Raw genomic sequence first — 120,308 nt, forward strand, 5'->3', positions numbered from 1 at the left:
ATCCTCCATGACCTGAGCTTCCTCCACCTCCAGAGATGGAGCCTCTCCTGCCAGAACTGCTCCAACCTCCAGAGCTCATCCCCCCACTGCGGGGGCTGCAGCTGCCAGAGCCTGATCCATATCCACCAGAGCTGTGACCACCTCCAGAGATGGAGCCTCTCCTACCAGAGCCACCTCCATACCCTGAGCCCCCTTCTCCTCCACCAGTGCAGCCGCCACTGCCATAACTGGATCCACCATGGCCTGAGCTTCCTCCTCCTCCTTCCCCAACTCCAGAGATGGAGCCTCTCCTGACAGAGCTTCCTCCTCCATACCCTGAGCCTCCTTCTCCCCCACAGATGGACCCACCACTGCCATAGCTGGATTCTCCATGACCTGAACTTCCTCCACCTCCAGAGATGGAGCCTCTCCTGCCAGAACTGCTCCCACCTCCAGAGCTCATCCCCCCACTGTGGGGGCTGCAGCTGCCAGAGCCTGATCCATATCCACCAGAGCTGTGACCACCTCCAGAGATGGAGCCTCTCCTACCAGAGCCACCTCCATATCCTGAGCTCCCTCCATACCCCGAACCTCCTTCTCCTCCACCAATGCACCCAGAGCTTGATCCTCCACTGCCTGAGCTTCCTCCATACCCAGAGCTGATTCCTCCTCCAGAACTGCTCCCACCACTGCCAGAGCCTGATCCCAGCCCTCCAGAGCTGTAACCACCTCCAGAGATGGAGCCTCTCCTACCAGAGCCACCTCCATATCCTGAGCTGCTTCCATACCCTGAACCTCCTTCTCCTCCACCAATACAGCCACCGCTGCCATAGCTGGATCCTCCATGACCTGAGCTTCCTCCACCTCCAGACATGGAGCCTCTCCGGCCAGAACTGCTCCAACCTCCAGAGCTCATCCCCCCACTGTGGGGGCTGCAGCTGCCAGAGCCTGATCCATATCCACCAGAGCTGTGACCACCTCCAGAGATGGAGCCTCTCCTCCGAGAGCCACCTCCATATCCTGAGCTCCCTCCATACCCCGAACCCCCTTCTCCTCCACCAATGCACCCAGAGCTTGATCCTCCGCTGCCTGAGCTTCCTCCATACCCAGAGCTGATTCCTCCTCCAGAACTGCTCCCACCACTGCCAGAGCCTGATCCCAGCCCTCCAGAGCTGTGACCACCTCCAGAGATGGAGCCTCTCCTACCAGAGCCACCTCCATATCCTGAGCTCCCTCCGTACCCCGAACCTCCTTCTCCTCCACCAATACAGCCACCGCTGCCATAGCTGGATCCTCCATGACCTGAGCTTCCTCCACCTCCAGACATGGAGCCTCTCCTGCCAGAACTGCTCCACCCTCCAGAGCTCATCCCCCCACTGCGGGGGCTGCAGCTGCCAGAGCCTGATCCATATCCACCAGAGCTGTGACCACCTCCAGACATGGAGCCTCCACTGCCAGAGCTTCCTTGTCCTCCGCTTCCAGACATTGATCCTCTCCTGCCAGAACTGCTCCCTCCTCCAGAGCTCATCCCCCCACTGTGGGGGCTGCAGCTGCCAGAGCCTGAGCCAGATCCATGACCACCGGAGCTCTGGCCACCTCCAGACATGGAGCCTCCACTGCCAGAGCTTCCTTGTCCTCCGCTTCCAGACATTGATCCTCTCCTGCCACAGCTGCTCCCTCCTCCAGAGCTCATCCCCCCACTGTGGGGCTGCAGCTGCCAGAGCCTGAGCCAGATCCATGACCACCGGAGCTCTGGCCACCTCCAGACATGGAGCCTCCACTGCCAGAGCTTCCTTGTCCTCTGCTTCCAGACATTGATCCTCTCCTGCCACAGCTGCTCCCTCCTCCAGAGCTCATCCCCCCACTGTGGGGGCTGCAGCTGCCAGAGCCTGAGCCCCATCCATGACCACCGGAGCTCTGGCCACCTCCAGACATGGAGCCTTCACTGCCAGAGCTTCCTGTCCTCCGCCTCCAGACATTGATCCTCTCCTGCCACAGCTGCTCCCTCCTCCAGAGCTCATCCCCCCACTTTGGGGGCTGCAGCTGCCAGAGCCTGAGCCAGATCCATGACCACCGGAGCTCTGGCCACCTCCAGACATGGAGCCTCCACTGCCAGAGCTTCCTTGTCCTCTGCTTCCAGACATTGATCCTCTCCTGCCACAGCTGCTCCCTCCTCCAGAGCTCATCCCCCCACTGTGGGGGCTGCAGCTGCCAGAGCTGGACCCCCATCCTCCAGCAGTCTGGCCACCTCCAGACATGGAACCTTCATGACATGAACTTCCCTGTCCTCCACCTCCAGACACGGAGCCTCCCCTACCAGATCTACTCCCTCCTCCAGAGCTCATCCCCCCACTTTGGGGGCTGCATCTGCCACTGCCAGAGCCAGATCCATGACCACCAGAGCTCTGGCCACATCCAGACATGGAGCCTCCAGTGCCAGAACTGCTCCCACATCCAGAGCTCATGCCTCCACTTTGGGGGCACAATCTGCTGCTTCTGGAGCCAGATCCATGACCACCGGAGCTCTGGCCGCCTCCGCGACATGGAGCCTCCACTGCCAGAACTTCCTCCTCCAGATCCTGAGCCTTTTCCTCCTCCGGACATGGAACCCCCACCACCAGAGCTGGACCCCCACCCTCCAGAGCTGCTGCCACCCTTGGACATGGAGCCTCCACTGCCAGAACTTCCTCCTCCAGATCCTGAGCCTTTTCCTCCTCCGGACATGGAACCCCCACCACCAGAGCTGGACCCCCACCCTCCAGAGCTGCTGCCACCCTTGGACATGGAGCCTCCACTGCCAGAACTTCCTCCTCCAGATCCTGAGCCTTTTCCTCCTCCAGACATGGAACCCCCACCACCAGAGCTGGACCCCCACCCTCCAGAGCTGCTGCCACCTTTGGATATGGAACCTCCACCGCCAGAGCTTCCTCCTCCTCCACAGATGGAGCCTCCACTGCCAGAGCTTCCTCCTCCAGATCCTGAGCCTTTTCCTCCTCCGGACATGGAACCCCCACCACCAGAGCTGGACCCCCACCCTCCAGAGCTGCTGCCACCCTTGGACATGGAGCCTCCACTGCCAGAACTTCCTCCTCCAGATCCTGAGCCTTTTCCTCCTCCAGACATGGAACCACCACCACCAGAGCTGGACCCCCATCCTCCAGAGCTGCTGCCACCCTTGGACATGGAGCCTCCACCACCTGAACTTCCTCCTCCTCCACAGATGGAGCCTCCACCACCTGAACTTCCTCCTCCAGATCCTGAGCCTTTTCCTCCTCCAGACATGGAACCACCACCACCAGAGCAGGACCCCCACCCTCCAGAGCTGCTGCCACCTTTGGACATGGAACTTCCACTGCCAGAGCTTCCTCCTCCTCCACAGATGGAGCCTCCACTGCCAGAGCTTCCTCCTCCTCCTGATCCTGAGCCTTTTCCTCCTCCGGACATGGAACCACCACCACCAGAGCTGGACCCCCACCCTCCAGAGCTGCTGGCACCCTTGGACATGGAGCCTCCACTGCCAGAGCTTCTTCCTCCTCCACAGATGGAGCCTCCACTGCCAGAGCTTCTTCCTCCTCCATATCCTGAGCATTTTCCGCCTCCAGAGATGGAACCACCCCCACCTAAGCTGGATCCACCCCCTCCAGAGCTTCCACCTTTTCCCCCTCCAGTGACTGGCCCTGTCATTCTGCTCCCACTGCTACCACCAGAACTCATTATCCCCTTCCCACTTTTTATGCCTCCAAAGACTCCAGAAGCTCTGGCATTGTGGTCAATGACGCCTGCAAGAAATGGAAATTACATTCAATTTATTCTTTTTACCCAAAAATTCTGAGCGGGGCTGATTTAAGCATTATCCTTCCTACCCTGGTGGCCATGGACTTATCTTTGAAGGGGCCAACAAGAATCTCCCTTAGTAGACATCAACCTATGGAATATTTTGTCATTTTTCTGTGATTTTTAGCTTTTTTTAAAACATCATTTATGTCTTATTTCATCCATGAACACTCAGTGCAGCCTATTCTTTACAAAGGCCAAGACTGCATTTCTCTGTCCTTCAGCTTCCTCAGTTTTTCCACAAATTTTAGGACTAGTTTTTATTTCCTTCCCTTCTGCCCTGCCTCAAACAGACCTATGGGTTAAATGCGGTGTTTCCCATTTCCTCCAAATTTATTAGGAATTAGCCAATAATTCTAAAGCCACTTGTTACATTAATGTGTGTTCACCAACTCCCCTTTGCATCCTTTCCTGAATTAAGATGGGAACTGGGATAGTTTGTTCCAATGGTGTCAAGACCACAAAGTAGGAACAGTTTCCTGTGAAAAACCCTGAGAAAATCCTTAAGATACTCACAGATTGTGGCTGGTGATCCTTCCTGGATCCTGTGGAGGAAAAGTGACATTGAGGTAAGGCAGCCAATAAAATCAGAATTAAAATTCAGGTTAGGCTTTATCAGTGATCTGCAGAAAGGCAACTCCTCCCAGGCCCAGTGCATCCCAGAGATCCCAGTGACAGATCCATGGACATGCTGCTTTGTCTGGATGTTTCACCCAGGGTGGATTTTGCCCCCACCTGTTCTCCTCCTCCTCGAGGAGTGAGCGATACATGGCAATCTCAATGTCCAGGCCCAGCTTCACATTCAGGAGCTCCTGGTAATCACAGACAAGCTGAGAAAGGTCATCCTTGGCCTGTTGGAGGGCATTTTCCAGCTCCTCTAGCTTTTCCTGGCCATCCCTGATGGCCGAGCTCCCACGGTGCTCAGCATCTTTAATGGAGTCCTGGAGGCTGGAATTCTGCAGAAGGAACAAAGGGAACGTGACCATGTTCCATCTGTGGGGAGGATTTTATAATAGAATCATGGAATATCCATTGTCAGGAGGGAACCACAAGAATCATCAAGTCCAACTCCTATCCCAGCACAGGAAAACCCCCAAATCCCATAATTTTCACACGCTCCAGCCATTCCTTGGAAATCAAAAGGCTTTTCTCAGTGACAGAACAGCAAAAATACATTGGACTGGGTAAATAAACACAATTAAACCCCAATATAGGTCCCAACAATCTAAATCTGCTTCAATTGGAAGAGAAAACTCTAAGTTTGCCTCCAAACAACTGGCTGCTATATACTGCACTGAGATCCCATGGAAAAGGGGTTCAAGCCATTTAGCCCTGCTGGAAAGTATCAGCTTTACCCTTTTCCTTGCGATTTCAGTTTCTGGTTGGAGTCTTTGGATGTGCCTGGCAAGTTCCTGGATTTCCTGGTGACTGTTCCTCAGCTGCTCTTGTTGACTCACCCACATGTTCTGCAGGTCCTGGTACTGATGGGAAGAGGACACAACACATTTTTGGCTTCTTTTCCAATGAAGAGATTTGTGTTCCTGTTTCCTTGGTGTGCACTCACCCTGCCCCGGTACATAGCATCCACTTCAGCCGTGCTCCTGTGGGCTATCCCCTCGTATTCCCGCCTGACCTCCTCGATGATCCCATCCATGTTCAAGTCCCTGTGGTTGTCCATGGACAGAACAACATCAACGTTCCCAACAACCGTTTGCAGCTGGGACAGCTCCTGCAGGGAAAACCAGATTAGGGATTTTAACAGTCCTTGTGGTCAGTCCAGGACTTTATGAGGAAAAAATGGGACCTTGTGGCCAATTTCCCACTGGAATTTCTGCACCTGCAGCCCCCAGGTACCACTGTACCCCCACTACTTGTAATTTGCAAGGTCTTCTTGCCTTTGGGACACACCAGACCCCTTTTCACTCACAAAAGTCTAAGGATAATTAATTCTCCAAGCCAAAAAATCCCATCCAAGCAAAATTTCTGGGAATCTCCAGAAGGTGAGTCCTTCAAGACCTGAGGGTAAAATTTGAATCACTCACAGCTTCATATAAACACCGGAGGAACTCCAGCTCCTGCCTCAGGATATCCACTCGGACATCAAATTCCATTTTTCCCATGTAGGCACTATCCAGTTCCTGTAAAAAAACCCAAAAAATATTGTAATATTTGCATGTTGTTGACCCAAATGCTCCACTGAAGGGCAATTCTTGGGATATTTCCATAAAGCCTTCATTCCTGGGATCAAATAGTGGCCTAGAGATCTCAGATTTCATTTGAATAGCAAGGGGAACAAAGGGAAAGCATTTAAGATTAAAAAAATTGCTGGGAAATGAGTACCACAGCTGCAGCAATAAATCCATTCCTGGGGAACATGAGAAATGGGAAAATACAATTTTTATTCATACTTCTAGTAAAAAGCTGCCTAAATTTTCTCTTCACAGATAGTTTTATTTTTCTAAGCCATCTACAGATATTATTTAACTTAACATCAATATTCCACCTGGATTGGGATTGAGTGAATAGGGAAAAAACCAGCACTTTTTAGATATTTGTCCTACGAAGGACCGATTCATTCTCTAGAGGAAATAATCCATCCTCAGTCTTGTTCTGGTTTTCATTTACTTTGGTTAAAATTAGACAAAGCTCAGCAAAAGCTTCAGCTTTTGAGAACCTTGGCAACCACCCAGATATGCTTTTATTTCCAAGGCTTTGATTTGCTCAGTATCTCAGGTTAATTCACCTTTTTAAGCTCCACAAACTCCTCCTCCTTGGATGTGCGTTTGTTGATCTCATCCTCGAATCTGGGGGACAGAAGGCGGTAGATTATTATCTATTATCTATCTATTATCTTTTATTAATTAATCTATTTAATTAATCTCTCCATTACCTTTAATTATTGATATTAATTGTTAAGTCAGGTGGACCAGTAAACAACAGAATCAGCCAAAGACTGAATGTGTTGAGTTTTCATTTTACTTTAATTGCAATTTCTGGCAAGTGCCAGAAATTTTCTCCTCTGCAAAAAGAGGCACTAAAACCGCCCAAAAAATGGGGTCAATACAGATCACTTCTAAATTTAGTAATTCGGAACTAAACTTTCCATTTTTCAGAGCTGTGGGTGGACATAAGTTATCTAAGCCAGAAAATGTGACAACTCTTCCCAACTTGACTCTAAGCTCAGCTCTGTCCCTTCCCACCAGGGCCCCGCGAGTGGAATCTTGGGTCACTCACTGCTAGGGGGGAGAAAGAAAAGGAAGAGTCTGGGAAGGAAAAAGGATGGGAGAGATCATCACAAACTTTAGTTTTCCTCTCATTTTTGGGAGTTCAACCCTTACCAAACTCTTCCAGCATCAAAGTCAAGCCCCATAGTGCACCTGAAGCAGAGCAGGGCTAAGAAACTCCAAACTCCTGCAGATGCAAAGCTGATCTTTGCCACCCAAGGGCACAATGAGCATCACCTAGGAAAATCCTAGCACCTGTTTTCCCAGATTTGTGACTATTCACCTGTTTTTATAATCCTCAACAAGCTGGAGCATGTTGTAGGCCTCAGGATCCAGCTGCTCCTTCTGGCTCTGGAGCGTCTCGAGCTGCCGCTGCAGGTTGGTGATGTAGGCCTGGAAGAAGCTGTTGATGTTCCTGCTCTCCTCAGGGCCAGAGCTTTGCTGCTGCAGAAGTTCCCACTTGGCCAAGAGTGCCTGATTCTGCCGCTCCAGACATTGAACCTGGAAGGTGAAGCAGATCCAGAGGGGCTGCATGTCTCCAGTGGGCACTCTGCCATGGAGCCAGGCTGGGAGAGCTGGGGGTGCTCACCTGGAGAGGAGAAGGGAAAGGAGACTTTGGAGCCCCTTCCAGGGCCTCAAGGGGCTCCAGGAGAGCTGCAGAGGGACTGGGAACAAGGCCTGGAGTACAAGAACAAGGGCGAATGGCTTCCCACTGCCAGAGGGCAGGGTTAGGTGGGATATTGGGAAGAAATTCTTCCGTGTGAGGGTGGTGAGGCCCTGGAATGGATTTCCCAGAGGATGCTCCATTCCTGGAAGTATCCAAGGCCAGGTTGGATGGGGCATGGAGCAGAGTGGTCTAGTAGAATGTGTTCCTGCCCATGGCAGAACTGGATGAGCTTTAAGGTCCCTCTCAACCCAAATCACTCCACGATTTCTATAATATTGACCAGGTGATAACCTGGACACCCAAAAGTTTAGGAGGGGAAGAAGAGTCACAGACATGCTAATTTTTCAGGACTATGGAATCTTAAACCTCCTCAGTGTAACCAACACCTCCTGTCCAGTGAAATAGGAAACCCTGAAGTCCCCACATGTAAAAGAGAGAAGAAGAGACAGAGACACCTCCCAGATACCAGCGGGATGGAAGAGCTTTTGTGGCTGGTTTGAGTAGATGCAGAAGAGAAGATAAAACTGGAGAGATGGAAAGTAATGAAAAAGCTGAAGATGGACCACCTAGTAGAGGGCAGGGCTTCCAAACCAAGAAGTGATTTGTTTAATAATTCAGAGAAATTTAATTCACTTGCAATTTCTGGTAAGTATAAACCCCTGCAAGAAAGGCACTAAAACAGCCTGTTCTTGCAAGGCTTGGCTTTGCTTGAGAAAAAAAATACTAACTCATCAAGATGTCCAAGTCCCTCACCCATTTTATCTGCTGGCATCAACAACCTCCAGGCACCAGAATATAGGAATATATATTACCAGAAACCCCTTTCCTTAAAAGAGGAGTGAGTCTATGTGCCGGTGACATCTCGGCAGTTTACTGTCCTGCCAAAAAGACAACTCCGAGATCTTTACCCCAAGGTAAAAAGTGATTCACAGAGCAGCGTTTACAGGGACCCATTGTGAGCTCCACAGCAGCCTGTGGGAATTCAGCCAGTGCTGGGATGTTGGAGGGAGAAGATGGAACATGAAGGTGGCCCCATGACTCACTCCTTCCTTACACCTCCCCCTTTCCAGATAACAGCACAGAGACCAGGACTCACCTTCTCGATGAATGATGCAAATTTGTTGTTGAGAGCTTTGATCTGCTCCCTCTCATCCGAGCGCACTCGCTGGAACTCGGGGTCCACCTGGAGCCGTATTGGCCTCAGCAGGTTGGTGTCCACATGGACCTCCTCAATGCCTCGGAGAACTCCAGCCTGTCCCAGTCCCTGCCCAGCCCCTTGTACCCCTACTCCAAGGCCTCCTCCGAGTACCTCCCTGCCTGAACCTCCTCTGTAGGTGCCACCAAGCCCTGTTCTACCACTTTGAAAACCTCCCACGAAATATCCTCTTCCGCCAAAGCCCCTCTCAGGTCTCCAGCCACCAAAGCCAAGGCATCTCCCATATCTTACTCCTTCTCCTCCGTAGCCTCCACCAGTATAGACATTCCTAAACCCTCCAAGGTTGTGGAGGCTCCTGCTGCCATACCCATGCCCAAACCCTCCGAATCTCCCATCTCCACCACCCAAGGTCCCGCAGTGAGCAGAAGAAGAACTGAAACTCCCATCCCCATATCCGGAGAAATATCGTCTCATGGCAGCACTTCCAGGTGGGAGAGCTGATGTAGAAGGTGGTAAAACAGGAGGAGAAATGAGAATGAAGGATCCTCAGCTACTCCAGAGGAGTATGGAAGTTCTCCTTTATACGTTCTGGAGGAGCTCATCTCCATTCCGTAGTAATTAGCAGGTCTCTAATGTTGTTATTGGGTTTGGTTCATCAGGCAGCAATTAATGGCTGCCCAGAGAGGTCAGATAAACACCAACACCAGTGGGGCAGTTGTGAAATTCCCCAAATCCTGCCTGACTCATGAGCTTTGCTGACAGATGTCCTTATCTCATTAACCTCCATCCGTAATTACAGTTACCCCTGCTCATCCCCACAGCTCATTCCCTCCCATATTTCCCCACCTCTTTTGGTATTTCAAGGGGCACAAGACCTTGATGGTCCTTGGACGTGTCTGACCCTTCACTGCATCACCAGGAGCACCTGCTGCACCATTTGTTTCCCATTCCTGTTCTTCTCTCTTTCTCAGAATATCCCAGGAGCAACTTTTGTTTCTCACAGGGAGGATCCATCCCTCTCCCCATCTCTGTGCCAGACTCCACCTTTCCAGCATTCAGTGGCTATGGACATATGGAAAAGCACTTGGGAGCCAAACCCCACTGCTGGCAGCACCACTTGGAGGCTCCAGCCTGGGTTAATTTCTTGAAAAGTCACCAAGATGTGGTTCCTCCAAAACCACCTCTGAAACCACATCCCCATGGGAAGAACCTCCCCTCTGACCCTTACATGACTTTAGGAGGAGCTGGACTTCACCTGGCAGGTTTCTCTTCCTCCCAAAGGAGCTGGATGAAACCAGGCTGAGAATCCACTACACATAGAGGTTCTGTGGTCAGGGCTGTGCAATCCTGGCTCCATTTGGAAAGTGCCTCATAAACTCTCTAAATTAGGGGGTTGTAGCTGGAGGTTATTAAAACAGCTGCAATATCTCAAGGTGGACAAGACTTTGGATGCTCAGAGACTTTTCTCACCTGGAAACACAGTGTTTTCCAGGAAAACAGCTGAGAAATCCACTTTTCCCTACCAAAACCCCCTACCTCACCTTACACCAGGAAAAGCCAAACCAGTATCTCAGATCTTCCTTCTGTGCTAACTTTGTAATTAAATTTTACTCATTATCAACATTTCCTGAAGAAATTCAACCACATTTCCAGCTGATTTTCCCCCTTTTTATAAACCTGTATAAAAATCTGACTTGGATTGAGAATTCTATCTCCTGCAGGAATTAATTATGATGAACATTAAAAAATGGAGCAATTACCAGTATTTTAAAAGCAGGGGAGAGAGGAGGGAATTTGTGAAGGAGACTGGAAAGGTTGGAGCCAGGTGGGGTCTGACTCTTCTCCCAGGTTTTGAGTGAGAATGAGAGGAAATGGCCTCAAATGGTGCCAGGTTTAAGTTGGAAATTGGGGGAAATTCCTTCCTGGAAAAAGTTGTCCAGCCCCAGCACAGCTACCCAGGACAGGGGTGGAGTCCTCATCCCTGGAAGTGTCCAAGAAATGTGCGGATGTGGCACCTGGGGACACAGTCCGTGGTGGCCTTGGCAGTGCCAAGGAAATCATTGGACCTGATGACCCCAACCTAAATGATTCTGTGATTCAGAAGGGCTGGTGCTGGCCCCAGTGTGATTCCCCTCTCCACCCCTCCTCTTCCCACTTTGCAAGTGCCTCATTCCAGAGCTGCACTGGGCAACACTCCAGGTAATCCCCATGGATCATGGAAGGAAGTGTTGTGACCCCAGAGAGTGGAACACCTGTGAGAGGCTGCCCATCCCAAAATCCTGCCCTGTGCAGCAGCTGAAGTGAACCAGATGTGAATTCTGAGCTTTCTGTAGCAGCTGGAGCCCAGAGCCCAAGCAAAGAGAGCAGCCATCCCACCCCACGTGCCGTAAACCAGAGTGTGGGCAGCTGTTGTGATCACAGCTGACACCAGATCAGCCTTGGCAGCACATCCCAACCACACCTGGACCTGTCAAGCTGGCTCCAGAAACAGGGATGCATCCCAAGAGATGTCCACACATCCTGTGGATGAAAGGGGAGTTTCCTGTCATTCCCTCCTCTTTCTGACACAGCTGGGACAGAAGGATCACAGGTTCATCCATCATCCTTCCCAGGGAGATGGATTTTCATCGGACCAGGGTGTTAAAACCACAAGGTCAACCTGGTTCTTTGTCTTGGGATTTTAAGGATAAGTTTAAATTGCATCCCAAAACTTGATCCATTGAAATTGCCTGCCTGGGCACCTTGTGCAGCTGTTGGAGCAGGGACTGAGGGTGTTGTCCTGCCCATCCAAGGCAGTACCTGGGTGTCATGGGTTTACAGGAAGCAAGTTTTCTGGGAATGGAGTGGCCAGAGGCCAATAGGTGTTCAGATTTTAAATTGACACCAGGCTTGGCCACTGAGGGTGGATGCGCCTCTGAGAACACAGGGGTTAGAAGCAGAGCACTCCCTTGGGCTCCCTCTTTGATTTCCGGCCAGCAAAGAGGCAAGGCCTCCCCTGCCCGGCTTCGAGCTGGGCGGGGGAGGAGAAAGCCTGCGGCCCGGCAGAGGTAGGCCTGACCCCTCAGGATGGAAGGGTGGTGGGGGCACCAGGAGGCGTTGGGCAGCCCCCCCCAGGAGAGACAGAGGGAGAGAGGCCCCGAGAAGACTTGGGCAGCCCCTCCCCCCAGCCAGAAGACGAGAGAGAAAGCTGGTACGGGCCTGTGGCCTTGAAGTGATATCAGCCTGTGAAGAAGGAGGGGGAAGGGGGGAGTGCAGCAGGGAAGGAGCCTGGCCGAGTGCAGGAGTTTGTTAACCCCTTTCTGGACAATGAAGACTTCACAGAGCATTTGGACGTTTCCCGGAGGGGAGATGGAGTGGATGATAAAGAGGAAATGGGCAAGAGAATGACAGTCGGAGCAGTGAGTGAGGCTGGGAGAGTAAAGAAGAGGCCGGAAAGAGATGATGGAGTAGCTGGTTGCTGGACTCTTTTTGGTACAGCCATGGATAGAACCATGCTTCCTCGCGACACAGAGGCTGCATGCAGGGGGGAGGCGATGGCTCAGAACTGAGAGGGTTCAGTTTTGGAGACCCCCCGGCCCCAGGGGGTAGACAAGTATGGGGGGGACAAGAGGTCCCGAGAGTGATGAGGAGACTGTGCTTTTTTTGGAACTGGTCAAAGCACCCTTAAAAGGATAACCCTTGAAGCAGCTCTGTTCCTTGTCCAGTGGTGAGAGCGCTGGGCATGCAAGGAAGAGGTCACCATGGCCCCAAGAAGGACTCCTCTCCTCTTGATGGACTGGAATTGAGTATTTACAGGGTGATGGATGGAGATTTGAAATTTGGAAGATGTATTGGAAATGTGGTGGGGGGAGGAGGAAATGCTTTTTGTGGAGTTTTCATTTTCCAGGTGTGTGTGTGTGCGTGTGTGTGTGGTTTTTTTTTCCTTTTGTAGTTTAGTTAATAAACTTTTTTTTCCCTAAGGCAGAGGCCTGCTTTGCTTATTTCCTGGTCACATCTCACAGCAAACACCAGGGAAGTATATTTTCATGGGGCACTGGCATTGTGCCAGTGTCAAACCATGACACTGGGGCAGGTGGGGAAGGTAGGGAAGTTCCACCTGGAAAAGACTCTGAGACAGTGACATGGGTGTGACTTTTTGTGGACCATGAGGGAACCAGAAGAACACCAGGATGGACATGTTGGAAACATCCAGAAATTTAGACAGACCCAAACTGGAAATTTTTGAGCACAATCTGCCAAACTCCATCACCCTGATCCACTTCTGTCCACCTTCAACTCAAACCCTAAAATGGACTAATAAATCCCAGTTCTCAGGCTGATGCTCAAGGAAATGCCTCAACATTCCCACAGGATCATCTAAATCAGCTCAAAATAAGGTCATGGAAAGGTCTGGGTTGAGAGGGACCTTAAAGCTCATCCAGTTCTTCCATGGGCAGGGACACCTTCCATTATCCCGGGGAGCTCCAAGCCCTGTCCAACTTGGCCTTGGACACTTCCAGGAATGGAGCATCCTCTGGGAAATCCATTCCAGGGCCTCACCACCCTCACAGGGAGGAATTTCTTCCCAATATTGCATCTATCCCTGCCCTCTGGCAGTGGGAAGCCATTTCCTCTTGTCTTTTCTCTCCAGGCTTTTGTCCCCAGTCCCTCTCCAGCTCTCCTGGAGCCTCTTTAGGCACTGGAAGGGACTCCAGGGCCTCCCTTCCACCAGACCAGATTGCTCTAAGCCCCATCCAACCTGTTCTTGAGCACCTCCAGATGATGCAGCTATAAACTCTTCAGAAAATAGAAAGAACTAAAAGAAAAAGGGGGAAAAAAGAACTACGGATAACACAAAACCTGAAATTACTAAAATCCTGAGGGTGTCTTGGAAAACCAGAGCCTAAATACAAATGAAGGATCTTTGCAAGCCCCACTGGCAGAACAGAGTGAATAAATAAGGATATCAATGCACTTCTGACTATTCAAGAAGTATGCCAGAGCCATACAGTAGCACATGAAGAAATACAGTATTTAAATTTAATAACTGCCCCAATGAAGGAGATAAATGAGCACGAGAGAGATCTTGATCTCCAGCTGCCAAAGTTGCTGCATAATTAGGGCCCTCAGTCACTTGGAACTGGGGCTGGGATGACACAGACACACCCATAAAAATGCTGATAGCCTGAAGACTTTCCTTTTCTCCCCCTCTCCCTCCCTGGAATAACCACAAACTCTCCCTGTGGTCAGCGAAGACAGCAAGGACTTGGAGAAGGAAAAAAAAAAGGAGAGAAATGTCAAAAAACCTTGTGTGTTTTGCAGAACAAGAGGTGAAACGTTGATCCTCTCCCAAAGTTTATCCTATTTTAAGCCTGAGGTTTCCCAGCTGCAAGAATATATATATTGTCCTAATGATACAGATAGTCCAAAGTGGATCCCACACAGACCTAGAGCTGGGTGAGACTGGAAGTTGCTATTAAACCACAGGAAAAAAAACCTCTATCAGGGAATTTTTAGAATTCTATGAATTCTCAACACTTTGTGATAAATAGTGAAGTTTTCTGGTGAGAAAACTAACTGGAGGGTGTCTGGGAAGGCTGTAAATGGGAGGGATTTGTCCTGTGCAGACAGGCAGAGCTCAGGTGGTTGGGAATGACTTTGGTGGGGGATTCTTCCTTTCCCTTTGTTGAACAGCAGTGTTTTATGGAAACGCTGTTGGAATTGGTGGGATTCAGGGCAGGGAGTGCAGGGAGGGAAAGGAGCAGTGCTGGCTGCTCCAAACAGGGCAGGTAAGGAAGAATAGGACCCATCACTGGGCTACTCCATCAGGAGCTTCTCCCAAATACGAATGGAAGGAAGCAGCTGGGGGAACACAGAATTCCAGGGCAGGAAGAATGATTCTGCTACCACAGAGGAATTTTATTTGGAGGGGAAGGAGGATATGAGGAGATGAAGTGGAGATCAGGATCTCTGGGGCAGCATGGAATAACCAGGTAGAGGTTGGAATCGAGTCCAAGATCCAATGAGAGCGAGGGAAGCAAAGGAGATCAGTGTGGGAAGGGCTGGAAAGCCCTCAAAGAGCAGGAAGATCTTCCCCAGAGCCAGAAACATCTGTGCAGGGACTGGCCACAACCTCTCCCCATGCTCAGCAAAGGCAGGAAGGGAAATGCCAAAAACATGGTAATTTTTGCAGGAAAAAAATAAAGGTGAAATGCCCTGGTGAGAACTTTGAACTGGAATTTTAACTTTGAGAAGGCTAGAGGGAGCTTCCAGAGTGGATTCCACCAAGAGAGGGAAGGGAGGTCATCATCTCCAGGGTTGGACAGTCCTGGTGTTGTCCCTGAGGGAGGGGGTCTCTGGTGAGGCTCATTTAGGGACCAACGACCCAAAACCTGACTTTAATTTGCGATCCTCTTAACAAGGGCCTGATGGCTCTTTTAATCTCTTTTAATAAACGGTTTGTGACTTGGGGTTGACAGGAAGGTAAGACAATAATGTCCTCAATAACACCCTTGATATTAAATCATCAATTCAGAAAATAACAACTTAATTATGATATCCTTTTTATTATATGAGTTAATATCCTCTTTCTCTGACAATAATGTGAAAGTTTATTAATTAAATTTAATATGATTTGTGAATACACTGAAGTCATTTTTCTATTGCTGTTATTATTAACAATGGTGGCGAGTGGACGAATGACAAGCTCATTCATTTTTTTGCTTAATTGGTGAATGCCAAGTATCAGCCTCTGATCCCTGAGATCTCCAGCAGGCTGAGCGTGTCCGGGTGCCTCCACACACAGCTGATGCCCTCGGGCTCGGGCGGGAGGTGCTGGAACAAGGAAGAGATAAAATCTCCAAAGGGTTTCAGAAGGAGGAGGTGGAGGAGGAAAGTACAACCTGCAGAGAAAAAAAAATTAAAATAAGGAAAAAAAAAAGAGGAGGAGGAGGAAACTGGGTTGAACTCCAGGTTAAAAACACAGGGAGACATGAGATTTTTTTTCTATGTGCACGTTTCTCAGCAGAAAAATGGTCAATGGACATGGCAGTCATGATATAAATTTGTTTTCATTTCTATTAGGGCAGGATTTTGATGAGGATCTCCAGGTGACCCAACAATCAGAGGTCTCAGGAATGGCCTCTCCAGGTGTTTGAAACCTCGGGAACCTCTTCACTTGGTCCCCAAGGTAAAGAAGAGTCTGAGAGTGTTCAGCAGCTTCAGAAGCTGCTGTGTGAGTTGAGGATGGTTTTAATCACATCCTGTCCCACAGGAAGTTGAAGCAGCTGGAGTTAATTCTGGCAGATGTTCCAAATCCGGTAAACAAGGTGATTACCAACAGTGGGTCCAGTGCTGCTCGCCCAGGGTAGCATCAGCAGCAGGAGGGTGACTACACCCAGCTCCACCTGGGCTGGACTCCAAGCTCATAATTAGCCCAATCAAGGTCAGACTTTGGGATCAATTGAGTAAATCCCTCTATTGATGGATCCAAATGGCTGTGATTGCCTCTGCAGCAGCAGAAGGAACGGCCACAGGACAATGAGGCAGGTGCAGAAAACGTAAAGCTGCACAAAAAGCACCAAAACCATGATGGTCCCAGAGAAAATCTCCTGCCTGGGAGGGAAAAGCCTGAGGGTGGGGTGGGGAAGGCCAGTTTAAGAGCTTCAGCAGGTACAGAATCCTGGAATATTTAGAGTTCTGGAAGGGACAGACAGACTTGGTGATCCCATCAAGTCCAACTCCTGCCCTTGATTAGGAGAATCCTAACGATTCCACCATAAGCCTGAGACTGTTGCTCAACATAGGGAGGATGAGGAAATGCTGGAGTGAGTCCAGAGGAGATGCTCCAAAGGCTGGAGCCTCTCTGGAGCCAGGCTGGGAGAGCTGGGGGTGCTCACCTGGAGAGAAGAAGAGAAAGGAGACCTTGGAGACCTTGGAGCCCCTTCCAGTGCCTCAAGGGGCTCCAGGAGAGCTGGAGAGGGACTGGGAACAAGGCCTGGAGTACCAGAACAAGGGCGAATGGCTTCCCACTGCCAGAGGGCAGGGTTAGGTGGGATATTGGGAAGAAATTCCTCCCTGTGAGGGTGGTGAGGCCCTGGAATGGATTTCCCAGAGGATGCCCCATGGAAAGCAATGCAGGTAAAGGGCTCAACTCCTTGGTTGCCAGCCCAACCTTTACTCCAGGGGGTCACAAACACCTGCAGAGCGTGCCCAAAAATGGAAGAATTTATTCAGTGAGAAGTTTTGTGGGGGTGGAGGGAGGGAGGTGGCTCCAAGGCCCCCCAGGGCCAGAAGGAGGTCCTTGTCCAAGGCTGACACACAGAGCACTTCCCATTTCAGCTGATTCTGGCCCCAAATCAAATCCTGAATGGATCAGGACTCAGCAGAGACCCCCCAGCCCAGAGACACCCATCACAAAAATGGGCACAACCCACCTCTTCTCCTGTCACCTTCCTCCTGATTGTCAGCTGGAGTCATGACCTGGAACATTGGTGGGTTTGTGCCCAACCCGAAATTCCTGTCTCAGACTGACCCATAACTTATGGGAAAGTCAATTTGTCATCGACCTGGAGGACAGGGACGGGTTCTGGTGTCCGAGCAGCACCTGGAGGTCACTGTCAGGTTCAGTTGTCAGAGCAGGATGGAGGACAGTAACAGATTCAGGTAAGTCAGAAGGTCTGGAGGACAATGACAGGTTCAGATGTTTCACAGGAGGACCTGGAGGTCACTGACAGGTTCAGGTGTCACAGCAGCACCTGGAGGCCACCATCAGATTCAGCTGTGTCAGAGAACTTTCCTTTGCACAGGCTCCAAACCTTCCAGTGACATCTTGTGACGTTTTGTGGCTGTGTCCAGACCACCAGACCAGCTGAGTCCACAGGCCATGGGAGAGGTAGAATTGATTCAACCCATGCTCTAAGAGAATTGGTCATATCATGTGGGTTTTGGGGTCCCGCCTGTAAACCTTGTGGAATATCACTCCACTCCAAGGACAGAACTAGGGAGTGTGGAAGGAAGATGAAGCTCAGGAAGCACCACCATCCCAGTGGGTGGGAGGAGGAAGAGGAGGAATGGTCTCTGTCAGCACCAGGTGTGGATGATGCAGTTGCCCTAAGTTGTGCAAATCTGGCTCTACCTGTCCCAGCAGGAGCTGAGGCAGCCCTGGATGGAACAGGGAGGGAGCGGGAGGCACCACATTCCCAGGCAGCTCATCCAGGTCATGGGGCTGGGTGGCAGCAGCTGTTTTATTCAGAGGAGCAGGGTCAGCATCCAATGGGGGCCAAGCCCTGCAGGAAAAGTGCTCAGATGTCAGCTCAACCTGTCCAAGCAAAGCTGGGGTGAATGTTAATTGGATGAAAGGCCCAAATTTTTCTGCACAGACGTAGATGATGTTCTGGGACACAGATTCCTCTGGATCCCAGCACAAGTCACCCCTGGAGCCTGGCAGTGGATTCACTCACAAGGAATCCAAGGCAGGGTCCAAAGAGCAGGAAAGGAAGTGATGGACTATTTAGGATTAAACATCAGGAGCCTAGTGTGGAAAGCAAGGGGAAGAGCTTCCCTAAGCTAAATTTCTTTGGAAGTTGCACAGCTTTAGGTACCTTTGTCAATGTATTAGCCCACAGGAGTTTTAAACCTCCTCCCAGATTCTCTGTAGCTGTCACTGTTTCCATAAGCTGCTGATTTTGGTCTCTCTTGAGGAGGTCAGATGGTTTTCCAGTGTGCATCTGAGCTGGTTTTTAGGCCAGTCGAGTTGGAGGGACAGAACTGGGGGTGTTGCTGTTTGAAGTGCAGAGAGGGGACCAAAGGATGCTGATCCCCAATTTTAACCTCCTTTAACCTCTCTGCTCCTTAATTCCTTCCCCTGAATGTCCCATTGTCAAGATCCGAAAGGACTCCAGCTGCTCAGGAGAAGTGTGCCAGGTAAACCCCAGTCTAGAGGATGCAGAGAGTGGTCTCCTCCCAGGTGACAAACCAGTGCTTTTCACAAAAGCAAATATTTCCTTCTCCCCAGCAAGCCCGAACTGGGGGAGTCTCCTCCATGTTTGCACAATGATCCACCCAGGGGAAAAAACATGGTGGCTCATGAGGCCCTCCCACCATAAACGTGATTAGTAACAATTAAAAACTCATTCCAGCCCTAATTACAGCCAATAAAATCCCACTTGGGTTAACTTCCTAAGGAGCTCATAAAACACGGCACCAATTCAGTTTCTTCCCATGTTCAAATGCAAAAGATCCTGCACAGCCCTGACCCCAGAGGAGCAAAAGCTTTTCCCTGCCCTCCAACCCCAACCTGGCTCCCTCTTTTCAGGAAGTTTTGGAGAGTGAGAAGGTCTCCCCAAAGCCTCATTTTCTCCAGGCTGAGCCTCCCCAGCTCCCTCAGCTGCTCCTCAGGAGCTCTCTAGACCCTTCTCCTTGTGCCCCAGCCCTGTTCCTGTCTCTGGGCATGCTCCAGCCCCTCAGTGTCTTTCGTGGCATCCCTGGATGGGATCCAGCAGCTCTCACAGTGCCCCACCAAGCAGGCACATGGGATCCCAACCCTTTCATCCCAGCACAATGCACTACAGCAATTTCCCTCAACTCCCTTTTTCATGAGTGCAGCAGATGGAAATGATAAACCCTAGCACCTCTTGGCTCCTCTCCAGGAAAAACTCAGGGTACTCAGAAAAATCCGTGGTTTTTAGCAGGATGGCGTCAGCACCTTTGGCTTCCAGGGCTTCAACAGGCTGGAGATCTCTGTCCTCTCTGCCACCTTCCTAAGGATGTCCCCAGGACACTCCTGGGCTTCGAACCACCTGGGTCCATCTGTCCCTGGACTCTTACCTGGGATGAGGAAGAAGGAGATGATTTCAGACTCCTACCTGGGATAAAGAAGAGGGCTATGACTTTTTGGTCTTTCCCATCCCAACCTATGAATTTTAGAATCAGAAATATTATTTTTGACTCAAAGAGCAGGATAAGACACATTGCAGCCTGGTGTAAACATCATTCAGAAGTCAGGAGCATGAACTGGAAGGAAATTTGGGGGTAAATAAGAAAAACAGCACGAAAGTAACACTGGTTCAAATGAAAACAATCATTTCTTCCTTATTTTGCTCATTTAGATGATAAGGACTTGATAATATTAATCTCCATTTCCATATTTTTTCTGCACCAGATCAATCATAGAATCACGGAATGGCTGAGGTAGGAAAGGAGCTTAAATCCCATCTGGTCCCACCCCCATAACACACACACTGCTGAGAAGTCAGGGCTGATTCATCTCTTGCTCCTCCCAGAGCTACAGAAGAATCCAGTCAAGCATTAATCAAATTAATTTGGTTGCAGTGGGATGTAATTTGGAGAGGACTAATGACTAAGCTGGCTGGGCAACCTGGAGCTCTGATGGCAGGTCCTGGGCTCTGGCTTATTTCATGCTGTTGGTTTTGGTTTGTTTGGTTTTTTTGTTGCTGTTGGGTTTTTTTTGTTTGTTTGTTTGTTTTTTGTTTTGTGAGTAATTTGTGTCCACTCAGAGTTGTTAGACCTTCCCACCGCTCACAGGAGCTGGTGTAACGGTGTAAGAGCCCAGCCAGACAGGCAGAGGGTGCTGCTCATCCTTGTGCCAGCCCTGGGGAGGATTTATCCTCCTCACCCAACTCCCCACTGGAGACTCCTCCATGGCAGGAGTTGGAATGAGTTGATCACACAATGTGGAAAGCCCATGCAGTTCCACCCCTGTCATGGGCTGGTGCAGTGTGGCAGGGTGGTAGAAATGCTGCAACCTTCTTTGAGGCCTCTCCGTCAGAAGCTGCTCAGAGAAAGGCCCCAAGAACAGCCATTTCCAGTCCATGCACACACACACCCACCCCACAGATAGCTCAGGAGAGGAAAGACAGGAAGGGCCTTTGCATGATGTATTCCACAGAAGGCTTATTACATCCACCACGCCAAAGGGATCAGAGACAAAGGCAAAACCACGTGGTCTGCACGACTTCAGTGTGGGGTCAGTGACCAATGACCTGAGGGCACAGGGGTGGGCAAAGGGCAGGGCCAAGGGCAGCAACCTGTAGGGGCAATGAGGAATGGATAATTGGGATGGGCAGTGTCAACTGGCCAATGGGGGAGGCAGTCTGATGTAGATTGGCAGTAGTGCTGCAGAGCTCCAGGGGCTGAGTCTTCTCTTACAGCCTAAGTGGGGGAAACTCTATGATATATTCTTCCAAGGCAAGGCCCTGGGGATTTCCATGAGTGGGAGGATTGAGAGAATTCCACAATGGGCAGGGACACCTTCCATTAGACCAGGTTGCTCCCAGCTCCCACCCACCTCCAGCCAGCCCAAGCCCTAAATGGGAATAATGAATCCTAGTTCTCAGGGTGATGCCCAGGAAAACAACTTGACGTTCCCACAAGATCATCGAAATCAGCTCAAAATAGGATCATGGAAGGGTTTGGGTTGGACAGGATTTTAAAGCTTATGCCGTTCCACCCTCTACTATGGGCAGGAACATCTTCCACTATCCCAGATTGCTCCAAGCCCCATCCAGCCTGGCTTTGGACACTTCCAGGGATGGGGCAATCTCCTGGAAGTCCATTCCAGTGCCTCACCGCTCTCACAGGGAGGAATTCCTTCCCAACATCTCATCTAACTCTCCTCTTTTCCATTTTGAAGCCATCACCTCTTGTCCCATCACTCCCTTTTCAAGTCCCTCTCCAGCTCTCCTGGAGCCCCTTGGAAGGGGCTCAAAGGTCTCCTTTCTCTTCTTTGCAGGTGACCACCCCCAGATCTTCCAGCCTGACCCCAGAGGAGCTCCAGCCCTCGGAGCAGCTCTGTGGCCTCCTCTGGACTCTCTCCAGTAGCTCCACATCCTTTCCCAGGGCTGGAGCAGCTCTGCAGGTGGGGTCTTACCTGAGCAGAGCAGAACAGCCCCTCCCCTGCTGCTCATGTTGGGGGCTCAGCCGAGGCTTGGGAGTCTCTGGACTGGGGCAGGTCGAGCTCTCACCCACCAGCACCCCCAAGTCCTTCTCTCAGGCCTGCTCTCAATTCTTTCTCGGTTCAGTTTGTGTTTGCCCTGCAATCACCCTGGCCCAGGGCAAACCCGTGTTTCTCCTCTGCTGGGGAGCATCAAGTGATGAGACAACACAAAAATATCTTCATATCTCTGCAGTTTATTGGTACTGAATGATCCTGGGGCCAGGGCACTGGCAGGAAGCAGCTGATTCACACGACAGAGGGGGGCAACAGGGCTACACACTCCAGGCAGGAAGGAGAGGAGGGAAAAGGATCCGTAAAACATTAAAGCTGCCAAATTACTCCACCTAGGGAAGGTGGACAACTCCAGACACCTCTTTCTCACTCCTAAATCTGACTATGGGGCATCATCTCCTTCCTTCTGTTCATGTGGGCTCCTGACACAGCTGGAGCAGGATGAGGGGGACCCATGAGGGGTGCGAGGGAAACACAGGCCTTAAAAAGTGACAGGAAAGAGCAGTTTTCCACAGGCTACTCCTCAGCTGGTGCAGCAGCGCCGGGGAGCTCTGCAGGGCTGGGGACCCACAAGGGAGATGTTTCAACCCAGTGGGGCTCAGTGAGAGCCAGGCTGGGCCAGAGGGATGTGTCTTGATTTCAATCTCACATTGCGGAGATTTCCCCCAGAAACAGTTTCTTTCCTCCTGAATACCGATGGGGATGGAAGGGGCTGTGCTGCTGGTGGGAGGAAGAGGAAGGTGCTGCTTTCCCTGGGAGGATGGACATGAGGGCTCAGTATTTGACCCCGGAGGATTTGACCGTCGTGGTGGTGACGCATCTCCGCACAGAGGAGGAGCCTCCCCCGGCCATGAAGCTGCCACCTGCAGTGCTGCACATCCTCCCGCTCCCGGAGGAGAAGCCTCCACTGAGGATCCCTCCTCCCACCCCACAGCTGCCGCCAATGATGTTCGCACCACCAACTGTGCACACTCCTCCTGCACTCAGGCCATTGCTGGCTCCAAAGCTGCCAGATCTGCCTCCGCACACGGTAGTTCTGCCCACCACAGCTGGAAGAGAGGGAGAGGCTCACTGAACACCAGGCAACATCCTGGGAATCTTTACAAAACCAAGGATAAAGGTAATTCAGCAGAGAAAACAGTTTGTGAATACTTACAGACATTCACGTTGGAGGGGTTCTCTAAGCAGAGCCTGTGTAGGGAGAGGAACATCAGTTGTAAATCTGTATACAGTCAGAAGCAAAACTATTCACCAGATATTCCATTTATATCATGTTTCATATAAGATCAATCAAGCCCCCTGAGAAGTATTCCCTATGGGAACCATGTATCTGTTTTGGCTTCAAATTTTGGAGGAAAAAAGGAAAGTAATCAAATTTTAATGTTAAATGTGTTGTGAGGGATGGTTAAAGATGAATCTGACCCAAGTGGAGACAGAACCCTGGCCCAGCCAATGGTAGGAGGTCTCACCTGTTCTCCTCTCCCTCCAGCAGCTTCCTGTACATGGCAATCTCAACGTCCAGTGCGATCTTGATGTTCAGCAGCTCCTGGTACTCCTTCAGCAGGCGAGCCAGCTCCTCCTTGTCCTTGCTCAGAGCACATTCCAGTTCTTCCAGCTTCCTCCTGGCATCCTTGGTGGCCATCTCCCCCCTCTCCTCAGCCTCAGCAATGGCTGACTGCAGATGATGGTTCTGGGGAGAAGAAAGTAAATTTTCTAATTCCCTCTGCCCACTCTCCACTGGAGCATCCTCATGGCACAGACAAGAGGGAAAACAGAAAGAGCTCGTGAGACACTGGCCAACCCCCACCTGCTTCTTCACGTTCTCAATCTCTGTCCGCAGCCTCTGGACATTCCTGGTCAGCTCCTGGATCTCAATCTTGGTGTTGCGGAGGCTGTCCCCATGCCGGCCAGCAGTGTTCTGGAGCTCTTCGTACTGGAGAAGTGGGGACAAAGACACTCATCAGGAACAAAGCTGACAAAAAGCTCAGGTGGTTCAAACAGTGGGGAGTGTCCCAGGAGCCTTGAGCCCTTCCCAACTCACCCGGCTCTGGTACCAGGCCTCGGCCTCAGCCCGGCTGTTCTGAGCAATCTGCTCGTACTGGCGTCGGACCTCCTCGATGATGCTGTCCAGGTCCAGGTGCCGGTTGTTGTCCATGGACACCACCACAGACAGGTCCCGGCTGATTGTCTGCATCTGAGCCAGCTCCTGCAACCAAGATATGAGTCAGAGGCACCATCCACCATCCAGAGGCCTAAATCCACCCAGACACCCCATCCAACCTCAATGTTTGGCCTCCTCATTGCAACACCAGTCCCAGAGGAGAAGAGAGAGCTCCTACCTCCTCGTAGATGCACCTCAGGAAGTTGATTTCGTCTGTCAGAGCTCCCACCTTGGCTTCCAGCTCGACTTTGGTCATGTAGGCACAGTCCACATCCTAAAGGAAAGATCTCAGAATTAGACCATGGCTTCCTCTCATCACACAGGAACTGTTGGCTCTTCCTGTTGAGATCTGCCCATCTTGGAGCTGAGTCCTTCCCATGTCTTTACCTCCTGTCCCCCTCACCCTATCCCTGCTGCTGTCTTCCACACTCACCTTCTTCAGCACCACAAACTCGTTCTCAGCAGCCGTGCGACGGTTGATCTCCTCCTCATACCTGTGGTGGGGCAGGACAAGGTGAGACTCTGACACCCCCTCTGAGACCCCTGGGGGTGCTCACCTGCAGTGGTCCCTCCACCCGTGGGGTCTCCACATCAGCTCCGCCCTCCCCCTCGTGCCTCCCTGTCTGTCCTCGCACTCACTTGGTTTTGAACTCCTCCACGTACTGCCTCATGTTCTGCAGCTCCGATTCCAGCTGGCCCCGCTGCCCCAGCAGAGAGTCCAGCCTCCTCCGCAGGTTCTGGATGTAGTTCTCAAAGATCACATCCAGGTTCTTCCTGGGCCCCGATGGCCCTTGCTGCTGGAGCAGCTCCCACTTGGTGGAGAGCACCTTGTTCTGCTGCTCCAGGAATCGGACCTACAGCCAACAAAGGGTGTGTGAGACATTCACCAGAGAGACATCCCACTGCTTAAAGCTCTGGGGAGCTTTGGAAGGCCATGGGAATCAATCCCCAAGACCCTTCCCACTGCTTCTGAGGGGAATATTCCTCCCTTTTTTCTCCTTTTTCCCCCATTATTGTTAAATTCCTCTTTCCTCCTCCTTCATCTCTGCTCTCTTTTTTTTTTTCCTGCTGGTAGCTATTGAAATGCTTCCATTCCAATCTTACAAATTATTTCCAATACCAGTCAGGATTTTTTGACATTAATTTTCAAGACCATCAGTTCCTTTTGACCTACCAGTGAATGAAATCCCATTGGTCTCCATATTCAAGAACATTCCTCTTATCAGACACAGAAATTATTCCATATACACATCATATATTTGAAAGACATAGAGCACACTTATAGCCAAAATTCTCCCAGTTCAGATTATTTAAAGGGAGCTCATCTGCACTTAAACTGAAAGAAGAAATGGTTGGGGATTTTTTAAAATTTCATTTCTAGACTTTAAGTTCCTTGAGAAAAAAAATATCCCAGAGAAAGGACAGACTTAAATAAACACTTTGGTGACTGAGTATATCCCCATCCCTTTGACCTGTCTACACTGGAGTGAAAACCAGTATGCATCCATCAAACCTGGAGAACGTTGTTCAGTTTCTCTGTGGATGCTAAATTTTGATACTCCCTCAGGAGGAAACCAGTGGAACGGAATGAAAACAATTACAGCCCAACACTGAGCTGAGAAGGACGATATTTCCTTCTCCAGAGCACAAGGAATTTCTGCAGTTTTCCCCTTCCCAAGCAAATCCAGCTCCAACTTCTCACCTTGTCGATGAAGGAGGCAAACTGGTTGTTCAGAGTCTTGATCTGCTCCTTCTCCTGGCACTTCACTTGCTGGATCTGAGGGTCAATGTCAACGTGGACTGGCCGCAGCAGGGTTGGGTCCACCTGCACCGGCTGGATGCCTCCAGGGAACCCGGGGCCACCTCTGATGGGGCCACAAAAGCCACCCATTCCTCCACCAGTGACACCTCCTACAATGCCACCGAATCCTCCTGGAAATCCTCCAACAAAGCCACCAATTCTACATCCGTAGCCACTGCCGTAAGAGCTGCCCATGGAAATCCTTGTGCTGCCACCCAGGTTGTGGAGGCTCCGGCTGCTGAATCCTGCACAGCGTCCGCTGCCACCTCCAATCCCCCTGGATGTGGAGAACGAGCTGTAGCTGATCCTGCTCCGGCCACCGCCTCCAAAGCCACCACCAACAGCAGAGCAGGAGCTGAATCCCCTTTTGCTCCCAACTCCGAAGCTTCTGCAGACAGATTGACGAGACATGACTGCTTCTCCTCAGAAGAGCCAAAACTGGGGAAGGCGAGGAGATCCACAGAGCTGAGCTGGTGCTGAGGGCAGAGAGAAGTGCTCAGAGTCTTCTCTGGCTCCACAGCTCCAGGCATTCCCTTTTATCTGCTCCTGGAGGTGGGCTGGGACAACTTGGGCGTGAAGAGGAAACAAATTTACTGTCTTCATCAGCTTGGTGCGGTTAACAGATTTTTTGCCAAATTGGTGACTCCACCCAGAAATCCGCTTCGCCATGCAGAGGGAAAAGCAGGAGCACCAAGGCAGGTCTCTGTGAGTAAGTGGACTCCCATATCTTTATGTCATCTGGAAAAAATATATTTTACAGTGATGTTGTCATGTTCTTCCCTCCTCCCACTTCCCTGCCTGCTCCTAATGACTCCACAGGTTGTCTGACTCCAGATTTTTTGCCTGACACTCCACACCAGGCAAGGATTTTGGTGAAACCCAGATAGAATGAGGCTTTCACAATTCCCCCAAGCACACACCACATCTCCTTGTTAAGCAGAAAATTCCCAATGGCTTTCCAAGTGGAAAAATGCTGCATCATTTAACATTTAACAGGTCAGCATTTCTGTTTTAACCAGAAAGGAGCTGCTTAGTTCCTTCCTAAGAGCATCAGGTGGAATTTCTCCCTCCAAAATGTGTCCCACAAAGTCTGACACAATCGGGTCCTGGGATTCTGAGCACCAGAGCAAGAGAACAAGGATGTCCAACTCTTTGCTTGTGCTTTTCCAATGGTCACAGGGATTGTCAAGCCACAGAGGACGGAAAGGACGCTCCAGGCAGTAGATGTTGTAATGATGACTGACAATAATGTTTCATTTCATGCACCAGCTCCCCGGCAATGGGTTCAGACACTCACATGAAGGACATCTTGTAATGTACTTTCTGAGCCTCACTAATCAAATAAATATTTTTGTTATATTTATTGATTTTATTGGCAAAAAACACTAACATTTCCTTCATTCTTATTTCTTTAAAATCATGAATAAAATTCAAGGGAAATACATATCTTGAAGCACTTCAGCACTCAAAAAACATCCTGTTTTTAAGCTTCCCAGTTGCATGTGTTGAGTTTTCATCATCACACCGGAGAGATTTGGGCAGGTAAATGTGGTTTGAAAGCATCCCTAGGAATCAGCTGGTGGCCACGGACACAGCAAACACTTTGGAAAACCAGCCCAGGAAAACACATCCAAAAGCTACTGGAAGAATCAGAAACATGAATTTTATTGATTGTCACTGGGATGATGGATGCTTCTGGAGCCACAGACTGTGTGGAACGGGAGGAAGGAGAGGACATTACCCTTGACATGGATTCAAATGTTGGCCAAGATTATCCCACCCTTAGGGACTCAACAGTTACCAGCAGTTATTCAGCAATTGAAGGACACAACAGGTTGCCAAGGATTATCCCTCCATTAATGGACTAAACAGTTGGCAAAGGGCTATCCCACCCTTGAGGGACACAAGTCATGGTTGGCCAAAGGTTGCCCAGGTGTGTGCTCCTGCAGCTGGAGAATGGACAGCACCCCCAAAGCACGGAGGGGACACCCTCCTTTTCAAAAGCAGCTGCAATCCAGATGGGCTGGTTTCTCCATGGTCATCTCCCAGATGGACATCTAAGCTCTCCAGACCATCCTGCAGCCCAGCTCACTTGCTCACGATGAGCAGCCAGAGCAGCTGCAGAGTGGCTTGGGTTTAGGTGGAGAAAACAGGTTGTCCCTTCTCCTGGCCTCTCTCCCAGCTGCCAAACCCATGGCATGAAGGCACCAGCACTTCACTGGAATATCCCACGAGGAGGTTCCACAGCAAGGAGGAAGATCTGCAAAGTCAGCCAGATGCCTGGATGCTGACCACACTCAGCTCCTGCAGATAAGACGCCCAGATTGAGTCACTCTGACATCTTCAGACAAGATGTGCAGATTATTCCAAACCTGGAGTCACCCAAGTCTCCTCCAGGTAAAACTCAACAGGCAGCTGGGCTCCAGCCATGCCTTCAGATCTCTTGCGCAAGGAGCTGTGCACAGCAGAATCATCAACACCAGGGAAAATGTGAACTCGGCAGAAAACATGGATGAAGGCTGAGCCATGCTCCGGCTTCGCGTCTAACCCAGCCAGGAGCACGGAGGAGGTGTCGCAATGACTCTTCACAGCAGCACTACAACGCCGTGTAAAGTTTGTTGTAAAGTTTAGAAGAAACAGGCCCTTAAAATTATACACCGAAACAGGTGATTAAACACCAAAACAGGTGACTCTTGCCCCAAGCCAAACCTCAAAGTGCTCCTGGCACAACACCAGCTTTGCACAGGCATTGCCTACTCAGCATCTTTATTTGGGCCAAACCCAGCCACAATTCCAGCTCCAGCACCCTTCAACGTGGGGAGAACCCCCTTTTCCAAGAGCTCACTGCCTTTCCCAGACCTCTTCCTCAGTCTGCAGCTTCCTGTCCCACTCTAGGAACATCATCAACTCCCAGAGGCTGTTTTGGGACTCCTGAACCACCACTAACAGCATTTTCTGTCTCTTTGATCTCTCCAGGTGGTGGAGAAACCACAGAACAAACACTCCGGACTCCCCTCCCAAACCCCTGTGTAGGAAAGACATTTTTGTGCTGTTCTTATGAGCCAGCGAAGGCTTCCTGAAGATAAGGAAAGCCTTGTATCTCTCTCAAGGAAGGTACCAAGGCTATCACCATGACAATGTGAAGAAAGAGAGAAAATCAAAAGATAAGGACTTTAGTTGGCTCACATGGCTCCTTTTCACCTATTGAGAGTTTTGTTTCTTTTTCGTGACCAATGGGCAGTGTATGTGTTTGTTAAGCAAATGTAAATATTCTGTAAAACTATAAAGGCAACCTGTTGCTTTAATAAATAGCCTTATACAGCCTTCTGATCTGAGTCTTGGTGCTTGCACAGTGTCACGCTGTATAGCAACACCCCCGCCTTGAGCTCCTCCAAATCTGTCCTGCTCTTGGAGCAAGGATGAGCCGCTGGGGAATTAATCAGCTTCTCAGGGATAGGATGGTACCTGAGCTCATGGATGGGGATGAATCACACCTTCCCAGCCCATCGTGTTCCCATGGCTGGTCAGGGCTGGTACATGGCTCTCTGGTGCTCCCCCTGCTCTCTGGGTGCCAAGCTGTGCATCCCACCTGGCCATCCCACAGCCCAGGTGTGCACCAGAGGCAGGTGCTTGACCAACGTCCTGATCCATTGTTATCCATGTTCACCAGCTCCCCCACCCTGTCACTCCCTCATCACAACTTGAAGACCATTCAGAGGCAGAAAACTCAGATGACTCTTATCCAGTGTTGGCTCCCACCTGCTGCTGCTGATTCTCATCATCCATCAGCCCCTGTGGGTCTCTATTGGTCTGGCAACAGGGCACTGGGAATGTTCCTGACCAAATCCCAGGACACAGATTTCAGCAGACCCTTTACAGAGCTTCCAAAATCCAAGAGGATTTGAGAAAGTTCCTTTCCTAGAGCTTCAGGAATTGGAGTGTTGCTGGAGAGAGATGTGACATGGGCACTGAGGCACTGAGTGCCTCTGTGTGCCTAAAGCTGAGCCCAAAGAACTGGGGCAGGGCAGCTTGTATTAGCTCAATGACTGGGAAGATACTGGAACTCTTTGTGCTGGAGCTTTCCAGACCCAACAATTGCAGAGATCTGCTGTGGGAGTAACTCTACAGGATTCCAGGGATGAACTGGATGATTCACTATGTTAGGAGATGCCTAAAAATTGTGCAGGCTCCTGTATTCCTGTTTGGTCTTCTGCTGCCTCAGTTACTGTGTTGTATGAACTGAGCATCCAGCACCCAGCACCCGGACCTGTCCCCTCAGGTGAGAGTCAGTCATCATTTGAGCTGTGATGGCTGCCCTGGTCCATCCCACCTGTTCACCTCCATCAAAGCACAGGTACAACACATTGAGCAAAAAATGACCTCCCCAGCTTCACAACGAGCTGCTTCCCAAAGCATGAACCACCCAGCCCAGAGTGGCTCCCAAAGCATTGACACAACAACATCGTGAATGTTCTCTGCAATTTATTGGGAATGGCAACATCCCGGGGAAGGTGGGCAGGACACACACACAGAGGAAGGGAGCTGGGGATGCAGAACAGGAGGAAAGAGGAGTTTTATACACATTTGCCAAAAGAAATGTACAATACAGCAAGGAAGGCAGAGCAGCCCCTCCTGTCGGGCAGCTCCCGGTGCCGGGACACCCGCGGCATCGCCACCGAACCGCCGCGGGGGACCAGGACCTGGGACAAGCTGGGTGGGAGGGACACAGTTCATCCCATTGCAGGACACCAGAGCTGGGCTTCGGGAGGCTGGGCTGCTGCCAGGGGGAGAGAGGAGGTGCTTCTTTCCTTGTCAACCTTCGGGGCTCAGAATCTCACTCCCGAAGATTTGACCGAGGTGGTGGTGACGCATCTCCGCACGGAGGAGGATCCCCCGCCAGAGCCGCACATCCTTCCGCTTCCAGAGGAGAAGCCGCCGGAGTACATTCCTCCCCCCATCCCACAGCTGCCGCCCATGCTGCCTCCTCCAAAGCCGCTGCCTCCTCCGCAGATGCCGCCTCCTCCCATTCCTCCTCCCATGCCGCTGCCGCCTCCGAATCCTCCTCCCATTCCACAGCTGCCGCCTCCGAATCCTCCTCCCATGCCGCTGCCTCCAAATCCTCCTCCCATGCCTCCTCTGCCTCCAGAGACGGTCGTCCTGCCTACCACAGCTGGAAGAGAAGCACAGGTTACTCACCTGTTGCCCAAAAGAACAAGTTCTACCACTTCTGAAGGACCCCAGGGCAGATACTTACAGACATTGACGTTGGACATGCTGTCGTTGCACAGCCTGTGAGGGAAAATGTGACCAGTTATTCCTCTGGGAAGTGCACGGCCCTTCAGCCGAGAATTTCCTTTTCTTGTACAAGTTTATATTTCTCAATTATTCTTTAAAAAAATTAGCAACCTATTCAAATTTTTTTCAGAACTTTCCAGTTATTCTTTAGAGAAACAAACAACCTTTACCTTCACATTCTTTTAAGATGGAAAACCCACTTAAGTATGTTTAAGCCTAATATAATTAATATATACTTGGGAATTAGAGCGTGAATGACACAAAATCAATCTTTAGTGTGGGTTCAGAGGTTTTACCCACCATCTTATAATCTGTCAAGAATTTAGTCAAATAGATGCCAGTTAGGTACCTGTTCTCCTCCCCCTCCAGGAGCTTCCTGTACATGGCAATCTCAACATCCAGTGCAATTTTGGTGTTCAGCAGCTCCTGGTACTCCTTCAGCAGGCGAGCCAGCTCCTCCTTGTCCTTGTTCAGGGCACATTCCAGCTCTTCAAGCTTCCTCCTGGCATCCTTGATGGCCATCTCTCCCCTCTCCTCAGCCTCAGCGATGGCTGCCTGAAGCTGCTGGTTCTGAGGAAGAGAAAACCAGTGTGTGAGATCCCTTTTGCCCACCCTCTACTGGAGCATCCTCATGGCACAAACAAGAGGGAAAACAGACAGACATAATCTATCTTCTCCAAAGGGTTTGAATTTTCATGATTGCTTTCCCTCTCACCACCCAGCCCCATCCTGACCCAGCAGACAGCTGTTACCCAGTGAGGAGCTGATGGTCCCCTACCTGCTTCTTCACGTTCTCAATCTCAGCCCGCAGCCTCTGGACATTCCTGGTCAGCTCCTGGATCTCAATCTTGGTGTTGCGGAGGCTGTCTCCGTGTTTTCCAGCAGTGTTCTGGAGCTCTTCGTACTGGAGAAGTGGGGACAAAGACACTCATCAGGAACAAAGCTGACAAAAAGCTCAGGTGGTTCAAACAGTGGGGAGTGTCCCAGGAGCCTTGAGCCCTTCCCAACTCACCCGGCTCTGGTACCAGGCCTCGGCCTCAGCCCGGCTGCTCTGGGCAATCTGCTCGTACTGGCGTCGGACCTCCTCGATGATGCTGTCCAGGTCCAGGTGCCGGTTGTTGTCCATGGACACCACCACAGACAGGTCCCGGCTGATTGTCTGCATCTGAGCCAGCTCCTGCAACCAAGATATGAGTCAGAGGCACCATCTCTTGAGGGGAGAGAAGAGCAGTAGCTCCAGGCAACCTCTCCAGATCAAATCCACAAAGACGCCCAGTCCAACCTCATTGACTTTGGTCACCACACCCTCATTAAAACTTCACCAGGGGGAAGAGAGAGCTCCTACCTCCTCGTAGATGCACCTCAGGAAGTTGATTTCGTCTGTCAGAGCTCCCACCTTGGCTTCCAGCTCAACTTTGGTCATGTAGGCACAGTCCACATCCTAAAGGAAAGATCTCAGAATTAGACCATGGCTTCCTCTCATCACACAGGAACTGTTGGCTCTTCCTGTTGGGATCTGCCCATCTTGGAGCTGAGTCCTTCCCATGTCTTTACCTCCTGTCCCCCTCACCCTATCCCTGCTGCTGTCTTCCACACTCACCTTCTTCAGCACCACAAACTCGTTCTCAGCAGCCGTGCGACGGTTGATCTCCTCCTCATACCTGTGGTGGGGCAGGACAAGGTGAGACTCTGAGACCCCCTCTGAAACCCCTGGGGGTGCTCACCTGCAATGGTCCCTCCACCCGTGGGGTCTCCACATCAGCTCCGCCCTCCCCCTCGTCCCTCCCTGTCTGTCCTCGCACTCACTTGGTTTTGAACTCCTCCACGTACTGCCTCATGTTCTGCAGCTCCGATTCCAGCTGGCCCCGCTGTGCCAGGATTGATTCCAGCTGCCTCCGCAGGTTCTGGATGTAGTTCTCAAAGATCACATCCAGGTTCTTCCTGGGCCCCGATGGCCCTTGCTGCTGGAGCAGCTCCCACTTGGTGGAGAGCACCTTGTTCTGCTGCTCCAGGAATCGGACCTACAGCCAACAAAGGGTGTGTGAGACATTCACCAGAGAGACATCCCACTCCTAGGAGATTTGGGAGCCCACAGAATCATTCCCCATCTGCGTCTCATTCAGGCACTCAGGCTCCTGAGGTGCATGAGAAGCATTATTTCTGAGGTGCATGAGAAGCATTATTTAATTTATTTGTTATTAGACAATTAATTTTTAGTCATTCTGAACTTCTCCCCTGGGGACAAAGCAATGTTCCCAGTAAAGACATCATCCCAATTTTCCATAGCATCAGGATTGGACTTTGTCATCATCTTTCCCGCACTGAAGTCAAGAAAGATGAAATTTTTATTCCCTAACTGCCCATGCATTCTCTTGGGAGGGATTTTCTATTTCTTTGGCTTCTATTTGAAATTAAAAGAATCCAAGAGTATTTCAAAGGGGTTTAATGCTCGGCAGTTTCTAGAATCACGCTTTGAGAAGAAAATTTCATCAAAAAGCAAATCCCAGAAATGAGAACTCTTAGGACAATTAAATTTACAGTCATGACTTTGCCCTGAATCACCCAAAATGAGGCTGTAGAAGTGCCTTGGCTAGACAATCCCCAGAATATCCTGCAGATGTTCTCTTTAATCTTCCATTAGCACAAAACCGCCTCTATTGTTTAGTGTTACTTATTAAGTAAACCTGACTAATTACAATTTAATGCTGAGGCACTGGTCGACAACTCCAACAACTGTTTGTAGGTGAAAAAATTCCCAGTCCATAGCCCAAGGAAGTTGTTTGACATTCCACCTCCAAAAAAAACCCCGTCCTAAACTCTCACCTTGTCGATGAAGGAGGCAAACTGGTTGTTCAGGGTCTTGATCTGCTCCTTCTCCTGGTTTTTGACTTGCTGGATCTGGGGGTCAATCTCAACGTGGACCGGACGCAAGAGGCTGGGGTCAACTTGCACCGGCTGGATGCCTCCAGAGAAGCCTGGACCACCAAAGCCACCCATTCCACCCATTCCCCCACTGCCCATTCCACCACCAAAGCCACCCATTCCACCACCCATTCCACCACCAAAGCCACCCATTCCCATTCCTCCACCACCCATTCCACCACCACCCATCCCTCCACAGCTCATTCCTCCACCAAAGCCACCCATCCTGCCACCGTATCCACCACCACCATAACATCCGCCCATGGCAATCCTTCTGCTGCCCCCCATGCTATGGAGGCTCCGGCTACTGAACCCCCCACAGTGTCCTCCTCCGCTTCCTCCCCGGGATGAGGAGTACGAGCTGTAGCTGATCTTGCTCCGGCCACCACCGCCTCCAAATCCACCACCGACAGCAGAGCAGGAGCTGAATCCCTTTCTCCCCCCAACTCCAAAGCTCATGCAGACAGACTGACGAGACATGGCTGGTTTCTTCCAAGCAGAATCAAAATCCAGAAGAGCAGAAAGACCAACAGAGTTGATGAGGGCAGAAAGAAGTCTGCAGAGTCTTCTCTGTCTCCAGCAGCTTCGGGCATTCCCTTTTATCCGCTGCTGGAAGTGGGCTGGGACAGCTTGGGTGTGAAGGTGGAAAGCAATTTAGTATTTTCATCAGCACAGGGTTGTTGACAGATTCTCCATGAGCTTTGCCATATTTGGGGCTTCCCAGAAACACACCCTGTAATCTAGAAGTGAATAAAACAAGAGCTTCGAGACACGTTTCCATGACTAAGTGGACTCCTGTATCTTTATGACATCTTGGAAATCAATTTTATTCATAAACCCCTTTTCTGCAGCCCCTCATTGGCTGTCCAGCCCTCATTAGTGACTCCCAATAATTCCAGATAGAGATCTCCCTATCAAAGCTCCACAGAAAGACAAAAGTTTTGATGAAATCCCAGCTATAATATGGCTTTCACAATCCCTTACACACACCCTTAATCTCCTTTTTATATGTTAAATTGCATTTGCGTTTCAGGAGATGTTTCCCAATCCTGAGTGGGAATTCATGACACCAAAATTTGAGGAGACTCAGCATATTCTCCTTCTAGAGAGGAAAAATATCTCCTTGGAGCATGTGGTGTCACTACAATGGGAGTGTCTTCTGCCTGCAGACTGAATTCCCTCCACTTGCAACTCCGCAAATCTGGGACAACCAGCTGGGGCTTTGGATGATGCTGAAGCAGAGGGAAGAATGTGACTGGAATCATCCCACTCTCCTCAGTGTTCTGAGGGTGACAGGGAATGACAACTTGAGGAAGAATGAATGGACACATTGGGAACCCTTTGGCAACAATGTCAGGGACAGACAGACAAACACTATGGAAGAGGAGCGACAGATGAACAATTTGAAGTGGTAAGGGGTTCCTGCTACTCTGGTGAATCCCACAACCTCTGAATTACCTTTTTTTCCCCAAAAATGAGATGACTGATATGGAAAAGCCTGCTGAGAAATGGAGCTGTTACAACCCCTAAGGCACAGTATAACCTTTTGCTTTGAAATAATTTATTGGGAAAGGAATGTGGTTTAGGAATGTGGTTTAGAAGTGTATTTTATAGAATGTCTCTGAAATAAACCCTTTTTTTTTGTGTTACATGTGAATGAAATTTAATTAATTACAGAAAATACAAATAATATCAATGTGTTTAAAAAAAAGTAGATTTTAGTTTAAAAGGAAGCCAAGTCTGTAAATACTATTTAAGAGGCATTCTAAAGGTTTTATCTACCTGGATAACATCAATTAAATACCTGAATAATTTAATTAATTAAATAGAAAATGAATGTTCACAGTTTCCTAGAAAACAGCACAAATAATGAAAAAATTACAGAAAATGCACATTCTAGCCCTTGAAACATGAATTTAAGGCCATTCAAAAGACCTGTATATGAACACAGAACTTGAGAAGGAATTTTCAGAGTCCCCAGTGAGATCTAGGCAACTAAATGTGGTTTGAAAGTAACAAGGGGCATCAAAAACTGGAATGTCCCTGACTGTCACTGGGACTGGGGTACTGAACCCCCCGGTCAACCTGGAACAGGGAGGAGAGAACATTCCCCTTGAGGGAGTCAAAGGTTAGCCAAGGGTTATCCCACCCTTGGGAGACTCAACAGTTGGCCAAGAGTTATCCCACTCCTGGGGGCTCAGTAACACTTGAACGAGAGTTGTCCCACTCCTAGCTCCTGGTTGGTCAAGAGTTATTCCCCTCTCAAGGGATTCAGGTAAGAGTTGGCCAAGGATTGTCCCACCCTTGAGGGACAAGGTTATCCAGATTTGAGGGGGACCAATGGTTGGCCAAAGGTTGCCCAGGTGTGTGCTCCTGCAGCTGGAGAATGGACAGCACCCCCAAAGCACGGAGGGGACACCCTCCTTTTCAAAAGCAGCTGCAATCCAGATGGGCTGGTTTCTCCATGGTCATCTCCCAGATGGACATCTAAGCTCTCCAGACCATCCTGCAGCCCAGCTCACTTGCTCACGATGAGCAGCCAGAGCAGCTGCAGAGTGGCTTGGGTTTAGGTGGAGAAAACAGGTTGTCCCTTCTCCTGGCCTCTCTCCCAGCTGCCAAACCCATGGCATGAAGGCACCAGCACTTCACTGGAATATCCCACGAGGAGGTTCCACAGCAAGGAGGAAGATCTGCAAAGTCAGCCAGATGCCTGGATGCTGACCACACTCAGCTCCTGCAGATAAGACGCCCAGATTGAGTCACTCTGACATCTTCAGACAAGATGTGCAGATTATTCCAAACCTGGAGTCACTTCAGCCTCCTTCAGGTGAGACTCAACACCAAACTGATCCTTCAGATCTCTTACACAAGGAGTTGGACATGGTAAGATCAACACCAGGGAAAATGTGAACTTGGCAGAAAACATGGATGGAGACCAAAGCCACGCTCCAGCGTCACATCTGACCCAGCCAAGAGCTTCTGTCATGGATCTTGCACAGAAGAAGTGTTGCAACAACTCCTCACATGGCACTACAATGCTGTGTTCTGTATTTTAAAGCTGAGAAGAAACAGACTCTTAAAATTAAACACCAAAACAGGTGACTCTTGCCCCAAGCCAAACCTCAAAGTGCTCCTGGCACAGCACCAGCTTCTCAGAGCCTTCTCAGCATCTTCTTGTTGGCCCAAACCCAGCCACGTTCCCCAACCCTGGCGCCCTTCTGCTGGGCTTCCAATGGTATAATTGTCTCTTCCAAGAAGCCTGCAGTCATTCCCTGTTGCCTTTCCTGGACCTCTTCCTCAGTCTGCAGCTTCCTGATCCACTCTGGGAACATCAGCAACTCCCAGAGGCTGTTGTGGGATTCCTGAACCACCACTGACAGCATTTCCTGCCTCTTTGATCTCTCCAGGTGGTGGAGGAACCACAGCACCGCTCAGACCAAACACTCTGGACTCCCCTCCCAAACTCCAACCCTGAGCTCCTCCAAATCTCTCTCCCTCCTGCTCTTGGAGCAAGGATGAGCCGCTGAGGAATTAATCAGCTTCTCAGGGAGAGGATGGTACCTGAGCTCATGGATGGGGATGAATCACACCTTCCCAGCCCGTTGTATTCCCATGCTGGAATCATGGCTCATCCTGGGGCAGATGTGTTTGTGGCTGACTGCAGCCAGTGGCAGGTGCCTCACCAACATCCTGATCCATATTCACCTGCCCTCCCACCACTGCACACGGCAACGCTGGTGCCGTCTCCTTCACCTAACACAGGTCAAAGTCTCCTGCACCTGGAGATGATCCCAAAGGAACCTTAGAAGCAGCAACTTAATTTCATTGGTTGGTCCAAGGGGTGCGACACCTTCCGTCTAGCGTCCCTGTTCATGGCAGGGGGTTGGAATTGAATGATCTTTATGGTCCCTTCCAATCCAAACCATTCCATTATTCAATGATTCCAGGTCTCCAACCTGGGGTCTTATTTCTCATTTTTCAGCTGGAGGATCCAGACCTCCACCATTCCAGATATAGGCTTGTGCCTCCAGGGGAGAGTCAAGAGCATCATCTGAGTGGGGCACCTGCCCTGATCCATCCCCACCACGATCTGCTCCCTCAAAACATGGGGACAGGCAGGAGAAAAACACCCTCTCCCACCCTGCCCAGAGAAGCTCCCAAAGCAACAACACAACGACAATCATGAATATTCTCTGCAATTTATTGGGAATGGAAACATCTCGAGGAAGGAGAGCAGCCCACAGAGGAGGGGGGGAGGTGGGGACACCACACTGTGTCATGGGAGCTGGGCACTGAAGGACAGGTTTTTTTCTCCTTAGGAATAGTCCAGGTATGTGTGTGGTGTCCCAGGTGTGACTGAGAGCTGGGACTAGTGGAATGGAAGCTGGAGCTCCAGGGAAGGTGTGCTGGCAGCGCGCCTGGGGCTCCCAAGAAAGCAAAGCTTCCCAGAAGCTCCCCCCTGGGCCAGCTTCTCCCTCCAGCTGCCGCCTGAGATGTCCCCGACCCCAAGGGATGGGTCCCACTTGCCTCACACCCACCCTGACCCCAAAGGCCTGCAAAGGGAACAGCAGGATGGACACACACAGAAGCACCCCAGGGACACAGAACAGGAGGAGAGAGGAGGAAAGAGGAGTTTTATACACATTTGCCAAAAGAAATGTACAATACAGCAAGGAAGGCAGAGCAGCCCCTCCTGTCGGGCAGCTCCCGGTGCCGGGACACCCGCGGCATCGCCACCGAACCGCCGCGGGGGACCAGGACCTGGGACAAGCTGGGTGGGAGGGACACAGTTCATCCCATTGCAGGACACCAGAGCTGGGCTTCGGGAGGCTGGGCTGCTGCCAGGGGGAGAGAGGAGGTGCTTCTTTCCTTGTCAACCTTCGGGGCTCAGAATCTCACTCCCGAAGATTTGACCGAGGTGGTGGTGACGCATCTCCGCACGGAGGAGGATCCCCCGCCAGAGCCGCACATCCTTCCGCTTCCAGAGGAGAAGCCGCCGGAGTACATTCCTCCCCCCATCCCACAGCTGCCGCCCATGCTGCCTCCTCCAAAGCCGCTGCCTCCTCCGCAGATGCCGCCTCCTCCCATTCCTCCTCCCATGCCGCTGCCGCCTCCGAATCCTCCTCCAATTCCACAGCTGCCGCCTCCGAATCCTCCTCCCATGCCGCTGCCTCCAAATCCTCCTCCCATGCCTCCTCTGCCTCCAGAGACGGTCGTCCTGCCTACCACAGCTGGAAGAGAAGCACAGGTTATGTTCCCATTGCCCAGTTGCAGGCTCTGTCTCTGATAAAACAGTCTGATGCTTTTTCTGAAGGGCCCCAGGGCAGATACTTACAGACGTTGACGTTGGCCATGCTGTCGTTGCACAGCCTGTGAAGGAAATTGGACATTTTAATTACCCAATAAAAGAGAGGTTGTAAAACCTTTAAACTGTGTTTCGACTGTCCAATCATTTTCCTGGTTCGCCCTTGTAAACCACTTTGGAATCACTAGAAGATTGGAGGAGGGAAGGGGTTGGCAATTCCTCTTGACAATGAGGTTTCTCCAGATTTGAGGTCCATTAAAAACTCACAGGTGGCAGAGATGGGGCAGCAGCTCTGCCATCTCTAGGGAGCCAGTTAAGGGTCCTGACCCCAGAATATCCCACAAAGTATCAAGCACAACATTCACCCCTTAGCCCAAAGAATTGGTTTGGGATTTCAGTCACTATTCCAGGTGTAGATCACAGCACCCAATGAGAGCTCAGTTGTTTACCTGTTCTCCTCCCCCTCCAGCAGCTTCCTGTACATGGCAATCTCAACGTCCAGTGCAATCTTGACATTCAGCAGCTCCTGGTACTCCTTCAGCAGGCGAGCCAGCTCCTCCTTGTCCTTCTGCAGGGCACTCTCCAGCTCTTCCAGCTTCAACCTGGCGTCTTTGAGAGCCATCTCCCCCCTCTCCTCAGCCTCAGCAATGGCTGCCTGCAGCTGTTGGTTCTGGGGAGCACAACGGGAACTTTCTCAGACCTCATTTTGTCCCTAATGATCAGTTCTCAGACCCCCAAGAGGAGAAATCTGGAGGCAAATAAACATCTGCATGAAGTGAACTTGGGGTGACAGAAGGTTTCTGCCCCACTCATGGTCTTTTGTGATGCAACCTGCTGCCATCTTCCCCTGGGACACCAACCAGCCCCTTCCTTTCTTCATGTCCTCAGTCTCATCCCTGAGACATCAACCAATTCCTACCTGCTTCTTCACATTCTCAATCTCAGCCCGCAGCCTCTGGACATTCCTGGTCAGCTCCTGGATCTCAATCTTGGTGTTGCGGAGGCTGTCCCCATGCCGGCCGGCCGTGCTCTGGAGCTGCTCGTACTGATGGCACCAAGACAGAATGACCCATCACTTCCTGGTGCCTCTAGGAAATTTGTCCCCAGTTTCAAGGCTCAAGTGACACTATGAGGACCCACTGCACTGACGATGGATGCCCAGATCAGTGGTCAAGGTGGCTCTGGGACTCAGTCATGGGGTTTGAGCTTTGAAATGGATCTTAATGACACTAAAAAGCATCTCTTTGCTTCTGAAAAGTCACTTGGGCTGGAATTTTCTCATTAAGGCGCATTTTGGGCCATTTTTATTGAGAGGTTCCTTAAGTTTTAGTGTTCATATTATCCAGATTCTGTACTGCATTAGTATATAACTCTGAACTTCATATAAAGTGTTAGCAAGTTCTCCTCACAGTTTAGTAAGACAAAACAATCTTTTTCCAGCCCAAAAACCAAGCTTCAGGCCCAAAAAGCATAAATAACAGCTAATTGAGGAGCACAGTCTGGAAGGATAGGACTTCATAACCTGAAGCTGTAATTGGACAATTAACCTCAATATGTAAATGGACCAAAACCTATAAAAGTGCGAAAACTCGTGACCTGTTGTCCATCTTGGGTCCGCTTTGATAGCCCTGGCCAGGCTCTTGTACTGACCAAGGTGTATCATTTGAAGGCCTTTTTAATGAATACCTACTTTATTCCTTTAACACTGTCTGGCCTCTGTTCTAGGCAGCCTCCCAAGGCATCAGTTTGTGCCACACGCCTCAGTGAGTTTGGGACGCATTGGGAACAGTGAGTCAGATCCCTCAAAAGTAGCTCAATGCCTCTGGACCTTCCTTGCACCACAAGCTCCAGCCCCGTTAGCTTGAAAAGGTGTCTCACCCAGACATAAATTATTGTAAATCACCCAGCCACACCCAGGAGTCTCGACTGCTCCCTGACTCACCTGGCTCTGGTACCAGGCCTCGGCCTCAGCCCGGCTGCTCTGGGCAATCTGCTCGTACTGGCGTCGGACCTCCTCGATGATGCTGTCCAGGTCCAGGTGCCGGTTGTTGTCCATGGACACCACCACAGACAGGTCCCGGCTGATTGTCTGCATCTGAGCCAGCTCCTGCAACCAAGACATGAGTCAGAGGCACCATCTCAAGCCTAAATCCACCCAGACACATACACCCCATCCAACCTCAGTGTCCTTGGCCACCACACGCCTGATGAAAATTTCAGCCCCCCAGGAGAGAGCTCTTACCTCCTCATAAATGCACCTCAGGAAGTTGATTTCATCTGTCAGAGCTCCCACCCTGGCTTCCAGCTCGACTTTGGTCATGTAGGCACTGTCCACATCCTAAAGGAAAGACCCCACAGAAAATAATTTTTTTACTCTTGAGAATCCTTCAGGCCTGTGGGAATCGCCATCTGTGCTGAGGGTTTGATGTTATTCACTGGGGCATCATTATGTTTATACATAATTCAGTAACCATATATGTAAATAATTAAAAATAAATAATGTTATGGTGTCATCCACTTATGCAAGTTGAATATTAGGGATTCTGGATATCAGCTGGGACATCTTAAAAACTCCACAATTCTCATTCAAGCACAGGTAAAGCGAAATATTGAGGGATTATTTTGTGATGCCCGTGACTCACCTTCTTCAGCACCACAAACTCATTCTCAGCCGTCGTGCGCCGGTTGATCTCTTCCTCATACCTATGGAGAGGAAAAGTGCAAATTGTATTCCTGGACTTTCCGGCCTAAGGCCATTAGAAACAAACTAAAAGGGAAAAAATCACTAAATTAAAATATTTTGGCTGAAAAACTATCTCCACTATCAACATAAAAAGCAGTGGGGGAAAATTAAAGTGACCAAAAGGCTGCTTGAGCTGCTCCTGGCTCCGCACTCACTTGGTTTTGTAATCCTCGACGTACTGCTGCATGTTCTGCAGCTCCGATTCCAGCTGGCCCCGCTGTGCCAGGATTGATTCCAGCTGCCTCCGCAGGTTCTGGATGTAGTTCTCAAAGATCACATCCAGGTTCTTCCTGGGCCCCGATGGCCCTTGCTGCTGGAGCAGCTCCCACTTGGTGGAGAGCACCTTGTTCTGCTGCTCCAGGAATCGGACCTACAGCCAAGACATGGAGGACCCACCATCACACAGGAACAGCTCCCACCAAAACATCTCTTGCATCACTCACAAAGATTTGTATGGTGATCAGAGAACCAATTAACTCTGCTTTTTTAAACTTTCTGTTGGTGCCTAAGCTGCAAAATCAGGAAAAGAAAGAAATTTCTAATATTTTTCTACTCAAAGGAGTTTTTACACATTGCCCTTACTCCAAGTCTGTCCCCATCACAGGTAGTGTGGAAATCTGATATCCAGCCTAAATTTAAAAGCCTGAAGATTTCAAAGAGAAAAATATATAAATTAATACTTAAATGGGAGGTTGTTTGGGCAGAGAGTGGTGGAGGAGGGAGAATCTGTGCCCGAAACCTGTGGAGGTTGAAGGTGTTGAACCTGCTCGAGAGCTTAACCTCAGAGTAGAGCTTGGTGCAACAGGACAGATGAAAGCCCTGGAGACATGGCTTTGATCTTGTGTGGAGAAGAGATTCCCATCTCTTCCCTTAATGAAAAGGCTCTGCTCAAGCTTCTCTGCCTGCTGGCATTTAGCTCCAGAAGGACATTTCTGCGCAACTGTAAAGTTCCTCCTAATTTTGGCCTTAATCAGGCACAATCCCCCCCTCTCACCTTGTCAATGAAGGAGGCAAACTGGTTGTTCAGGGTCTTGATCTGCTCCTTCTCCTGGTTTTTAACTTGCTGTATCTGGGGGTCAATCTCAACATGGACCGGGCGTAGGAGGGTCGTGTCAATCTGCACTGGCTGGATCCCAGGGCCACCTCTCCCAGGTCCACCCATGCCAAAGCCTGGGCCACTAAAGCCACCCATTCCTCCACCACCCATCCCACCACCAAAGCCACCCATCCCACCACCAAAGCCACCCATTCCTCCTCCACCCATTCCTCCGAAGCCACACATTCCTCCTCCTCCTCCTCCACCCATTCCGCCCCCAAAGCTGCCGAGACCCCCATAGCTCCCGCCAAAGCCGCCCATCCTGCTGCCATAGCCGCCACCGTAGCACCCGCCCATGGACATCCTGGTGCTGCCCCCCATGTTGTGGAGGCTCCGGCTGCCGAAGCCCCCGCAGCGTCCTCCACCTCCAAATCCCCTGGACACGGAGTATGAGCTGTAGCTGCTCCTGCTCCGGCCGCCGCCTCCAAAGCCACCGCCGATTGCAGAGCAGGAGCTAAAGCCCCTTCTGCTCCCCCCTCCGAAGCTCCTGCAGACAGACTGACGAGACATGGCTGGTTATCCTCAAAAGAGATGAGAATGGAGAAGCTGAGGAACTCGACGGGGTTGTGGGTGAGGAGGTGGGTGGAAGAAGGGAAGTCAGTCCCTCTGGCTGGAGGGCAGCGGACACTCCCTTTTATGTGTTTTTGGAGGTAGGCTGGGTCTGCATGGGCGTGAAGGAGGAGACAGGTCCTGTCTTCATCAGCATGGCGTGGCTAAAGATTTCCATCTCCAATTTGCCAAACATTGACCCTACCCAGAAACACACCCTTTAATGCAGGAGAAAAAGCAAAAAAGATCCAACTGGGGCTTCCAGCACTCCATGACTAAGGAATCCTACACCTTGTGGAGCAGCAAGAGCCTCCCTGGGATATACCAGGCATTTTTTTTCCACCTTTCATCCACTGGGGTTGTTTCCCTGCTTGTGTTTATCTTTAAATCTCTCACTCCAAAGCCCCATTGCAGGCAGGCATTGCGGTTCATGCCAAGTTGTAGCCCAGCTTTCACAATTCCCAAAACACACCTAAGTTACACCCTCAGCCTTCTTTTTACTTGGAAAATTGCCTTTGGCTTGGAGAATTGAGTTTCTCAATCTACAGCCAGAGCTCAGCAAATTGCATTTTGATGAGGCTCTGCACCTTTTTGATAAATAAAACCTCACCAGTGGCAAGAAACTGGTGCTGGCACTGGAAATTCATTTGTTGTTGGACTAAAGCATGTTTCACTGTCTTCATGCCAAGATAATCTCAGCACTGGTGAGGAAATACCCTATCCGGGAAACCTGTGTAGGATTTTCTGAAATCTTCAGGACCATGAGGAGACACCAGGCACCGCTGCCATGGTGGGACGTGCAGAAGGATGGAGGGACAGCCCCGGGAGTGCAGTGGGAGGAGGGATCCCAAACCTTGCTTCCCACATCACATGCCCTGGAACAATTTAAATGCAATTAATAGAGCTCAACTCATTTATAGAGATGTGAAAATCCGGGGAGCACAGGGCTTGGAGGAATCACCATGCTTTTCAGCTGCTTGACTTATTTTGGTGTTTATATGCAAATATATCTTTGGCAGATGTAGATTTTAGAAAGGCAGGAATTTGTCGGAATCATCCAGTTCAGATCCCCAGCTGAGGGTGGATTCAGACTATGATCCCTCACAGAATTCCAGAATGGTCTGGATTGAAAAGGACCTGAAAGCCCATCTCATTCCACTTCCTGCCGTGGGCAGGGACACCTTCCACTATCCCAGGTGGCTCCAAGCCCCTGTCCAACCTGGCCTTGGGCATTTCCAGGGATTGGGCATGCACCACCCTTCACAGAATCATGGAGTGATTCAGGCTGACTCTGTAAGTCATTTAATCCAAAAATCCATCACAGATCCACCCTTTTACCTTTCTTGTCAAAGAGCAATTAGTCTCATTTTCTTTTTTTATAGGAAAAATAGATATTTTTTTATTACTTTTCAACATTTTTAAGCCGCCTAGCTCTGGAGACACCTAACTGTGCTGGCAGCCATCTGGTGCAGGTCTCAGAATTCTCACAAGGACACATGTTAATTAAGAGCTTCTGGAAAATCCACACCAGCAACTTCTGGTATCATCAGATGTTTAAATACCTCTAAAAATATTGCCCAGACACCCATTTCCAAAAGTGCCTTGAGACCCGGATATGCAGCTAAACTGGCATTTCCACTGGAAAACATGACATTCCCTGTGTTTATCCCACCTCCAGGACCTGTGTGGGTCTGGGAGGACTCAAGGAGATGGATTAGGGGGGTAGATAAGGCTAAGAAAAATCAGGGAAACATAGAATTTTTAAGACTGGAAAATACTTTCAAGATCATCAAGACTTACTTTTGAAAAAATATATAATATCAAAACTTCACTGCAAGAGCAAAGGAAGGGAGGGGTTGTGGGTTGGACAGAGATTTTTATAGGCAATAAATCAAAAAATAGACAAGAAATCAATACACAGACAATAAAAACAGGGGCTGGGGTACTGCCCAGCCAAGACCCACCTCCCTCAGTGTTATCAAACCTCTGGTTATGCTTTCCTGGGGGATTTTTGTTGGGATTTTTTTCTCTTTCTGTGGGCGGGATGACACGATCTGAAAGTTCTCCTGTTCCCAGGGGAAGAGAGTTCCCGAGTCAGCAAACGGCAGAGCCCCGAGCACCCATCGGGAGATAACACAGAGCGTTGAGTCACGGCCCTGGCTCCAGCCAAGCTTAGGAAATTGAACTGGGATTTGGGTATTGATATCACCTCCCGGTTCAGACATGATGGGCAGAGCTGGAATGGCTTGGTGGGAAAGGAGTGGAAAGATTATCCCATCCTACCCCTGCCATGGGCAGGGACTTCTTCCAGTAGACCTCACTGCTCCAAGCCCCATCCAGCCTGGACTCGGGCACTTCCAGGGATGCAGCAGCCACAGCTTTTCCAGAAAATCCATTCCAGGACCTCACCACCCTCACAGGGAGAAATTCCTTATGGATATCCCATCTAATCCTGCCCTCTTCCAGCTGGAAGCCATCACCCCTTACCCCACCATTTCAGGCCTTTTCCAAGTCCCTCTACAGCTCTCCTGGAACCCCCAGTGCAGGAAAATGACCTTCAGAGGTCATTTCCCACCAAACTGTTCCATGTTGCTGTGAAAATAAACAGGCCTTGAATAACTGAGAGGAAACCATGAAATCACAGAATCATGGAGTGGTTTGGGCTGGAAAGGACCTTAAAGTTCATCTTGGTCCATTCCCTGCCATGGGCAGGGACAAACCCTGATGAATCCAGTCCTATTTTCAGACCATGGAAAACATTGTCTCTCCTCCAACCAGAGGCAAGAATTATATCACCTCTGTGTCCAGCCTGGGATAATTTTTCCCTAATTGCTGGTGCAATCCCAGAAACAAAAAGGGAGGGACTTGTAAGTATGTTTGTTGTAGCGACAGCCTTTGTGCTCCTGGAGAAGCCCTTTGTCTCTCCTCAGGCAGGAGTCACTGCTGGAAGCGACTTTGGATTGGGGTGACTCCGAGGGATTGAGGTGACTCCGAGGGAAGTCAATACCTTTTCATTCAACAGCACTTCAAGTCACTTTTACAACTCCCTGAATGTTTAACCACCACTCAAACCATGTCCCCACCCAAGCAGTGACAAGCCCGAGCTGGCAGCATTGTGACATTCCATTGTGACATTCCGCCTGTCACTGCTGGTACTGGATGTCTTCAGCCTCTACCAGCTCAGAATGGAGCATGGGAGAAATGGGATGAGTCACCCCAAGCACAGTCTGTGGTCGGCCACGGATGTGATTCAAGGTCTCCTGAGCAAGAGTCTCCTGAGCAAGAGGTCAAACCACAGCAGGAGTCTGGGGATCAAAATTTATCCAAATACTCTGCTTTTGGGGAGAGGTGTGGTTTGATGGAGCAGAGGGGGAAGGTCTCTTCCCATGGTCTCAGTTACCTTTTGGAGATGCCTTAAGAGCAATCCATGGATCCTTGATGAGTACAGACAGTGGGAAAAGCTGCAGGGCTGGCTCCAAAATAATGTATACCAAGGAATTAACTCCAAATTATTTGGAAGGGTGATGACTGCTTTTCCTTCTCCCACACCAACCATGGTAGGATGCTCCTAAAGCACTGGAGTGCACACAAAGAGTGTCCTGGGAGCTCCAGCTGTGGTGCCCCAAGCTGGGGCCACCTCGGAAGACAGGATGGGCAGTTGTGTGGTCAGGCACAGTGGCCAGGGAGAGGTGGGATAGCTGGGGAACATCCCAAATTGGCTAACTCCAGCATGGGAAGGGCTTAGGAAGAGAAGGAGGAAGGGAAGAGTCTCCTAAAATCTACAGAGTCTGAAAGTCTGCTCAGACCTGGTGGGGACAATGGTGGAACAACAATCTCTGCCACGTCTGGGGATCCTGCAGGACACGTAGGAGGATCCAGGGGCTGCCTCTTTCTCTCTGCTAGGAGTAGGCTCATTCCCAGGGCTGTCACCAAAGACACCCCCAACTGTGTCACTGTCATTTTGCACCCAACGTCCCTTCAGCCTCCCCAGTGAGACCCTCCTTATTCTGCAAAACTCACAAACTCCCCACATTTTTTGAGACGGTGGGGTGAGAGGAGACCCGGTTACCCCTTCACCTGAGTTCCTTTAAATTCAGACTTCAAAGGGCAAGAGAAAGTCAGGAAATGTTTTCAGATCTCATCAGAAGATGAGACTTGTTACAACATGAAACTCTTTGGTCGGGGAGAAAACCACACCAGGTTTCTGCCTCTTATGTTTATTGGGGGATGGCACATGCCAAGGAGAAAGGCTTAAGCAAACACACGTGATTGTTCCCATGGTCCCAAGGAAAAGGTGAACCCTGAGTAAAAATAAACATTTTACAACAGCACGAGTGAAACTTCTGAGGGAGCAAACTAAAAAGTCAGTTGGGTGAGAAACATCTTCAGCTAAGGCACCAGGAGGAAATTCCTGTTTTGGAGCTCGAGCTGCGGCTGATGAGTGACATTGATTAAAGTTGCACCACGGCTGGATCCAGCACAAGAGCTTGAGAGAAGCCAAAGCTCCCCTGCACACTCAGAGCAGCGGGCGGATCCATCCCCGCTCCTGCCTGTGGTTGGGCGCCTCTTGCTTGGAGGGTGCTGGGCTCATCCCAGCCAGGTTTGGGGCTCCCCATGAGTGGGCAGGTCCCGCTCCCAAAGGAGAGCTGGGCACCTTGATGTCCAGCAGCTGGATGGGAGCGCAAAGGATTGAGCTGTTCTTGGCTGCTGTTGGGAATCTCAGTCCTTACCAGGTGGTCACTGGGGGGTCATCGTGCAGTTCGCTCCCTTTCTTCTCTGGCTGCCGTGGTTGGGGGGTTGATCCCTTTCCTATGCTCTCCTGGTGGGGCCACTGTTCTTCAGGATGGTGCCAGATCCCCCCACCACCACCGAGTTAGATCCCCCACCCAGGGAGCCAAATCCACCCCCAGCACCAAATCCACCCCCTCCCAGGCTGAAGCATAAACCAGCACTGCCTGTGTTGCAGCTGCCTTTCCCACTTCCAAAGCCAATTCCTCCTCCTCCAAGGCACAGTCCACTGCCATATCCGCCTCCCACGGAGCTGCTGCCGCCCACCACGGCTGCAGAGAGAAACAAAAGGCACCAGGTTACCTCTGATGCCACCAAGAAGTTTGGGAGCACCAGTCCTAGCCCACCACACTCCTGTGGGAACAGTACTTACAGATGCTGACAGAGCTCTGGCACTCTCCAGACATCCTGCAAGGAAACGAGATGGGGTGTCAAATCCAGCCAGAGCATCTGGAGTGGTTCAACTCCATGAAGTCAGGATTGGTCCACTGACACAGCCACAGGACCGTGGTCCACAACACCATTAATGTTTATGAAGATGATGGTACACGTTTTTCCCATTGACTGATCAGGATACACTGGAATTCTTGCTGTATCCCACCCACCTGCACTCCTCGCCCTCCAGCAGCTTCCTGTAGGTCGCAATCTCGATGTCCAGGGCCAGCTTGACGTTCATGAGCTCCTGGTACTCCCGGAGCTGCCGGGCCATGTCAGCCTTGGCTTTCTGCAGGGCTGTCTCCAGCTCAGTCAGTTTATCCCTGGCATCCTTGAGAGCCACCTCCCCGCGCTGCTCTGCATCCGCAATTGATGTCTGAATGGTCTCACACTGGAGGGCAAGGCATGGGTTGGATGAGTGGGGTGGGAGCAGCCAGTGAGAGATGCAGCCATAATCCCAGATCAGAGAAACATGTAATGGTTTGGGTTGGACAGGACCTTAAAGATGATCTGAAGCATGCACAGGAACACCTTCCACTATCCCACATTGCTCCAAGCCATGTCCTACCTGGTCTTGGACACTTCCATGGATGGAGCATCCATAACTTCTCTGGGCAACATGTGCCAGAGCCACTCAGGCTCAGCTATTCCCAGGTCCCTCCCATGCCCAGCAATTCCCACCACACTTATTTGCCTTCAGGGAAGTCCTAGAAGGCATGACCAAGAGGTCCTCCCCATTGCTCCAAAAACATAACCCCCACCTGCTTCTTCACACTGTCAATCTCAGCCCGGATCCTCTGGATCATGCGGTTGAGCTCTGAGATCTCAGTCTTGGTGTCCTTGAGGCTGTCTCCATGCTTGCCTGCGGTTGCCTGCAGCTCCTCATACTGGTGGGATGAAGCAGGAGGAGCATGTTGAGTCCATTGTAACCTCACAGCTGCTCCCACATCACCACAGGGAAGCCAAGGAGAGAAAATCGGTGCCAGGTCCACTCTGAATGGGCCAGCACCAGCAACGTTCCAGATCTTGCCATGGCCAGAGCTGCCACCAGTAGCTCTCCCATGCCCCTGGACACTGGAGAACCCCAGCAGAGTGTGCCACCCTCACCTTGCACCGGTACCAGGACTCGGCCTCCAGCCGGCTGCGGTTGGCGATCTCCTCGTACTGCGCCTTCACCTCGGCGATGATGCTGTCCAGGTCCAGGTTCCGGTTGTTGTCCATGGACAGCACCACCGAGGTGTCAGACACCGTCTTCTGCATCTGGGCCAGCTCCTGCAGGTAATGCCCAACCAGGATTTAGCCCTTCCAGAGCTTCCTTATGGTGTCACAACCCTCCCCCATCCCGGTGCCCCACAGTACTCACTGCCTCGTAAAGACACTTGAGGAAGTTGATCTCATCCAACAGAGAATCCAATTTTCCTTGGAGTTCCACCTTGGCCATATAGACTCCATCCACATCCTGCAGCAGAGATGGGATGAGAAAACCTGCTCAGCACACACCAGTTAATCTAAAATTTCATGGAATCATAGAAGAGTCTGGGTTGGAAGGGACTTTAAATGCAATTCCACCCCCTTCCATGGGCAGGGACACCTTCCACTATCCCAGGCTGCTCCAAGTCCCGTCCAACCTGGCCTGGGACACTTCCAGGGGTCAGGCAGCCTCTTGGAAATCCATTCCAGGGCCTCCCCACCCTCACAGGGAAGAATTCCTGTCCAATATCTCATCTATCCCTGTCCTCTGGCAGTAGGAAGCCATTCCCTGTGTCCTGTCACCCCAGGCCATTGTCCAAAGTCCCTCTCCAGCTCTCCTGGAGCCCCTTTAGTTAAAAAGCAAGGACTTGACCTTCTTCAGGAGCACAAATTCATTCTCAGCTGCTGTCCTTTTGTTTATCTCCTCCTCGTACCTGTGGATGGGAAGGAGGGAGATGGAATCTGGCTGCTTGTTTTGGCTCAGGCTCAGACTAATGAACATTGTTGGCCTCAGACTCATAAACCCAGCAAAAATAGATCTGCCATGAGGGAGATTTATGGACAGGGAATTGCACTTCGCCTTTCAGGACAAGCCCTGGCTCCTGCACTTCCAGCACCTGGGTGAGGAAAGCCTGGAAAGAGGAATTCTGGCTCTGCTAAAGGGAGTCCTGGTGCTTGCGGCCACTCCAAGCTCCTTCTATGAGATCCAAGAACCTTCAACTCCTCACAGGTACCATGGAATCTCCTGATTTGGAAGGGGCTTACAGGGATCATCGAGTTCAGCTCCTGGCCCTGCGCAGGACACCCCAGAATCCCAAATGGACTCAAATTTTCCAGATGCTCGTCTCCAAATATAAAGTCAATTTTCACTCAGCAGCCTCTGGTTGATCCCAGGTCTTGTGGATTCCCATGATTCCCAGGCTTCTTTGCCCAATGTTTTTTGTAATTCCTCAGGTGGATTCCTTTCTCCAGTCTTTGTTCTACTTTTTCAAACTGGACACATTTTATGTTCATATTTTTAGACTAAAATAAATTATATATTATTATAATAACTAACAGCAGGAAAATAGTCTTTACTTTTCCTTTCCTTTTTTTTTCTTTTTTTTTCTTCTTGTCAGCCTTCCACAGAAATCCTCAAATCCTGAATGATATTATGTAAAGAATCATGAGGAAATCCATAAGGAAATTAGAGCTGGGTTTAGCAACTGATTATTAAATTAAATCATAATGTCACTGATTCTTAAGGAATTCCTTCTTGAGGAAGACAAAGAGTGGAGGATCCTCCTTCAGGAAGAAGCACAATTCGACCAATATATTGAGAACATCTGAGAAAAGTAGAGAAATACCTTGAAAAATCACCACTTTTCATCCAAACTCACTTTTCCCAAAACATTTTACATTTTCTAACCATCGGGAAAAAAAATCAATATTGATAATTATTGTCAATATTTCTCCTTTTTTCACTGTTTGAAGTGAATTTTTCTTTCTAATTATTCACCACCAGACACCTCAAGCAACTTACTTTGTCTTGAAGTCCTCTACCATGTCCTGGAAGCTCTTCAGCTCTGTGTCCAGCTGGTGCTTCTCACTGGAGAGACAATCCAGCTGCTTCCTCAGCCCACTGATGTAGGTCTCAAAGAAAGGGTCCAGGTTCCTGCCCCCTGTTCCTGCGCCACCCTGTTCCTGCAGCAGCTTCCACTTGGTCTCCAGGACTCGGTTCTGCTGCTCCAGGAACCGGACCTGAACAGGTGGGGAAAGAGTCAGATTTTCCCTTCAAAACCCCATCTTTTTATTGATTTTTCCCCCCATGTGCTTTCCATATTTTATTCCCATTTAATGTGTGATAACTCCCCAGTCCTACAGGACAGGTAGGACCACAGTGAATGGGGCGAGTAGGCAAAAGGGGGTGACGTCCCCTTCCCAATTTTGGAGTCTCTAAGCAGGAGAAACACAATGAACTTCATGGCTTTGGCATCTTCTTGTTCAAAATAGCCAAAAAAGTCCCAACACCTTCAAACTAGACCAAAACACACAAAAAGTCCAATCGTCTCCTTTAAAAAAGCCTAAATCACTACATATCCCATCTTCTCCTTAAAAATAATCCAAAACACTCCAAATCCCAACATCCCCATGAAAATATTTTTAAAAAATCCCACCTTCTGCTTTAAAATAGCTCAAGTCACCCTAAATCACATATTCTCCTTAAAAGAAGCCTAAAGCTCCCAAAATCCCATTAAAAACAGTCCCAAACACCCAAAAAAATTCAACTGCTCCTTCAAAGCAGCCCAATGTGCCCCATAAAATAGCCCATTTTCCCCTTAAAAACAGCTCTAAACACCTTCAGTTTATGGTGATCTGGGCAACTGCAGCTCTGGGTGCCCCTGGATGAGCATCTCCTGGTCATTCCCACCCTCCAGAGCCCATCCCGGAGTGAAGCCCCCTCCAAACCTTGTCGATGAAGGAGGCAAATTTGTCGTTGAGTTTCTTGATCTCCTCCCGCTCCTGTGTCCGAACCTTCTGGATCTCGGGGTCAATCTCCAGATTGAGGGGGGCCAGCAGGCTCTGGTTGATGGTCACCTCCCTGATGCCACCCGGGGGGCATGGGGGGAAGCCCTGGCCCCCCATCCCACCATCAAATCCTCCACCAAAGCCACCAAAGCCACTGCCAGGGCCTCCACCAAAGCACCCTGCACCATAGCCACCCCCAAATCCGGCTCCGGCCCCGAGGCCGAAGCCTCCTTGGCCTCCAAAGCCTCTGCAGGTACCACCAGCCCCCCCAAATCCTCCCAGGGAGGTGCTTTTACTGCCCCCCAGGGAATAGAGGCTCCTGCTGCTGAAGCCACCGGCAGGTCCCCGGCATCCTCCACGGGGCATGGAGCCAAACGTGACCTTGTTCTTGCCCCCGAAGCACACAGAGCTGGAGCTGAACCCCTTGCCAAGAGCACAGGACTGGCGAGACATGGTGAAGGGTCCCCAAAATTATGAGCAAAAATCTGAGGCTGGGGCTTGAGAGGCGAGAGAAGCCAAGTATGTGGGAGCAGCTGCTGGGTCCCCCTTTTTATGGGCACAGGGAGTTGGTCGGTGCCAGGGGGGTGTGGAGATGTCACCTTTTGGGGATGGTTTCATTCTTTTCATTGTTTTCAGGTTTGAAAGGACGCCCTCCTCACTTTGGCACAACCATGACCTGCCTGCAAACACTCCCCAGAGTGCAAAGAAAAACAAAAGTATTGTTGGTGTTGGAGGCGAAATCCAACCCAAATTCCCTGGGCCGTGGCCAAAGCCCCGTGAACTCTCTTATGTATCACGCCCTCGAGGGAAACCCTTGTTTTAGCTAAATCTGTCACTTTCGGCCTGACTCCAGTGGCTGGGTTCACTGAATTCCAACAAAAACCCAGGCTCCCAGGCACACCCTCAGATGCACTCAGTTTCAACCTCCTGCTCCGAGGAGGGGTGACGTGGGTTGTCCAAAGTGTTTCACAACTGGGAGCATTAGTGTTGGGCAGGGTTCTAAAACTACATTTATGTCAATAAAGGTGATTTTAAAACCTTCTTAAACCTTCTGAAAGCATTTTGAAGTCGTTCTGGATCCCTCTGAGTGACAGGTTGAGCTGGGTGGGACACACTGGGATTTGCAGAGACTGAAATATCCCAATATAGGTGTTGGGCACACCCCAGCAGGACCAAGACTGTTCCCTGACCCACAACTTTGACAGGGGATCACATCCCTCCTCTGAGGAACCTTCCAGGGATTTTGTGATGTTTCCTGAGGGTCCCTGTGGATCTCCAGTCCCTCCACAGCACGTCAGCACATGGTATTCTGCAAAGCCACTTCCAGCCTAAGCCATTGTTAAAACAACAATTTAATTGCTTAATTGCTTTAAATTTCTATTTAAATGAGGTGTTGAGCTGCCTCCATTGAGGATCCCGGTTTATCCCACTGTTAAAACAAATAAAAAGCCTCAAAACTTCCCCCAACCCCACACTGCCAATAAAATTCAGTTCTGGATTATCCCGTTTATTGGGAGGGGTTTGTGGAACCAGTTTCAGCTCCAAGACTGTTCACCCCGGCTTTTTTTTCACTGAAAAGATGTAAATCTAGGTCTGGGTGCATGTCCCGGTGTTTCCTCCTGAATCTCATTGGGGATTCCTGAAGCTCCAGGATTTTCAGCCCCAGGGAATTTGCAGTGCAGGGAACAGGGAAGTGGATGGTCCCCTTGAACAATGCACGGCCTGCATGCCCCAATCCCACCTGGAAACCCCTTCCCACCCTCCGGGGTTCCCCAGTTTTCCAGCTGGAGGAGAGAAGCAGTTTGAACTGACGGAAGAAGGCGGCGGCTGCATCTCCTCACCTTACGCAACCGGCTGATCAGCCCCAGAACTGAATGAACCTGTTGGAGCCCGGGCAGAGAGCATTCCTGCCAGGAGTTCCCAGGGTGGCTCCAGCAGCAGCTCCTGGCCCAGCTGCTGCCCTGCGGTTAGCCCAGCACTTGCCCAAGCAGCTGCTGGGCCAGCAAAGCCCTGCCCCACCCTGCCACCAAGGGGTGAAGACACCTCACCAGGACATGGGATCAGTTCCCAAATCCCTCCTGAGCTCCAAGGTGGAGCATCTCAGATGCTCCAGCGCTTGCCGGGATAGGAATGCATCAGGAGCAAAGCTGAGGGTCCAAGGTTGGCCACTGTCACCCAACCAGTGCTGGCCACCATCACCCACCCAATGCTGGGCAACATCGCCAGCCAACATTGGCCACCATCCACCCACCAGTGGTGGCCACCATCACCCACCTAACACACTGGCACCCATGGAGGGCCATCCCCCACTCAGTGTTGGCCACCATCACCTACCCAACGTTGGACACCATCCTCTGCTCAGTCTTGGCCACTGTCACCCACCCAACACTGGCCACCATCACCCACCCAGCACCCCAACTACCACCCTCCCCGTGTATCCCACGGGACCACCAGCACGGGTGCCCAGCAGTCCCAGCCAGGGCACTGTGTAGCAGAAGCAGAGCCCAAATACAGCCGTTTTCACCCCAGAACCGTGCTGGGACTGGGTTAAACTGGGAAAACCTCAGATCCGGAAACTCCTGGCTTCTCCATTGGCAGCCACAGAGCTGGGAAATTGCAGGGCTGGGAGCAGGAGTGGTGGCGGCTGGAACAACAAGATGGATTCCTGGGAGATCAAAGCAGGTGTTGCAGAAGACGGGCGGCACCTGGCACTGCCGAGAGCCCCAGGCGCCCCGGGATCCACGGCGGGAGCAGAGCTGGCAGCAGGAGCTCACGGCACCCCCAATCCCAGGGGTCACAGCCCCCAGGGGCGGGTTGGCTCATTCCTGTTGGGGTGCCATTGGTGTCACCTCTCCTGCTGTCCCACTGCCAGGGGGCGACCCCACACCATGCCCAGCCAGAGGGAAAGCTCATCTGAGCCCCAGTGCTGGGAAATAGATCCCAGGGAAGGAGGATTGGGATCATCAAGGAGGCAGCCCCAGCAAGGAGCACCCACTTGGACTTGACAGCCCCCCGTGATCCCCACGAGGGGGTGACAGGGTGGGGGTGGGCCCCAAGCAGGGGTAGGGCTGACCCTGGGGGTCCCACAGGAATCCACGTGAACATCCCATGGGAATAAAGACCCACTGGATACCCAGGTCTCCCTGTTTCTTCCCACATGGGCGGCAAAAAAGGACACCAAAATGGGGTGAATTCAGTGTTAAAAGGGTCAGGGTAGGTGCTCAGGGTGGGGGGGATCCCGTGTTTTTGAGGGAAAACCATTGGGATTGGTGGGGGCTGAACCCAGTAGGCCCCCCAGCTGCACCATCACACTCTCCCCACGTTCCTGAGGGTGAGAAACAGGTGGGCTGCACCCCAGGGTATCCCAGCATCCATCTCTCCCCCACCCTCTCTCCATCCTTCCCTCCCCAGGCCCTTGGGATCCCAAATCTAGAACTGCCCCTAAAGGGCCGGAATGTCCCCCAAAGCCCAACCAGGGTCCCAAAAACGAGACCATACCCCAGGCCACACCCCCAAGGCCCCCTTCCTGGGGGTTCCCCAGCTCCGGGGGCACTGCCCATCTCCCCCCAGTTAAAAAGGCAACACTGACTCCAAATGTGCTGGGTCTGGGGGCGCAGAGCCTCAGGGGCTGCGGGGGATCGTGGGGAGGGGATGGGAGGAGCTTTGGGGCGCCGGGAGGAGAGGCGTGCAGGGGTGTGCGTGTGAAAGTACCGAGAGTTTGGGCGGCTCCTCCCGACGCTAATTACGCAGCTAATTGCCCCGACAGGCCCCAGCTTGTCACTGCACCCCAAAACCCCACCCGGGTGGCAGCCAGGGGACCAACCCCCGATACGGGGCAGGGATACCCCACTGTGGGGCAGAGACCCCCCCAAAAACACCCTGGACACATCTGTGTGAGGAGGTGCTCCCCTGAGCCCCTGATTTTGGGGGACCCCTCTGTGGAGAGGTGGGTTTTGGGGTGAAGGAGCCCATTCAGGAGGTGGATCTGTGGGGGGCTGAGCTTGGGGGGGGAGGCCCACAAAGACAGAGATGGGGGCTGAGGACTCCCTGATCCAGGCACATTTGCGGGGCAGGAAGTGCCTGTCTGAGCCCCCAGATTTTGGGGATGCCCTCCATGGGGAGGTGGGGTTCGAGGAGAAGAAGCCCATTCGTGGATTTGGGGGGTCTGAGCTTGGATGGACCCTCAGGGGTGGAAATGGGGGTTCAGGTTCCCTAGCAGGAACATCTGGGGGGGCACAAACCCCCACGTCCCCCGGGCCTGACCTCATCCTCAGACACAGGGGGACCCCCAAAGGGCAGGGTCCCCCACATTTCCTCCACCACTCCTCATGAGGCCCCAGAACCACCCCCAACAGTTCAGCACCCCCAAACCCCTCACCCTACTCCTCCCATCCCAAGAGGAACCCAGATGACCCCAGAAGGAGCAGGGACCCCCCCAAAGCTGTGAAACCCAAACGCCCTGAGCTCAACCCCAGCCCCAGACACCGGAGGACTCCCATTTCCCCCAGCACCCCAAACCCCTCAAAGGCCCCCAGAAGGGACCAAAGGGACCCCAGGGTCCAGGTCCCCTCTCCCGGCTCCCTCTCGATGCCCCGAAAGGCTCAGGGACCCCCCAAACCAAAGGGGGCCCCCCGGGCGGGCGAGTCACGGCCCCACCCACGGGATGAGCTGGGTCAGGTCTCAGCCTGCCCCCTCCCCACCCCCCCCAGCCCTGGAGGGTCCCGAGGTCTCGGGCATGAACCCCCAGGGTGGGTTCGGGGTCATATCCTGCGTCGGGAGGGATCCCCGAGATGTCCCCGTGCCTCAGTTTCCCTCCCCGGGCACCACCAGCACCCGCAGCTCCAGTGCTGTCAGGTTCGGGTGATGAGGGGGATTCAATCCCTCCCCAGGACCCTGTGGGTGCCCCGGGACCCCCGAGGTCCCCCCGCAGTGTCCCAGCGGGGTGGGGTGAGACCTCCTGCCCCCAGAGAGCCGCCCATGGTTGCCCCCTCCCTGGTTTGGGGTGCCCTCCCGTGGGGAAGGGGGCGAAGCGAGCAGGGGATGCTGGCACTGGGGGGGTCATGGGAGGGGTCCTCTGCCACGCCCCGGAGTCCAGATGGCGCTGAGGGTGACACGGGGTGACATCCCGGGGGTCCCACCGAGCTTGAGGGCTCCAGCTCCCCCCACAAAAAATCCCTGCCTCAGTTTCCCTGCAGGGTCCCCGTGACCCCCAATTTCCAACCAGGAGGGTCCGTGGGGCTCAACCCCCCCAGAAGCACCCAGATCCCCCCACACCCCCGAAGCCTCTGAGACCCCAGATCCCCCCGCTCGGCCGCACCCCCCACACCCCCCACAGCCCCCCGACCCCCCCATCTACTTCTAGAGCACCGCACACACCCCCAGACCCCCCCCACCCCCCAGCTCCCCCCCGACTCCCCCCCGACCCCCCCAGACCTCGCAGCCCCCAACACCCAAACCCCTCCAGACACCCCCAAACCCACACCCTGCCCCCCCCAGGCACCTCCAGATCCACCCCAGACTCCCCCAGACCCCTCCCGACCCCCCCAACCCATCAGACTCCCCCCTAAACCCATGTGTCCCCAGATGCACCCCCTAATACCACCCCCCCGCCCCCGAGCCCCCAAATTCCCCGTGGAGCCGGACCCGGGCGGGGACCCCCCATTCCCAGTGGGGACCCCCCATTCCCGACTCACCCCGCCCGAAACTGGGGGGTCCCAACTCCCGGCTCCCCCCTCCCCGCCCCGCGGCTCCATTCCCGCTCCTCTGCCGCCCTCCAGCGCCCGCGAACCTCAAAATCACCGGGCCGGGAGGGCCGGGGGGACTCTGAGGGCTGCGGGGGAGCCCTCGGGGGTCCTCAAACCCCTCCCCCCGCCAAAGAACCCTGTAGGCCCCCAAACCAGCACCCCCGGCCAAAATACCGGACATGGGGTCCGGGGGGCAGGAACGGGGCGCAGGGAGGTGACCCCAGTTTAACCCCCGGGGGGGCACCGCTGATCCCACCCCTTTTTTAAGGGGGGGCAGTGTCAGCCCCCCCGCGAGCCGGCGCCCCCTTCACCCCAAAGGCCCCCCAAAGGCTCAGGGCCCCCGCGAATCCCGGGGACTCCCCAAATTTGAGGGGCTCGCGGTGGCTCTGAGGGAGACCCCCCCAGCTTGGGACTACCCCTTCACTCCCCTCCCCCCCAAATCGGGGAAGGGTCCCCAAAACCCCTGGGGCGGAACTGGGGAGCCCTGAGGGCTCCGTGTGCTGCGGGGCTGCAGCGCCTCCCCGGCTCCCCAACTAATTGGTGCTTAATTAGTTAACCCTCTGCTGGCACTAATTACGGACAGAGGGTGTCACCCCCCGGCCCGCGGATGGAACTGGGCGGGGGGGGGGACACCCCAAAACCTGCAAGGCCGCCAGACCCTGCGGACACTCCCACCCCCCCAAGCCATGGAGGGACCCCCAGATCTGCTGCCAGCCCCAAACCCTCCCTCCCTCCCGGGCTCCGAGGGGTTAATGATTAACGGGGGGGGGGGGGATCCCCCTTCCCCCCATGGGGACCCTTAGGGCGGCTCCAAGACCCCCCAAACGGCTCTGAGCCCCCCAAAACATGCCCCGTGCCCCCAAATCTTTACCACCAGCAGCCCAAACAGCCCCGGGCACCCCCCCGACACCCCCAAACCAACTGGGGGGCCAGGACCCCTAAATTAGGCCGCTGCCCCCCCCCGCTGCTCCAAAATGGGGAGGAGGGGGGGGCAGAGGGTAGCCAGGGGTTTTGGGGTGCGGTGGCACCCCGAGAGAAAAGGGCCCCACAAAGCCCCACCCGGAGGGACCCAGGCACCCCAAAATGGCCAAAAGGGGGTCCTGGCACCCCAAAAGAAGCCCTGGCATTCCAAAACAGACCCAGGCACCCCAAAATGAGCTCTGAGGGCCCAGGGTAGGTGCTTGTACCCCCAGACTGACCCAAGTACCCTGGAACTGGTTCTGACAGCCCAGAGGGTATCTGGGAACCCCAAAACAGACCTGAGATGGGCCCTAGCACCCCCTGAGGGAACTGGCCACCCCCAAAAAAACCCTGGCACTCCAAGATGGGTCCTGAAACCCCAGAAATGGGCCGTGGCCCCCCAAAACTGGAATGGGCCCCGGCATGCCAAAACGGTCCCAGGCAGCCCAGGATGGGCACAGACACCCTAAAACTGCTCTGGACGTCCAAGAAAGGACCCAGGCACCCCAAAACGGGGATTGCTATCCCAAAACAAGTCCTGACACCCCTGAAGGGTCCTGACGCCCCAGGAGGGACCCTCGTACCCCCAAACAGATATTGACAGCCCAGGATGGGTCCTGGCACCCCAAAACACAGACAGACATCCAAAAAGGGACCTGGGCACGTTGCATGGTCACAGACACCCCAGGAGGGACCCTGGTGCCCCAGGATGAGTCCTGGTACCCCAAAACAAACCCAGGCACCCACAGATGGGTTCTGGCACCCCAATACAGACCCGGGCACCCCAGGATAGGTCTTGGCACCTGGGAGAGATCCAGGCAACCCCAGACAGGTATTTGCACCCTGGGATGGGTCCTGGCACCCCAAAACTGGTCCTGGCACCCCAGGACGGGTGCCGGGCACCCCAAGATTGGTCCTGGCAGCCACAGATGGGTCCTGGCACTCTAAAACAGATTCTAGGACCCCCAAACACACCCAGAGACCCCAAAACTGATCTGGCAACACCAAGACTTGTCCCAGTCCCCCAAGAAAGTCTTGGGAACCCCAAAACAACACCAGGCACCCCGAGATATGGATCCCACCACACCCAGATTGATCTGAGCACCCCAGTATCGTCCTGGCACCCCAAAACACCCCAAGCAGCCTGGGATGAGCCCTCCCGCACACCCCTCCCCCCTCAATTATCACCACTCCCGAATTTCCAAGGTTTTATTCCAGCAGCAAGCAGAACACCCGGGGGAGGCCCAGACCCCCCAGTTCCCACCCCCTGTCCAAGAGGGGACAATGGGGGCGTTGGAGCCCCCCGGGGGAGACTGGCCCTGGCACTGGCCCAGGTTGTCAGCAGAGGGTGCCTGGTGTCCTGTGGGGAGCTGGGGACCCCCGGGAAGGGGGCCAGGACGGAGGGGGGGCACACCAAGGGCGGGGCTCAGCAGGTCAGGACATGGGGGACCCCCACAGGAACGGGGGGACCTCCCAGGAAGGGAATGGGCTCAGCTGGCCTGGACAAGGCGGATTCCCCACCAAAGATCCCCCCAGGACATGGACAGGACCTCCCAGGAAAGGGGACTCAGGGGACTCGGGTAGCCTGGGCTTGGGGGGACCCCTCCGACAGGAAAGAGGGGACCTGGAGGGGGGGCTCAGCATGTCAGGACATGGGGGGACCCTCCCCCCCACCTCAGAAAAGGGGGTTCAGCTGGGGACGATATGGGGGAACACCCTGAGAAGGGGAGGCCCAGGGGTCTCAGCTGGGCTGGACATGAGGGACCCTCCAAGACACAGAGTGACCCCCAGGAAAGGGGGAGGGCTCAGCTGGGCTGGACATGGGGACCCCCTCTCAGGAAAGGGGGTTTGCTCGGCCAGGACTTACGGGGACACCCTGGGGGGACAGGGAACGTGGAGGAGCCCCCTGGAAAGGGGGGGTTCGGTTTGTGTGAGCATGGGGGACACCCCAGAAAGTGGGGCCCAGGGGGGCTCAGCAGGTCAGGATTTAGGGTTTGCTCAGGAAAGAGGGGGCTCAGCGCAGCCAGCCAAGCCCAGGCTTGGGAGTCCCTCAGGAAAGGGGGTTCAGCTTTCCAGGACGTCGGAGGACTCGGACACGAGCTTCCCGTCGCGGGTCTCAATCTTCTTGATGACGATGGCCCGGGATTTGAGGGGGGCCGTGCTCTCGGGGGGTGGGGGCGGCACCGAGTACCCTGAGCTGACGAAGGCCCCCCCGAACGTCCCCCCAAATCCCCCCCAAAACCTCCCCCGAGTCCACCTGTGGGGAAGAGAGAGCAGCTGTGAGGAGGGGCACAGGAGGGGCACCCAAAATCGGGGGGTTCCGGGGACCCCCACAAACTCACCCAGGTACCCTGAAGGCTTGGTGTGGATGCTCAGGTTCTGCACAGCAGCCTCCAGCCTGGGGGATCCCCCAGATAGGATCAGTGATGGGGTGGGGGATAAAGGACATGGCCTGCGGGGAAATCTGGGGGGGTGAAGGTTGTCCCCCAAAACTTCCCCCTAAAGAGGAGCAGTGATGGGGGATTTATTTAAGGGACATGGCCAAAGTGGGGAGGGTTGGAGGGGTCCCCCAAACTGAGTGGTTTTGGGGGGAGAGGAATAAGGGACATGGTCAAGTGGGGGGGATTTGGGACGTTCACGGGATGTGAGATGTGGGACATGCAATGTCCATGGGATGTGCGATACCCACAGGGTATGGGATGTGTGATATGGGATTTCCATGGGACATGGGATAGCCACAGGGTATGGGATGTGGGACATGGGATGTCCATGGGACATGGGATATGGAATGTGGGATTCCCCTGGAATATAGGATCCTCACAGGATATGGGACATGGAGTACAGGATGTTCATGGTATCCAGGATGAAGGGCATGGTAAAGGGATGGGTTATGGGATGGAGAACAGGACACTAGGTGTGAGATATGGATGCCCAGAGGTTATGGGATGTGGGATGCAGTGGGTTATGGGATATGGGATGCCCATGGGATCTGGGATTTGGGACTGGGGCTTCCCACCTGCTCTCCTCGCCCTCCAGCAGCTTCCTGTAGGTCGCAATCTCGATGTCCAGGGCCAGCTTGACATTCATGAGCTCCTGGTACTCCCGGAGCTGCCGGGCCAGGTCCTGCTTGGCCTGGGCCAGGGCCCCCTCCAGGTCGGTCAGCTTGGCCCGGGCATCCCTCAGTGCCAGCTCCCCGCGCTCCTCAGCCTCAGCTACGGCCGCCTCCAGCCCAGAGCGCTGTGGGACAGGACACTGAGCCCAGCATCCCCCCGGACCAGTGTCCCCACGACCCAAAATCCCCAGTATCCCAATGTCTCTCGCCCCCTCAGTGTCCCCATGTCCCAGTATACCCAGTGTCCCAGTATTCCATGTCCTGTCATCCTCTGTGGTCCAGTATCCCTGTGTCCCAGTATTCCCCACCCCCCCGTATCCCTCATATCCCACTATGCCTCACCCCCCTTTTCCCACCAGTATTCCCAGCCCCCCAAAATCCCCCATGCCTCCGAGCCATCGCTCTCTCCTCCCATTTCCCAGATGACATCCCAAGGGATCCTTGGGAATCCAGTGTGGGGGTTCCCAGGGGGCACTGGGGGATGTGTGGGGGAGGGGCAGGCCGTACGCTTCCAAATTTCCATCCAAGTTGGACGCCAAACCTGATTTTTCAGAGCCTCAATCTCTGCCTGGATCCGCTGGATGCGCCGGTTCAGCTCCTGGATCTGGCTGCGGGTCTGGCGCAGGTCGTCCCCCTGCTTCCCAGCTGCTGTCTTCAGCTCCTCGTACTGGAGATACCAGACAGGGGTGGCAATGTGGGGCATCCCCCAAACCCACCAGTGCCCCAAAACTGGTAGGAAAAAGCTGGGATGTGGCCAAACATGGAGGGATAGTCCAGAGTGGGGTGCAGTAGGTCAGGCTGGGTTTGGGGCTGGGATCTTGGAGGGACGGAGATGGGGGGACCCCCCTTTATCACCAGCACCCCAAAAATTTGGAATGGAAGAGCTGGGATTTGCCTGTATCAAGAAGGATGTTCCAACAGGGATCTGGGATCTCAGGGGATGGACATGAGGGGACCCCTCTCTTCCCCAGCACACCAAAACCAGGGTGGAGAGAGCTGGGGTGTGGCCATGCCAGGAGGGATGCTCCAGCTGGGATGCCATGGGTCCGGTTTGGAGTCAGGGTCTTGGTGGGATGGGGAGTGGGGAGCCTAATTTTTCTACCCCAAAAATTCAGAGGAAAGCGATGGGATGCAGCGCTGCTGGGAGGGCTGATCCAGCTGGGATATGGCGGCTCTCATTGGGATGTGGTGGGTCTGGCTGGGCTTGAATCTGGGATCCCAGTGGGATGAGGCCCCCCACTTTCCACCAGCATCCCAAAACAGAGGATGAAAGAGCCTGGGAAGTTCTGGCACTGGGATCTGCACCAGGAATGGAGATGGGGGCCCCTCCCTGCCCCGTGGCTCCCCGAGACTGGGGTGAGCCCACGCCAGGGGGAACACTTCAGGCTGGGATGTGGCAGCTACAGTTGGGTCTCAAGCCAGAATTTCTCCCACGCAGCAGCTGCTCCCTCCAGGGCAGGGAGGAAGATGAGGAGGAGGAGGAGGAGGAGAAGGAGGAGGAAGGATTTGGGGCAGGGAGGAGGAGGAAGAGAAAGATGTTTCAGGAAGCAGGAAGGAGGAGGAGGATGGGGCAGGGAGGAGGAGGAAGATGCAGCAAGGAGGAAGAGGAAGGTTCAGGGAGCATGGAGGAGGTGACAAGGAGGAAGAAGGACTGAGGCACAGGGAGGAGGAGGATGGGGCAGAGAGGGAGGAGGATGAAGGCTTGGGAACTAGGAGTAGGATTGGGGAGAAAGGAAGAGGATGAAGACTTGAGAAGCAGGGAGGAGGAAAGCTCAGGGCAGGGAGGAGAAGTAGGAATAAGAAAGGATGGGCCAGGGAGGAGGATGAAGGCTCAGGGTGTGGAAGAGGAGGAGGAAGTTTTAGGGAGCAGGAAGGAGGAGAAAGTGTCAGGGGGAGGAAGAGGAGGAGAAAGGATTAGGGAGAAAAGAGGAGAAAGATGAAGGTTTGGGGAGCAGGCAGAGAGGAGGAGGATTAGTGGGTAAGCAAGGAGGAGGAAGAAGGTTTGAGGAACAAAGAGGAGGAGGAAGAGGAGGATGAAGATGAAGGCTTGGGCAGCAGCAGAGGGTGCTCTCCTGACCTTGACCTGGTAGAGGCCTTCAGCCTCAGCACGGCTGCGGCCGGCGATGTCCTCGTACTGCGCCCGCACGTCCGCCAGGACCCCGGCCATGTCCAGCTGGCGGCTGTTGTCCATGGATACCACCACGGCCGTGTCCGACACCTGCGCCCGCAGCTCCTGCAGCTCCTGCGTGCATGGGGAGTGCCTTTAGCAGGGGGGCACCCCCCAAATCCAGGCACCCCAAATCCCAGGCACCCCCAAACCTCTTCATAGAGCTGCCGCAGGAAGTTTATCTCATCCGTGAGGCTCTCCAGGCGTGATTCCAGCTCCACCTTGGACATGTAGGCTTCATCCACGTCCTGCGGGAACACCCCTGTCACCCCCTGTTCCCAGCACCCCCAGGGACCCCCCCAGCAACCCCTTGGTCTCAGGGACTCCCCCCATGTCGGGGTCCCCCCTCAGTGTCGGGGTTCCCCCACCTTTTTGAGCAGGACAAACTCGTTCTCCTTCTCTGTGCGGTGGTTGATCTCCTCCTCATACCTGGGCAGGGGGACACAAGGGTGGGGGGGGACAGGGGCACATGGAGAAGTGGGAATGGGGAACATGGGGACATGGGGATAGGGGGACCATGGGCATATGGGAATCGGGGAACATGGGGACATGGGCACGGGGTGACATGGGGATATGGGAATGGGGGAACATGGGGATATGGGCACGGGGTGACATGGGGACAGGGATACAGAGACAGTAGGGAGGGGACATGGTAACAGGGGGAACATGGGTCTATGGGGACATTGGGACATAGAGGGATATGAGGATGGGTGACATGGGAACATGGGGACACAAGGGGATGGGAGGACATGGAGAGGTGGGGACAGGGGGACAGAGGGACAAGGTGATGGGAGGATGTGGGGACATAGGGAGGACTTAGACCAGGGATGTGGGGACATGAGGATACAGGGAGACCCAGGGACATGGTGGGGACATCGAGAGCCATGGGGACAGGGGCACACGGGGATGAAGGGATGTGCGGGTGAGGGCACACAGGGTGGGGACACAGGGATATGTGGAGGAACACTCGGGGACACAGCCGTGCCCTTGAACTCCTCCAGGAGGCTGCAGGCGTGGCCTGGGCGGCATCAGCAGGCACAAGGTGGCATTGCGGGGCTACAAGGGGGGCTACAAGGTGGCACTGGGGGGTTGTGGGGGGTCTGGGGAGACATGGGAGTACCCGGGAGATTTAGGGGACATCTGGGGACACTGACTTGGCCTTGAACTCCTCGACCAGCCCACGGACGTGGCCAAGCTCCGTGCGCAGCCGCTGCCGCTCCTGCCCGAACGCCTCCAGCTGCCGCCGCAGGGTCCCCGCGTAGCCCTCGAGGAGCCCCCCCAGGCTGCTGCGGGGAGGGGGCTGTGCCCGCAGGAGCCCCCACTTGGTCTCCAGGAGTTTGTTCTGCTGCTCCAGGAACCGCACCTGCGGACAGGGAACAGCACCCCAAAACCAGCCAAAATCACTCCACAATCACACCTGGAGGAAAGCAGGATCAGGGGCACTCCTGTACCTCAAAATCACCCCAAAGCCACCTCCACCCCCAAATCACACCTGGCGGAAAAGGGGTCAGGGGCACTCCCATACCTCAAAATCACCCCCACCCCAAAATCACACCTGGAGGAAAGGGGGCCAGAAGCAATCCCAATCGCCAGAATCACCTCAAAATTACTCCACACCCCAAAATTACCCCAAAATCACCCCGGCACCCCAAAACCCCACTTGGGTGAAAGCAGGATCTGGGGCACTCCCATACCTCAAAATCACCCCAAAAACATTTCCATCCCCAATTCATACCTGGGGGGAAAGGGGGAAAAGGGAATCAGAACCCCAAAATTACCCCCAAATCACCCCCAGGGGAATGGGTTGGGCTGGAGGGGGGCATGGAGTGGAAGGTGGGGTGCAGGGGGGAGATTTGGGGTCTTGGGGCAAGCTGGAGTCTGTGTGTCCTTGGGTAACTTGGGAGGGGGTTCAGGGTGTCCCCAAAAGGGGATGTCAATGTCTCTGAGGGTGTCAGAAAGTCTCCAAAGGTGCTCAGGAGGTCCCAGCTGATCCAGAGAGTCCTGAAGGGTACCTGGAAGGGCTTCTCAGTGTCCCCAGGGGTCTCAGGAGGGCCCCAAAGGTGCTTGGGATGTCCCATCTGAGACTCAGGGGGTCCCAGAGAAGGTCTCAATGTCCCCAAGGGTGCAGAAGTCCCCAAAGATGTTCAGGAGGTCCCAAGGTGTTTAAATGTCCCCAGGTGTGCCAAGATGTCCCAGGTGCCCCAGGAGGTCCCAGAAGCCAGTCCCCAGGGTGGTCCCCCCCCTCGTCGGGGTCCCCCCAGCCCCACCTTGTCGATGAAGGCAGCGAATTTGTCGTTGAGGGTCTTGATCTGCTCCTTCTCCTCCCGGCGCAGCTCCTGCAGCTCGGGATCCACGGCCACGTCCAGCGGCGCCAGGAGACTCCGGTTGATGGTGACGGCCGTGATGCCCCCGCCCGGCACCCACGAGGGTCCCCCGAGCCCCCCGGAGCCGCCCCGGAGCCCCCCGTAAGGGCCGAGGGCCGGGGCCGTGCTCATCCTCAGCGCCGGAGCGGCCGTGAAGGAGCGGGACGAGAAGGAACGGCCCGGAACGGCCGAGCTGCTCCGCAGCGGCTGCCGGGGGATGGAGACCGACATCTGAGAGGGGAGAGTGGGAACAGAGGCTGGAGAGAGCCTGCCAAGCGCTCGGGAGGTGAGAAAGGAGGGCGGCTGGAGGATGAGGAAGCTGGAGAAGACTGGGAGGAGGTTGGAAGTTGGGAAAGGAGGTAGGAGGGAGTTTGGAAAGAGGTTGGAAAGTGGATGAAGAAGGTCGGGGAGGGTTGGAAGAGGGTTGGAGGAGGCTGCAGGGAGGATGGAGAAGGTTAGAAGGAGGATGAGGAGATTGGTGCAAGTTTGGAAGAGGGTTGGAGAAGATCCTCAGCTGAGGAGGACGAGGACGACTGGAGAAGGCTGAGGTCGGCTGGAAGAGGCTGAAGAGGCTCAGGATGATGAGGACGGCTGGAGCAGGTTGGAGAAGGCTGAGGACGAGGCCGAAGGCCGCGCTCGGGGCAGGGAGGCTCCGGCGGCAGCCCCGGCAGGACCGGCCGGACGGGTCGGGGCAGGACGGGCCGGGCCGGGCGGAGCGGCCGGGCGGGTTCCGGGCGCCTTCCCGGTTTGGTTCCCGGGTTTGTTCTCGGGGCCGGGGGAGGAGAAGCGGGGGGAGGGACCGGAGTTTTAACCCCTTCGGGACGTGGGATTGGCGGGATCACCGGGATCCACCGGCATCGGGACGGGAGGGTACGTGGGGCTGGGCTTACCCAAAAATGCGGGTCCCTGTGCTCCCCACCCCCCTCCGCACCCCCTCCCGAAGGAGGAGACCCACCGACACTCCCTAGGGAGTGTCCCCAGCCCTGTCCCCACTGTGTCCCCACACCTGAGTCTCCTAATCTGAGTCCCTGACTCATGTCACCAAGTCCTGTCACCCAGTTTGGGCCCCCGACCCCAGTCCGGATCCTCCTAATCTCAGCCCCCAACCCCTGACCCAAGCCCTTGTCCCCAGTTTGTCCTCCAGTCTGGGTGTCCAGACCAATGTCACCACCCTGTGCCCCCCAGTCTGTGTCCCCAGCACCACATCCCCAATCTGTGACCCCAAACTATTCCCCCAGCCCCTGACCCCAGCCCCTGTCCCCAGATCACAACATGGGACTCCAGTCACATCACTCCAAATCTAGCTCCAGACCTGTCCCCAGCCCTGTCCCCAGGCCTCACCAGGGCCAGTCCCCGGTGCCAAACTCAGCAGCAAAATAGGGAAAACATCCCCAAAAGGGCGTGGGATGGATGGAAGGATGGAAGGAGGTGAGTTCAGGTGAGTGCAGGTGGGTCTGACAGGTGCCAGTGTGTGCAGTGGTGTCTCCAGCCCAGACTTGCCCGGCACGAGGGCGGCACACGCTGGGCATTGGGAGGGCGGCGCCCACGGGTTTGGAATCCTGCAGTTGGGATCTAGAGGGAGGGAGCTTCCTTCCTTCCTTCCTTCCTTCCTTCCTTCCTTCCTTCCTTCCTTCCTTCCTTCCTTCCTTCCTTCCTTCCTTCCTTCCTTCCTTCCTTCCTTCCTTCCTTCCTTCCTTCCTTCCTTCCTTCCTTCCTTCCTTCCTTCCTTCCTTCCTTCCTTCCTTCCTTCCGCCACTTCCTTCCGCCACTTCCTTCCGCCACTTCCTTCCGCCACTTCCTTCCGCCACTTCCGCCACTTCCTTCCTTCCTTCCTTCCTTCCACCACTTCCTTCCTTCCTTCCGCCTCCTTCCGCCACTTCCGCCACTTCCTTCCTTCCTTCCTTCCTTCCACCACTTCCTTCCTTCCTTCCGCCACTTCCTTCCGCCACTTCCTTCCTTCCTCCCTCCCTCCCTCCCTCCCTTCTTTCCCCTCCTTCCCTTCCCTCCCGAATCCATCCTGATTCCACCGGGGGTGGGTCAATAGGTCTGAGCAGCCCAGCCCCACAGGGAGGGTCTCAAGCCCCCCCAGACCTGAGACGCCCGGGAGGGGACACGATTTGCTCCCCCCTCCACCCCCCCAGAGGCTCCCACCACCTCCAGCTCCCTCTCTAAATCCCGCCCGTCTTATCAGGAAGGAATTTCCAGAGATAACCCTGGAAGGGGGGTAGGGTGGGTCCCAGACCCTGCAGGACACTGCCCCAGACCCCCAAGACCACCCAAGGAGCAGTGGGGACCCCCTAAGCCCTTGACGGCCCCAGCTGAGCCCCCCCTCTCCATCAGATGGGGACACTGAGGCACGGAGGGACACAGGGGGAACACGGGGTGGCCGTGAGGTGACGGGGGGATGGGGGAGGTTATGGGCATGGGGGGGACTCGGGGGGACACGAGGAGTGAACACTGGGGGATACCGGGTGACACGGGAGGGACACACCGGAGGGACGTGCGGGGACACCGCGGGCTCACAGGGACATGGGGGACATTTGGGAACCGGGGGACACAGGGGCAAGCCGGGAGGGGGAACACGGCGGGCCGGGGGGGACACGGGTGGGACACGTCACCCACCCGGAACGCCCGGAATGTTCCCGATAAGGCCCAGGGTGGGAGCACCCCCGCCCCTCCCCTGCGTCCTTCAGGGGGTCCCAGGGGGTCCCCAAAGAGGGACGAGGCCACTGGACCCCGGGCGAGACCCCCGGGACCCTTGGGTCCGGCACCTTGGGGACCCCGCGGGGAAAATGGAGAAAAAAGAAGGGAAAGGAGGCAAAAAGGGGGAGAAGGGGGAGATGAGGCAGAACAGGGTAAAATTTGGCGGAAGTGGGGGAAAATGGGGAAAAACTGGGCAGGAATGGGGCAGAATGAAGGGAATGGAAGGGGAAGGAATGGGGCAAAGCAGAGAAAAACGTGGGTGAAAAGGGAAATGGGAGAAAAAGGGGAAGGGCAAAATGGGCAGAAACGGCAAAAAAAAAAAAAAGTGGGGGGGAAACCAGCAAAACTGGACAGAGATGGGGCAAATTCGGGTAAAAAGGGATAAATGGGACATGAATGGGATAAAACAGGGCAAGATCAGGCAAAAAGGGTTAAAGTGGGACGAGAATGGGATAAAATTACAAAATAGGGCAAAAATTAGTAAAATGGGACAGGAATGGGGTAAGACAGCAAAATGAGGCAAAACAGCAAAATGGGAAGATTTTGCAGAGATGGAGGGAAATGGAGCAAAAAGACAGGAATGGAGGAAATGGGGAAAATGAGAAATGGGCAAAAATGGGACAAAAATGAGATAAAGCAAGGCAGGGATGGCGCAAAAGGGGGCAAAAATGAGTAAATGGGATATGAACAGGGCAAAATAGGACAAAATGGGGCAAAATGGGGAAAACAAAGCAAAACAGGGCAGGAACAGGGTAAAACAGGGGGTCTCAGGTCAGACAGGGGCTGCAGCAGTGCAAAGATCAGTAGGGTGATGTGGAGCTGGCTATGGTGACCCGAAAATGTGTGGGGCTGACCCTGCCCCACATCCCACAGTTCTGGGGCCGAGTCCTATTCCTTTGACCCCACCTCACAGTTATGGGGTCGATGCCATCATTCTGAACACACACCACAGGTTCTGGGTCAGACACCCATCCCTCCAACCCTCATCCTATAAGTTCTGGGGCTGATTCCTTTCCCTCTGCCCCCCCACCCCACAGTTCTGGGTCATACCCCTTTCCACCCACTCCACACCCCACAAGTTTTGGGGTTGATTCCCTTTTCCCTGCCCTGCATCTCCCGGTTCTGGGTCAGACTCCCAAACCTCTGCCTCACATCCCACGAGTTTTGGGGCTGATTATTTTCCCTCACACCCCACTCCTCAGGTTTTGGGGCCGGTCCCCGCAGGAACAAAGCCCTGGGCCGGCTCCAGCCGCACCTTCCCTTCCCGGGAGCGAGGCCGTGGGGAGGTGCCGTGGGGCCGCTCCCGGCTATAAATCCCGGCCAGAATTCCCGCCCGGAATTCCATCCGTGCGTCCGTCCGTGCGACTCTCGGGCTCCCGCCGTCGCGTCACCGTCCCCATGAGCTTCTCCCGCCGCACCGTCTATTCCAGCTCCGTCCGCTCCGGCGGGATCGGGACCCTCGGGACCCCCGGGATCGCCCCCGGCCGCCGCTTCGCCCCCGTGGGCAGCGCCGCGAGCGTGTACGCGGGGGCGGGGGGCGCGGGGTCCCGGATCTCCGTCACCCGCACCCTGAGCAGCGCCGGGGGCGCCTTTGGGGCCGGTTATGGAGCCGGTTATGGGGTCGGCCTGGGGGGCAGCGTCCTCCTGGGGGGCTCCGGGGCCGTGGCCAACGAGAAGGAGGCGATGCAGGACCTCAACGACCGCCTGGCCACGTACCTGGAGCAGGTGCGGAGACTGGAACGGGAGAACCGGCGCCTGGAGACCCAAATCCGGGAGTTTATGGCCCAAAAGGGACCCAGCGCCCACGACTGGAGCCCCCAGTGGGAGCTGATAGAGGAACTACGGGACAAGGTGGGGGCGCGGGGGGGGGTTGGGGTTAAACATTAACTGGGAAGGGGGAGGGAAAGAGCTGAACTTTGTATCTGTGGGAGGTCTGTACGTCCCTGGGAGGGCATAGGGGGGCTTGCGGGAGGTCTGTAAATCCCGTGGGTGGGGGGCTCGGGGGTTTTTCTCCCCACGGGGGAAGCAAAGGGACGTGACCAAGGCCACCGCGGTGGGGCAGTATCGAAGGAGCCCGCCCTCCATTCTTACCCCGATTTTTGGGTAAATTAGACCCCCCCCCCGTCTCCCCAAAGCCCCTCCTGGAGCCTCCCCAAGGTGACGGGCACCCCTCCCCCTCCACACACACCTAGGCGCCCCCGCCCCGCCCCCACCCTGGGCTATCGCAGCTTTTCCGGGGCGAGGCCCTGCAGGGAAGGGGGGCCGGGGAAGCCATCCTGCCACGGCGGCGGTGACACGTGTCCCTGTGTCCCTGCGTCCCCGTGTGTGTCCCTGTGTCTGCGTGTCCATGTGTCCCACTCACCTGTCCTCCCATAGCCATGTGTTCACCTGAGGCTGTGTGTCTGTGTGTGTCCACCCGTGTCTCCTCATGTCTGTGTGTCCCTCCACATGTCCCCCATCTGTGCACTCCCATGTCCACGTGTGTCCCCCTGTCTGTGTCTCCCCATGCCCCCCCATGAGTCCCCATTTCCCTGTGTCCACTCGTGTCCGTGTCCCCATGCCCATGTGTCCATCTGTCCCTGCATGTCCTCATATATGCACCTGTGTTCCCCCATGTCCGTGTGTCCCCTGTATCCATGGGTGTCCTTGTGTCCCCATCCCAGATCCTGGAGAGCACGGTGGAGAATGCACGCACCGTGCTGCAGATTGACAACGCTCGGCTGGCAGCCGACGACTTCCGGGTCAAGTGAGGGAGGGATACTTGGGATACTGGGAATACTGGGGATACTGGGAGTAATGGGGGTGGGAACATGGCAGGGGTGACATAGGAACGAGGATGGAGTGGGAATGGGGATGGAAATGGGGGTGGGAATATGATGGAAAAGAGGGTGGAGATGGGGTGGAAATAGGGGTGGGAATGGGGATGGGGTGGAAATGGAGTTGGAAACAAGGTGGGAATGGAGATGGGAAATGGGGTGGGATTGGGTAGGAATGGGGAGGAAGACAGAGGGGGGATGAGGGTGAGGATGGGGGTGTGAATGGGGATGAGGATGGGGATGGAGACGAGGTGGGGATGAAGACAAGGACGAGGATGGAAACAGTGGGGATGGGAAGGGGGATAAGGATGGTGAGGGAGATGGGATGGAGACCAGCATGGAAACAGGAGTGGGAATAGGAATAGGGTGGAAATGGATGGAGATGGGGATGGGTACTGGGGGAGAATAGGTGGCAATGGGAGTGAGGATGAGGATGGGATGGAGGCTGAATGGGGATGGGTGGGAAGGAGGTGGGTACAGGAATTGGAATGGGGTGGAGATGGGATGGGGATGTGCACAAGGACAAGGGTGCAAATAGGAGTGGTAGTGGAGACTGGATGTGGACAGGGACAGGGATGGGCTGAGGATGGAAATCAGGATAAGGACAAGGTCAAAGATGGAAACAGGAGTGGGAATGGGGGTGGGAAACTGGATAGGGACAGCTGTAGGTGAGAGTTGGGATGGGACAGGAATGGGAACATGGATGGAGATAGGGATGGGACAGAACTGGAGATGAGGATGAGGAATAGGATGAGACAGGAATGGGAACAGGAACAGGGGATGAAAATGGGGATGAAGAGAAGGAGAAGGATGAGAATGAGAATGGGGACAGATACAAAGATAGGATGAGTGGAGGTGGCAGAGGAGATGAGACAGGGATAAGAACATGGATGAAGACAGCAATGGGATGAGGTCAGGTGGGGCTGGAGATGGAAATGAGATGAGGGTGGGACAAGGAGATGGGCTGGAATTGAAAATGGAGATGAGGACGAGGATGGGAAGGGAAATGGAGAAGGAAATGAGGATGAGGATGAGGATGGGGATGAGAATGAAAATGGATATGAGACTGAGGATGAGAATCATGGGAATGGGATAGGGATGGGACAGGGATGGGGAAAGTGATGTCATGGGGATGGAAATGGGGATGAAGATGAGGGTGATGGGACAGGGATGGGGAGAAAGATGTTTTGGGGATGGAAACAAGGCTGTGCATGATGGGGATTGAACGAGGATGAGGAAAAGGCTCTGTTGGGCTGGGGATGGAAATGGGGCTGATGATGGGGGTGGGGGAAAAGGATACATCAGGGACAGAAACAGGGCCAAGGACAAGGACAAAGTAATGAACGGGCACAAGGCTGGCTCGGCTCCATGTCCCAGTCTGGCTCTCCGTTTCTGTGGCATGTCCAGGTTTGAGGCAGAGCTGGCCATCCGCCTGTCAGTGGACAGCGACATCGCCGGGCTGCGCAAGGTCCTGGACGACACCAACATGACGCGGCTGCAGCTCGAGGGGGACATCGAGGCCCTGCGCGAGGAGCTGATCCTGCTGCGCAAGGACCATGACCAGGTGCATCCAGAGGACTTGGGGGGCTTGGGAGGGGCTGTGGGACCCCAAACTGACCCATGCTGCCTCCAGGAAGTGCAGGACCTGCGGGCGCAGGCCTCGCAGTCAGCGCTGACGGTGGAGGTGGACACTCCGCAGTCGCAGGATTTAGGGAAGGTCCTGGGAGAGCTGCGGGCTCAGTATGATGCCCTGGCCCAGAAAAATCTGGAGGACCTGGAGAAGCAGTGGGGGCAGCAGGTAAGGAACCCTAAAAAACCTCAAATCCCACCCAAAACCAGCCCTGAAATGATCCTGGGGGAGCTGTGGATCCAGGACAATGGCTCTGGAGGACCAGGAGAAGCAGAGGGGGTGGGAGTTGGAGACCCCAAACCCCCACCAGTCCACATCCAAGGGTCCCCAATGACACTCCATAGGGGTGTCCCCAACGGGGGGCTACCAGAGGGTCCCAAAAATGGGGAAACCCCTTTTGGGGGGTGTCCCCAGGCTGGCATGGGAGGTCCCCAAAGAAGCCCCACAAAGCCAGGGGGAAGAGGGGTGGCAGACCCAGGGGGGGCCTGGGTGGACGCTCGGGACATTTTCAGGGGGAGTCCTGGGGTGAACTGCTCCAGGAGGTTCCTGGTCCAACCTTGGGGACACTTTTGGGATGGCCTCTGTCCAAGGCGCAAGTTTGGAGCCCCTCCTAGGGCACCCCCACGATGTGGGACCCCCATTAGGGTCCCATGCCTGAGTCTGGCTCTTCTTGGGATGGTCTCACTCCCCCACCTCCCCTCCAGGACTTGGGGTGCCCGTGGTGGGTGGGACCAAGGCTGCTGCCCCCCAGACCCCAAGGTTGCCCCCAGGCCCCCCCAGACCCCTTCTTTCCCTCCCAGATCACGGAGACCACCCTGGAGGTGACGCAGAGCACGAAGGACCTGGACGTGGCACGAGGCACTGTTGGGGCGCTGCGTCGCTCACTGCAAACCCTTGAGATCGACCTTGAGGCCCTGCGCAACCAGGTACCCCAAAATTCCCCAAACTCGCCCAAAAAAACCCAAGCCCCTCCCAAATCCCTCAATTCACAGCCTCACATTCCCAACTCCCCCTCCAAAAAACCTAGCTCCCCTTAATCCATGGCTCCAGAGCCCCAAACCCCCTCCAACCCCCAACCCATAACTCCAGCCCCACAAAGGCCATTTTTTGAGGTCTTGACCCCCCACCTCCCAAACCCTCCAAATCCCCCAGAACTCAGGGCTGGAGGTGGCACTGCCTGAGGCTGAGGCTCAGGGCAGGGTGAACCCCCACAAGACTCCCTAATCCTCCCCTGATCCCCCCAGAACACAGGTTTGGGGTCTGCATTGGCCAAAGCTCAGGGTGAACCCCCAGGTTTTGGGGTGAACCCGTGCACAACCCCTACATTCCCCTGAATGCGGGTCTGGAGTCACTGGCTGAGCCCAAGGAGACTCACCCCCCCATTTTCTTGGTACAGATCCTCCAATCACCCAATTTTAGGGGTTCTGGCTCCCCCAAAAACCCCTAATTCCCCCATGAACACCCCATAACTCAGATTTAGAGGCTGCCATGGTCGAGGCCGAGGCTCAGATCAAAGTGAAACCCCCCAAAACCGCCTTAACCCCCCAATCCCTCCAGAACGAGGGTCTGGAGGCAGCGCTGGCCGAGGCTGAAGCTTGGGATGAACTCGGGGTGCTGACTCCCCCAAACCCTCCTATTCACCCGGATTCCCCCAGAACGCGGGTCTGGAGGCGGCGCTGGCTGAGGCCGAGGCGCGGGCCGGGGCTCACCTGGCGCAGGTGCAGCTCCAGGTGAGCGCGGCCGAGGCAGAGCTGCGGGACGTGCGGGCGCAGCTCCAGCGGCAGAACGAGCAGCACCGGGAGCTGCTCGGCCTCAAGGACCGGCTCGAGGCCGAGATCGCGACATATCGGCAGCTGCTGGAGGGCGGCGAGGACTTCAGGTTAGCAGGGGAGGGACTGGGGAGGGGATCAGGTACGGGGGGTTCAGCTGGGGGGGAAGGAATTCAGATAGCGCCAGGGGGGAAGTTCAGGTGAGAGAGGAAGTTCAGGTACGGAGGGGTGAGTCCAGGTCAGGGGGGGAGGCCAGATCAGGGGAGGTTCAGGTGAGGGGGACGAGTTCAGGGGGGTTCAGGTGAGAGGGAAGTTCAGGTATGAGAGGGTTTCGGGGGGGGAGGTTTGGTGGAGAGGGAAGGAATCCAGGTACGGGGTGTTAGAAGTTCAGGTGAGGGGGGAATTTGGGGGTATAGTTCAGATATGGGTGGTTTGGGTGAGAAGGGGAAGGAAGGCAGGTACAGGGGGTGGGAGTTCAAATCAGAGGGGAGCTCAGGTACAAAGGGAGAATGTGGAGCAGGCATTCAGGTACAGGGGCTCAGGTGAGGAGGGGGAATTCAGGTTTTGGGGGAAGGTGAGTACAGAGAGCTCAGGTGAGGAAGTTTGGGGAGTGAGTTCAGGTAAAAGGGCTCGGGAGGAAAATTCAGAGGGATGGAAATTGAGGTGAGGGGGAAATGGAGACAGAGGGGGGACTATATGGGCTGGGAAGGGGATGGAAAGGGATAATTCCAGGAACTGAGTGTCCAGGTGCCATCCCTGGCATGGGGAGGGGACACCCACGGCAGATGAGACCCCTGTGATGAGGTGTCTGGGTCCCACCAGTTACAAGATTTTGGGGACAGCCAGGGGACAGCAGTGACATCCAGGGGGATGATCCCAGGAGATCACATATCCCAGCTCGGTCCTTCAGGATGGCCTGGGGATGGGGACAATGGTGACATCAGAGCGGATGAACCCCAGGTGTCCCAGTGTCTGGGTCCCAGCAGTTACAAGATTTTGGGAACAGCCAGGGGACAGGGGTGACACCCAGAGGGGACAATCTCCAGGGTGCTGGGACACCCCAGCCCATCCCACTGGACATGCCATCTCCATCACCTGTTCAGTGACACTGAGGGGGGGACACTACCGGCATGGGGAGGGGTCCCTGGGTGCCCCCACCCCTAACACCCCCCTCCCTGCAGCCTGAGGGATGCCCTGGACAAGGAGACCACGGCCACCACGGCAGGGACAGGGCCCACCCAGCGCGTGGTCACTGAGACCAGGGAGGTGAAGGTTCGCATGTACTGAGGGGGTCATGGGGGATCCCTGTCCCCCAAAACCCGGGGGAGGTCCCCAAGCTCCCCCCAGATCCAAATAAAGTGCTGGTTCCCATGAATGGGAGATGGGATGTGTTGGCGTGTCCTTCGGGGGGGGGGAATGGGGGGACATGGGGCTGAGACCGGGAGGAAACTGAGGCACGGGATGTGGGGAGCTGTCAGGGAAGGGATGGATTCCTGTACCCCCTCCTTGTCACCATCCCGACAACGACCCCCAGTCGCCCACGCTCCCCCGGGACGCCCCTTTTGCTCCCCGCTCATGTCGGGGTCCCTGGGGGCATCGACCTCGCAGAACCAGCCGGGAGGACCCCAAAACGTCCCTGTCCCCGCCGGCCCCGGGATCAGCACCGAGCGCCGTCCTGTCCTGAACCGCTCCCGGGGGGACACGGGGGGAGCGGGCGTCCCACTGCAGTACCCGAGGGTCCCGGTGCAGTGCTCAGGGGTCCCGGTGGGGTGCCCGAGGGTCCCGGTGCGGTGCTCGGGGGTCGCGGGCACCCTCGTGCCCAGGAGTCCCGGCGTCGGGAGTTCCTCGGGCGTCGGTGTCCGGAGGTATCGGCCCCGGGGATCCCGGCGCAGATGCCTGGGAGTGTCAGTGCCCGGGGGTGGCGGTGTCCGGGAGTCCCCGGGGTGTCAGCAGACCGGGGGTGTTGGTGCCCAGAGGGTGACGCGCCCGGGGATGCCGGGATCGGGGGTCTCGGAGCGCTGCCACGGGTGTCGGTGTGCGGGGCATGGCGGTGCCTGGGGCTGTCGGTGTGGGTGGGAGCCTGCATGCGGGGCTCCTGCTGTCGGGGATCCCAGTGACCGGGAATCCCGGGGGTGTCAGTGCCCAGGGGTCCCAGCGCCCCGGGCTCCGGGGAGTGACGGTGTCGGCGCGTCTCGGTGTGCGGGGTGTCAGTGCCCGGGAGTTTCGAGCAGCCCGGGTGGTGCCTGGGGCGCCGGGAGCTGTCGGTGTCGGCCGGTGCCCGGGGCTGTCAGTGCCGGGGGTCCCGGGGGTCCCTTCTCCTCCGGCCCCGCCCCCTCCGGCCCCTCCCCCTCCGAACGAGCCGGCCCCAGGCCCCGCCCCGGCCCAAACCACGCCCCCGAGCTTTGCCCCGCCCCCTGATAGGGCGCGACGCTCGTGGTCACGTGACGCCGCCATCCGGGTCCTTTGCCTTCTCTGCCTCGTCCCAACATGGCGGCCCCAGGTGAGCGCTGCGCCGCGGGCCCGGGCCCCGCCGGCCCGCGTGGAGCTCCGCGGGCACTGATGCCGGCACCGATGGCGGCCCCGGGGCTGCTCCGAGCACCGCCTCTTTCGGAGATGGTGCTGGGGGGGAGGCGGTGGCGGGAAAAGCGGGGGAAGCGGCGGGAAAACCGAACCCCCCCTTCCTCCTCCGCCGCGTCCCCTCAGGGCGGGCGCGCGCCCTTCCCCCCCCATCCCGCCGCTTCCCATTGGTGGGGGTGCGCGCGCGGCCTGTGATTGACGTGCGCGCGCCGGGCCCCCCCCCCAATACCCCCCCGTCTCCCATTGGCGGGGGCGCGCGCGCCCGGCCGGTGATTGACGTGCATGCGCCCAGCCGGTGATTGACGTGCGCGCGCCGGGTGCGGCCCGGCGCGTGCGCGCGGAAGGGGGGGAGGGGGCGACGCGCCCACGTGGCCGCGAACGGGGGGGGTCGGAGGGGCTCCGGTACCGGGATTTTAGGGGGAGAGGTGGGATCAGCCTGTCCCCCCATTTGCCCGCAGGGGCTTCACCGAGACCCCCTTCCCGGGCCCGCGGTGCCCTTGAGGCTCCTTGGGGTCAGTTGCGGGGGAGGCGGGGCAGGATGTGACCCCTCCCAGCCCCTCCAGGGGTCGGTCCCGGCGTGGCGGGGCACACCAGACGCCCCCCAGTTCCAACCTGGCTCTCCCCTCCATTCCCGATCCCGTAGCATCTCCCGGGATCCCCGGCTCTGCTTGGAGCAGGAGGTGGGGTCCCGGTACCGGGGTGAGCACGGGGGGCTGGAAGGTGCCCCCACCCCACCTGGATCCATCCCTGTCCCGGCTTTCCCTGGGCCTCAGGTGCTTCCCGCATTCCCAGCAGTGTCCCAGGCTGGTTTCCTGCAGAAGGTCGGGTCACCCTGGGGCAGGTCAGAGGGTCTTGGCGCTCCTGCATCCCAGGCTGGGATTCCCATAGGAGTCCAGGAACGGCCCCACACTTCCCTGAAATCCATAGTCGGGAGGGAAGGGATGGATTGGGAGGAGATGGGAGCGATCCCAGGGGTCTCACACACCACCACCCCCTCCCAGTTCCCATGGGAAAACACCGGTGATGGTGGTTCTCTCCATGCTGGATTTCCATGGAATAACACATTTCCAGGCCATTCTATGAGCAGTCCGACCTCCATCCTTTTTATCCTCGTTAAAGCCCTTTGGTTGATTCATTAATTATTATTATTATCTCTGGTCAGGGATATCTGGCTAGAAGCTCTGGCCATCCAAAAATTCATGATCTCTTCTTAAAAAAAAAAGAGGGGAATGTTTTTCCAAGCCTTTCTCTTTCATGTCCTTGAAACCCATCAGTTTTCCTTCCCCTGGGACCACTATTGACCTCTCCAAAACCTGATGGGGGAAGGAGGTGACTCCACCATTTCTCTGGGGCTCCAAACCCCTGGCTCCACCCAGAGGGATTTTTCCTGGCAAATGCAGCAGTTTTTGCCAGGAAAGGTCCCAGATCCAGCGGCAGAGCCACATGAGGGCAGCAGTTCCTCCCTCAGAGGGAGGGAATTGTGAATCCAAAGCCACCTTCCAGGAAATACCCCAGTTTTCCGGGAGGGTCACGGCTTGTGCCTGGGTGTGTCCCCACAGGGGGTGGGATGGGGACAATGTTTCCAGTGGGAATAACAAATAAAGGGGGCTGGAGGGTGGCTCCTGGCCCCTCATATGTCCCCTCCCAGTGGCTCCTGTCCAATTCTGGTGTCCCATGTCCCAGTCTGGAGCCCCATCCACTCCTGTGTCTCCTGTCCCTATCCTGGGTTCTCATATCCAGCTCCTCATATCCCATCCCATGTCCCGTCTTGTGTTCTGTCCTGTCACTTCCTGTCCCCTCTTGGCTCCTCCTGTGCTGCCTTTTGTCCCATCCTAGTTCCTCATGTCCCATCCTGGTGCCCCACATCTGTTCCTGGTTCCTTCTGTCCCACCCTCATGGCACATCCCAGCACCTCATGCCTCTCAGTGCCATATTCCGTGCAAATGCCTGTGTCCCATCCTGTGTCCCCTCCCAGTGCCTTCTGTCCCATCTCAGTACCTCATGTCCCATTTGTGTCCCATCCTGATGCCTCATGTCCCATCCCACTGACTGCTGTCACATCTTGGTGGCTTCTGTCCTCTCTCAATTCCTTGTGTCCTATCCTGACACCTCCTGTCTCCTCTTGACTCCTCCTGTCCCATCCCAGTGGCTGCTGTCCCATCCTGGTGCTCTGTGTTCCATCCTAGCACTTCCTGTCTCATCCTGGTGTCTTGTGTCCCATCTCATGTCCCATCCTAGTGGCTCCTGTCCCATTCCAGCTCATCCCATCCCATCCTCATCATCCCATGTCCCCATCTGTCACCTTGTGTCCCATCCCAGGGCCTCCTGTCCCATCCTTGTGCTCCATGTCCTCCTGTACTGTTTCCTCCTGGCTCCTGCTGTCCTGTCTCATGTCCCTTCCCAGTGGCTCCTGTCCCATCCCAGCTCCTTCCGTTCCATCCCAATGTCCTGTGTCCCATCCTGGCACCTTGTGCTCCATCCCAAGGCCTCATGTCCCATCCTGATGTCTTCTGTCCCATCCCATTGTCTCGTGTCCTATATCCTGGTGCCTCATGTTCCGTGTCAGCTCCTCGTGTCCCATCCCAGTGTCCTGTGTCCCATCCCCATGTCCCATCCAGGTGTCCCCAGTCCCATTCCAGTGTCTCGTGTCCTACATCGTGGTGCCTTACGTTCCATGTCAGCTCCTCGTGTCCCATGTCCCGTCCCTGTGCCCCATGTCCCACCCTGCTGTCCCCAGTCCCATTGTTCCAGTATCCTGTGTCCCACCCCAGTGTCCCCAGTCCCCTCTACCCCCGTCCTGTTCCTGTCCCTGCTCTCATTCCACCTATTCCCACTCTCCTTCCCTCCCATTCCCACTCTTTTTCTGACCCATTCCTGCTCTCATTCCCTCCTGTCCCAGCTCTCATTCCCACACATTCCTGCTCCCATTCCCACTCTGATTCCCTTCTCATTCCCTCTCTGTCCTGTCCATCCCCGCTCCCATTCCCACCATTTCCATTCTCATTCCCTCTCTGTCCTGCCATTCCCACTGTCATTCCCACCCCTTCCCTGTTCAGTTCCCCCCATCCCCACTCCTGTTCCCGCTCTGATCCGTGTCTCGCTCGCTCCTGCAGCGGCAGCGAAGAAGAAGCCAAAGAAGGGGAAGACGCTGACGCTCACGGATTTCCTGGCCGAGGATGGGGGGGGCGGGGGGGGCCCCACCTACATCCCCAAACCTGTGAGCTGGGCCGACGAGACCGACGACCTGGAAGGTGAGGGTGGCATTCCTGGAGCCAGGATGACATTCCTGGAGCCAGGATGGCTTTCCCAGCTCTGGGGTTGGCATTCGCAACTCCCAGGGCCAGGATGGCATTCCTGGAGCCAGGATGGCATTCCTGGAACCAAGACAGCATTCCCAGCTCTGGGACTTAGATTCCCAGCCCCGAGAGCAGCATCCCCAGAGCCAGGATGGCATTCCTAGAGCCAGGATGAGGATGGCATTCCTGACGCCAGGACAGCATTCCCACCTCTGGGACTTACATTCCCAGTCCCCAGAGCAGCATTTCTGGAGCCAGGATAGCATTTCTAGTCCCCAGAGTGGCATTTTCAGCTCTGTGATTGGCATTCCCAGTCCTAGGAGCAGTATTCCCAGAGCTGGAACAGCATTCTCAATCCCTGGGCATCATTCTGAGCTCTGAGATTGGCATTCCCAGCTTCCAGACTGTAATTCCCAGCTCCTGGAACATAATTCCTACCTTCCAGATTGGAAGGCTCCAGGATTGGCATTCCTAGCTGCCAGTGGCACCCATAACTGGAAAAATCCACTGGCTATTCCATTTTTGGGGAATAATGAAGCTGGGAGAGCGATGCAAGTTTTCCTTAGGGTTGAGACTCAGTGTCCAGCCAAGTGGGGGAGCAGCAGTGGGGTATTGAGGGTTTTGGGGACTGGATTCAGAGCTTCCCACTGAGCCAGCTGGAATCCACACTGGAATGAATCCTGGAAAGCCACTCATGGGATTGCCTGTCCCTGCCTTGGGTGCTCTAGATGACTTCAGGGCACCTTTTCTGTGGATTTACAGCTGCTGCCAGCAGTTGTCTCTGGGTGCCTCTGGATGACTCCAGTTGCTTCCAGCTGCCTCCATCTGGGTGGGCTGTGGGATGATTTGCTGACTCCAGCTGACCTGGCCAGCTCAGGATGGCCCCAGTTGGCCCCAGTCAGCTCCAGCTGGCTCTGGCCGTGTGTCTGTGCCCACATCCCGGGTTTCTGCGCAGTCTCCACCACGTGGCACAGCAATGACGACGACGTTTACCGGGCACCTCCGATCGACCGCTCCATCCTTCCCACGGCCCCGCGCGCTGCCCGCGAGCCCAACATCGACAGAAGCCGCCTCCCCAAATCCCCTCCGTACACGGCATTCCTGGGAAACCTGCCCTACGATGTCACGGAAGAGTCCATCAAGGATTTCTTCCGAGGACTTAATGTGAGTGACATTCCAGAGGGCAGAAATGCTGCTCTCTCTCTCTCTCCATCAGGCACCCGTATCCATTGCCATGGGGCATTTTCCTGGGATGTGGGTGTCTGTAGGTTGATCCTGAGACAATCCCTGGATTCCCCAGCCATGGATCAGCCATTCCCGCTCTTCAGTGGGATTGAGGAGCCTCCACTGGGGGGGTTTCCCTGTGGAATCAGGTGGAGGTTAGACTGGGGAGTGGGGCAGGGTAGGGCAGCTGGTTTGCTCCCAGGTGGAAAGCAAACAGCATCAGGAAGCTCCTGGATCACACAGAGGTGTTGAAAACCACAAATTGGGAAAAACCAAGTTTATTCCCATTTGAACCTATCCTGCTTTTCCTCCTCCAGCTCCACACCTGACCTTGGCCTTCCTCATTCCTTTGCTCTATTTCTTGGCATTTATCATTCTTTAAATATAATTCCATGGACGTGTTGTGGATTCTACTTTGGTCCAAGCAAGATCTTGGCTTTGCAAGAGGTTTCCCATCAGGAAATCCATCCCAGGAAAGTCTAAGGGATGCTTTGGGGACCCCCATGACCCCCTAAGATGTCATTTAGGAATGTGGCTCCTGACATTTCCCAGGGCTCCGATCAGGAATGAGCAACGAGCTCCCATGCTTTGAGAGTGAAAATCTAGGGAAAGGAGGTTGTGGGCTACCCTGTGTCCACGTGGATGTGCTGGACACATCCAGGGCTGGTTTTCCACTGGGATGAGCTTTGAGGTGACTCCTGCTTCCCTGAGCCTGGGCAGGAGCCTGCAGAGCATACCCGGCCCTTCTCATTGCTCCCAGTGCAGCTGCCACAGCTGAGATTCTCTCCCCAGTCTCTCAATCCAAAGATGTTGGAAAGTTCTGCAGTGTTTAGGGTGGGACCCCCGTCTTCCTCCTCATGCACGAGGAACCCCCCCTCAATCCCTTGATATCCATGAGTTGGTCCATCCCAGATCCTGCCACCCTTTCGCATTCCCCTTTGGAAGCCAAGATCCTGAGGCGAGCTTCCCTGCCTTCCCTCCCTTCGCAGATCAGCGCCGTGCGGCTCCCACGGGAACCCACCAATCCCGAGAGGTTGAAAGGTTTCGGATACGCGGAATTTGAGGATATCGATTCCCTGTTCCAGGCCCTGAGCCTCAATGAAGAGGTGAGTCCAATCCCAGCTTCCAAGAGCACATCCCAGGGCCTAAAGGGGCTCCAAGGACCTGGAGAGGGGTTTGGACATGGGCCTGGAGTGGTGGGAAAAGGGCAAATGGCTTCCAGCTGGAAGAGGGGAGGGTCCGGTGGGATATGGGGAGGGAATTCCCAGCCCAGCACTCACTTCCCACTGTTGTTCCCAGTCTTTAGGAAACAGAAGGATACGAGTGGATGTGGCAGATCAAGCTCAGGATAAAGGTGAGCGTCCACCTGAGGATATGGATCAGGCAGGGTAGGGATTCAGGGAGAGTGGCCAAGGGCCCAGCCCTGACCCTGCCCTGTTTCCTTCCTTTCCTTTTAATCTTCATTCCCTTTCTCACTCCTTTTGCCTCCCCTTGTCCCTGTCCGTGTCCCTGGCTCCCAGCAGACCGGGATGATCGCTGCTTCGGCAGAGACCGGGATCGCTTCCGGGACTCAGAGCGGTTTGAGAGCGACTGGCGCGCGCGTCCGGCTGCTCCCGATGCCTTCGATGACTTCCCCCCGCGCCGGAGCGATGATGGATTCGGGGACAGTGAGTGAAGAGAACAGGCCCAGCATTCCAGGCACTCCCTTCTTCCCCTGTGTCCTGGCAACTAGCATGATCCCGAGATCTAGGGGCACCTGACACTGCTCTGCCTGAGATTGGGAACCACCTGAGCTCATTCCCACCCTGAGCTTGTTCATTCCCCATTTGGAGCTCATTTGTTCTCAGCTGTCATTCCAGCTCCAAGCTCATTCATTCCCACCTGAGCTCATTCCCAGTTTGTAAGGATAAATGGGGCCTCCTCCTTTCCCACATGGAGCAGTACTGGGATTTTCCTCCTTCCTCATGGAATCTGTGCCTATCCCAGTAAAATCCCGTCCCGCTTCCAGGATATCGTGATCGCTACGATGACCGGTATCGGGATGGGCCACGGCGGGACATGGATCGTGGTTTTGGGAGCCGGGATCGCTACGACGACCGCAGCAGGGATTACGACCGAGGTGGGAATTCCCAAGGGTTTTCACAGGCAGAGAGAGTGGGAGCGAGACCCCCTGCCATGGCCAGCGAGTACCTGGGACTCCCCCAAATTCCCAAACTGTTGTCACTGGGAATCTGGGCTGCATTATCCCTAGTGACTCTCAGATGATCCGTCTCCTTCCCCAGGCTACGATTCCCGAATAGGCAGCGGCCGGAGAGCCTTTGGAAGCGGGTACCGCCGGGACGATGACTACCGTGGCTATGAGGATCGTTATGACCGGCGGGATGACCGGATGGATCGGTGGAATTCCCGGGATGATTATGGCCGGGATGACTTCCGCCGCGAGGACAGAGGTGAGGTGGGACCAGGGCTGTTCCTTTGGGAAAGGTTGGATATGATGGGAATGATCCCGTGGAAAAGGTGGGAGCAATAGGGAATGGTCCCTTGGGAATGGTGGGATATGATGGGGGTGATCCCTTGGGAAAGATGGGTTGGGGGGAGAAGGGTCTCTTGAGAAAGGCAGGATGGTACAGGAATGATCCCCATGGAAAGGTGGGAAGGACACAGAACGGTCCCTCGGGAAAGGTGGATTGGGATGGAAATGTTCCCTTGAAAAAGCAAAAGAGAATGGGAATGATCCCTTGGGAGGGGTGGGCTGAGGAAGGGGATGATTCCTTGGGAATGGCGGGATGGGACAGGGATTATGCTGTCAGTCCCAGCACTGTTGCAGGTGGGATCAATGCCCACCAGGATCTCCTGGCTCATTCCCAGGTCCCACCCAGAGACCGAAGCTCAACCTGAAGCCCCGGAGCGCTCCCAAGGAAGAGGAAACTTCAGCAGCTCCTGCTGCCCAGTCCAGCCGGGCTGCTTCCATCTTCGGGGGGGCCAAGCCTGTGGATACAGCAGCTCGGGAACGGGAGGTGGAGGAGCGGCTCCAGAAGGAGCAGGAAAAGCTCCAGCGGCAGCTGGAGGACGACAAGAGAATCGACAGACGGCCCCGGGAAAGGTGGGAATGGTGCCTTGGGAAAGAGGGAATGGGATGGGAATGGTCCCTTGGGAAAGGTGGGAAGGGCTGGAAGTGGTCTTTTGGGAAACATGGGATGGGTAAGGAATGATCACTTGGTAGTGATGGGATGGACAAAGAATGATCCCACCCAAATGGTGAGGCGATATGGAATGGTCTCTTGGGAAAGGGGGTATTGGCTAGGAATGATCCAGTGGCAAAGGGGAAGATGGGCAGGGAATGATCCCCACAGAGAGATGGGATGGGTGGCAATGATCCTTGGGAGTGGTTTGGGTGGGATGGTGTTCATCCTATGGGAAAGGTGGGATGGGGTAGCCCTTTCCCAGTCCCCTGATCCTATTCCCACCCTATCCCAGGCATCCAAGCTGGCGGAGCGAGGAGAACCAGGAGCGATCCCGAACAGGCAGCGAATCCTCCCAGAGCGGCCCTGCGGGACCCCCGGGAACGTCCACGGGCTCCGGCCCCACCGGCCGGAGTGAGTCGGGATCCAGGGCAGCCGCAGCGTCCCAGCCCGGGGCGGCCAGCAGCTGCCACACGGGTTTGTGTCCCCCCAGCCACACGGAGGAGGGAGAGCGAGAAATCCCTGGAAAATGAGCCCCTAGGAAAAGAGGAGGAGCCACCCTCACCGCCCCCCAAATCCCGGGAGGAGAAGCCAAAGGTGATGCCGGCACCGCCTCCCAAGGAAAACGCCTGGATGAAGCGGAGCAGCCAGAACCCCCCTGGCAATTCCCAGAGCTCTGACTCGGAGCAAGCCTCCCCAACCAGGTGAGTGTCCCAGGAGGGAGTGGCCTGGGGGGTGCTTTTCCAGCCCAAAGCATCCCATGAGTCCCTGCTTTTCCCTAGTGGAGGACCCCAAGGGCCAGGAGTAGGGGACCCTGACATTCCCAGGGATGATCCTGTCGTGCATCTCAACATTTCTGCTGCCTGTCCCAACCTTTCTAAGGCCCATTCCAACATCCCTGTATCACAGAGATGTTCCTGTGCACCATCCCAGTGTTCCTGTGGCCCATTCCATGGAGCCACTGGCACATCCCAACATTCCTGTGGCCTGGGGATGCTCCTGCCACACATCCCAGTATTACCATGCCCCATCCCCGTGTTCTGTGGCACATCCCAACACTCCTGCAGCCCATGGAGGCTCTTCTGCTCATGCCAACCTTCCTGGGCTCCATCCCAGCATTCTTGTGCCCAATCCCAACTTTCCTGTGGCTCGGGGATGTTCCCGTGCCCCATCCCAACATTCCCAGGAATTCCCTGTGGATGGACCATTCTAATATTCCTGTGCTCCACCCCAACATTCCCAGGCCCTATCCCAACATTCCCATGCCCCATTCCCCCATGTCCCTGGAATGGGCCCATTCCAGCGACCCCCCCTGATGCCCCTCCCCTCTTTTCTGTCTCCCCAGTGGGGGCCCCTCTGGCCCCACCCCCCCTGGAGATGATGGGGGCCCCCCTAGGACCCCCCAGAGGAGAGGTGAGAATGGGAGGAGGGGATTGGGAAGGCTCGGGGTGGGTTTGGGGGATTTGGGGAAGTCTTGGGAGCACTTGGGGGGCTCAGAAGGTATTTAGGGGGGGTTTGGGGGATTTTAGGGGAGCTCAGGGGGCTTGGGGAGGGCTCGGGGGGAGGTTGGTATCAGGGGATCTGGGAGGGTTGAGGCATTTTGGGGGGGTTTTAAAGGGTGTTGGGGGGTTCCGGGGATGTTGAGGCCTTGCTGGGGGGCTCAGGAGGGCTTGGGGGGCTCAGGGGTTTTGGGGGCTGTGACCCCCCCACCCTTTCCCAGCAGAGGAACTGAAGCCGGAAGGGGGTCGGGAGAGCAGCTCCAAGGGCCGGAGCTGCAGCCGTGGCCCCGCAGGAATGGGGGACCCTGAGAGGTGAGACCCCCCCCCCAAAACCCCCTCAGGAACGGGGAAAACCCACCCCCGGGCACCCGGAATTTCCTGGGAATTGACCTCTGACCTCTGCTCCTCAGGAGGGACCCCCGGAAGGAGCACGAGCCAAAGAAACTGGAGGAGAACCCCCCCTCTGTAAGGATCCAGGGGGACCCAGAGAGGGGGGAGGGACCCCCCTCAAATCCCGGGTTTGGGGGGGGTTTGGGGAATGTCACCATAACTGATGCCCTGTGCCTCCAGTTAACAGCAGGCGCTGTGACCCCTCTTTGGGGTGACTGAACCCCCAGGGGACTTCGACCTCTCAAATCTCATTTTTTGGGGTATTTTGGGAATTTTCTGCTTTACTGTCCCACTCCCTCTGCCCACCCCCACAGTTCAGCCTTGGGCAGTCTGAACCCCCCTTTTTGGGGTGCATGACCCCCTGGGGGTCTTCACTCCATTCAAATCTTGGTTTTTGGGGGGCTTGGGGAATTTTTTTTTCAACAATGAACCCCCCTGGCCCTCCCAGCTCAACCACCCCAGCAGTTTTGGATTTCGCTGGCCCCTTTTGGGAGGCTGTGACCCCCTGGTTTTGGGATGTGTGAGCCCCTGGGGATCTTTATTCCCCTCAAATCCCATTTTTGGGATTTTTTCCTGGTTTTTCCTGCAGTTCAGCCACGCCAGCAAATATGCCGCGCTCTCCATGGATGGGGAGGATGAAGGTGATGATGAAGAAGGAGCTGAGTAAAAGCTTCCTCCCCCTCCTCCTCCTCCTCAGCTGCCACGGGAACCTCCGGAGATTCCCAAAAATCCCAACCTTGATCCAGGCGAGACGGAAATAAAGCCTAAAACTCATCAATTCCCTCAGCTACAGCTTCTTAAATACCGAAAAAAAAAAACCCACCATGAGCAAACGGGAATCACCCCAAAATCAGCACAGGGGGCGGGAGGAATAATTCCAAGAGTTTTCTCGAAAGAAAAGCCCCCCTCTCTGTGTTTTCCATGGAATAAGGGATGAGGAAGAGCTGGCCTTCCTCCCACCCCCTCCTCACTGGAGCCCCTCCAAAACAGGGATTGGGAGGCATCCAATCCCCCCCAGATCCTCCGGGGTCTGGGGTCCCCCTCCACCCCCCCATTTTCCTCACCTCTGGAATGTTGATTTCCCCCTGGACACCTTCATCATCCTTCTGCTCACAGATGTCTCCCCAATTCCCCCGCCCAATTTTTGGGATGCAAACCCTGCCCTTTACACAGGAAAACCTGGGTTTCCACGCCAGAACCTCAAGATACTCTGAGATTTTGGGATTTGGGGTGCGCTGTAAAAATGTGTAAAAAGAACCTTCCCAGAGGTTTTGAGAGGTCCTGGGGGAGTTTTGGGGTTCTCCCCCAGGCTGGGGGGGCTGTTTGTTTTCTCCAATAAAATGAGCTGAAAAAGATCAGAAAGGCCCCAAATCCTTCTGCCCTTCTACCCACCTTGGAGGGGAACGGGCCGTTCCCAAAGCCCCCACAGGGGGAATTTCCTGTCCTGACATTGATCTTCCTTTCTCTGGGCTTCCTTTTTCCTTCTTGCATCCTTCTCTTCCCTCATTCCATCTTTCCTCCTCCTTCCTCATCCTTCTTCATTCCTTCTTTCTTCCTGCCTTTCCTCCTCCTTCATCCTCCTCCTTCCATCCTCTCTAACTCTTGCCCCCCCGTTCCTCTTCCACTTCCTTATTTATTCTTCCTCTCTCCATCATTCCATCTCCTGCTTCCCCTTCAACTTCCTCTTTGCACCTCATTTTCTTCCTCCTCTTTCCTACTTTTTCCTTCTCCTTCCTCCTTCCCTCTGTCCTTCCACCCATTCTTCCTTCTCCTTCCTCCTTCGCTTTTCTCCTCCTTCCATCTTCTTCCTCCTCATCCCTAATTCTTCATCCTCTTCCTCCTCCTTTTTCATTTTTCCTCCTTTGCCTTCATCCTGATCCTTCCTTCTCTGCGTCCTTCCATTCCTCCTCCGCCCCCGTTAATTAACGGTGATTAGTTGGGGGCGCGGGCGCAGCACCGAGCCCCGGGATGCCACCTCACCCCCCCCCCCTCCTCTTTCCCGGCTCTCCCAACCGCTGGAATGCTGGAACCGCCTCCCCACCGCTGGAATGCGGGCCCCCCCCGCGGCGGCTCCGGTCCCACAAAGGGGGGTCTGTCCTGGCCGGGATGGGGGCGGGGGAGGACCCCAAAGGGCGGGAGAAGGGGACCCTGCCAACCCCAACCGGGTGGGGATCTGATCAGGCCCCTCAATCCCCTCTGCACCTCGAAAACCTCAAACCCCAATCCTCTTCTTCAAAAGCCCCGCCCCAACTCCCCTCCTGAACCCCAATCCCCTCCCTGCACCCCAACGCCCCCTGCACAATAACCCGCACCCGAAACCGGCCCGGCACCCCAAAACCCTCTTTGCACCCTAATTCCTCTCCCCCTTCAATAACCCCCACCCCAACGCCCCCCAGAACCCCTGTACACCAATTCCTCCCCTTGAAACGAGCTTCCTCCCCCGGGGGCCTCGCGAGGGAGGGGTTTGGGGTCCCTGCACCCCCTGGGGAGCCCATCCCGAGACTCTGCGGGGTCCCTTGAGCCCCTCTGAACCAACATTTCCCAGCCCGAGTTTGGGGGTCGCATGGGCTGAGGATCCCCTTTCCCACCTAATCTGGGGGTTCTGTGGGGGGGTGTCAGGCCCCCCCTTCTCCTTGACTTTGGGGGTCCCCGTGGGGTGGGTCCAGCCCCCCCTTTCCCCCCGAGTTTGGGGGTCCCGGGGGCCCGCGGGACCGGGTTAACGGGGGCCGCTGGGAGGAGGAGGATGAAGAGGAGGGGGCGGGGGCAGCGCCAGGAAGGTGCTGGGGGGCTCGGGAGGAAATTTGGGGGATCCTGGAAGTGAGAAAGGGGGAAACTGAGGCACCGTCAGCAGATGGAGGTGTCGCCCCGCGTGTCCCCCGTGTGTTCCCCCTGTGTCCCTCCCCTTGTGTCCCCTGTGATCCTCCTGGTGTCTCGTCCCCGTGTCCCCCCGTGTTCCCCCGGGTATCTCCTCTGTGTGTCTTCCGTGTCTCCTCCTTGGCTCCCCTATGTCCCTCCCGGTGTCCCCTCCCCGTGGCCACACGTGTCGTTCCCGTGTCGTCCCCCCCGTGTCCCCCCCGTGTCCGTGTCCCCCCCCCCGGCACGGGAAGCAGCTCCGGGCTCGCGGAAACGGCCCCTCCCCGCGCGCCTTCGGCCACGGAGCCGCTCGCGGGACCCGCGGGAAGCCCCGAGAGCCCCCCGGGAGAGCCTGGGACCCCCCGAGGTCCCCGCGGAGCCCCCCATGAAGCCCCCCGGGGCCGTGGGGACGCTGCTGCGCGCGCTCGGCCGCCGCGATGGCCCCGACACGGTAGGAGCGGGGGGAGGTCCCCGTGGGGGGGGGGCTCCAGCGGAGGGTGGGGACCCCCTCGGCAGGGAAGGGGGGGCTGAGTGCGGGGGGAGAAGCGGGGAGACCCCCCCCCGTGGCGCCCCCGCGGGGTTCCCGCTCCAGCCGCCCCCTCCCCACGCGTGACACTGGGCGACCTGGGGGGGGCGGGTGGGGGGAAGTCGCGTCTGACCCTCCCCCCTGCCCCCGCCGCCCCTCCCCATATTTTCCCACGCTCACCCCTCGCCTCCACTTTCCCTTTTCCCCCATTTTCCCCCATTTTCCCCCATTTTCCCACTTTTCCCCACTTTTTCCCGTTTTTCCCACGCCCCTCCCTCCCCGTCCCACGCCCCCCCTCGCTGCCCCCTCCCCCCGCACACACTCCCACGCCCCTCCCCCTCCGTGGGAACGGCGGGGTCGTCCCAGGGGTCGCCGTTTCCTGGGCTGGTCCGGCCCCGCTTCCTGCGGGACGCGCTGTCCGTGGCCCGAGGCCAGAGGGGCCGGGGGGGACACGGGGGGGACACGCGGGACGACACCGGCCGGGGGGGGGACACGGGGAGGAAGGCGAGAGGACACTGGGGGACACGGGTGGGACATGAGCGACATGGGGGGGACACGGGGAGACACGAGAGAGAGCGGGGCTGCCACGGGAGGGACCGGGAATTCCGGGAGGGACAAGCGGGGGAGACGCGGGGACACGGGGAGTGGCGTGTGGGACACGAGGGGCTCACGGAAGGGACGTGGGAGACACGGAGGTGGCACAGGGACGACATGGGGGGGACAGGAGCGGGATCCGAAAGAGGACACAGGGGAGGACGGGGGGGCACGGGGGAATATTGGGGGTGACAAGAGGGGGACATGGTGGGGACACGTGCGGGGACACGTGTGGCTCCATGGAGGGGACACGGGTGACACGGAGGAGACGCGGAGCGGTCCATGGGAAGTCATGGGGGGAACATGGGGGACAGAAGGAGGGACACAGGTGACGCCGAGGGGATACAGGGGTGACACCTGGGGACGCGTGAGGAGTCAGAGGAGGACGGGGGGCATGCAGGGGGCGGCACGAGGGGACACGGAGGTGACACGATGGGAACTGGGTGGGACTGGGAGCCGTACCCAGGGGAGTCACCGAGGGGACCCGGGAAGGACACGGGGGGTTCACAAAAGATACACAGAGGGTGACAAGGTGGGGGGGACATGGAGGGGACGCGAGAGGTGACATCGGGGAGGACATGGAGGGGACGCGAGAGGTGACATCGGGGAGGACATGGGGGGACAAAAATGGGATCCGGGAGGGTCGTGGGGGTGACACAGAATTGACGCGAGAGGTGGTGGCAGTGGCACGGGGAGGACGCGGGGGACAAGCGGTGACCCCCCCGTGTCCCCCCAGCCGAGGCCGTCCCCAGCCGCCCCCCACACGTTCCGCGAGCGGAGCCTGCGCCGGGGGGCGCCCTGCGGGGGCTGCGGAGCCCCCCTGGGACCCCACGGGCTCGTGTGCAGAGGTGACACCCCCGCGACACCCCTGGGACACCCCCGGGACACACCGGGGGGGCTGGATGGGGTGGTGGGGGGTTACTGGGGCCAGTGGAGGTACTGGGCAGATCCTGGGGGCACTGGGGGGGCACTGGGCAGTTACTGGGAGCATTGAGGGGTTCCTTGGGTGGTTACTGGAGGCACCGGGAGTTCACTGGAGGCAGTGGGCGGTTACTGGGGGTACTGGGAGGTTGCTGGGGCAGCGGGAGGGTGGGGGGGTACTGGGGGCCCTGGGGGGTCCCTGGGGGTACGCCGAGGGTTCCTGATGTCGCCCTTGTCCCCCCAGTTTGCAAAGTCGCCGCCCACAAGAGATGTGAGAGCAAGGTACGACGGGGGGCGGGGGCGTCACTCAAGGGCGGAGGGGCCTATTTGGGGCTGGGGTCCCATTTGGGATGATCCCCGTGTCCTCCTCCAGGTGACGTCACCGTGCCAACCTCTGCCCCCGCCTGAGCTGGTAAGTGGTGGGGGGGGCCGCCACCTCCCCGAAGCCGCCGGGCAGGACCCGAGACCCCCCAAATCCCCCTCGAGACCCCCTGACCCCTCGGACACGACCCGAACTCCCGAAGCACCCCCACACAGGACCCCCCGAACTCCCGTCCGGACCCCCGAACTCCCCGGGCAGGATCAGGGACCCCACGGAAAGGGTGAAACCACCCCAAGCCCCCCCGAGCAGGAAACGGGACACGCCCCTCGAGAGCCCCAAACACCCGTGTCAGGACCCGGCACCCCCGATATTCCCGCTGAACCCCCCAAATCCCCCTCGGGACCCCCCCGGGCAGGACGCTGCCCCCTCCCCGGTGGTCGAGCCCCCCCAGACCCCGCTGTGCCCCTGCAGAGGCGGAACACGGCCCCGGTGCGGCGCAGCGAGCGTGTGGTGAGACCCCGAGACCCCCGGAACCCCCGGAACCCCCAAAGCCCCTCGACTCACTGTCTCCCCCGTGACCCCGAACCCCTCCCTGTATCCCCAACTCACCCCCCCCCGGGACTCCCAAACCCCCCTGACCCTCCCCAGGAGTTGGGGACCCCCCCCACACCCCTGGCATCCCCGTGACCCTGCGGTGTTTGGGGACCCTTCTGACACCCCCCTTGCCCCCCCCTTACCCATCCCTGACGCCTCTTGACCCCCCCCCAACTCCCCTCATGTTTTGGGGACCTCTCTGCCCCTCCCTGTGTTACGGGGACACCCCAAGTTCCCCCGACCCTCCCTTGATTCCCTCGACCCTTCTCTATTTTGGGGACCCTCCTGACCCCCTCATTTTCCCCCCTTCCCCACCCCCGTGTTTGGGGACAGCTTGTAACTCCCCCCATGCTTTGGGGACCCCCCTGACCCCCTTTTGCCCCCTCCTCGTTTTTGGGGCTCCCCCGGGACCCTCCAGGGCTCCTCGCTCGACAGCGCCCCCCAGCGGAGCACCCTGCCCAGGTACGGGGGGTTTGGGGGGCTGGGGGGGCGCGGGGAATTTGGGGCGATCCCAAAAGGTTTTGGGGTGCCGGGGTGGGTCTGGGGGAATTTGAGGCGATCCCAAAAGGTTTTGGGGTGCCGGGGTGGGTCTGGGGGTTGGGCGTCCCAATTTTGGGGGCCGGGGGGAATTTGGGGCGATCCCAAGAGGTTTTGGGGTGCTGGGGGGTCCCGGGGGTCGGGGAATTGGGGCGATCCCAAGAGGTTTTGGGGTGCTGGGGGATCCCGGGGAGGGTTGGGGTGCTGGGGGGGTTTTAGGGTGCTGAGGGTCAAATTCCCCCCGGCGGGGTGGGGGGTTCTGGGGGTGCCCCCCCCCCCGTCCTGAGCCGCTCCTCCCCCCCAGGGCCCCCCGCGCCCCCAGCCCCGAGGCCGCGCCGCTGCCCCCGCTGGACCTGGCGTTCGTCACCGAGCGGATCCTGAGCGTGGCCCTGCCGGGGGGCGAGGGGGGGCCCGGGGGGCACCTGCGGCACCTGGCGCGGCTGCTGGGGGCGCGGCACGGCCCCAACTACACCGTGAGCCTGGGGGGCGCTGGGGGGAAACTGGGGCTGCTGGGGGGGGATACTGGGGGGCAGCTGGGGCAGCTGGGGCTGCTGGGGCAACAGCTGGAGCAAATGGGGCTGCTGGGGAGGCAACTGGGGCAACAGCTGGAGCAAATGGAGCGGCTCTGGGAGGGCTCTGGGGGCACTGGGAGCAGTGGGGGTCGAGGGGGGTGCGGTGGGCACTGGGAGCCCTGGGCGGGGGATAGGGCACGGGGGAGCCGGAGGTGGTGGGGGCTGGGATCTGGGGGTTCCAGGGCAGTTTTGGGGCGCTCCCGGTGGCTCCGGGTTCCCCCCGAGCCCGCGGTGCCCCCGCAGATTTTCAACCTGGCCGAGAAGCGCCGCGACCTCCCGCGCCTGAACCCCAAAGTGAGGAGGGGTCCGGGGGGATCGGGGGGGGGAATTTGGGACTCCCGGGGGGTCCCGCGGGGTTGGGAGGGGGTGGGGGATGGGTGGGGGTTCCCTGGGGGGGTGCGGGGGTCGCGGGGGGTCTCGGGAGGAGTTCCTGAGGGGTCGGGAGTGTCTCAGGGGGTGCTGGGGATGTCCAGGGGGGGAGTTGGGGTCTCGGGGACCTCCCGGGGGTTTGGGGGTGTCCCGGGAGGTTTGGGGGTGTCCCGGAGTGTTTGGGGTGTCCCGGTGGGTTTGGGGTCCCCGCGGTGTTTGGTATGTCCCGGTGGGTTTGGTCGTGTTTTCCGTGGGTTTGGTTTTGTTTGGTGTCCGGTGGGTTTGGGGTTCCCGGGGGTTTGGGGTGTCCCGGTGGGTTTGGGGTGTCCCGGTGGGTTTGGGTTTGGGTCCCGTGTTGGGTCCCGGTGGGTTTGGGGTCCCGGTGGGTTTGGGGTCCCGGTGGGTTTGGGGTGTCCCGGTGGGTTTGGGGTGTCCGGTGGGTTTGGCGTGTCCCGGTGGGTTTGGGGTGTCCCGGTGGTTTGGGGTGTCCCGGTGGGTTTGGGTGTGTCCCGGTGGTTTGGGGTGTCCCGGTGGGTTTGGGGTGTCCCGGGGTTTGGGGTGTCCCGGTGGGTTTGGGGTGTCCCGGTGGGTTTGGGGTTGTGGGTTTGGGGTGTCCCGTGGGTTTGGGGTGTCCCGGAGGTTGTTTGGGGTGTCCCGGTGGGTTTGGGGTGTCCCGGTGGGTTTGGTGTGTCCCGGTGTTTGGGGGTGTCCCGGTGGGTTTGGGGTGCCCCGGTGGGTTTGGGGTGTCCCGGCGGGTTTGGGGTCCCCCGGTTTGGTGTGTTGTGTCCTGGTTTGGTGGGTCGTGTTCGGGGATGTCCCGGTGGGTTTGGTGTGTCCCGGTGGGTTTGGGGGTGTCCCGGTGTTCGGGGATGTCCCGTTGGGTTTGGGGTGTCCTGGGTTTGGGGTGTCCCGGGGTTTGGGGTGTCCCGGCGGGTTTGGGGTCCCCCGCGGTGTTTGGGGTGCCGGCTCTGAGCCCCCCCCGCCCAGGTCCTGGATTTCGGGTGGCCGGAGCTGCTCGCCCCTCCCCTGGAGCTGCTCTGCTCCGTCTGCAAAGCGCTCGAGGGGTGTCTGGGGGGGCACCCCCGCAACGTGGCCGTGCTGCTCTGCAAGGTGCGGCCGGGGGGCTGGGAGGGGCATCTCGCGGGGCCGGGGGGGCTGCGGACAGCGGGGGGGGGGCTGGGAGGCGCTGGGGGACTGGGGGGGCACTGGGGGTCCCAGGATGCATTCGGGGCTGTGGGGGGCTCTGGGTGGTGCTGGGGAGACTCTGGGAGACACTCGGGGGGGGCTCTCGGAGCCATGGGGGGGTACTGGGGAGTTCCGAGGGTCCTCACCTGTCCTGTCCCGTCCCCCAGGGCAGCAAGGCCCCGGTCGGGGTGGTCGTGGGGGCGTTTCTGCACTACAGCGACGTGTGGGGCAGGTGAGGGGGGCCGGGGGGGCTTTGGGGGGACCGAGGGGGGTAAGGGGGGGCTTGGAGGCTTATGGGGATAATGGGGGGCTGGTGGGGGTCTATAGGAGGTTATGGGGGGTTGGGGGGCAGGGCGGGGGTCCAAAGGAGGTTCGGGGGAGTGAGGGGTGTCCTGGAGGGGTAAAGGGGCCGTGGGAGGATTGGGGCTGTGGAGAAATCCTGAGGGGTTTGTCTCTTGGGGGGGTCGCGGGGTTTTGGGGGTACCTCACTCCCCTTTTCCTCCCCCCAGCCCCGAGCAGGCACTGAACGCGCTGAGCATGAGGAGATTCTGCGAGGAGAAACTGGGGGGGGTCCTGCAGCCCTCCCAGCGCAGGTGGGGGGGGGCTGGGGGAGGCCATGGCGGGATTTGGGGTGTTTTGGGGGTGATTTGGGGCAATGGTTTTGGGGGTGATTTGGGGCAATGGTTTTGGGGGTGGTTTTGAGGGGTTTTGGCGGGTGTTTTGGGGCGACTTTTGGGGTGTTTTTTCGGGTGATTTTTGGGTGCTTTTGGGATGGCTTTTAGTGTTCTAGGGTAACTTCTGGTGTGGTTTAGGGTGATTTTTGGGATGGTTTTGGGGTGATTCTTTGGGCTGTTTGGGGGGTGGGTTTGAGGTTATTTTTGGCACGGTTTCAGTTGGTGTTTGGGCTCGTTTCGAGGGGATTTTTTGCATGGTTTTGGTGTGGATTTGGGACGGTTTTGGGATTCCACCCGTGCCCCCCCCCAGGTACACGGAGGATTTCGGGGCGCTGCTCTCGGGGCGGCTCCGCCTGAACAGCTCCCCCCAGTTCCTGCACCACGTCCTGCTGCCCCCCCTGCCCGCCTACGACCCCCCCGACGGTCAGTTTGGGGTGGGGGGAAGGACCCCGGCAACCCCCCAGGGCCGCCAATAATTCCCCCGTGCCCCCCCCAGGTTGCCGCCCCTTCCTCAAGATCTACCAATCGCTGCAGCTCGTCTACACCTCGGGGGTCTAGTGAGTGACACCCCCCTCCCAAACCGGACCCACCCTGCACCTCGGGGGGATCCCGGTGCCTCCCAAACCTCGTCCCCACCCTGCCGTGCCTGCTTGGGGCGCCCCGGCCTGTCCCCCACTCCTCACATCCCCCCTGTGCCCGTTTGGGGGTCCTGGGGCGCCCCCAAAGCTCACAGCCCCGCCCCCCCAACCTGACCTGCACACCCGACCCCCCACTTTGAGGGGTGCAGGGGGTCCCCCCAGTTTCCCGCAGTGCTCTGTGGATGCTGAGGTTTCAGGGGGTACCCACACTCCTGACACACCCCCCCAAAATGATTGCCCCAAACGTGCCCCTCAAAACCCTGACCCCCCAATGCCCCCCCTTTCCCCGCAGCCCCCCCGGCTCGCAGTCTCTCTGTGTCACCCTGGAACCGGCGCTGCTGCTCAAGGGGGATGTGATGGTGAGGGGGGGCCGCGGGGAGGGGGGACCCCCGCCCTTTGTGTGTGACCCCCGCTCACCTGTGCGAGCCCCGCGCCCACCTGTGCCCCCCCCCCAGGTGCGCTGTTACCACCGGCGGCGGGGGGGGCGCGAGGCGGTTTTCGGGGTTCAGTTCCACACGGGGACCCTGCGCGGGCCCCGCCTGAGGCTGCGCCGCGACGAGCTGGACCTGGCCTGGCAAGGTGGGGGCACGGGGGCGACACGGGCCGGGAGAGCCGGGGGGTGCGGGGCTGGGGGGGCACGGGAGGACAGGGAGGGCTTGGGGGTGCTCAGCGGGCTGGGGGGGCTCGGGGTTAGGGTTAGGGTTAGGGTTAGTTTTAAGCTTGGGTTAGGGTCAGGGTTAGGGTTAGGGTTTAGTGCTAGGGTTAGGGTTAGGGTTAGGTCTAGGGTTAGGGTTAGGGTTAGGTCTAGGTTAGGTCTAGGGTTAGGCTTTAGCATTAGGTTTAGGGTTAGGGCTAGGGTTTAGGTCTAGTCTTTGGGTTCGGATTAGGGTTAGGGTTAAGGTTGGGTTAGGTTTAGGGTTTAGTGTTAGGGTTAGTGTTAGGGTGACTTGGACTTTAACTAGAGGGGGTCATGGGTGGATTTTGAGTCACATATAACTGGAATGCCCCCAGTTCCCCCTTGCCCCCTTCATACGAAGGCAAGCAGGGTGGTGCTGGCGGGATTGGGGTGTGCAGGTGGGGGGTGAGGGCTGGGAATGGCCCTATGGGGGATTTGGGGTGCGGGTTAAGGGGACCCCCCCTCCCTCACCTCGCTAAACCCTCCTGCTGATCCCCCCAGACCAGCGCTTCCCCCCCGACGCCACCGTCGAGTTCATCTTCTCCTCAGGCCCCGAGAGGGTTGAAGGTGGGTTTTGGGGGGCAGAGAGCAGCGGGGATTCCCCGCTGGCCCCCCCTGACCTCCCACCCCTCCTGGCCCTCCCCAGGCTGGGTCGCCCCCTGCGGCCCCCCCAGCACCCCTATTGATTATGGGGTGCGGGACCCCGCTGTGCGGCGCGACTCCTTTGAGGAGCCCTGGGACAGCCCTGAGGGTGAGTGGGGGGGCCGGGCAGGAATTGGGGTACAGGAGGAGAGACCCTGTGACTGGGGGTTTGGGGGGTGCGGGGGGGTCTCAGGGTACTGGAGGGTGCTGGACTGACCTGGAGTGTCAGGGGTGGGTGCCTGGGAGGTTTGGGGGGGCCGCGGGGACTTTGGGGGTGCACAGGGGGCTTTGGGAGAGGCCAGGGGGTCTCGCCTTCAGTGGGGGAGTTGAAGGCCCGGAGAAAATGCCAATGGGAACTGGAAGTGCCCGGGGGGCTCTGGGGGGCAACATGGGTGTACGGTGGGGTCCCCATGGCCTGAAGGGGTTGGGGAGAACACGGGGGTCCCGGGGTGTTCTGGGGGGTCCCGTGGGGGTTTGGGGGTGCAGGTGGAGGGGGGTTTGACTGCCCTTCTCCCACCCAGAGGCGTCCCACACCTGGGGTCCCCTGGATGGCAGCCCCTACGCCCGCGTGCAGAAGAAGGGGGGTCCCTCCTCCCACGGGGGGGACTCTGACTCCCCGCCCCCCCCCGGAGCCCCCCACGGCCACCCCCCGCCCCCCACGGCCGCCGAGCGCCGGGAGCTGGAGCAGCTGCTGGGGGGCTTCGGGGTGAGGGGGGGCCGCGAGAGCCCCGGCCCAGGGGAGGAGCCCCCCGGCACCCCCGAGGCGCTTGGGACCCCCACAGCCTATGGGAGCCCCGAAGCACTCGGGAGCCCAGCACCCTGTGGGAATCCGACACCCTACAGGACCCCGATATCCCATGGGAGCCCCCCCTCCTACGGGACCCCCCCATCCCACGGGACGCCGCTGTCCTATGGGACCCCAATATCCCATAAGACTCCCCTATCCCACGGGACCCCCCCGTTCCATGGGACCCCCACTCCCCACAGCCCCCCTGGGACCCTGACACCCCACGGCTTCCCCACATCCTGTGGGGCCCCCAAACCCCAGGGGTCCCCCACACCCTATGACCCCTCAAAGCCCTATGAGACCCTGACACCCCATGGCCCCCCAGCCCCCCAGGGGTCCCCAACTTCCTACGGGACCCCGGCGCCCCATGGCCCCCCAGCATCCCCCGGGACCCCAATATCCCATGGGGTCCCCGCGCCATATGGCACCCCGATATCCCACAGGACCCCAATATGCCGAGGGTCCCCGACATTCCACGGGACCCCAATTTCCCAGGACACCCTGGTGCCCAACAGCACCTTGGGATCCCAGGGGACCTTCACATTCCAGGGCTCGCTGCTGCCCTACAGCCCCCCAGCGTCCCACGGGACCCCAACATCCCTGGAGACCCCGACTCCGTACGGCACTCCAACATCCCAGGGGTCCCCATCACCCTATGGGACGCCAAAATCCTATGGGACCCCCCATCTCATGGATCCCCAACACCCCAGGGCCCCCACACTCCCCAGAGCCCCCCCCCAGCCCAGAAGTCCCCGGTGTCCTACAGCCCCCCAATACCCCACGGGACCCCACTGATCCACGAGACCCTGACACCCTATGGGACCCCGACATCCCAGGAGAGCCCAGCCCCCCACAGCCCCCCGACATCCTACAGCCCCCCAAAACCCCACGGCACCCCGGCATCCCCCGGGCTCCCCATCTCCCACATCACCCCGATATCCGAGGGACTCCCAGCCCCCCACGGGACTCCCATGTCCCACGGCCCCCCCGCATCCCTGAGCCCCCCCGCATCCCACGGGACCCCCTCCCTGCACAGCCCCCCCGCACCCCACGGGATCCCAGCACCCCAGAGCCCCACCTGTGCCGCTCACAGCCTCCCGGTGTCCCCCACCCCCCCGAGCCCTTGGGCCGCCCCCAGCACCTGGGCCCCCCCGTGCCCCCCCCTGTGCCGCCGGGCCAGCCTGGCCTCCTCCCGGGACCCCCCAAAACGAGGGGTGCAGCGCTCGCTGTCCGAGGGGTTCCCCCCGTGGAGGGGCTACGGGCGCCCCGTGGCGGGGGGGTACCTGCTTTTGGGGGGGCTCCCGCCCCTCTGCCCCTGCCAGGACTGCCAGGGCTGGGGGGGCATCTCCGCGCTCCCCCCCCGCCCAATTTACGGCGGGCACGGCTGGGAGGACCCCCCCGCGGCGCCTCCGGAACCCCCAAATTGCCCCCACTGCGGCCGCCCGGGGCTGGGACCGGAGCGGGACACCCCCTCCGGAAAAGGGGGCTACGAACCCCCCGACGTGGGGGAGCCCCAGGAGCCGACAGGTAACGATGGGGGCGCGAAGGGGTTAATGGGGGCGCTGGGGGGTATTTGGGGTTTGGAGGGATCTAAAAGGTCTTGGGGGGGGGGTTATGGGGCATTAAAGGGAGTTGGGGGGGTCCTGGGGAACATCCTGGGAGGCCAGAGGGTCCGTGGGGGGTGGGGGTCTGGAGGGGTGGAGGGGGGATTGAGGGGGGTCTGAAGGGGCTGGGGGGGTTCTGGGGAGGGGTCGTGGCCACAGAGGGGCTGGGGTGGGGGGGCTTGAGTCGTAAACTGAGGGAGGCTGGGAGGATTTGGGGGGTTAAAGGGGTACCTGGGGGGCCCGGGGGTGTTGGGGAGTGCCGGGGGAAAAGGAGCCACCGGGGACAGGTCTTTGGAGGCCCCCCCAGAGGGTTTTTGGGGGGGTCTCCCCTCTCTCTGTGCCCCCCCAGGACGGCGGAGCCCCATTGAGGGGAACCCCTGGCCGGGCCCCCCCCGCGCCCCCTCCCCCGGCAGCGGCACCCCCGGCTCCCCCCCGCCCCCGCAGCCGCCCCTGCCCGAGAAGCGGCACCCCCCGGCCCCGGGGGGGCCCCGGGACCCCTCCTCACCCCAGCGCAGCCCGGAGGGGGCCCAGAGACCCCCCTCGGCGGGGGAGGGGCCGGGCGGGACCACCCCCGGGGGCACCTTCGTGCAGGACACGAGCAAGTTCTGGTACAAACCGGGGCTGTCCCGGGAGGAAGGTACGGGGGGGGAGGGGGGGGCGCGGTACCCCCGGGGGTTGGGGGGCCATTGGGACCGGGAACTCCCGTGGGGTCGGAAGAGATGGGTTTGGGGGGGTCTTGTGGGGTTTGAGGGGGGATTGAGGGGCTGGGGCTTGAGGGGGATCGGGGGAGCATGGGGGGGTCAGTGGGTGCTGGGGGGGTCTGTGGGGGAGCACCGGGGGGTTCGGGAGGGATCAATGGGGCGAGCCGTGGGTGAGGTCCATGGGTGGCTCGGAGGGTTAAACAGGGGGGTCGGTGGGGTCCCCCCCGTGTCTCCGCAGCTGTGGCGCTGCTCAAGGCCGCCCCTCCCGGCTCGTTCCTCGTCCGCCGCAGCAGCAGCTTCCCGGGGGCCTTCGGGCTCGCGCTCAGGGTGGGGGTCCCGCCCCCCCGCGCCACCTCCAGAGCGGGTACGGACCCCCCGAGCCCCCCCGAACCCCACAGAGCCCCCCGGCATGCCCCAAATCCACTTCCCCCTATGGAATATTGGGGGGCTGGGAGGGGGGTCTCGGGCGTCTCCCAGGGCTCTGACACCCCCAACACCCTGGGACCCCTGAAAATCCCCCCAAATTCCTCACCAGCAGCCCCCAAATCCACCCAGAGACCCTCCCCCCCTGCAGTTCTGGGGGTCGTGGGGGGTTGGACACCCCCAGCCCCCTCTGAACCCGGCCATGGACACCCCCTGGGGGGGCGGGGCGGGATCTCGGGGGTCTCGCTGACGTCTGACGTGCCCCGGCCCCCCAGGGGACCCCCAGGAGCAGCTGGTCCGGCACTTCCTGATCGAGACGAGCCCGCGGGGGGTCAAAATCCGGGGATGCCCCGAGGAGCCCTACTTTGGTGAGGGGGGCAGTGGGGGGGTCTGGGGGAAGGGGGGGGTTGGGGAGGTCGGTGGGAGGGGCTGGGGGGGGTCAGTGGGGTCTCAAGGGGAACTCGAGGGGGGCTCAGGGGGTCGGGGGTCGGGGTTGGGGTCCAAGGGAATCTGTGGGTGCTTCGGGCAGTCCGTGGGGGTTTTGGGGTGCCCTGACCCCTCTTCCCCGCCAGGGAGCCTCCCAGCGCTGGTGCTGCAGCACTCCATCACCCCCATCTCACTGCCCTGCACCCTCCGCATCCCCCACGCAGGTGGGCACCCCAAAAACTGCGGGAACACCCCAAAACCCCCACAGGAACCCCCCCCTCCACCTGTGGGTACACCTCCTCAACCCCTTACCAGGACACACCAAAAGCCCCCGGGAGAAACCCAAAGCCATGGGATGCCTCAAAAACCCCGCGGAGACACCCCAAAACCCCCGGGAACCCCCCAAAAGCTCCCCAGGGAAACTCCCAAAACTCCCCATGGAAACCTCCAAAACCCACGAGGGAACGCCTCAAAAACCACGGGATCACGCAAAAACCCCCACGTGGACCCCCTGAACATCCACTGGGACACCCCAAAACCACAGGAGCCCAAAACCGCAGGAGCCCCCAAAATTGCGGGGACACCCTCAAACAGCGGAGACCCCCCCGAAAAGCTGATGGGACCCCCCAGAGACTCCTCCAGCCCCAAAATCCCCCCAGAGTCCCCCCAAAATCCCCCGGCCCCTCAATTTCCCCGGCTGGCTCGGTTCCGGGGGGCCCCGGCCCGCCCCCCCACCCTGAGCCTTCCTCCCCAGAGCTGCAGGAGGAGCCCCCGGAGCCGCCGGGACCCCCCAATGTCAGCACGGCCGGAGCCCTCCTGAGGCAGGGGGCAGGTGGGGCTGGGCACTGGGGGCACTGGAGTGGGGGGCGCCGCGATGGGAGGGTCACTGGGGCCGTGCAGGCACGGGAACTGGGTCACCATGCGGGGTTGGCATCGGGACAGGGGGCACTGCGGGGGCAGGTCCTGGTTTTGGGGCGGTTAGACCCAGTTTTGGGGAGACTGGTCCCGGTTTTGAGGAGGTTGGGCCCAGGTTGGGGGCGCTGATCCAAATTTTGGGGAGGCTGGTCCCGGTTTTGGGGTGCTGGTCCCGATTTTGGGGAGGTTTGTCCCAGTTTTGAGGTGCTGGTCCAGGGTTTGGGTCCCAGTTTTGAGGTGCTGGTGCTGGTTTTGGGGCGCTGGTCCTGGTTTGGGCAGCTCCCCCCACTGCCCCCCCAGCCTGCTCCGTGCTGTTCCTGGGCTCGGTGGGCACCGAGGCCCTGACTGGGCCCCAGGCCGTGGCCAAGGCCGTGGGGTCCCTCCTGGAGGGGGCCCCGAGCGCGGGGGGGTCCCCCCGGCCCCCCCCCAGCCCCGTGCACTTCAAGGTGTCGGTGCAGGGGATCACCCTGACGGACCGGCAGCGCAAGTGAGGCACCCCCGAAGCCCCTCCGAACCCCAAACCCAGACCCTCTGACCCCCCAACCCCCAACAAACCCCCAAACCCAGACCCTGCTAATTTCCCCCAGCCCAAACCTAGACCCCCCCAAACCCTCCCCCCAACCCAAACCCCGACCCCTCTGACCCTCCCCATCCCAAGCCCAGACCCCGCTAATCCCCCCCCAGCCCAAACCTAGACCGCTCTGACCCCCTCCACCCCAAACCCCGATCCTCCCCAAACCTCCCAGCCCCCACACCTGGGCCCCTTCAAACCGAGATCCCCCCAAACCTCCCAGCCCCCCAAACCCCGACACCTCAAACTACTGAACCCCCCAAAACCACCGGCCCCCCAAACCCCAACACCTCAAATGCCCCAAACCCCCGTCCTGAACGACCAACCCTTGTAAACCCCGAATCCCCCAAACGCCGACACCCCCCAAAACCAACCCCGGCCTCTCCCCAAACCTCTCGGCACCCACCGACCCTGCCCTGCCCCCCACACCCCCCTCTCACCCCGTCCCCCCCCCGGTGCCCCCAGACTCTTTTTCCGCCGGCACTACCCCGTGAGCAGCGTCACCCACTGTGGCACCGACCCGCAGGAGCGCCGGTGAGGGGGGGCACGGGGGGAGGGCACGGGGGCACGGGGAGGGCACGGGGGGGGCACGGGGGGCACGGGGAGGGCACGGGGGGGGCACGGGGGGAGGGCACGGGGGGGAACCCCAAACTCCCAAACCCTCCCAGACCTCCCAATCTCCACCACCCCCAGGTGGGCGAACCCCGACGGGACCACGGCCAGGTAGGTGGGGACACCCCCAGAACGGGACCCCCGGGAAGGAGGGGGGGCACAGCTCTGACTCTGGCCTCGCCTCTCCCCCCCCGCCGGCCCCCCCAGGATTTTCGGGTTCGTGGCGAAGCAGGCGGGGGCCCCGGGGGGGGGCAACGCGTGCCACGTGTTCGCGGAGCTGGACCCCGAGCAGCCAGCGGGGGCCATCGTCACTTTCGTTACCAAAGTCCTGCTGGGGACGCGGCACTGAGAGACACCGGGGACTGCCCCCGCACCCCAAAAACCACCTGGGGACTCCCAAACCCCCCCGAGGCAGGAGGGGCTCGGGGGCACCCTCCAAACCCAGTGGGACTCCCCCCCCACTTCACGGAGGTCCTGCTGGGGACACGACACTGAGGGACCCCCAGAATCCCCTGGGACCTCCAAAAACATCAGGGGACACCCAAAACACCCTGGAGTTCCCTGTGCCAAGGGGGGGACAGGGGGACACACATAACCAACCCCTCCCCATCATCACCTTCATCACCATGGTCTTGAACACCCCCAAACCCCCCCAAAACCACCCCCGGATCCCACAAACCCTCCCAGTCACCGCCGATTTGAGGGAGCACAAGGGGACCCCCATAATCGTCCTTCCCACCATCCTACTGGGGGACCAAAGTCCTACTGGGGACCCCCAAACTCCCCCTTAAACCCCCCCCAGACCCTCCAACCGCCCTTGAAGGCCCCCCAAAACCTCCTACAGCCCCCCGACCGCCCCCTCAAGTGAAGAAGTGGAGGTTGGTAGAAAAGGGGGCACAGGGACACCCCCTGAAATTTGGGGGGTCCTGGAGGAACCCCAATAAATCCACATTTATTTTGGTGTAAGAAATGGGTTTATTTGGTGGGGGGGGGGCAGCATGGGGACCCCCACCCGCCATGTGCAAACATCAAAGGGGACCCCAAAACCAGCCCAGCCCCCAGCATAGAGCTGGGGACTCTGGGGGTTCCATGGAATTGGAAGGGTCTGGTTACATTCATGATGGGGCACCCCAAATTCTGCCCCCTGGACTCCTCCCAGGAATGGGGAGCGCTGGAAGAGAGGAGGGGGTGCAAGTGCGATTTGGGGGGCACTGGGGGTCAGTGGAGTGGGAGGGGTTGGGTGGGCTGGGGAGGGTCAAGGGGGTGATTTGGGGGGCTCTGGGGGGGGCACGAAGGTCACCCATTGTGGAAGGGGCAGGACTGAGACCCCCAAATCCACCTGGGGGGTCACTGGGATAATTGGGGGCAGGATTGAGTCCCCCAAAATTGGGGGGCCATGGCTGAGACTCCCCAAAAACCATCTAGGGAGGCATGGGTGGGGTACTTTTGAGGGGGGATTCAATTAGGGGAACCCCCCCAAAGAGGCCCCATAAGAATGACATTATGGGGGTGGGGGCAGGATTGAACCCCCTAAAAATCACCTTGGGGGGGTCTCCACTGCTGTGGAAACCCCCTAAAGTGCACTGGGAGGGCCCGGGGGGGCACCAGGAGCACCGCAGGGTTTCAGGTTTTGGGGGGCCCCACGCGGGCCCCCCCTTTATCCGCTCAGGGGGTGCAGGTCCACCTTGACCTTCTCGCCAGTGCTGAGCATCCCCACGGTGGGGAAGAGTCCCCCGGGGGGGACCCCAACCTCCCTGCGCCCCACGACCATCCCGTTCCGCGTGAAGAACACCTGGGGGGGCACAAACCAGAGGGGTCACCCCGAGACTGGGGGGGCGGCGGAGACCCCACCCTCCCCCAAATAACAGGGGTAAAGGGGGGAGTAAGGCAAGGAAAGATGAGCCAAAAGGGGGGTGTAGGGGGATCTTTGGGGTGAGAGGGCACAAACACATGGAGGGGGGTTCAGGGACAACAGAGTCACCCCAAAATATGAGGGGGGGCGGGGGAGACCCCAATCTCCAATAAAGTGGGGGCAAAGGGGGTGACCCCAGGGTGAGTCACTGTAAAGGGAACCCATGGGAGCTGCAGGGGGGATTTTTGGTGTGATGGAGGGTCCAAGGGTGGGGTACAAATACGTGTGGGGATCGTAGACAAACCAGGGGTCACCCTAAAATATTAGGGGGGCGGGACACCCCAACATCCCAAAATCCGGGTGTTGGAGCCCCCAGACTGATACAAAAGGATCCCAACGATGGACAAAGGAGAATTTTGGGGCGAAGGAGGAGCTTTTGGGGGGCTTTTTTAGGGCACAGATTTTTTTTTGCGGGGTGTCCCCACCCTTACCACGACCTTCCTGCCCTCCTGCTCCTGCTCCATGTCCTCTCCATCCTCTTCTTCCTCCTCCTCCTCCTCCTCTTCCTCCTCCTCCTCCTCCTCCTCCAGGTACATCACGTTGCGCACCTTCACCTTCACCTCGGGGGGCTCCGAGGAGTCATCGCTGTCACCTGGGGCGGGGAGAAGGGTGAGGGACCCGCCCCGAGCCCGCCCAGCCTCGGGGGGGCCCCAGCCCCGCGGTACCTTCGCTGTCCCGGCCGTAGTCCCGAGGGAACATGATCCCACAGCCCATCACGTCGCCCTTGTAGCAGCGGGGGCCGAAGGGATCCCCGACCCCGCTGCCATGGAACAGCTTTCCGTCGTCTGGGGGAACCGTCGAATTAGGGGAACCCCCCCAGTTCGTGGAGGAAACCCCAAGATACCCTCCATGGGGGTGCACCCCAAAGAAAGGGGGAGAAATGGGCAGAGAAAGGGGAGGAGGAGGAGGAAGGGAAAGGGAGAAGGAGACAGCTGGGGATGGGGGTGCACAGAGGGATCCCCAAATCCCATCATGAGGAGGAGCCCTCCCATGGGGCTGCATCCCAAAAATAGGAGAGAAATAGGCCCGAAAGAAGGAAAGGAAGGAAAGGGAGGAAAGGGAGGAAAGGGAGGAAAGGGAGGGTGAAGGAGGTGAAAGGGAAAAGGGGGAGAAAGGAGCTAAAAGGGTGGAAAAGGGGGAGGAAGAGGCCATAGGGACGCCCCCTCCCAAGGGGCTGGAAACCACCCCTCAGACCTCCTCATAGAAGTGCACCCCAAAAAAAGGGAGGATACTGGGTTGGGAAAGGAAGAGGATTAAGAGGAAAAAGATGGAGGAAGGGAGAAGGGAGGAGCCATGGCGACCCCTCAAATTAGGGGGGACCCCCGAGGTCATGGGGGAGAGCCCCAGACCCTCATTATAGGGGTGCAACCCAAAATAGGGAGGAAAAATGGGAAAGGGGTTTTCCGGGGCAGAAAGAGTAGGAGGAGGTGCCACTATTGGGGTCCTGTGTTTGGGGGGTTCTGGCATCTGGATGGGGGGTCCCGGCCATTCTGGGGGTCCTCTCCACTTCTGGGGGCTCACCTGCGTGGTAGGCCACCGAGCCCCTGCTCCAGCCAGGGTGACGATTTTTGGGGTAATCCTGAGGGGGGGCACAGGGGAGGAAGAAAGGTGAAGGCAATGGCAAAGTGGGGGTCAAGCCCCCCCCCAACTCACAGACCCCAATTTTCTGCCCCAAACCCTCATTTTTTACACCCCTCCCCCCACCTTTCAGCCAAGCCCCAGCCCGGTGGAGAGGTCCAGCCCCCCCGGACCCCAAACCTGAGCCCCCTCCCCTCCTTCCTTGGCCACTCCCAGCCCTGGAGGAGGCTCCAGCCCCCCTTTACTCCCTCTGTAACCACCAGACCCCCACTTTTGACCCACATCCCCCCGCTTCCCTACCACCCCCAGATCCGAAGGTGTCTCCACCCCCCTCAGCCCCCCCGTACCCCAATTCCAAGCCCTCCGCCCACCTTCCTGGCCACGCCCAGGGCGATGTAGCACTTCTCGCCGGGGTCCAGGATCTCCAGCTCGAAGTAGTGGCTGCGGGGGCTGAGCGGCCGCCGGGCCTGCGCCAGCCCCACATCCACGATGCTCTTCCCCTTCCCCACATACTCCAACACCTGGGGGGCCGCGGGGGGGCTCAGACGGGGGGGAAAGGGGGCACCCCCCAACCCGGACCAGCCCCAGATCCATGAAATTCATTCCCTTCCCCATCTAAAAACAGCACCTGGGAGGGTTTGAGGGGTGCTGGGGGAATGGGGGGATCACAGGGGCTGAGGGGGGGGTTGCCATAGAGGGTTGGGGGGGCAAGCACAAGGGATTTGAGGGGCACCCAAGAACCCCCAGACTCCTGATGTTTCTGCTGGGACCTCCTGACCCCGTGTCACGCCCCCCCTTTTCACCCTCCCCAGGATTGGGGACCCCTTTTGTCCCATCCCCAAAACTGTCCTTACCCAAACTCCCAGAGCCCAATTCTTCTCACCCCACAACCCCAATTTCTGACCTCCCAGCCCAGGGAGGGGGTCCAATCTCATCCAACCCCACTCCCCTGCACCCTCATTCTGAGCCCCCTTTCCTGGGCCATCCCCAGTCCTGGGGGAGGCTCCAGGCCCCCATTTTCCCCCCGGGTTCCCGGGTGCTCACAGAGCCGTAGAGCCGCACGTCGTGGAGCCTCCCCCACTCCTCCTCCAGGCTGTCCACCAGCATGGCCCCCCCCTCATCCTCGGGGGGCCCGGGGGGGGGCAGGTGCAGCCGCACCTCCTCGCCCAGCGAGTGCAGCCCCACGGCTGGGAACAGCCCCGGGGGCGACAGGGGCACCCCCAGACCCCCTACCTGCAATTGAGGGAGTCAGGGCGTGAGGGGGGCTCAGGGGCACCCCCAGGTCCCCCATCTGGGATTTAGGGAAACTCCAAAGCAGGAAATGGGGGGGCTCTGGAGGCTTTGGGGTTTCAGAAGCTTTGGAGGTCCCCCCATCCTCTGTCCATTCTTTGTGAAGAGCAGCTGGAGGAAGGGTAGAAGGACCCCAGTTTATGGAGTCCTGGAAGGTTTGGGGGTGCCCCGGTGAGTTTTGAGGGTGCTCTGGGACAGGGTGGGGATCCCCTCACCCTCTGGCCGTTCTTGGTAAAGAAAACCTGGGCTGGGGGGGCTCCGAATGAGCCCCTCTCAACGCCGCAGCCGATCCGGTCCCCGGAGCTGCACTTGGAGCCGAACTGGCGCCCCTTGGCCCGGCCACTGTAGAGCCTGGGGCACCCCAAAACCGGGGGGGACCCCGAAAAGGGGGGGTCAGACTGGGGGGAGTGTCACTAAGGGGGGACCTCAAACCTGGAGCAGACCCCAAATATCGTGACAGGCCCCAGTGCCCCCCAACACCTCCCAAGTCCTGCTGCCCCCCTGGCTCCCCCCATATCCAACACCCCCAAGGCCCCAACACTCCCCAGTATCTGATATCCCCAAGGTCCCAACACTCCCCAATATCCGACACCCCTGAGGTCCTAACATTCCCCAGTATCCAATACCCCTGAGGTCCCAACTCTCCCCAATATCCCGACATCCCTCTGCTATCCCAATACCCCTGACATCCCAAATAATTTCATCCATCGTCTCACATCCTGACATTCTGAAATTCCTTACTATCCCAGCACTTCTACGCTAGCTATCGCGACATCCCCACTACCCGAACAATCCCCGCCCGCCCGGCCCCGCCCCCCGCTATCGCGACACTCACTTTCCATCATCGGCGTGGTAGGCGACGGAGCCGGGCCCCCATCCCGGGGGGTGCTCGAGGCTGTGGCAGTGCGGGACCAGCCCCACGGCGATGGTGCCGCGGACGCCGCTGTCCACGATGGACACCTGGGCATGGCCCGGCGGGGTCACGGCTCCGTGTCCCCCAGGACAACTCCCGGGACAGCCCCCGGGACAGCCATCAGGGACAGCCCCCGGACAACCCCCGTGACAGCCATCAGGGACAGCCATCAGGGACAGCCCCCCGGGACAACCCCCGGGACAACCCCCGGGACAGCCCCCGGGACAGCCATCAGGGACAGCCATCAGGGACAGCCCCCCGGGACAACCCCCCGGGACAACCCCCGGGACAGCCATCAGGGACAGCCATCAGGGACAGCCCCCGGGACAGCCCCCCGTGACAGCCCCCCGTGACAGCCATCAGGGACAGCCCCCGGGACAGCCATCAGGGACAGCCATCAGGGACAGCCCCCGGGACAGCCCCCGTGACAGCCATCAGGGACAGCCCCCGTGACAGCCATCAGGGACAGCCCCCGGACAGCCATCAGGGACAGCCCCCCGGGACAGCCATCAGGGACAGCCCCCCGGGACAGCCATCAGGGACAGCCATCAGGGACAGCCATCAGGGACAGCCATCAGGGACAGCCCCCGGGACAGCCCCCCGGGACAGCCCCCGGGACAGCCCCCCGGACAGCCCCCCGGGACAGCCCCCCGGGACAGCCATCAGGGACAGCCCCCCGGGACAGCCATCAGGGACAGCCCCGGGAACAGCCCCCGGGACAGCCCCCCGGGCCGGCCCGCGCTCCCCGCACCCCCAGCTCACCTCGAAGTAGTTGCTGTCGCGGGTCAGCGGCCGCGGGGCCACGTAACAGCCGACCTCGCCCGAGGGGCCGCGGTAGCTGCGGGGCGGGGGGAGACAGCACCGGGGGCTGAGACAGCACCCGACCCCCGGGTGCATCCCCCCACCTTCCTTTCTTCCTTGCCCCCCCCACCTTGGGCCCCCTCAGTCCTTTTTTGTGGGTGCCCCCAGCCCCCTCCTGCGCCCTCCGCAGCCCCCAGCCCCTCCTGGGGCTCCCCCCGGGTACCTGAGGGTGTCCCCGTCCACCAGGATGTGCCGGGCGCGTTCCTGGCAGCGCAGGCCCCGATCTCGGTCCCGATCCCGGTCCCGGCCCTCCCGCACCTCCCGGATCTCCCGGATCCGCCGGCGCCAGTTGAGGAACCTGAAGTGCAGGTTCAGGTCATCCATGGCGGGGGGGCTCCTGCGGGGAGGCAACGCTGGGACCCCCGAAAGGACGGGTGGGACTGACACACCCGAAACTGATACCCCAAATCGGACAGAAACCCGCAGAACCCGGGATCCCCCAAAACCGCCCCCAAACACACACCTGACGCCCCAAAACCGCCCCTAAACACACACCTGACATGCCAAAATTGCCTCCCCAAAACTTCCCCCAAAACACACCCGATTCTCCAGATCACACCTGAAATCCTTACACATCCCTGACTCCCCAAACCACACCTGAACCCCCAAACACACCTGAGCCCCCTAAACACACCTGAGCCCCACCAAACACACCTGACTCCCTAAAATACATGTAAGCCCCCAAAACCCATCAGGTCCTCCAAAACACACCTAGACCCCCAAAACACACCTGAACGCAAAAAACCCACAGGAGAGCCCCCAAAACTGTCCTAAACACTCACCTAAGACCCCAAATCACACCTGGCACACCCAAGTCACATCTGACACCCCCCAAAACCCCCACCTGCCCCCCAAACCCACACCTGGCACACCCAAACCCACACCTGGCACACCCAAACCCACACCTGGCACCCCCCCAAATCACACCTGGCATCCCCAAATCACACCTGACCCTCCCCAATTTACACCCGGCACACCCAAATGACACCTGACCCCCCCCAAATCACACGTGCCAGCCCAACCCCGACCCCCGCCCCACACCAAGGTCCCCCCATGCCGGGGGCCTCCCTTCCCCAGCACCCCCCAAACCCCCCACCCCGTTCCCTCCGCACCGCGGCCGCCCCCACCATGCGACCCCCCCGACATCCCCAGTTCCGTCCAGGACCCCCAAATCCCTGCCGTACTCCCCAGCCCGGGCTCTCCCCCTCTCCCCAGAGCTCCTCAGGAACCCTTCCCATCTGCCCCAGAGCCCCCCGGCCCCCAGCGCCCTTTACCGGGGGTCCCGCCCCCTCCATAGGCCGCGCTCACATCCGGGTCCCACTCGCTTCCTCCTCCCTGTGCCCGCCCACTGTGCCCCGCGGACAAATCGCCACCCGCTGCGCCCCGACTGACGGCTCCTCAGCCAATCGGATAACGAAACGGGCGGAAGGCGGAGCCTACTGGGGAAAGCGGAGAGTGCGTCACGATCGCGTGACGTTGCAGGCACGGGGCGAAAGCCGTAAGGGCGCCCCCTGCAGGACGGGGGGGACTGGGAGGAACTGGGGAGGACTGTGGGGAATGGAGGAAACTGGGGAGGCAGGTGGGAACTGCGAAGATGGGGGGGTTACTGGGAGGACTTGGGGAACTGGAGGATACTGGGGGCACTGAGGGGCTCAGCTTGGGGACAAACCAGCACTGTGCTCGCACTGGAGATGTGGCTGGACTGGGAGTCACTGGTTTGAACTGGGGCCGCTCTAGGGGGGTTTCAGGGTCCCCCAGACCCAGGTTTGGGGGGCGGGGGGAGGAGGAGGACTTCACAAACACCTCTACTGGGTGGGTTTATTAGAAATTAATTAAGTAATTAATACACCCCCACCCCCATGACAGCACATGGGGTTGGTCACAGGCCACAGCTGGTCTGGTGTCCCCATGTCCCCTCTGCTGTGCTGTGGGGGAAGTGGCACTGTGACTGTCACAGCCCAGGGGTTACCTGGGGATGCACCAGTGTCCCCATCCCGTTATGGGGGTGACACTGTGATCTGTCCCAGCTCAGTGTCACCTCGGGGTGTCCCCATGTTGCCACCTCGTTGTGAGGATGGCACTGGTAATGGGTCACCAGCAGAGCTCTGTGTCACCATCGGGGTGTCCCAGTGTGACTGTCACCTCCATTTCATTATGGAGGTGACACTGTGACCTGTCACAACTTAATATCACCAGTGGGGTGTCCCAGTGTCACTGTTACCCACAGCTCAGCCATGGGGGTGACACCGTGACCTGTCACAATTTCTTGTCATGATTGGGGTGTCCCAGTGTTGTTTCACCCCAAGTCCATCATGGGGTGGCACTGTGACCCACTGCAGCTCAGTGTCCTCAAGGGGTGTCCCAGTCACCCACAGTCCATTGTGGGGTGACACTGTGACCCCTCACCGCTCAGTATCCCCATGGGGTGTTTCTGTCACTCACAGCTCAGCACGGGGGTCACACTGTGACCCCATCACTGCCTGGTGACCCCATGGGCTCATCCCATGTCCCTGACCCTGTCATATTCTGGTGTCCCTGTTGAGCTGTCCCAGTGTTCCTGTCCCTGTCCTTGTCCCCATAAAATCCCAGTGCTCCATCAAGCTGTCCCTGTGTCCCTGGTGTCCCCACTGAGCTGTCTCGGTGCTCCTGTCACTGTGACATCCCAGTGTCTCTGTCCTTCTCATATCTCGGTGTCCCTGTCACACCCCCACTGAGCTGTCCTACTGTCCCTGTCACACCCCAGTGTTCCCATCAGGCTGTCCTGATTTCCCTGTCACACCCCAGCATTACACCCCTATGTCCCTGTCGAGCTGTTCCAGTGCCCCTGCCCCACCCCGGTGTCCCCACTGAGCTGTCCCAGTGTCCCTGTCTCTGTCACAGCCCAGGGTCCCGGTCCCACCCCAGTGTCCCCATGGTGCTGTCCCAGTGTCCCTGGACCACTCCAGTGTCCCCATCGAACTGTCCCAGTGTCCCTGTCCCTGTCCCAGCCCAGTGTTCCTGTCACACCTTGGTGACCCCCTCAAACTGTCCCAGTGTCACCCATGAGAGCCAGGTGTCGCTGCTGAGCTGTCCCAGTGTCCCTGTCCCAGTGCGCCTGTCACTCCCCAGTGTCCCCCTCGAGCAGCCCCTCGTCCCCCACCCTCAGCCCCTCGTCCCCACGGCTGGTGCCCAGGACCCCCCCGGCCGCCCCCAGCGCCACCAGCGCGGCCAGGGCGGCGGCCCCGAGCACGGCCCGCGTCCCCGCGGGGTCCCCGGGCAGCGCCGGCAGCGCCAGCGCCACCCCCAGGCCCAGGGGCAGCCGCAGCCACCGCGCTCCGCCCGCCGCGTCCCCCCCGCGCTCCAGCCGGCGCCGCAGGAACGCCATGGCCGGGAAGTAGATCCCGCAGGAGAGCTGCAGCAGCAGCACGGCGAGGAAGTCGCCGGGGGCGTCCAGCGGCAGGGCCAGGAGCACGAGGGCCAGCGCCAGCAGCAGCACGGAGCCGGGCAGGAGCCGCAGCGGCTGCAGCCGGAGCCTCCCGGTGGCGCCGCGCCGGAACAGCGCCGAGCCCGCGGCGCTGGCGGCCGTGAACGCCGAGAAGGCGATTCCCAGAGGGATCCCATGCGGCTCCAGGACGGGCGTCCAAAGGAAGGCAAAGATGAGCAGGATGCTCTCCACCAGGGCCTGCACCAGCCCCAGGAGCAGCGCCCGGGGCTCGGACACGAGGCCCCGAAGGCCTTCCCCGCAGGCCTTCCCGCAGGGCCGGCTCTTCCCGTAGTTCTCATCCCAGTTTTTCCCAGCGAAGATCCCCGAGAGAGCCAGGAAGGGCAGCGCCGCCAGGAACGGGGCCGCGGGGCCCAGCGGCAGCCCCTCGGCCAGCAGCCAGGCCAGCAGACCGGCTGCCACGGCCAGGCCGCTGTTCCAGAGCGCCACGCGCGAGAAGGTGTCGGGAATCCACTCGGCAGGGAAGTCGTGGCACTCCAGGTGCTCGTGGAGGTACCAGGACTCAAAGGCAGAGAAGAGCAGGGAGGTGCCGAGCCCCGCCAGGACCCGGGCGGCCGCCAGGGCCAGGAAATCGTGGGAGAGTTGCAGCAGGCAGGACACGGAGCACAGCCCCGAGGACAGCACGCAGGACTTCTTCCGGCCCAGCCGGTCCACAAAAACCCCGGAGACGAGGCCGAAGGCGACGTTGGAGGCGAAGCCGCAGGAGTAGAGGGCGGCGATCTGGCTGCGCAGGAAGCCCCGGCTGTGCAGCAGCTGGAATAGCAGCGGGCCCTGCAGCCAGTCGGCGGCCAGCGCCGGCAGGTATCCCAGCAGGAACCGCCGCTGGAAGCCGCGGAACGCGGGGTTGGAGGGCGGGGGACAGCGCGGGGCCGGCTCCAGAGCCAGGCAGGTGAGCAGGAGGAGGGCGAGGGCAGAGCAGGGCAGCAGGAACATGGTGGGGAGGGGGCTCAGTAGGGCCTGGGGAAGGGAAAAGGGGAGATCAGCACTAGCAGGAACTGGGAAAGTCCAGAGGCACCACCCAGGTGCCCCAAATTCCCCAGACAGCCCATGGGTTCTCTAGGGACCCCCCACCCCACAGGGACCCCCAGCATCATTGATACGGCACACAGTCCCCCACAGCTTTTCCACAGGCCACCCCTCCCAAGGCCACCCAGACCCCCCCCCCCCAGGCCCCACAGAACCCCCACAGACCCAAACCCCCACCAGAGTTCCCCACAACCCCCACAGACCCCCATACCCCCCACGCTCCAGATTCCCACGGGCCCCACATAGAACCTCCACAGACTCCCCATAAGACCCTCACAGAACCCCCACCCCCCACCCAGGACCCTCGCACCCCAAATCCTCCTTAAGCCCCCCCATATACCCCCTACAGCGCCACACAGCGCGCCCTCCACTCCCATAGCCCCTCCCCGGCCCCAGAGTTGCCCCATAGGATGCCCCCAGACACCTCTCAGACCCTCCAAAGCCCCTCCATCCCTCCCGGTAACCCCTGGATCCCTCAGGGTCCCCCCCATACCCCCGGGCCCCGCCGGCGTCGCAGCGGCTCCGCGGCGCCTCTGCCGAGCTACTTCCGCTTCCGGTCCCATGGGCGCCGCCATGTTGGTCTGTGTCATGTGACACAGGGCGCCCCGCCCCTCACACGGGCCCCCCCCGTGCCCACAGAGACCCGCGGGTACCGGTGGGGACCCCCCGAGGGACCCCCAGACAGCCCACGGGGGATTGTAGAGACCCCCGAGTGTCCCCCATTGTGCCTCCGCGGGGGGTTTGCGGCATGCCAGCCCAAAGAGCCGCCCCCTAGCACGCCTCGGGAGGTTTGTGGGGACCCCCGCCCTCAGAGAGCTCGTGGGAAGAGCCTCGAGCAAACCCCCCTGGTGACCCCTCCGGTAACCCCCAGTAACCCCCGTACCCCCCGGTACCCCCCGTACCCCCTCTCGGTGTCCCGGTACCGGGGGCTGCCTTGCCCACCCCTCACTCACCGCCGCCTCCGGGGGTCCGCGCTGCGGCGTGGGGGGGCCGGGCCCCCCTCACTTGAGGCTCAGGCGGGGCCGGGGGGGCAGGCGGCGCGGGGGGGGGCAGCACCGGGGCTGACACGGGGGAGGACAGGCCGGGGGGTGGCACTGGGGACAGGCCGGGGGGGCGCAGCAGGGGGAGCAGCAGGGGGGGCGGCAGGGCGGGGGGTGATATTGGAGGCAGCAGGGAGGGGGGTGACACTGGGGGGGGCAAGGAGGGGGGTGGCAGGGCAGGGGGGGACACTGGGGACAGCAGGGCAAGGGGTAGCACTGGGGGAAGCACTGGGGTGGGGGGTGACACTGGGGACAGGGAGGTGGGGGGCACCAGGAGGGGTGGCAGGAAGGGTGACAGGGCAGGGGGCAGCAGGGGGGGGCGCAGCAGGGCGGGGGGCGGCACTGGGGGCAGCAGGGGGTGAGCAGAAGGGGCATGGCGGGGAGCAGAAGGGGGGGGCGCAGCAGGGCAGGAGGTGACAGGGGGGGTGACAGCGCGGGGACGTTCCCCCGCGCCGGCGGGGCCGGGGTCCCGGCCAGCCCAGCCCCATGGCCGAGCCGCCCCCCCCGCCCCGGGGATTTACCGGGCAAAGCGGCTGAGCGGGGGGAGTGAGGGGGGGCACGTGGCGGCACCCGTGGGTGAGAGACATGGGGACATGAGGACACGGAGTGGGGCGCAGGGGACATGGGGACACCGGGGACGTGGGGAACATGGGGGGTGGGGGGATATGGGGGACGTGGGGAGGACCTAGGGATAGGGGGAAGGCGGGGGGTACAGTGGGGCGGGGGATATGGGAGAGCACCGGGGACACGGGGGGGACAAGGGATACGGGAGAGCACAGGGGGCACAGGGGATATGAGGGTGCACAGTGGACACAGGGGGGCACAGGAGACATGGGGGGGGCACAGGGGACACGGGGGGCACAGGAGACATGGGGGGGCACAGGGGACACGGGAGACATGGAAGAAATTGAGGGCAGGCAACATGAGTTCGGGGGCTATGTGGGGACACAGGGACATGGGGGGACACTCAGAACATGGAGGACATGGGGATGTGCAGGGACATGGGAAACACATCTGGGGGGACAGAGGGGACGTAGGGGTGCACAGGGGACATGGGGAACACGGTTGGGGACATGGGATCATGGAGGCATGGTAGGGCACAGGGGACGTGGGGGACAGGGGACACCGGGGAGACATGACTGGGGGGAGGAAGGGGTTATGGGACACGCAGCAGCATAAGGGACACAGAGGCCATGGGGAGACACACAGGACATTGGGGACATGGGGAGGTCACAGGGGACACGAAAGACATGGGGGGCAACACGATTGGGTGGACCCAGAGATATGGTGACTTGGGAGTCACGGGGTTTACGGGGGGATGCTACTGGGGGGACACAGGTTGGGGACATGTGGGCCACGATTGGGGCTCACAGGGAATTATGGGGGCTGTGGGGAGATATAGGGGGACAAACGGGAGAACAAACGGGGGGACACAGGGGTTGGGTGAGACACACGGGGGGGTTCCAGCGTGGCGGGGGCAGGGCCGGGGCTGCACAAAGGGGCCATTGAGCTGCAGTGGGGGAGGGGCGGGGAGAGGAATTTCCACCCAAAACTTTTTCCATGAGCCCATTCCTGCCCCTCCCCCACTCCAACCCCTCCCCTCCCCTTTTCCCGGCACGGGGGGAGAGGCGGGGATGGGGGGGGTTACACGCGTGTCCGGCCATGGGGACACGTGTGTGCATGTGTGTAATGTGCAGGGACACACCCTGCACACGTGTCCTCATGCCCAGACATGTGTGTGCTCACTAGAGGCTGGGTAAAGGTGTGTGACACATGCAGTGACACTTGACCATACCGTGTACAGGTGTGTGACACGTGCAGTGACATGTGACCATCCCATGTACAGGTGTGTGACCCATGACCATCCCGTGTAAAGGTGTGTGACACACATAGTGACATGGGATCATCCTGTGTACAGATGTGTGACACACGCAGTGACACGTGATCATCCCATGTACAGGTGTGTGACATGCCTTTCTTTACATGTGATCAACCTGTGTGCAGGTGTGTGACACATGCAGTGACCTGTGCAGTGATCCTGTGGACAGGTGTGTGAGCTGTGCAGTGACCTGTGCAGTGATTCCGTGTACAGGTGTGTTACTCCTGCAGAGCCCCAGCAATGCAGTCGGGCAGGCGGTGCTGGCACAGCCCTTGCACACCCAGACACAGCTGCGCACACTCACACACACCTGTGCGCACCTGTGCACACCTGGATACGCTCACACACACCTGGACATGCTGACACACACCTGTCCACAGTGCACACACTGGGGGAAGTGACAAGAGGATTGGAAGGGACTGGGAAGGACTGGGGAGATGGCGTGGGGGAGTGGGAGAACTGGTAGGACTGGGAGGGATTGAGGGGTGACAAGGGGACTGGGAGGGACTGGGAAGGGCTGGGGTAGTGACAGGGAACTGGAAAGGACTGGAAGAACTGGGCGGACTAGGGAGACGGGTGATGACATGAGGACTGGGAGTGCACGGCGTGGAATTGGGAGGGACTGGGGAGGGCGTGACGACGCGGGGACTGGGAGGACTGGGAGGGGTTGGGGGAGACAGGGGTCGGGGCCTGGGTGCCCCCCAGGGAGGGAGGACACAGGAGGGGACAAACACGTCTGATACCGTGTGACACATGTGACACGTGTGTACGCGACACAGCGTGTCCGCGCCCCAGGCCGCGCCCTCTGCTCCAATCCCCGCCCATTCCCCATCCAGCCCCTCCCACGAGTTCCGCCCCTCGCTCAGACCACGCCC

General features: G+C 57.6%; 11 protein-coding genes across 13 annotated transcripts; 3 read left to right on the forward strand and 8 right to left on the reverse strand.

Moving 5' to 3' along the window:
- Window positions 1–4,418: 4,418 nt before the first annotated feature.
- LOC115914501 (keratin, type II cytoskeletal 1-like) lies at window positions 4,419–9,186 on the reverse strand. Its single transcript, XM_030967027.1, has 8 exons — window positions 9,152–9,186; window positions 8,801–9,032; window positions 7,321–7,538; window positions 6,557–6,617; window positions 5,856–5,951; window positions 5,447–5,542; window positions 5,169–5,294; window positions 4,419–4,769 (listed from the first exon to the last, which is right to left on the reverse strand). The coding sequence occupies exons 1-8, from the start codon at window positions 9,184–9,186 to the stop codon at window positions 4,419–4,421; spliced, it is 1,215 nt and encodes a 404-aa protein (XP_030822887.1).
- A 13,394-nt stretch (window positions 9,187–22,580) lies between these two features.
- Window positions 22,581–26,179, reverse strand: LOC115914533 (keratin, type II cytoskeletal 6B-like). Its single transcript, XM_030967079.1, has 9 exons — window positions 25,670–26,179; window positions 24,607–24,821; window positions 24,401–24,461; window positions 24,146–24,241; window positions 23,848–24,012; window positions 23,614–23,739; window positions 23,276–23,496; window positions 22,963–22,997; window positions 22,581–22,855 (listed from the first exon to the last, which is right to left on the reverse strand). Exons 1-9 carry the CDS (start codon window positions 26,177–26,179, stop codon window positions 22,581–22,583), a joined length of 1,704 nt encoding a protein of 567 aa, XP_030822939.1.
- A 4,140-nt stretch (window positions 26,180–30,319) lies between these two features.
- LOC115914528 (keratin, type II cytoskeletal 3-like) lies at window positions 30,320–34,465 on the reverse strand. Its single transcript, XM_030967075.1, has 9 exons — window positions 33,887–34,465; window positions 32,870–33,084; window positions 32,664–32,724; window positions 32,409–32,504; window positions 32,076–32,240; window positions 31,842–31,967; window positions 31,413–31,633; window positions 31,023–31,057; window positions 30,320–30,938 (listed from the first exon to the last, which is right to left on the reverse strand). The coding sequence occupies exons 1-9, from the start codon at window positions 34,463–34,465 to the stop codon at window positions 30,595–30,597; spliced, it is 1,842 nt and encodes a 613-aa protein (XP_030822935.1). The 3' UTR covers window positions 30,320–30,594.
- Window positions 34,466–38,766: 4,301 nt separating this feature from the next.
- LOC115914529 (keratin, type II cytoskeletal 1-like) lies at window positions 38,767–43,639 on the reverse strand. Its single transcript, XM_030967076.1, has 9 exons — window positions 43,028–43,639; window positions 42,189–42,403; window positions 41,933–41,993; window positions 41,533–41,628; window positions 41,233–41,397; window positions 40,210–40,335; window positions 39,740–39,960; window positions 39,321–39,355; window positions 38,767–39,216 (listed from the first exon to the last, which is right to left on the reverse strand). Exons 1-9 carry the CDS (start codon window positions 43,637–43,639, stop codon window positions 38,873–38,875), a joined length of 1,875 nt encoding a protein of 624 aa, XP_030822936.1. The 3' UTR covers window positions 38,767–38,872.
- A 4,249-nt stretch (window positions 43,640–47,888) lies between these two features.
- LOC115914530 (keratin, type II cytoskeletal 4-like) lies at window positions 47,889–53,386 on the reverse strand. The gene is made up of 9 exons (XM_030967077.1): window positions 52,820–53,386; window positions 51,894–52,111; window positions 50,745–50,805; window positions 50,265–50,360; window positions 50,009–50,173; window positions 49,663–49,788; window positions 49,072–49,292; window positions 48,840–48,874; window positions 47,889–48,738 (listed from the first exon to the last, which is right to left on the reverse strand). The coding sequence occupies exons 1-9, from the start codon at window positions 53,330–53,332 to the stop codon at window positions 48,488–48,490; spliced, it is 1,686 nt and encodes a 561-aa protein (XP_030822937.1). The 5' UTR covers window positions 53,333–53,386; the 3' UTR covers window positions 47,889–48,487.
- Window positions 53,387–60,790: 7,404 nt separating this feature from the next.
- Window positions 60,791–71,760, reverse strand: KRT8 (keratin 8). The gene is given in 11 exon segments (XM_030967078.1): window positions 60,791–61,820; window positions 61,823–61,840; window positions 61,926–61,981; window positions 62,600–62,820; window positions 63,237–63,362; window positions 64,773–64,937; window positions 65,015–65,110; window positions 65,231–65,291; window positions 66,017–66,225; window positions 67,130–67,456; window positions 71,184–71,760. Coding segments are annotated over 11 exon segments (1,542 nt in total). The 5' UTR covers window positions 71,274–71,760; the 3' UTR covers window positions 60,791–61,647.
- On the forward strand, window positions 71,207–77,503 carry KRT18 (keratin 18). Its single transcript, XM_030967080.1, has 7 exons — window positions 71,207–71,779; window positions 72,592–72,674; window positions 74,152–74,308; window positions 74,378–74,542; window positions 75,175–75,300; window positions 76,030–76,253; window positions 77,325–77,503. The coding sequence occupies exons 1-7, from the start codon at window positions 71,327–71,329 to the stop codon at window positions 77,428–77,430; spliced, it is 1,314 nt and encodes a 437-aa protein (XP_030822940.1). The 5' UTR covers window positions 71,207–71,326; the 3' UTR covers window positions 77,431–77,503.
- A 1,048-nt stretch (window positions 77,504–78,551) lies between these two features.
- EIF4B (eukaryotic translation initiation factor 4B) lies at window positions 78,552–89,666 on the forward strand. Of its 2 annotated transcripts, none has more exons than XM_030967283.1 (15): window positions 78,552–78,643; window positions 81,834–81,971; window positions 82,972–83,180; window positions 84,230–84,346; window positions 84,540–84,594; window positions 84,764–84,907; window positions 85,249–85,359; window positions 85,523–85,690; window positions 86,109–86,343; window positions 86,718–86,836; window positions 86,916–87,126; window positions 87,768–87,835; window positions 88,143–88,233; window positions 88,332–88,386; window positions 88,901–89,666. In XM_030967283.1, exons 1-15 carry the CDS (start codon window positions 78,631–78,633, stop codon window positions 88,976–88,978), a joined length of 1,812 nt encoding a protein of 603 aa, XP_030823143.1. In that variant the 5' UTR covers window positions 78,552–78,630; the 3' UTR covers window positions 88,979–89,666. The 2 variants fall into 2 exon arrangements, with proteins under 2 accessions (XP_030823143.1, XP_030823144.1); XM_030967284.1 differs by having other exon boundaries at window positions 88,146–88,233.
- Window positions 89,667–91,160: 1,494 nt separating this feature from the next.
- TNS2 (tensin 2) lies at window positions 91,161–105,950 on the forward strand. The gene is given in 28 exon segments (XM_030967271.1): window positions 91,161–91,615; window positions 93,021–93,132; window positions 93,450–93,487; window positions 93,579–93,617; window positions 93,999–94,037; window positions 94,540–94,583; window positions 94,963–95,131; window positions 95,474–95,524; window positions 96,587–96,709; window positions 96,952–97,016; window positions 97,294–97,377; window positions 97,769–97,881; window positions 97,955–98,015; window positions 98,389–98,455; window positions 98,552–98,675; window positions 99,274–99,339; window positions 99,419–99,523; window positions 99,936–100,837; window positions 100,840–101,728; window positions 102,155–102,442; window positions 102,745–102,870; window positions 103,205–103,297; window positions 103,502–103,579; window positions 104,110–104,187; window positions 104,571–104,757; window positions 105,307–105,375; window positions 105,535–105,564; window positions 105,661–105,950. Coding segments are annotated over 28 exon segments (4,635 nt in total). The 5' UTR covers window positions 91,161–91,162; the 3' UTR covers window positions 105,803–105,950.
- Window positions 105,951–106,323: 373 nt separating this feature from the next.
- SPRYD3 (SPRY domain containing 3) lies at window positions 106,324–113,359 on the reverse strand. 2 transcript variants are annotated; one of them, XM_030967269.1, is made up of 11 exons: window positions 113,282–113,359; window positions 112,171–112,344; window positions 111,909–111,984; window positions 111,069–111,193; window positions 110,449–110,584; window positions 109,988–110,176; window positions 109,315–109,464; window positions 108,887–108,944; window positions 108,031–108,150; window positions 107,797–107,957; window positions 106,324–107,245 (listed from the first exon to the last, which is right to left on the reverse strand). In XM_030967269.1, the coding sequence occupies exons 2-11, from the start codon at window positions 112,329–112,331 to the stop codon at window positions 107,111–107,113; spliced, it is 1,311 nt and encodes a 436-aa protein (XP_030823129.1). In that variant the 5' UTR covers window positions 112,332–112,344; window positions 113,282–113,359; the 3' UTR covers window positions 106,324–107,110. The 2 variants fall into 2 exon arrangements, with proteins under 2 accessions (XP_030823129.1, XP_030823130.1); XM_030967270.1 differs by lacking the exon at window positions 113,282–113,359 and adding an exon at window positions 113,192–113,207.
- Window positions 113,360–114,901: 1,542 nt separating this feature from the next.
- Window positions 114,902–117,036, reverse strand: MFSD5 (major facilitator superfamily domain containing 5). The gene is made up of 2 exons (XM_030967259.1): window positions 117,008–117,036; window positions 114,902–116,445 (listed from the first exon to the last, which is right to left on the reverse strand). The coding sequence occupies exon 2, from the start codon at window positions 116,419–116,421 to the stop codon at window positions 115,105–115,107; it is 1,317 nt and encodes a 438-aa protein (XP_030823119.1). The 5' UTR covers window positions 116,422–116,445; window positions 117,008–117,036; the 3' UTR covers window positions 114,902–115,104.
- Window positions 117,037–120,308: the final 3,272 nt, after the last annotated feature.

Source organism: Camarhynchus parvulus, chromosome 29 (genome assembly GCF_901933205.1).
Source record: "Camarhynchus parvulus chromosome 29, STF_HiC, whole genome shotgun sequence".
Classification (NCBI taxonomy): domain Eukaryota; kingdom Metazoa; phylum Chordata; class Aves; order Passeriformes; family Thraupidae; genus Camarhynchus; species Camarhynchus parvulus.

What these genes read in the sequence shown, in the direction of transcription:
- EIF4B (XM_030967283.1), top strand. An exon ending in AGATCAAGCTCAGGATAAAG is followed by an intron (nt 84,595 to 84,763) that starts GTGAGCGTCCAC and finishes GGCTCCCAGCAG; the next exon opens with ACCGGGATGATCGCTGCTTC. An exon ending in TGGAGGAGAACCCCCCCTCT is followed by an intron (nt 88,387 to 88,900) that starts GTAAGGATCCAG and finishes TTTTTCCTGCAG; the next exon opens with TTCAGCCACGCCAGCAAATA.
- SPRYD3 (XM_030967269.1), bottom strand. Translation starts at nt 112,331, where the DNA reads ATGGATGACCTGAACCTGCACTTCAGGTTCCTCAACTGGCGCCGGCGG. An exon ending in GCGACAGCAACTACTTCGAG is followed by an intron (nt 111,194 to 111,908) that starts GTGAGCTGGGGG and finishes GGCCATGCCCAG; the next exon opens with GTGTCCATCGTGGACAGCGG. An exon ending in CCCTGGGCGTGGCCAGGAAG is followed by an intron (nt 108,945 to 109,314) that starts GTGGGCGGAGGG and finishes GCCCCCCCTCAG; the next exon opens with GATTACCCCAAAAATCGTCA.
- LOC115914533 (XM_030967079.1), bottom strand. Translation starts at nt 26,179, where the DNA reads ATGTCTCGTCAATCTGTCTGCAGAAGCTTCGGAGTTGGGAGCAAAAGG. An exon ending in TTGCCTCCTTCATCGACAAG is followed by an intron (nt 24,822 to 25,669) that starts GTGAGAAGTTGG and finishes TGTTGGCTGTAG; the next exon opens with GTCCGATTCCTGGAGCAGCA. An exon ending in TGAGGTGCATCTACGAGGAG is followed by an intron (nt 24,013 to 24,145) that starts GTAGGAGCTCTC and finishes TCTTGGTTGCAG; the next exon opens with GAGCTGGCTCAGATGCAGAC.
- KRT18 (XM_030967080.1), top strand. Translation starts at nt 71,327, where the DNA reads ATGAGCTTCTCCCGCCGCACCGTCTATTCCAGCTCCGTCCGCTCCGGC. An exon ending in TAGAGGAACTACGGGACAAG is followed by an intron (nt 71,780 to 72,591) that starts GTGGGGGCGCGG and finishes TCCCCATCCCAG; the next exon opens with ATCCTGGAGAGCACGGTGGA. An exon ending in GAGGGCGGCGAGGACTTCAG is followed by an intron (nt 76,254 to 77,324) that starts GTTAGCAGGGGA and finishes CCCTCCCTGCAG; the next exon opens with CCTGAGGGATGCCCTGGACA.
- LOC115914529 (XM_030967076.1), bottom strand. Translation starts at nt 43,639, where the DNA reads ATGTCTCGTCAGTCTGTCTGCAGGAGCTTCGGAGGGGGGAGCAGAAGG. An exon ending in TGAGGTGCATTTATGAGGAG is followed by an intron (nt 41,398 to 41,532) that starts GTAAGAGCTCTC and finishes TCTTGGTTGCAG; the next exon opens with GAGCTGGCTCAGATGCAGAC. An exon ending in CATGGCCAACGTCAACGTCT is followed by an intron (nt 39,217 to 39,320) that starts GTAAGTATCTGC and finishes CTTCTCTTCCAG; the next exon opens with CTGTGGTAGGCAGGACGACC.
- MFSD5 (XM_030967259.1), bottom strand. Translation starts at nt 116,421, where the DNA reads ATGTTCCTGCTGCCCTGCTCTGCCCTCGCCCTCCTCCTGCTCACCTGC.
- LOC115914530 (XM_030967077.1), bottom strand. Translation starts at nt 53,332, where the DNA reads ATGTCTCGCCAGTCCTGTGCTCTTGGCAAGGGGTTCAGCTCCAGCTCT. An exon ending in TTGCCTCCTTCATCGACAAG is followed by an intron (nt 52,112 to 52,819) that starts GTTTGGAGGGGG and finishes CCACCTGTTCAG; the next exon opens with GTCCGGTTCCTGGAGCAGCA. An exon ending in GTAGAGGACTTCAAGACAAA is followed by an intron (nt 50,806 to 51,893) that starts GTAAGTTGCTTG and finishes TCCCATCCACAG; the next exon opens with GTACGAGGAGGAGATAAACA.
- LOC115914528 (XM_030967075.1), bottom strand. Translation starts at nt 34,465, where the DNA reads ATGTCTCGTCAGTCTGTCTGCATGAGCTTTGGAGTTGGGGGGAGAAAG. An exon ending in TGAGGTGCATCTACGAGGAG is followed by an intron (nt 32,241 to 32,408) that starts GTAGGAGCTCTC and finishes TCTTGGTTGCAG; the next exon opens with GAGCTGGCTCAGATGCAGAC. An exon ending in CATGTCCAACGTCAATGTCT is followed by an intron (nt 30,939 to 31,022) that starts GTAAGTATCTGC and finishes CTTCTCTTCCAG; the next exon opens with CTGTGGTAGGCAGGACGACC.
- LOC115914501 (XM_030967027.1), bottom strand. Translation starts at nt 9,186, where the DNA reads ATGTCTATACTGGTGGAGGCTACGGAGGAGAAGGA. An exon ending in TCCGGTGTTTATATGAAGCT is followed by an intron (nt 5,543 to 5,855) that starts GTGAGTGATTCA and finishes TTTTCCCTGCAG; the next exon opens with GAGCTGTCCCAGCTGCAAAC. An exon ending in CTGAAATCGCAAGGAAAAGG is followed by an intron (nt 4,770 to 5,168) that starts GTAAAGCTGATA and finishes TTCCTTCTGCAG; the next exon opens with AATTCCAGCCTCCAGGACTC.